Source organism: Gossypium arboreum, chromosome 9, assembly GCF_025698485.1.
Source record: "Gossypium arboreum isolate Shixiya-1 chromosome 9, ASM2569848v2, whole genome shotgun sequence".
NCBI classification, from domain to species: domain Eukaryota; kingdom Viridiplantae; phylum Streptophyta; class Magnoliopsida; order Malvales; family Malvaceae; genus Gossypium; species Gossypium arboreum.
Genome location: NC_069078.1, coordinates 75854976 through 75999154, shown reverse-complemented (window position 1 = coordinate 75999154; position 144179 = coordinate 75854976). Strand labels below are relative to the sequence as shown.

Genomic DNA, 144179 nt, shown 5'->3' with positions numbered 1-144179 from the left:
ACCCAAGGCGGATCGAGGCAACCGGAGGCTGGAAACTCTCCATAAGAAATCTTTTTCCTCAACTTTATTTATCTCAACTATTTTGATTTTAATTTTTTCAATTTCAATTCAAATTTTAATTCTATTTTAATTTTATTTTTTTTCTAGATCAAAACTTTTAATTCTATTTTATTTTTATTTTCCTGGAACGCAGGTTTTCTTGGGCACAACTCTGTTCGAGATTTCGAGAAACAAGCATTTGTGCAAATTCAGTCCGTGAGGATTTGACCCTACTTGCCTTATACTATTCTTTTTCATTATTTTATAGGGATGGGATATTTTTGGTGCTCTCAACGACTGCATGAGTCATCATATTAATGTGAATAATGAAATTTTATTAAACCAATTTTTTCAAAAAACTACAAGTGCAAATGACGAGTAAACTACACTTAATGCACTAGACCTTAATAGCTTTTTCATCAATGGGCTTTATGGAAGCCCTCATCTAGGCTTTCAAGTGAGCATAATTGAAGTCGTTGAACATAAAGGGTTAAAGAAATTGAAACACCTTTCATCTCAAAAGAAAATTAACAACATGATCTCCACTTAATACGTTAAGTGACTTGTGACAGCCCTAATTTGACCCTAGTCGGAAAGTGGTTTCGGGACCACAAAACCGAGTCGCAAAAATAATTAACCGTCATATTCGATGCTTATTATATGTGAACATGCATGTGTGAAAGATTCAAGCTTTGATTTGGTCATTTGCATGTGAATTTATTTAATAGGACTTATGTAAGACACTTTTGAAATGTGATAGGTTAATTTTAAAATGGGCTATTAATGTATGTGTTGAAAAGGATGGTTTTGCATGTTAAATTACCCATTTTAGATAGTGGCCGGCCATGTTACTAGTTAAAATATAATATATGAATTTTATATTAACATTATTTTAGTTAAATGGCTTAATATCATGGAATTATAATAATTAAAAGTAGAAAGTGGGTGAAAAAAAAAAGGTGTTCATCTTGTTCTTTTTAGCCGAATGTAAAGAAGAGTTGGGGAGAAGAACCATTCGGCCACCTTAGGTTTTCATTAAGGTAAGAAGTTTAAGTTAAATTCTTAAAATTTAAGTTAATTTTGAGTTAGTTACCAAGTTCTTTAGGTAACCCATGTTAAAATTTTGATTTTAGGAATGAGTAGAACTTTCGGCCATGATAGTTAATAAAAGATATGGTTATTGTTTCATGCTAATTTAGATGAATAATGGTAGATAGGTGTTTGAACTAAACAAACGATCATATGGATGTATTAGATGCTAAGTGGGAAGAATCGGCTATCATGTTTGATGACATTGCCGAACATAAATTTGTTTATAATTGAATAATGTGTGTGTTTTGAGTTGATAGAATAAAAATAATGCTTAAAATGTGTTATAAGCAAATAAGAGTTAAATTAAAGTTGCTAAATTACCATTGTTTTTGCCGAATATGTGCTTAATTTAAAGAGGAGTTTGTTGAATAATGTATGTGAACATGGTAAGTGTATTCGGCTTAGTGAGTAAATGAAATGAAAATTTGGAATTGATTTTTTTTATGTGTATGTATGACCAAGTATATTCGGCCACATAAGTAATATAAGTACATGATGTTATATTATGATTATTGAGCTTATGTATGTGGGTGCATGTATATTTAGTAATATAATGACGTTTGGTTTTGAAAGTTGGATGATAAATTATTACCTTAATTACATGAGCATTTGGCGAAAGTAGCATTTGTGTATGAACATGTATTAGTTATGAAATCGGTAGGTTTAAGACTAATTGTGGTAATGATAATATATTATAAAATGAGTTTGATATTTGATTACCGAATGTGAATAATAAGTAAACACTATTGATCAAAATATTAAACATCTCTATTTATACTTATTTAGCTCAAGAGCAAGGGGAAACAAAGTTGGATAGGGAAAAAGAGAAAGCAATAGAGTAGTCAATCCACAACCGTTCCAATATACCGAGGTAAGTTCGGATAGTCACATTTAGTACATCTTGATAATGTCTTGACATGTAAATAATAATTGTACCATGCTTAATTGAATTCTTTGTAAATAAATATATAAGGTGTTCAGTAAAAGAAGAAATCCAGACTTAAAGTCCGCAGGCTATATGCTGGAATAAATCCGGACTTAAAGTCCGCAGGCTATATGCTGGAATAAATCCGGACTTAAAGTCCGCAAGCTAAGTGCTGGAAAAATATCCGGGTTAAGGACCTGCAGGCTCATGCTAGTAATGTATTCCGAGCCTTAAGATTTGACAGAATCGATGCCAACAATGTAAGTAAGATTGTAGCTCGAGCGTCCGTGGTAAAACTCGTTGCATAGGTACAATGTATTTTATATGTTAATGTTAGCATTACGTTACTCGATTTGAATTGATTTCTATGTGAATTATTAGTATCAAAGTACGGTATACATATATATGTGAGTGAATGAAATTCGGTATTTGAGGATAAGACAATGATATAATTGGTGAATGTAAGTTATCATATGAAAGAATGTGGTTAAAGGTAATAGTATAAGCCTTATAAATAATGGAATATGTACTAGAAGTTTTTCCTATGTGTATATATATACATACATATTCGGCCAAGTGATGATTAATTAGAATATTAAATGTGAATTTATGTACTCGATTTTAATAACAAGTTGTAAATTGTTTGCATTACTTAAAACTTATTAAGCATCAATATGCTTACTCTGTTGTCTTAGTTCTTTGTTTTATAGATCCTGCTCGTTAGCTATTGGATTCGGGAGTTTTCAAAGTCAAAGTTGTCCACACTATCTAAGCCCTTTCGGTACTTTTGTAGCTGAACTTTGTTAATGGTATGTATAGGATTGACTTTTGATGTTAATTAAGTATCTTTTTATAATGTATATATGCATTGCCATGCGAAAATGGCTTGTTAAATTATTATATGTATTCCATATAGTTAATGTGTATGTGTGGTTGATATTCGATTAATGTTTTAAATGTTTTGATGTGAATTAAACTTAGGAATTATTGGTATAGTGTTAAATGAAATTTCGTGCTTATTTGTAACACTCCTTAATCCCTCCGGCGACGGGTACGGGTTAGGGGTGTTACATGACTAGATTTGGTACAAAATGTAAGTTTGTGGACTTTTGCTTGTTAATTATGTATTCAATTATAATGGGACAAAGTAACTATTTAGAAAAAAAAAATAGAAACGTACACCAGGAAGTTGTTCACAAGTTTAAAAACACCCTATGTATGTAGGGTCTTGCTTAGAGAGTAATTAACTATTAATAACGAGTAAAAGTAGTGATTTAGTTCACCTCACACACGTAAGTTGCAACCTCACTTTCATAATTTGATTTAAATTAGTGTCCCTCTAATTCTTTCCCCTTGAAAGTTTAGATGTAAACTGGTTGACTCAATCAAGTTTACTTACAAAATTTGCACCTAAAATAGTTCCTAAATGAACAACAATTGTGCTCTCTAATTCCACTCATTAGCCTAAACAAGCTCTGCAAAATATAAAATTTAAAAGGCTTACTAAATTATAACAAACTGTAATAACTTATTCCACTAAAATTGTAACATCCCACACTTGACTCGGTTGTCGGATCTCGATGTGTGATGTCACATTTTGTTGTCGAAGTAACTTAGGCTAACTTACTTCTATTATCATATCATTTAAAGCATAAATATCATTCATATCAAAACAATCATCCATTTCAAATACAATCTTACTTTCATAGAATATAATAATTTAATTTATCAAGTTATGGTCTGATACTAAGTCAACTTAGGAGTTGGGACTTGAATCTAAACTCAATTATCAAGTTTCAATCATGTGTCTTAAGACAGAAGACTTCTTGTCTTATCTCAAAACAAGCTTCCATTTATTTTAGGTATTTTTACTTTGAAAATAAACTATCTCAAAACATTAAAAATTGTGTCTCAAGGCAATTTAAATATTGACATAATTTTTTTTAAAATAATCTGATAACATTTTTCTTGATAGGAAAGTTGCATTATTTTTATTGCATGTTTTGTTTTTATGTTTATTTTATTTGGACAATAATGATGCTAAAATCTCCACAAGTTCATTCGACATTGGATTGCAAAGAATAGGCACATTGATATGTGTATATATGATTAAGTTGATTGATGAAAAGTTTAATATTTCTATTTAAATGAAGGAGAGTTTATTTCAGATTTACTCAATTCAATTTCTATTAAATTAAGGGTCAGTATCATGAGTATTAGAGAGGGAGATATTAGAAAATATGTAAACATGTGAAATGGGTTTTATTTTGGAAATTATAGCAATAACTCATTTCAAACAAAAAGATGGTGCACGAAGTCAATTGGCAACTCACACACTCTCTTTTCTACATAATTTTTCCAACTTCTTTCGGAAGGGACCCCTTTGCCCTAGAAGAACGCATCAACCTAATTCAACGAGGCTGCTTTTTTTTTTAAACAACTTTCTCCTAATTTATTTAATCACCACTAATTTATAGGTTATACGAACAATGTTTCAAAAGAAAAGTGTAAATCACCAAAATTAGAATAAACTATTAAATAGTTATATTTTAATTATTTATATTTGAAATGTTATGTTTTAATCACTTATATTATCGTTTTGTTACAAAATGATCACTCTGTTATTAAGATCTATTACCTCCCAAACTACAGTCGCACGTGGAAGTTAATATGGGTTTTAAATGTTAACGTGGATGTCCTGTCAAGTAAATAAGTTAATTTTTAATTAAAAAAATTAATTAATTAAATTTCTAAATTAATTAAAAGAAATTGTTAATTTGGTTTCCCAAAATCATCAAAATCAATACATTGAATTAATCTTTGAACTGAAAAAAAACCGTTGGTCCCCTTTTTTTTTAGTTTTCGTTTCTATTTTGACTGAAAAAACTATCAATTTTTATAGTAATCTTTTTTAAAACAAAATAGTAAAAATCAAATTGAGTGCTTTATCAATCAATTAAATTTGTTATTCAAAATAGAAGAACAAATGATTAGTTCAATGAAGGGTCTAAGAATGAATTGCAATAAGTAATGGTTTTTTTTTTTTTTTGTTCTTTACTTAGGTTTTGAGTTAGATATTATGATTTTTTTTTTGTGCAAAAAGGTGACCCTTCTTTTCATGTTTTTCTGTATATCTGATAGACAAAAAGAATATGTTTATCTTTGTTTATTTGTGTATTGTAGGCAACCACAATAGCAAGTAGGTATAAAGGTTTGTGTGTCCATTTTTTCTTATTCTTCTTCTTCTTCTCTGTCATTCTGCTCTTCTCTTCTCTGATGGTAACAAAAAAATAAAAAAAAACCCACATGCTACTTCTTTTTAAACAGGAGAAGATTGAGTTTTAAGGAAAAATTTTGTATTATATTTTTATAATAAAAATTTAATTGTTCTCGTCCCAGTTGGACATCCACATTGGCATTTAAAACTCATTTTAATTGTCACATCGAACTGTCGTTTGGGAGGTAACAGACCTTAATGACAAAGTGACCATTTTGCAACAAAATGATAACGTAAGCGACTAAAACGTAACATTTCAAACCTAAGTGATTAAAATGTAACTCGAGACAAATAAAAGTGACTATTTTAGTAATTTACCCCCAAAATTATGATTTAATTTAAATTGGTGTATTCTAATTATATCTTTAAATTATTGGTGTTATATTAATAAAGTCCTTTCGTTATTAAAATTAGGGTTAAATATAAAATTGGTATTTGAACTTATTCACTTCTCCCAAATTGGCACTTTTAAGTTTTTTTTATCTCAAATTTGTACTTGAATTTTTTCTTTGTCAACTAATTTGGTAATTTTTTTAACGCTGTTAAATCTGAAACAGATAACAAAATATGATTATGATACATGGCATGATGACGTCTTGATAATGTCATAATCTCTTTTTCTATTTCACTCTTTCTTTTTTCTTTTCCCTTTTTCTTTTATTCTTTCCCATTTCCATTTTATTTTTAATTTTCTTCTTCTCCTTCTCTCTTTCCCAACCTAGTCGCCTCCAACATACACCACAACTGCACTTGGGTGTTGTCATTGCGGCTAGCATGAATTAAATATTTTGATGGTAATTGTTCAAAATTTATTGGAAAAGAATTGTTCAATTTTTTATTTTTTATTTTTGCAGAAAGAGAAGGGGTTGCATATTTGAAATTAGAATATAACATGTTAAATTAGTTAATATGAATTAAATGGGTTAAACTTCCCCTTAATTGCCAATGGCTAAGCATTTGAATAGAAATAATGTCCTAAAAATATAAATAATAAGAAATTCATATACTTAACTAGTACCAAATAAATTACTTTAACCATGTATAATTGTAACTATCACACACATATATATAAAATGAGAAGAAAACATTATTTTATAACTATCACACACATATATTAGTATTGTACCCAATTTTTATTAAAAGAAAAAGAATGAATAATTGTATTGGCATGGCCGTAGAAAAAGAAAAGAGTGTTTTATGGGATAAAAATAAAGTGTGAAGGTAAGGTAAACGAGGGCAACGAAATCAAATGCTGCTTACATTTCACTTTTCAATAAAAGAAGAAGAATTTTGGTTGCGTTGCGTGATGCGTCGTCCTTGACTGACACTCAGAGATTCTGGTTAGAGGCCAATCAGAAATGGCATGCGGCCCCGATCTTTTCTTTTACCATTTATCGTTCATAATTTAAATTACTACGTACAACTGTAACAGGCAGGACCATTCATTAATAATTTTATCAAAATAAATTTATCATTTATAACATAATAAAAATATTTAAATTAAGAAAAAAATTATTAATTTAGTAATTTATTTCTGCAACATTTAATATATTACAAATATTTTATATTCTAAACACAATCAGTCCGTGTATAGTATAAATAGAAAAAGTCACGTGAGGGAGAAATTAAATGATGATGGACTGGACTGGCCATAGAGTTGCTCAGAGTTACTGATAAATGACTTGAAAAACTTGATATATATATATTTTAATATTTTAATATATCGAGAGGTTCATGAATTTGCATTACTTCATTTTAATTTTTGTTGCTTATATAATTATGTTGTTAAAAGAAATTTGCAGATATTAGAAAAATCGTCAAATAATATTATATTAGAATTGTGATTTTATTTTTGAAATAGTGAGTAATGATTAATTCATCGTGTTCAATAAATTTATTAAAGGAAAAATATTAATTATAAATTTTAAAATTATTTCACAACTAACAAGAAGATTAAAACCTGGATGATTTATAAAGTAGAAAAGACATTCACTATAAATTTGTCATACTTTTATCAATAATAGTAATAATGTTAATGGGAGTTAGGGCGGAACTTGATTTTTCAAAATTCGCTACCGATGAGAGAAATTTCTCAAAAGTAGTATTTTATATATATATATAGATTTATAGAAAATGAAAAATAGAAATGGGTAACTTTATGTCACTTCACTAATAATCTGAAATTCATTCAATCATTCATAAAATAATAGAAAGGGGGAACAGAAGGATGATGATGAGGAATGGGGAGTGGGGACAGAGTGCAGTGTCCTAAGCAGACAACGCAATCATTTGTACTTGAAATTCTAACAGCATGTTAGGCCTTGCTTCTTTCTAACTTTTTTCTTTTCGAGTAAATTAATTGTATGTTGGAATTGGAGGAAATTACAAAAACAATATTACGTAAAACACCCACATCTATTATTATTTTGCTTTGGTGAGTGTGGTTGAATATGGTAGCCGAATGATTAATTATGTGTTTGGATTATGTAATTAGAAATTATTATTAAAATATTTAAATTAAAAATTATATTTATAAACAAAATTTAAAATATTAAAATTATTATATTCATAAATAAATTTTTGGATAAATTCAGCTTGAGTTCTATTGAAAATTTGTTTTGTAAATGGATTAATTTCAATTTTATATTTTAATAAAATCATAAATTATTAAAAAGTTGCCTAGAAAACAAAAATTGTAATTTTAAATAAGTAACTAAAAATTTGGGAAAAAATATTAAAATATAACAAATTCATAAAGTAATTAAAATATTCTAAAGTATAACAATATTAAAGTTAATAAAATTATAAATTATTTACTTTAAGACTTTTTAAATATTTTAAAGTATTATGAATTTCAATTATTTTATTTTAATACTTTTAATATATTGTATCAAAAAATTTAAAACCTTTAATAAAATTTAAAAGGAATATTATAGCATTTACAAAAAAAAAAAGGTAAAAAATTATTTAATGAATATTTGTTAAAGTTTTAGGATATTTTAATAATGTTTTGTAATTTTTCAAAAATTTGGGATTTTTTTTAAATTTTGAATTTTCTTGATTTTTTATTTTATATTTTGAATTATATGTATTTTTAGATTATTTGCAAAAAAAAATCAACGGAATAGGATTTGAGACGTCATATATGAAGGAAAATAGTTAAAATATTGGTTGATTTTGGTTATTTAAAATTAGAGGAGGAAGTTGAAAAAGGTTGATGTTAAGAATGTGATGATGGTTGAGTTTTGAAGTAAGAAGGGCATTGACGGTTCCGAAGATGATTGGAGGCGTGCAGTTTAACTTGAACCTCAAGTTCACTCACTAGTTTAACCTCAACACATTTGTGAAACAAGCTTTCCTTTCAATTATTTTGCTGAGTGATTGGATTTGGAAATCATATATTTGTTGGTTTGACTTGGTAAAAGATTCTGGGAAGGGCAGTGCAGCCCTAAAAAGAGTGGCCTACACACCACACATTTGCTTCACCTCTTCTATGGATACAAGGACAGTCTAAACTTCTTTGTCACCAAACCAATGATACAAGGAGGATGTGAATCCATTCATTTACCAGTTTGAGGTTTATCAAAATATTATTATACATTATAATAGATTAAATAAATGTTCATTTTCTCAACTTAAATAATATATTGTTGAAATGCTACGTAAAGATTTGATTAATTAGTTATTATTATTAATATTTTATTTTGGTCTAAGTAAAATCATTAAAAAGTGAGATTACTTCAAAAGAAATGATATTGAGATTATTCTTATATTTCAAAATCTTGGCACCATTAGAATGATAAAATTATCCACTCAAGGTACATTAGAGTCTTATGTTGAAATCTCGCGTTACTTCAAAAATATTATCTACTTTTAAGCATTTTTTATACAAGGAGTAAGCGATGGAGATTTTCCAAAAATAAAAATAAAAGAATTTTTTTAATCTATAAATTAATAAATGATAAAATTTTATTTTGACTTCTAAAAATTTATAATTATTTTTTGTTCCTCTTAATTTTTTTTTAGATTTACCCCTGAATAATAGGGTTCGAACCCGTATCAATCATGTTCAACAAAAACTTTAACTACCTCTCTATACTAGCATAACAAAAAAAAAAAAAAAAGTAGAAATAATGAGGAATGATTATGGTGTAAGTGCAAGTAGTGCAGAAAACAGTTATTTTAAAGGTTGATAGCTCATCAATTATAACAAAGTGGTGAGTTAATTAAGTTGATCGATCACAAAATCATATGGGATTAATTAGCTGATTAGTAATGTAATATTACAGTCCTACATTATTTAGATTTTGAAACATTAATATGGTCAACCCCACTATGTAATTATTATAATCATAACAAGTCTATTTATTATTACATACAACGTACTCTACATTTTTATACACTATTTGCTCCAATAATGTAAAACATTACAATCTAAAATTATTACAAATATCATATCGTAAAAAAAAACCCAAAATTTTTATTTTATAATTAAATAAGTATTTAACTTTAATTTCCACTAAATATATCATTAATCTTTATTTATGTCTATTAAAGATTAACAGGAGAAAGAAAGTGGTTGGAAGGAGTGGTGGTTGACTTATAATTAGAATTGATTATTGATCGGATCGGGTTGGTTTGAGTTGGTTCAAGTAAAAATTTAGGTTTATTTTTTAAGATTGGTTCAGCCCGATCTAAATAAAAATGTTAAAACTCGAGTTTGATTCGACTTGGCTAGTATTAAATTTTTGTATTATTTTTATATAAAAATAAATTTAAAAGTATAATGCATCGAATACACTAAAAACAATAAAATAGATGTTTCCCAACAAATAGAAAAAAATTGTATTTAAATAACACTAAGTTAGGTACAACTTAGCAAACAAATATCTCTAACATAGTAGCAAAATTAATAATAAAACAAAATAGTAATAATATAATAGCGAAATGGTAGCAAAACAATGAAAAAACAGTAAAAATTAGCATTAATTTTTTTTTTTTTTTTGCAAATTCAATTCAAGCCTGGGCCAAAAAATTCTTATCTAAAGGCAGACCCATTTTTTATTTTTTTGTTTAAACTTATTCTTCAAGACTATATTTTTACTCAAATTCTCCTAATTTTTGAACTGGCTTTCAGGTCGAGCCAATCCCAGCCCATGATAAAATCTACCTATGGTTGGGTGGAGAACAATTGAGAATGAATAATTTTTTGAAAAGAGAGTTGAAAAGAAGAATATGTAGTGTGTATTGTATTTATGAATTGTTGCATAAATCTTTTTATATTGGGAGACAAAATTTAATACATGTATAATACTAACAATGGAATCTGATCTTACTTACATTTATTATTAGTATTATTAACATGAGGTTGATGAAACTAAGGTTGACATCTAATAAAATAGATGAAACTGTGTGGTAGAAAATACATGTTAAACTTCACATAAAGTAGGTATATTGAAATTGGTATAACAAAGTCCAAATAATAATGTAAAATAAAGTGAGAGAGTGAAGTTATAGAATAAAGAAATTGAAACCTAAAATGCCAACAAATGTGTAATCCTTTCTGTATTCAAAACTATAATGGGGGTTAATAAATGGGTTAGACAACATGATTAAGCATTTAGCCATGCTTTCCTTTCATTATCATAATCATCATTTCTCATGTTCCATTTGTCTTCCCGGGATGCTGAAAAAGTATGGGACAAAACACCCTTAATTTACTATATTTTAGTAAAGAAATATCATCACAAATCCTCCCTCACTTTTAATGTTTTATTAGCTAATTATTCTTTCCACTTTCCCCTTTCCCCCAAAGTTTGAAATTTATTCTCCTTAATACTTACGTTTGTTTTATTATCCTTTCACATTCAGAATCACGCGTGTGCTTAATTAAAGCTTAAATATTATCTTCATATTGTTATCATTGTAATAACAAGAAAGGTACAAATTTGTCTTTTAATTTAAGAGTTTGAAAGGATTATATATAATATTTAGGAAGTCTTTATATTATAAGATTAAATCAAATTAATTATTCTGTTATTAAATAAATCAATTTAGTCCTCATACTATTAAAAAAATAAAATAAGTTCAAATTATAATACAATTAATAATTACTGTTAAAAATTTATTATTTCTAATTGCGTTTAATTTTAAACAAAAATTTCATTTATAAAATCATAAATTTTTTTAAAAGATTAACTTTGTTAAGTAGTAAATGATGTTTTTAATGCTTAAGGATCAAAAAGTCCTCAGCAAAAAAATAATATAAAAAATTAAATAAACTCTCATGAAAAAAGTGTAATCAATTAAACTCTCAACGATCCAAAATAAATCAATTGACCTTTTCAATTAACGAAGACCATCAGTTAACCGTTAACCTCACTAGTATGGCTAATGAAAATCACCAGAAATTGCCACGTGGCAGTATGCTGATGTGGGCATGCCACTTTTATAAAAAAAATTTAGATAAATAATTGTCTGACTCATTTTAAATGAGTGCAAAATTTTAAAAAACTAGAAATGATAAAAGAATTATTAAAAAAAAGTCTACAGTGTATATGAAAATTTTAAATGTGCAAAAACTCAAAAAAAAAAAATATTGTTTATTAAAAACATTATGCCTCCCTTTGATATCGATATTCTTTTCAAAAGTTGTTGAAGTATTCATCCATTCCCCGCAGTTTGGAGCCGATTCAATATCATTGTGGCATTGGCTGTTGAGATCAAATAATCCCAAGAATCTGGACCTTCTTAAACAACCACCAGTTTCCTCTTCAGGAACTTCTAATCTTTTAACTACTGGTTGCTAAATTCATCTTTAAAAAATTCTAAAATGTATATATAAAAATATTTTTTTAATTTTTAATAACTAATATTTTTTGAGTTTTTCACATTTAAAATTTTATATACATTTTAGAATTTTTAATAATTTTTGAATTTTTTTAGTTTTGTACACATTCAAAATGAATCTAGACAATCATATGTCTAAATTCATTTTAAATGCACATTTTACCTTTTTTTTTTAAAAAAAGCTTTTATTTTTTGAAAAAATCTTTTTTTGTTGACGTGGCATGTCCATGTCTACATACTGTCACGTGGCATTTTTTTTGAAGGTTTCCATCAGCTATGTCAACGAGGTTAACAGTTAAATTGTCAATTGACTTTTTTTGGATCAATGAGGGTTCAATTGGGTGCCATTTTTCATAAAGGCTCAATCGATTTTTTAATTTTTTATTAAGGGCTTTTTGAACCCTTAAGCTTATTTTTAAACAATAAATTTTAACTATATTACACTTAGACCTTATTTAATTCTTTTTAATAGTACAGGGATTAGATTGACTCATTTAATAGTAGAGGGACTAATTTGATCAAGTCCTTATAATAAAAAGATTTCTAAGGTACCTTCACAAATTATGTGTAGAAGTAAAGGGGCTTTTTGTGAACTTAATTATTAGGTTTACTCGATTTCGTAATAGAGCCAAAAGTTGGTATGTTGAGTATATGAATTTCGCATGATATAGCTTCATTTATAAATAAAGGTAAATGATATCATGTCATTGGCATTACATGATAGATGAAAAAGTAGCATGACCTAAAACAAATGATTTAATTACTATTTGTTAGTTATTGACTTTTAATAAAGGAATATGTAACAATTATCATGAGATTAAATAATATCATATTAGGAGAACTGATTTTATCCTGAAGAGATTTCAGTGAGTTCCAACAATAATCCTCTCAACTATATTTTGAAGTTTTGGATGTCTTAAATTAAAGTGTTCACAAATCAATTTTTCATTTTTATGATTTAAGGGCTTCGAGTTTAGATGACTTATGAGAATAACACTAATTAAAATTTCATCAGAAAAATGAATAAACTATAAATAAGAGTGGGAGTGCCAACATCCTGCTTCCAAATGATAATTGTGCGAAGCTTTGAAAATAAAATAGAAAATTTGGAGTTGAATAATAATTGATTTAGAAAATTAGCATAAAGGAAATTTTAAGAGAAAATGAGTGGTAATTAAACTTTGGTTGATCACAGTCCACATTAGTGGAGAGACCTTAAAACAATACAGTTGTAGGACACAAAAACACAATCATCCATGAGTGAAATACAGATAAGAAAGTCGGGTATGAAAATTAACCACTTTCCCAGGCCTTTTTTGCAAAACAATTATTAAAAACAAGATTATCACATACATTGTTTATGTACATGGAGAGTAAAAAACTAAAGATGGGTCCTCCTTTCTAGCTCCCAACAAATTTGTTTCGCCAAGGAAATGATGGTAACATTTTGATTCACATCCAAACTATAGCTGAATTCTTTGTGAACTAAACATGGTCCTAGTTCAGTCGTCTCCTTCTATGTGCTCGAGAGTCACCGCTGTCAACATCTGAAACTCTGAAACTATCATTTCTCCTTCTGGAAGATGAAGCCGAAAGTGATACTTCGGAGTCTATTTCAACAGCCGTGTCCATTTGATTCCCTGAGTTTATTACAGCAGCAATGCTTGAGAACGAATCTCTATCATCCACCTGGGGTGGCTGCTCCTGGTTTCTTCCCATCGGGTTGCTACGGAGATATGCTTCAACTATCCTTTCTGTTGAATTCAATCCAGATGACAGAGAAGTAAATCTTGCAACTCTTCGTAATTGTGATTGTCTTTGACGGAACAAAGAATGAACTCGGGAGGACATAACATCAGTACCATTTGTGCTGCTAGGTCTCAAGTCAACATCATCAAGGGACACAACTGCAGTTTGCTCTCCACGCAATCCCCGAGATGTCAATATCCTGTTAAGGACAGAATCAGTTATTTCTGTCGTTTCGGCCTCCCTTGGTGGAGTCAGATCACGGGTCAAATCAAATCTACTTCCAAGGCGGCGAATCATCTCCTCCACTGGGAGATTTAAAGCAGTCCTTTGAATAGTTTGCCTCCAGCTCTCCACCCGCCGTGCATTTGGCCGAGGAGGGATCTTAAGACCGGAGTCCTCTTCTGGCTCAAGGTTGACTTTCCCCCTGCCATAAATCGGGATCAGAGTTTTAATTGTCACCTCTTCTTTGCAAACAGGACATTCTTTTGCATCAGAATGCTTATGTAATGATCGGTAGAGGCAAGACCAGCAAAACAAGTGACCGCAACAAGTTACAACAGGTTCCCGGGCCAAATCCAGGCATATGTTACAATCAAAGAAACCCACATCATTGCTAACTCCCTTCTCAACATCATCCTTGTTTTCTGAAACTTCATCTTCCAATAATCCATTGGTATTCTCACATGATTTGGGCACATCACTCGTTCTTTCCTCTGGAATGATGCTGCCCTCACCTGCCTGTAATGTACTTGCATTGTCCGAATTCACCATGAACTGATCCAATTCCATAGATGGGTTCTGAGTGGCAGCCGGAAATTGAACCTGCTGCCATCTCCACCGTCGACGCCGAACAGCTTCTCTAATCCTATTGAACCGATTATTAACCGAAACATCCCAGCCTAAACCTTCATTAGACACTGAACCTGACCCTGTCTCAGGAGTAGGACCCAGATTCAAATCCAGGTTCATTGTATCATGCGTTTCCTCACCCATTCCAAAAAATGCTCCAAACAACCTTTATTTTCGATCCCAGATAATGCGTCCTTATAATTTCCACAAGTTTTAAGGTACCCACATAAAAAAGAAAAAAAAAACCTTTTAATTTAACCTACGATTAAAGAAAATCATCCCACAAAATCACAAAACTAAACCCAAATCATCAAAAACCCTAGATTTTGCCCTAAAAACTAATAAAACTCAAATTCAAAAACCTTCATCACATATATATTTATATCAAGATCCCGGATCAAAACCCAAATCATAACTTCCCAAATTAAAAGAAACCTAGCTTTAGGTCACCAAACTAGTGATTATAAATACAAATAGAAAAATAAATATGGAAAAATTATAGGAAAACTGAGACTTATAGAAGAAAAAAACGAGAGACCTGACTTTAACAGCTGCCGATCTTGACCAGGGCTTTAAGTGCGTTGAGCCAGTTAGATGGATGGAGCTGTTTCTGTGTTAAGTTGGGTTTGAGTTGAGTCGCCATGGATTGTTATCTTCCTGGGTCAGCGATCTTTCGTCTGTTTTAAAGGAAAATGTGCAGTATATTGAAAAATAAATAATACGGAAATTAAAGGGAATTCATTGGATGGAACAAAGTATCACATATCTTTATTTCTAGTTTTTTATCCCTCCCCAAAATTGTTCCATAGATGATTTATAAAATATAAATTAAAAATTATTTAATTTTATTTTTAATGTAAATATAAATATTTTATATTTAAAATAGTGAAATTAACTTAAAATTGTATATAAAAATATATTTTTAAAAATATCATAGAGTTATTAATTGTTTTTATTTGAAAAATTGATGGCTTTTAGAAATATTTATGAAAATAACTTTTAAGCATCAAATTGAAGCAAACTGAATTATGATGGATGGCTTAAAAAAAAAATCAACTGAAATTGCCCAATACATTCATGTACACTCATTGTTCGAACATCTCTTAGGGTGACACTCTGAGATAACATGTTCCATTCCTTATTTGAACAACATTTTTCAAGCAAAATGTTGGGACAATTAAAGTGTAATACTTTTGTTGGCATTTTTTACTTGGTTCGTCTTAGTTTTCGATTAGCAAATGATTCTTAGATTGAAGCTGCAATTATTTTTCTCTTAAATAGAAAATTTAATTTCGAATGAAAAAAAAAAGATTGATTGAATGCAAACATTATCCTTATCTATTAATACTAAATCAATTTATTTTCTTTGAAGATAAAACTAATTAGGTTTACTTGGAAAGGAATCATTTTCGAAATTAAAAAAAGAAAAGAAAAGAGATTTGTGGATAATTATCTAAGATTAATATGCTGAATTATCTCATCAAAATTACTTGGAAAAGCTAATGATTTTTAGCCTATAAATAGATTGATTTGCGGCACATGTTTGTGTGTATCTTGGGTGCTTTTGTGAAGTGTTCTATTGATATTTTATTTTGTATTTTTGCACTATTGCATTAGACGTTTTATTGGAGAGTAAACTTTACCGTAAGTGAAGTTATTGGAGGTGAACAATTATAACATTGAGGTTACTTTGTTGGGGCCGTAATTATTCGTTGTGTAATGGTAATCGGGTTTCAAATATATTGTTGAATAAAATTATTCATTGAACAAAGTTCCATAGAGTAGCATTAGTGAATTTAAATTGTGTTAACAAAATTTTATATTCTTATGAGTAAATTTGAAAATTTAGGAATGTACGAAGAAGAGTATATTTAAAAATGTTAGGTCAAATTATATTATATAGTCCATGTAAACGTAAATTGTGGATTTGGTTCTTACATTTTAATTTGACCAATTTTAGTCTTCGTACTTTTCAAAATTTGAAATTTCAGTCATGACACAAACAATAGCAATTAGATATGTTTGGCTAAATTTTACTAATAGTCAAATACCATGCATAAAGTTGTAGGTTCAATCCATGTTCTACAAGTGGATCATTCTTAATCTTTATACTTTTTTCAAATTTCAATCGTAAATCAAACAATAATTGTTAAATCTATTAACTGGTTTTTCGTGTAATATGTGGAAACTGCAAGTTGATATGATATTACACTTGCTACATCAAATTTTGAAAATAAAAAACTTAATGAATTTAACACATCATTTGGTCATCCCTAAAAATTAAAATCCAAAAATACAAGAAGTAAAAGATAATTAAATTAAAATATAAAGACTAAATTTAAAATTACATCACACTGTTTGACCCAAAAATATTAGTATAAAAATATGTTATCTTAACATTAAATAGTTACTTGAAAGTCACCAATCCAAAAAGAACCCAAAATAAATTGTAACCTGATTGGATCATGTTTATCAATGTTGAGACGCAAGAAGTGATTCCACTAGTTTAATTATTAAGTTTCAGTTCAATAGTGATATGTAAAAAAATAAAAACAATTATTAAAAACTGGAATTTCTATTACATGTTCTATGTGCATACACAACATATTTTGGAATATAATATAGATATATATGTGTTTAATAATAATAATATATAATAAATAATGAAATGCACGGTTTGAAATAAAGCTGTTAATAAGTTGGGTCGGGAGGTTTTGAGTAAAAATATAGGTTTAAAAAATAAATTTCGGCAAAAAACAAGACCTATTTAAGAAAGAATCGGACCTCGGGTAAGGTTTTTTGGCCTGACTTAAATTTTCAATAAGAAAATCCCCATGATATTTTTCCACTTTTAGTCACTGTTTTGTTACTATTTCATTATTATTTTGCTACTATTTTATTGTTAATGTTTGCATATTGTATAATACTTGTTTTATTGTTAATGTTGCTACTATTTTAGAGGCATTTGCTTGTTAAGTCACATTTATCTTAGTGTTATTTAAGTATAAATATTTTTTTAATTTATTTTCAATTTGGTGAGAAACATTTAGTTTAATATATTTAGTGTATTTGATATATTATATATATTTTAAAAATTATATAAAAATAAAATTTTAAAAATTAATACGAGTCGGGCCCGAGTTTTAGTATTTCTATCCGGGTCAGACTTAGGCAAAAATTTAGGCCAATTTTTTGAGTCAAGCCGAGCTCGAGCCTAGCAATCGCGCCTAAAATTTTGTTAAGACCCGACCCATGGACAACTCTAGTATGAAGTTAATAAATAATAACATATGAAATATGTATGATTTTAAAATAAAAATTCGATTAAATTGTGAGTAAAATAAAATTTAAACATGTAAATACATCACATTAATAATACTAAATGCACTAAAATTGTCTATCATGACGTTGGCATCAATCTTGAGTTAATGTTATGTTCACTTGTGACACCAACTCAATCAACAACATTATCAATATAACACAATAGATATGTACGATATTAAAATGATTAAAATTGATTAAATTATGAGTAAAATGAAATTTAACCACATAAATACATCATATTAAGAATACTTAATGTACTACAATTGTTTATCATGATGTTGTCATCAACCTTAAGTTAGTGTTGAGTTGGCTTGTGACACCAACTCAATCAACAACATTACCAATATTTACAATTGATGTAGGTAATAAAGTATGAATAATACAATTAAAATGTAAAAAGTATATTAAAATAAAATTTTGATTTAGTGGTAATACTAAAGTTCTATTGATCTAAATAACATGGGTTCAAATCTAGTCGCGTACCAATTATTGGGTAAGAATTTATAATCCTTTACTTTATTTTCAATTATATACAACCAATTAAATTACCATTTTCATTGTCTGATTCTAAGACCACTTATATATACTTCTAGATAAAAGTATCTCTTTGATCCTTGTCAATTTTGAAAAATGAATAAATTGGTCTCTCTCAACAAAAATTACAAAAAAGAAATTAAAAAATTAAAACAATTTTTAAAATTCAAAATATTTATAAAAATTCCAAAAGTTATATTTTAAAAAATTATAATTTTTTTAAAATTTAAAGAATATATAAAGAAAATTAAAATCTAAATGTTTTCTAAAACAATAATTTTGGGACCTAAATAAATTCAAGTTTATCATATTAAAGTATTTTTTCTTATTTTACTTTGAATTTTTTCAAATATATAAGTTTTCAACTTTATGCTCTCTATTATGGAATTAGTTGTATTGTAACAAAATTTTAATTTAATATGTTTAATTTTTTATTTTAACTCGAATAATTTCACTCGATTCGATTCGATTCGGCTCGACTTGAATTTCATTTCACTCGAGTTGATTCGAAAAAATTCAAATTGAGTTAAAATGATAAAATAGGACTCGTCAACTCAATTAAATCAAAAAAAAATTTACTTGATTCGATTGAAAGCTCAAGTTTATTTACTACAGATATAATTTAGCTTTATGCAAATGATTTGTATTTGCAAGCTAATTTAATGCAAAATTATTTCAAATTAAACTTAAACTTAATCTCATTTTCACTAGATAATCACAAACAATTTTTTTAAAAGAAATTTAACGTAGCATAAATGAGTAGTCATAAAACTTGCACATAATTGATAAAAGTAACTTCCAACGGGTACAAACAAATATGACGGGTTCCATTATTTTGTAAGTATGACAGTTACTTTGATTCTTTATAGACAAATACTTTTTTTGTTTTTTTTTTTTGGGGAGAATATTCATACGGAAACAAACATAGCTTGATTAACTTCCATTAACTTTCTTACAATCTGATCTGATCTCTCCATTGCTTCCTGTTAAAGGGCTGATATTCCCCATATTTATCATTGACTGAGCAAAGCTTTGGAAGAAGGCAGTTTGGTTGCTGCTGAAGGTGTTGACAATGGAGATGGTGGGAGCCCCACTTGTGGAAAACAACTCTTGGTCAGATTGAAGAAGGCCCCGATTGTTTTGAAGGTTTACAAAATAATTATTATCGAAAGAATCGGGTGTGGTGGGATCAAGATTCGCCACATTGAATCCGCTCCCTGATTGAGGACATATCTGCTGGAGTGTTGTCAAGTAGGATGAATTGAGTGTGGGGTCTGGGTTGCCTGTTCCGCTGAAATTGTATAGCCTGCTGCTGAATAATCTGCACTGCGCTCGTCCGAATGTGTGCGCACCTACATGATTGCAGATGCCAAAATTTTAATGAAACAAGAGAATCTAATGTCTTGAGCTACTAACTAGAGAAGATTTGAAAAAGTTTATACCAGATAATGCCACAAGATCATTAGTGTTAAGCCCCACTGCAGTGAACTTGGCAGTGATGTTGGTTAAGCTTTCAAATGGTGAGGGGATGGAGGAGTTGGCTCCTGCTTGGTTTGCTGTCAAACTGTCCCTTCTCCCTAGTAGTACTGTCCATGAAGGACCCCCTTGCTTCAACCACAACCACACGGTATGATTGCAAATGACGGTTAAATAATTGAGGTTTTGTTGATATATGTAAAATGAGTTTATTTAGGGTTACCGAAGAGACGGAAGCTTCAGCAGCGAGGGCCAGAATGTCAGCACAAGAGACAATGCCAGGACAAGAGTTCTCTAGAGCAGTTTTGATGTTATCAACAACGTTAAACCCTCGAGTTGAGTTGGTGTTGGGTGCTGCATCTTTCTCGCTCTGCATGTTGGCGCTGTTGTCCAACAAGATGGAACCATCACATCCCTGTCGTAAGGCCCTTTAGATTGATTACTAAAACTCAAACCAGTGCAACAAAATGATATTCATAAACAAAAAAAGATAAAAAGATAAAAAGTGAGCGAGCGAGCGAGTGAGTGAGTGAGTGAGTGAGTGAGTGTTACATTGACAAAGCAATCATGGAAATGGAGACGAATGAGGCTGGCACCGATCCGAACATCAGATTGTAAAGCCTGCTGAATAACTCCCCGCACAATGCTGGAAGCATTGGGGCACGTGTTATCGTAAAATGTAGAATTCAATTGAGCTTTGGATCCAACAATTAATAATATTATAGAAATGATTAACAAGAAAAAGGAAGCATAATTTGCAATATTTGAAGGCAACATTGTGGTTGATGACTTCATCTTCCTCAAATAGGTTTATTAGCCCGTGAATGCATAAGACCTTCCTTTTAGCCTTTAAATATACTGCTAAACTTTCGGGCGCCAATCTCTGTTATATATTATTATATTCATCACCAACTTGAGAGCATCCTTTATCTTTTTTTTTCTTTTATGGGTCCAATCTCTTTTCCTCTCACTTTCGCGTGTGTGTATGCATGCACACAATTAAAAGGTCTACAGTATCTACAAGCGTGTATTGTTTCACCGACAACTCCATTCATAAAGAAAGAAATAGTTTTACGATAAAGTTAAATGATGAAGGGGCCGGGGGGACATAGTCTTCGCAACCCAGTCAACAAGTTTGTTTATGACGAAAAGGAAACATATATGGTTAAATCCAGAAAGGTTTCAATGTACATCACAAGCATTTAAACAAAAAGTTAATAAAAATGGCTGAAAAATGTTAAACATAAGTTCTTAAAGTCAATAGAAGTTGGTAAATTTAAAGGCTGTCTTACAAATTATTGAATCTATGAATGTCGGGAACTAGATACATATATTAGCCATTAGGTGCTCCATTTATCCCACTAATTACGCCATCGATTTGGCAAAAATTTAAAGCAATTTTAACATTTTTCTGTCACTTTTAATATGGCTAAGAAACCCAGAAAAAAGGAAACTTGACTTCAACATGCAACAATAAATCAATAATGGTACAACGTAGACATATTACCTTTAGTTTTTTTGGTTCTGCCTAACAGATAAAGTTTAGTGCTTTCCAGTGATCTAACATGTGAAATATCTCCAAGCCAAAGAGTTAACGTTACATCTGATTTACTTGGACGCAATGAAAATTTTGTTGGTAAAAAGTTTTCCTTATTTTTCCGCAATCCGAGGGAGGGGGCGGAGAATTACGAAAATGACAGTACTTTTAACCAAATTAATTTTGATGAATGTAGAAAGTAAGTGTTGCTTGTAAATTTCAATAAAAAAAACTTTTAATTAAGTTAAATTTCACTAATTAATCATACATGGGTGGAAGTTGAATGCCCATCATAGATTCTGAGTTTCCCTAGAGTAACCATTGCTGTAATGATACTTCCCTAAAAAAGGGCATGTCCTGTTCAAAAGAAATAGCAGTCGCCTGGAAAGGAGGGACACAAGTGGATGTTGGGTGAGAGCAGTTGAAACCTTACACTTTAGATAGGAGGGCTTGCTTGACCACAACTCGTCTTGTCGGAATAAGCTAATTTTTTGAAGACCATGAGACGAACGAATCTCATGGCAGGTATGACGATTATAAAATATTGGTAGGCTTTCAACACCGAATCAACTAGTTTAATTTTTGGAACGACATATAAGGTTAGACTGACATCATTGGCGGCAAGGCAGGGATAAAATATGATAAAATGTTAGGTTGCCATTACCAAAATTTGATGTTAATTAATGGTGCTAACAACTGCAATTGCTTTGGTGTTTGTATTTGTAGATCGAGAATCTGATCATTTCTTTTAGGGTTAATTTTACCAATGTCCTCAAATTATGCCCCAGATTTTGAATTAAGTCTTCAGGCTGGTCCTTCCATCAATTGATGGCCTGGTCAAGAAGTCATAGAAGGAGCAATGATCATTTTCTAAAATGATATCAAAATTTATGTAGGCTGTGAGAACATATATGTAATAAGGAAGTGTATGGTAATATCAGGATTAGAAAAAGGAGGGTTAGGAGTCGACTTAGAGGAATTCTAGAAGCCCTTGAGATCAAGCTAAGAACTGAACTGGAAAAAATAACCGGAAGAACGACTATGGAAATAGTAATTTTGTAGTGACTAGCGGGTCATCGGTGGCTGAGTAGATATTAAATTAAAGCCATATTGCTTCATAAGAAATGCATAAATAATTACAACCAAACAAATCCACTGATAAGTATTTTAAGTATTTCAACTCACAAGAAAATGTGCACCGGACTTCAACTAATTCATTTCTCTCATTCACTTTTCAAGTTTGAAAGTCCGTTCGAAAAGTGAAAAGATTTAAATAAAAATATATATTCAAAAAATAAATTTAGACAAAAAATAAGACTTATTTTTTAAATGGGCTGGGTCTCAAGTAAGAATTTTTTAGTTTGGGTCCGACCTGACTTGAATTTGCCTACTTTTTTTTTTCAATGCTGTTTTGTTGTTGTTTGTTTCCATTTTGACGTTATTTTATTGTTATTTTGCTATTATATTGTTATTATTTTTAGATATTATATAACTCTTATTTATTGGAAAATATTTATTTTAATGTTTTTAGTATATCTAATGTATTATATATTTTTTAAATTTTTTTATATAGAAAATAATATAAATTTTTTTTAATACAAGTGAGTTGGGCTTAGATTTAGATTTTTTATTTGGATTGGACTTGGGCAAAATTTTAGACTCATTTTTCAAGTTCGAGTTGAGCTCGAGCTAAGAAATAAGTCTAAATTTTTTGCATTGACCTGACCTAACCCATGTTCAAATCTAATTAATGATAATAAATTAATAAATATAAAGAGTGCTTAAAAGTAATTCAAATAAAGTAAATGAAACAATAAAAGAATATTATTTCTTATTTAACTTCGATTCATAAAATGGAGTGATTAAGGATCACCTTCAACTAATGACAATTAATAATCTACTTCAAATTAACTTGAATCTAGAGTCAATGGCATAGACGCATCTCCATATTTCAGCAAAGTGATTAAAAAATACAAGGTTTATTGTCACACCTCCCCCAATAACTTCAACTGGTTGACTATAGTTACCAGCTTCGCCTTTAGCTATTGGCTCTTCAATAGTTACCTAAAATCAATCTTAGGCAGCCTCTCGACTAAATTGCTAGTGTAGAGTGGGTGGGTGGCTCTCAACCCACTTTCCCCTAGAATTTCAATTTGTCACCTAAATTAATGGCAAGAGCACAAATCAAGAAAATTAAATTGCATTCACTCTCTAAATCATTGTTTAATCCTATTTTGATCACTAGCCCATTAACCTCTGAATATTCCAGTCACTTGCAAATAACATAAAAGACATGGAAATGAAGCATAACGAAAGAGAAATAAATAAAATTAAGTCAACTTAGCTAAATTATTAAAATTAAAAATTCGTAAAAGTATATAAAAATTATAAAATATTAATGTAAAAATGTAAAAATAATTAAAACTTTGTAAAAATGCTTAAAATTGCAAAAATTATTTAAGTTTTAAAAAAAATTGTAAAATTTATTATAATAAAGAGCGCAATATTGTTAAACTAAGGAGTTTGAAGATTCATCCCTATGCTCATGGATTGGCAATCATAGATTTCACGCATTATTTGATTGATTAAGCCTCATCGTCTAATTGAAAATTTTTCAATAAAATGTTTAAATTTTTTTGGCAAATGAACTAAATTTTAAATTAAAAACCAACTTTGAATTTGAATATTAGAAGATTGTTTAAATAAAAATTGTAAAAAATACTAATCGTATAATTTTCAAAATTTTAAATATTTTATTATAATTATTAATAATTTTTAAATAATGATTTTCACAAAATTTTAAAATTTTAATACTTTTTTTACATATTTTTAATATTTTAATAATTTTTTACCATTTTACAATTTTTATAATTTTACAAGTTTTTTTTAACTTTTTGAAAAATATTTTAATGATTTTTCACTTGTCAACATTAATTAACTTCGTCAACTTATTATGTCGGCACATCATCAGTTAATGTGCCATATCACCAATGTTGTGGCATATTCTCATTGGTCAGGATTTTTTTAAGGATCAAACTAGAAAAATGAAGAAAAAAAGTTTAGAAAGTAAAATGTAAAAACGATATAGTTGAAAACCCAAATTGTGAATAAAGCGAAAAATAAATCCCACCGTCGAGGATATTAGTATGAAGCGGAAAAAGAGATAATGTGGGTGCAATGAAACACTTCACTGTTGTTAACCAATTTGTATTTTAGTACTACTAATGAAAGCTGTGAAACGTAGTTGTTTTTAGCTTGGAAAGGAACCCCAAACGTGGGCTGAGATTCTAATAAATGACAAGAAAAGAAGTCATTTCCATCTATCCATTAATGAATTTTAGAGTAGGAGAAGTAAAACTTCTGTCAATGTTAAAGCTGCCACAGGTAACTTCAATGTAATATCAAGCTTGGCAGTGGGGGATTTGGGACGGTCTATAAAGGAGTTCTGAGAAAGGAAGAGGTAGCTGTGAAAAGAATTCTAAAGAATACTCGCCATGGGAAGCAAGATTTTATAGCTGAAGTGACCACCATAAGCAACCTCCACCACAAGAACCTTGTTAAACTCTTTGGCTGGTGCTATGAAAGCATTGAACTCCTACTGGTTTACGAGTTCCTGCCCAGTGGAAGCCTAGACAAGTCCATATTTCGGAACCCGATTTCTAACACTGTGGAAACAACTCTGAATTGGGAAACAAGGCACAACATCATTTGCGGAGTAGCCAAGGCACTGGATTATCACCATCATGGTTGTGAGAAAAGGGTTATTGACCGAGACGTAAAAGCCAGTAACATAATGTTAGATTCAGAGTTCAATGCTCAATTGGGGGATTTTGAACTAGCTCGAACCAACAACCAAACACACCATTCAACCAAGGAGATTAACGGAACCCCAGGCTATACGGTACCAGAAAGTTTCCATACGGGTAAGGCAACCGTTGAAACCAACATCCATGCATTCGGAGTACTAATACTTGAAGTGATCTGTCGGAGAAAACCAGGGCATCAAAATGAGCAAAACAACTACAACATCAGCATTGTAGAGCGGGTGTGGGAACATCATAGGATAGGATGGATTTCTGATGTAATAGATGATCGATTAAACAAGAATTTCTATGAGGATGAAGCACGGTGCACACTTATCTGGGGTTGGGCTGTTGTGACCCCAACCCTCATGAGAGACCCTCAATGACAAGTGCTTTGCAGGTTCTTACAAGGGAAGTGGATGCACAGATGTGCCTCGTGAGAAGCCCGCTTTATGTGGGCAGCCACTGCTTCTCCACTCATTAGAGAAGATATCGACAACTCCATCAGCGGATAACAACTTGCACCAACAATGGAACTCAGTGGCAGATGATCATTATCATGTTCAATAGCATTCTTTTTTCTTCCTGGGTGGTGTTTTTCTGGTCGAATAATAATAGTACAGTAGTTTTTTTGAAACTAACTAGTACATAAATTTCATGTAAAATAGAATACTAATTCTTTTAGAAACTTTAGATCTGATGGCTGCGTTGGGGATGCCTAATTTATCTTGGATTTATGGAAGGAAATGAATCGGAGGTATATAATTTTTTGTCAACTAAAATTTAATAAGATTTAAATTTCATTCAATTAATCATTCAATTTTATCAGTTATTATATGATAATTATAACGATTTGTTACTTAACTCTTAAATATAGATAATAATATAACAATATAAGGTGGCATGCATGATAATGTAATCATTATAGATGAAATTTTAAGTTAAAATATAACTAGTCTCTATAATTTTCTTTCAAGTCACTTTATTTCTTTTTCTTTCATTTTCTTTCTTTCAACTCTATACAAGTATATATAGTAGGAAAGTTGGCTAAGGGCCAAGTATCGAAAACACAAGTGGAAAGCTATATGGCGTGAAAAAGAGTGAAGAGACGATAACTCTAAATAATTCTTGATATTTGCTCCACTTCTAAGCTATCAAACCTTATTTATAATTTAATTGCATTATTTTTTAGCATGAAAATTATTTCACTCTTGTATTTGGCCCATATGCTTAAAAGGCCCAATCCCACAAACTCCGACCCAAATTAGTTGAGGAACAACTCATGGCACATCACCACTCTATGTTGCTTTACTCTTATAAAAGTCATACTTGGTGAACCTTTAGAGCAGTTATCATACCATCACCTGAATGCCACTCATCTAGGATCCATATAATCTAAGGAATATATTGGGAGGACCACTTACAAACACTCATCAATCAATCACATTCAATAACCCTTCGTCAAGTCGTTTCAGGTTAGATTTAGCAATATCTTAAGTCAGGCACTTGTTACTCTACTTTGGCACCTAAGACCGATAAAAGAGGGACCCATGGCTAAATTCTCGTCCCACTATAAATACCCCCCGAGTAATGGGTAAAGGAAAAGTGAGAAGAACATAACCCTACTTTGCCCAAATACTATCTGACTATCCCATTAACCTTCTAGTAGTGGGTCTCTACACCCTTCAAGGTGTGAACTGTACCTTCAATAACGGATCTTCGCAGCTTTCAAGGTCTGAACCTCCTTCACAAACCACTTCTATTCATAAGTTGTAACAATTGGCACTGTTTATGGGAATGATTGAAAATTATGTCTCTATCCACTAAAGGTCGTAGTTAGTCAAGAGATAAAAGTTTATTCCCCCCACTCAAGTTCAAACCAAACCGGCCTAAGGAGTTAGGCCAAAATTTCACAACGAACCTACCATTCACTGCACCTGCCATCCCCATAGAAAGATATGGAGAAAGTTCACCTGTTACTTTTCAACCCTATAGAGAACCACCTTAAAAAACGCCATAATGATATAGAAGAATAGGGTAACTCTCGACCAACTATGCAATGAGTTACAAGCTCAAAATGAACTCCTTTGGGCTCACATAAGAGAATATGATTGAGATGAACCTCGAAGGAGTACCGAGTATCATGAAGTCGGAGAAAAGAAGGAAATTGAGGACCCAAGGCATCCTTAGAGGCAATCCCACAGTTAGGCTTAACAAAAAGTTCAAATAGACAGTTTGCCTAGTGGAGATTAGATGAAGCGACAATAGGGTGTCGTTATTATTACTGCCCAAAGCACTTGCAAAGAGTTCCCTCGATCCCCTTTCGCCATTACACTCCGTTGAAGGTCTCGCAAACTGAGGTCCTAAATGGGGCTTAAGAGGTGTTTGCTACTCCTCCCTTAAGATCCAACTTGTGGAGGGAATCGACAGTGGAATGCCTACATCACAATGATATATAGGCCATTCCACTACAAACTGCACTTAAAGGTGGCAATAGATGAGACTATAAGAAATAGGCAACAGACTAAGTTCATTGAAGAACAAACTGACCTGAGAAATCCTTAATGGTGAATACATTAGAGTTTAAGAATATTGGTGCAAGATATGATAAAACCTTGAGGAGGGCACATGTTATGAATTCCCTTCAATGTTGAACCCTGTTCTTTTTTTCAAAACCGAAGACAAAACAAGGAGGTTCTGCCCTCTTTCCAAACTCAGTTTTTAAACTGGAAATTAATTCCTTGTGTTCTACTCCTTCATAATTTCTTAAAATGTAAAATTAAATATTTATCTAAATAAAATATAAGAGATAAAACTCAAGCTACAAATAATATATAAATAAGAATAAATCTTTCATGCCCAAAATTTTCATGTGAGTTCATATTTTTATTTATTCTCCATATTTTGGACTTACATTCCGTCTACATAAAAATTAATCGATAAACAATAAAATTAGTAACATCGTGCTCAAAAATTTATCAAAATAAAACACATAATATGTCATTTTGACACACTATATCAAACCTTAAGAAAATTAGACACACCATTGACCCAAGCGATCACAAACATGATAGCCTCACCCCACTTTTCAAATCTTCTCAGTAGGAACTGTTTGATTACAAAAACAAATTATGTACTATGTAAGAAATTATTTAATCAGGTAACATATTGTAATGGTGTTACACAATATATTACATAAAATGTTGTAGTAAATATTGTAATGAAGTAATGGTTTTGTAATAAACCTAGAACCATAGGTTGATTTTTGCTATTACAAAATATAATATATACATTATAAGAAAATTTGTAAGTAAATAAAATAATATATACTGTAATTACTGTTGACACCACATGTAATAAATATTGCAATAATGAATATTGCTAATTGTAATAACTCAAAATGAATTGTTTAGTTACAAAAATATATTATCTAGTACATAAGAAATTGTGTAAAATTTAATTGTAAGTTTTTTTAATAAAGTAATTTATTTTGTATCAAGACAAAATATTTGGCCATTACAAAAAAATTTAGAAAAAACTTTGTAATCTAAAAAGACATATTGTAATTTATTTTGCAAAATATATTACCGCAACATGAGATATTTTATAATAACTTGCTACTTGCTTAATGGATAAAACTTACTCTAAGCTTATGGGTTGTAGTAAAAGCCCTATTTTAATATGCATCAAACCTTAATATTGCAAATCAATATCTTAGAAAAAAGTAGCATTAACTTGGTTATTGAATATTTTGTATATTTTTTAAAACAATATTCACCCCATGGCTCGCTGTTCCTTTTCCTGCTGCCGGTAAATGGTTGTACCAGAAAAATAAGGAAGTTTGTTATCCAAGTAGTAGATTCTGTTGGCATTCACATTGTTCCTGTGTCTTTTGGTGCGGAGAAGTAGTCTGGACAAACTGTTGAACTGTGCGGGAAAAAGATTCTTGTGCATGGTCCTTCTGAAAGAGAAAGCATCCTTGCTTGTCTTTCAGGAGTATCCAAACCTGATCGTGGTAGACTACACCGTGCCTGCCACAGTTAATGGTAACCTATTCAGGAACATGCATACAAAACTACATCATATTTCATGTTTGATGAATAAAGAAACTAAAACGAACTTGAGTGAGAAACATTTCGATTGCTTGTGGAATAATGTCTCCAAAATTACTGTAGTGATATTCCATACTATGATTGAATTACTTTCTTCTCAGCTTATCATTAAAAGATTTACAACTTGTTAAATAAATTTATGCATGCAATTCAAGTCTGATCTTATGATTTGATCTCTCTATCAATTACCTTTTTAAATTGTTTATAGGATTGAGGTGTTTGATATGGCAAAGTTGAGTACCTTTTCTTATGGGCACCACTGCTGGAGATAGGGATCAACTCTATAGGACTGTTGAAGAGTCAAAGGTTTACGCTGTGATCTCGCCACAATGGGGAAACAGATCATCTAACCCTTAATCAGTTGAAACACTATTTTAATTGTTGGAAATATGGATTTCCTTTCTTTGGTTGCTGAACATTGATGGTTTTTTTAGGTTGTTTGTTGGAACATTGGCAGCAACTTAACATTCAAAATAAGAACAAAAGCAAAAGAACCAAAAAAATGAAAGAAGAAAGTTTGAAAACTTGAATAATATAACCGGATAACAATTTTCATTGAATGAAATCAAAATATATGTGAAGGTTACATGAAATTTGACAGTTACCTAACAATGTAACTGCTCCCACTAATACACAACTAATACAAGTTATATTTCAAACTTAAGCAAGCTCATACATTTGCCGTTACATCAAGTACAAATAAAAAACTAATCCTACTGACTTTGAATACAAATTTCAAGCTAACTAAACAAGTTAAATTTGAATAAAATAAAACAAAATGGACTGAAGAAGCTACTGCACTTGGTTCTGCTTCATTTCTGGTCTGCTTGGTGACCTGCTGGTCACATGTTACATTGCAGGCCAATGCTCAACACTCCTTCTTGGACTGTATACAACATATGCCAATCCTACTTCTTAAGTCCTCGAACTTTGTTGCACCAAGTGGCTTGGTCAAAATGTCAACCAATTGATCTTGTGAGCTGGAATGAATAAGACTGATTTTTTCTGATTGCTCAGCCTCTCCAACAAAGTGAAACTTGATCTTAAAATGCTTGGTTCTTCCATGAAAAATTGGATTCTTAGCAATAGCCACTGTTGATTGGTAGTCAACTTTGATTTCAGTAGGTTCAAATTGCTTTTCAATTAGATCACATAGCAACTTTCTAAGCCAAATGGCTTGATTCACTACTGCTGCAGCTACAATGTATTCTGCTTCAGCTGTAGATTGAGTAACAGTTTGTTGCTTCTTAGAACTCCAACAAAAAACTCCTGAACCAAGAGTAAAGAAGTAGCCAGAGGTGCTCTTCATGTCATCAATAGAACCAGCCCAATCACTATCAGAATATCCTGTTAGCTTGAGCTTATTTTCCTTCTTAAACATGACTCCATGGTACAGAGTCCCTTTGATGTATCTGAGGATTCTTTTAGCTGCCTTGAGGTGAATCACATTGCAGCAGTGCATAAATCTTGATAGGAGACTAACACTAAACATAATATCAGGCCTAGTTGCTGTTAAGTAAACCAGGCAACCTACTAGGCTTCAATATTCCTTTTCATCAACTCTTGCTTCATTCCCATCACTAGACAGCTTCTCCCCTTGTGCTACTGGTGTGCTCACTAATTTGCAGTTTGACATGCAAAATCTGTCAAGGATCTTCAATGCAAAAGCATGTTAGCTAATAAAAATGCCTTGATCAGACTGGTTCACTTCCATACCAAGGAAGTATGTCATGATTCCTAGATCCGTCATCTTAAATACTTCCAGCATTTACTCTTTAAATTCATTGATCAATTCATCTTTGCTTCCAGTCACAAGTAGATCATCTACATAGAGTGACACAATTAATAAGGTTTTACCTTCTAATATCTTCACATAGAGTGTGGCTTCACTGACACTTTTTTCAAATCCAAGCCTAGACAGGTAAGTGTTTATCTTGTCATACTAGGCCTTTGGTGCCTGTTTCAGGCCATACAAGGCTTTCTTTAGTCTATAAACCTTGTTTTCTTGTCCTTGGACTTTAAAGCCTTCTAGTTGCTCTATGTAAATTTCTTCATTGAGAAAACCATTCAAGAAAGCTGATTTGACATCAAGTTGATGAATCTTCCATTATTTCTGTGCAGCCAAAGCAAACAAAAGCTTGATTGTGTCAAGCCTTGCTACTGGAGCAAATGTCTCCATGAAGTCAGTGCCATATTGCTGACTATAGCCCTTCACCACTAACCTTGCCTTATGTTTGTTTAAAGAGCCATCAGAGTTGAATTTGGCTCTAAAACCCACTTGACACCTATGAATTTCTTCTGGTTTGGCCTATCAACCAAGTCTCATGTCTCATTATTCTTGATCATCTCAAGCTTAGCTTCCATAGCCTTTCTCCAGCATTTGTCCCTTGCAGCTTCTTCATAGCTCGAAGGTTCAACTATAGCAACATTGCATCTGTGGTAAATATCAACAATGGTTTTGGTTCCTCTCACAGGAGGATCATCAATGTCTACATTTCCTGGCTTATTCTCAGCTGGCTCTAGGCTGATGTCAAATTGGTGTTCATTAAACTGGGTTGCATCTGAACCTTCCAAACTCCAAAACTTCTCCTCATCAAATTTGATGTCCCTGCTCACCAAAATCTTCTTTGTTGAAGGGTCATACACTCTGTAGCCCTTTTTGGTACTACTGTAGCCAACAAATATACCAGGAGTAGACTTTTCTCAAGTTTGGTTCTTCTTTCAACTGGAATAAGCACATAGCACACACATTCAAACACTTTCAGATGGGAAAATGATGGTTTAAATCCATACCAGGCTTCAAAAGGTTTTTTGTCATTCACTGCTCGAGTTGGAAGCTTGTTCAGTAGATAAACTGAGGTGTTGACAGCCTCAGCCCAAAATTTACTTGGAAGTTTGCTTTGAAATAGCAAACATCTAGCCATATTCATCACTGTTCTGTTCATCCTTTCACAAACTCCATTTTGCTGTAGAGTGTAAACAGTGGTTAGCTGATGATGGATCCCTGCATGCTCACAAAGCTTTTGAAACCTCTTAGACAAGTATTCAGCCCCATTGTCAGTTCTTAAGGCCTTGATCTTGCAGCCTGACTGGTTCTCTACTAGTGCCTTGGATCTACTAAAGGAATCAAACACTTTTGACTTTTGTTTCATGAAGTAGACCCAGCAAACTCTGGTCAAATCATCAATGAACAACACAAAATATTTGTTGTCATTCAATGAAGGGGACTTCATTGGTCCACAAACATCAGAATGCACCAGTTCAAGTCTTTCTTGAGCTCTCCATGCCTGGTTCACTTAGAATGTCAATCTGGCTTGTTTACCAAGTTGACAAACTTTACAAACAGTGTCCCTTGCCTCAACTTTGGACATATTCTCTACCAAATTTAGCTTGTGCAACAGATCAAGTGATCTGAAACTAGTATGGCCTAGTCTTCTATGCCATAGGCCAGCATTATCAACTAAGCTTGTATAAGCTTTCTTCTCAAGCTGATTCACATCAAGCATGAAACATTTGTCTACCATGCCTACAATAATCATTTCCTGGCCATGAAAGTCCTCAATAACACATGAACCATTCTTGAAAACTAGGGAATACCCTTTTTCAACTAACTGACCAACACTCAACAGATTCTGATCAATGTTAGGTACAAAAAGCACATCTGAAATGACTTTGATACGAGTAACTCAGCCCAATTCAAAGGCCATAATAGAGATGAGTTTAGTTTTCCTCAAGGCCCAATTACGAGATCCAAATCCAAACAAATAAAGTTAAAACTCAACTTAGTGGTTCAAGACTTTATCATGAAAAAAATTCAAGAAGAAGAGTTGAAGTTTCAAGACAATAAATTCTGGAGTAATGATGAAATAGAAGAGACTAATTATGTTTGTGGGCCTAAACTCTCAATCTATGACGACAAGCTCATGTGGAAAATGCTAACAAGCTTAAGCATTTCACTTCAAGAACCCCAATTGATTTTACAAGCTTAGACATTTCATATTGGGTTTAAGTTTTAGGCTTAATTTTTATTATATATAAGCACAATATTTTGTTTATTAGCTCTTATTATTTTATTATTATTTTATTTCGAATTTTGATAATTATTAAGTATTTTAAGTTATTTGGGAATTTTATGTTAACAAGAAAGTTTAGTTTAAAACTACTTCTTGTTTAGATTAAATTAGAGTTCTAGTATACCTAGGAGTTTTATTTAGATTTATTTATCTAGCCTATATATAGGCATTTGCATTGTACATGGGAGACAATTGATTATTATTCTATTTCTCTTTTGAGTTAATAAATTCTCTTTGAGTTTTTTCTTTTCAAAATTTCTCTTGAGTTTCTTTTAGAAGAGTTTTAACAATCTTTTTAGATTGTGGGATCATCTTCAAACTTTTTCTTGTCAAGGTTTTTATCTTGGAGGGAAATTAGAGCCGCTTGAAGGGGTTGTGGATTCTTCGTGTTTCCAAAGCTTCTTAGGACTTCTACACGCCACGCTCTATCTTTCCATTTATCTTTTTATTCACTTCCTGAATCCTTGATTTATTATTTGTTTTAATTATTTTATATAACTTGGATTTAATTTCGTTTCGAGTTGTGTCAAGAAAATCCAAGTTTCTTTCCTAACGTCTAGAGCCCTAAGTCAAATCTGACTTTGACAAACTTTACGATCCGCTTTGCTTCATCCTTCTCAACCTTTATCATTTGGTATCGATTTGGGCGTTTTAGGTGTTCTTTTTAAATTGATTTCTAAAAACTTCAAAACAAATTTTACCCTACGCTTTCAAAAAAATATTTTTCAAAGGGTAAACGATTTTCAAATGATCTAAAATTTTGCATACTATTTCTTGGCACTATTTTAAAGTATAAAAAATATTTCCCACAAAAAAAAGTGATAAAAAAGTACAAAAAGTAAAATACTGAAAAAAATAAATAAATAAAAAATTCTGTGGGTTGAATTTTGTGCCAAAACTTTCCAGATCAAATCTACATTATTTGAGGAGGCTTCAGTTTAAATTTTGTGATTTTTGGAAATCGGGAACACTTGAACGAAGTTTGTCAAGTTGCTTCAGCTTTTTCTAGGTTTTCGGTTTCAACAATTTTCATTGACTCTTAGCTTTAAGTATTCATTTGCTTTCCTTTTATTTGTTCCTTACGCATTCTAACACTTTCTTGTTTCTTGTGTTAGTAGGTTAAAGCACGTTGCATATTCCTTCATCCGCAACAAAATTCTTTGATGTCTAAGCAAATTTTGGACTCATAGTGCTATTAGGTTTGCTTTGATAGTTTGATTCTAAAACATCTTGATTGATTGATATAGACACTTTTAAAAGACTCACAAGATTAATTCTTACCTCATTGAGAATTTTTTTTAGTGCATATAGGTGAGGTTTGCTTAATTTTTCTTTTGAAGTGTTGTGCTTTTCCAGGCTTTCACTATGACTCGTGACACTCGTGCCCGTAAAAACCATGATGAGATACCATCTGATGACAAAGAACAAGATGTTACATTGGAGAATATTGTGGGGATGGTAAAATTGCAACATCAACAATTGAACGAGGTACGTGATACATTTGAGGCCAATTTGACTACGTGTCGAATGTAACTACAAGAGAACATTAATCGCCTTTCCAATCATATTCAATTGCTCACTCAAGTCGTTGCTCGTTTGGAGACTTCTTCGAATCGACGATCTCGTGCTCGTGATAGTGATCATGATAGGGATAATGAACAACTTCGTATTCGTTCTAATCCTGGTAGACACGAATATCGTCACATTGATGAAACTTTGGGTATTTCTAATCAAGGCCATCCTTCTGTCGCTAAACCAAAGTTCAACATTCCACCATTCCAAAGAAAGTATGATCCAGATGCATATTGCGATTGGGAGGATAAAATGGAGATCATGTTCTGTTGTTATAAGTGTCCGGAGGAGGAGAAAGTTCCATTAGCTATATTGGCATTTTCTGATTATGCATTGAGTTGGTGGACTCAACTTGTGTTGAACCGCCAAAGGAATCGTGAATGAGATGTTGATTCATGGGAACAGTTGACACAAATCATGCGAAAACATTTTATCCCACCTCATTATTATAGGGATATTAAACGAAGACTTCAACACCTTGTTCAAGGTAATCGATCTGTTGATGAGTACTTTAAAGAGATGGAGATGCTTATGCATAGAGCAAATATCCAAGAAGATGAGGAGATTACCATGGTGCGGTTTGTAGATGGATTGAATGTTTCGATAGCCAATGTTCTTGATCTTCAAACCTACATTGATCTTGAAGATACGGTACGTAAGGCAATTGAGATTGAGCGATAGTTTCAACAATGTCAATCTCGTTCATTTAGTACTTCACAATATTATAGAGGTACGAGTTCTAATTCTACTTTCACGAATTCGAAATTTCCTTTTGCTACTAATAAGTTGCTGCCAAAACATGATGAGACTAAATCTTTTGAGGGGAAAAGTGGGGCTCCTACAAAACCTTCTTCTTCATCTTCTAAGCAGTTCACTTCTACTACTTCACCAAAAAATCAACGAGCTCGTGAAATTGAATGTTTTAAGTGCAAAGGGCGTGGGCACTATAGCCGTGATTGTGCCAACACAAGACTTTTGTTGATCAAAGAAGATGGTGATTATACTTCTGATTCCGATAAAACAGACCCAGATATGCCTGAATTAATTGATGATGTCAACGATTGCGGTAAATTTTATGGTGAAGAAGAGTTGGTGGAACCACTAACTCATTCCCGATGTTTAGTTGTGAGGCGCACACTCAACATCCAATTGAAGGATGATCATGATCTTCAACGGAGTAATATATTCCATTCGAGGTGTTTGATTAAAGGTACACTTTGCTCATTTATCATTGATAGTGGAAGTTGTGCTAACATTGTGAGCAGCTACCTTGTGGATTCTCTTGCTTTGCCATGTAGCAAACACCCTACACCATACCATCTTCAATGGCTTAACGAAGGTTCAGAGGTCCGTGTGGTAAAACAGTGCTTGGTCACTTTTAAACTTGGGACTTACATTGATGATGTTTGGTGTGATGTCGTTCCCATGCATGCCGCCCATTTGTTACTTGGTAGACCATGGCAGTACGATCGTGATGTTATTCATCATGGTAAATTAAATCGATATTCTTTTATTTTCAGTGCGAAAAAGTACACTTTCACCCCTTTGAATCCGAAAGATATTCACAATGATCAAATCTACATGATGAACTTTTGTAAGGAGGTTATGGGAAGTAAGACACAAAATTCAAAAAAGGCTGAGAGAAAAGAGGTCTCTAGTGAAAAAAGCCAAATTAATAATGACCCAATGGTGAGTGCATCCTCTTGTGAGAAAAAAAGAGTGGTTCATAATTTTTATGCGAGTGGAAAAGATGTGCGACGAGCCTTACTCACTAAACAACCTTGCATCATTATTCGATTTAGGCAAAACTGTTTATCTTTGACTAACCTTCATAACTCTTTGCCTAGTGTTTTTATGTCTCTTTTGCAGGAATATGAAGATATTTTTGAAGAAGCACCTAAAGGATTGCCACCTTTGAGGGGTATTGAGCATCAAATTGACTTAATACCTGGGTCAACAATTCCAAATCGACCAGCTTATAGAAGCAATCCCGATGAGACGAAGGAGTTACAAAAGCAAGTAGATGAACTTTTGGCAAAGGGTCACATTCGTGAAAGTTTAAGTCCTTATGCAGTGCCAGTAATTCTGGTGCCAAAGAAAGATGGTACGTATAGAATGTGCGTCGATTGTCGACCAATTAGCCAAATTACTATTAAGTATAGACATCCTATTCCAAGGCTTGATGATATGTTTGATGAACTTTATGGTGCTTGTATCTTTACAAAAATTGATTTAAAAAGTGGCTACCATCAAATTCGAATGAAAGAGGGGGATGAATGGAAAACAGTATTTAAAACTAAGTTTGGTTTATATGAATGGTTAGTCATGCCTTTCGGTTTGACTAATGCACCTAGTACTTTCATGCGCTTGATGAACCATGTTTTGAGACCTTATTTGGGTAAATTTGTGGTAGTATATTTTGATGATATTCTGATTTACTCAACTTCTTTAGATGACCATGTTTTTCATGTTAAATCGGTTTTGGATATTCTCATAACGTAAAAATTATTTGCCAACCTTGATAAATGCACTTTTGTTGTGATAAACTAATCTTTTTAGGTTTTATAGTAAGTGCTCAAGGTATTCATGTCGATGAGGACAAAGTAAAGGCAATTAGAGAATGGCCCACTCCTAAATCAATTACCGATGTGAGATCTTTCCATGGTTTAGCAAGTTTTTATAGACGTTTTGTGAAGGATTTCTCCACTATTGCTGCTCCATTAACTGAGATTATTAAAAAATCTGTGGGTTTTAAATGGGAAGAAGTTTAGGAAAAGGCTTTTCAAACTTTAAAGGATAAGTTATGTTCTGCTCCGGTTCTTATATTACCTGATTTTTCTAATACTTTTGAACTTGAATGTGATGCTTCAGGTATTGGAATTGGTGCCGTGTTGATGCAAGAAAAAATGCCAATTGCATATTTTAGTGAAAAAGCGACAGGGCACAATTAAACTACTCAACTTATGATAAGGAGTTGTTGGCATTAGTCCGAGCTCTACAAGTTTGGCAACATTACTTGTTGCCAAATGAGTTCGTTATCCATACAGATCATGAATCCCTAAAATGGTTAAAGGGACAATATAAGTTAAGTAAGAGACACGCTCGATGGGTGGAATTCATAGAGACATTTCTATATACAATTAAGTATAAAATAGGTAGAGAAAATGTAGTTGCTGATACCTTATCTCGTAGATATTCTTTGATAACTACATTAAATGCTAAAGTCTTAGGGTTTGAACATATAAAAGATTTATACTTAAATGATATTGATTTTGCAAATGTTTTTTCTAATTGTGGGAATGGTGCCTTTAACAAGTTTTATCTTGTAGATGGGTTTCTTTTTCGCCTAAACAGGTTATGTGTTCCACAATGTTCAATGAGAGAGTTATTAATTCGTGAAGCACATAGTGGAGGCCTCATGGGACACTTCTTGTCGGCAAAACACTAGATATTCTACATGAACATTTTTATTGGCCGCATATAAAAAGGACGTTGAAAAGGTCTGTTCTAATTGTATTACTTGTAAACAAGCAAAATCTAAGGTAATGCCTCATGGACTTTATACTCCTTTACCGATCCCTTCTTCGCCATGGGTAGACTTATCTATGGATTTCATTCTTAGTTTACCACGAAAAAAAAAGGGTCGAGATAGTATCTTTGTTGTTGTTGATAGGTTTTCAAAGATGGCTCACTTTATTCCTTGTCACAAAACGGACGATGCTACACATGTGGCTGACTTGTTCTTTCGAGAGGTGGTGCGCCTACATGGGATACCTCGCACCATTGTATCGGACAGAGACGTAAAGTTCCTAAGCCACTTTTGGAAAGTATTGTGGGGTAAGCTTGGTACTAAATTATTATATTCTACTACATGTCACCCCAAACAGATGGACAAACTGAGGTAGTCAATCGAGTCTTAGGTGCTTTACTACGGAACTGTTGTGGTAAGAACCTTAAAACTTGGGAAGAATATTTGCCATTTGTTGAGTTTGCATATAACCGATCTATTCACTCTACAACCGCATATTCCCCATTTGAACTTGTTTATGGTTTTAATCCACTAACGTATTTGATCTTGCACCATTGCCTATAGAAAACATTTCTAGTTTAGACGGTGAGAAGAAAGTGAATTGGTGAAATCCATGCATGCGAAAGCAAGACAACGAATCACCAAAACAAATGAAACAACTGCCAACAAAGCTAACAAGGGGCGCAAGCAAATTATCTTTGAGCCCGGTGACTGGGTTTGGGTCCACATAAGAAAAGAGCGATTTCCAACTAAACGGAAAACAAAATTGGACCCACGTGGCGGTGGACCTTTTCAAGTACTCAAGCGCATTAATGACAATGCATATCAAATCGACCTTCCCGGTGAGTATAATGTTAGTGCCACTTTTAATGTCGCTGACCTTTCTCCTTTTGATATTGCGATTCGAGGCTAATCCTTTTGTGGAAGAGGGGAATGATACGAGTAACTCAGCCCAATTCAAAGGCCATAATAGAGATGAGTTTAGTTTTCCTCAAGGCCCAATTACGAGATCTAAATCCAAACAAATAAAGTCAAAACTCAACTTAGTGGTTCAAGACTTTATCACGAAAAAAATTCAAGAAGAAGAGTTGAAGTTTCAAGACAATAAATTCTTGAGTAATGATGAATTAGAAGAGACTAATTATGTTTGTGGGCCTAAATTCTCAATCTATGACGACAAGCCCATGTGGAAAATGCTAACAAGCTTAAGCATTTCACTTCAAGAACCCCAATTGATTTTACAAGCTTAGACATTTCATATTGGGTTTAAGTTTTAGGCTTAATTTTTATTATATATAAGCACAATATTTTGTTTATTAGCTCTTATTATTTTATTATTATTTTATTCCAAATTTTTATAATTATTAAGTATTTTAAGTTATTTAGAATTTTATGTTAACAAGAAAGTTTAGTTTAAAACTACTTCTTGTTTAGATTAAATTAGAGTTCTAGTATACCTAGGAGTTTTATTTAGATTTATTTATCTAGCCTATATATAGGCCTTTGCATTGTACATGTGGAGACAATTGATTATTATTCTATTTCTTTTTGAGTTAATAAATTCTCTTTGAGTTTTTCTTTTCAAGAATTTCTCTTGAGTTTCTTTTAGAAGAGTTTTAACAATCTTTTTAGATTGTGGGGATCATCTTCAAACTTTTTCTTGCCAAGGTTTTTATCTTGGAGGAAATTAGAGCCGTTTGAAGGGGTTGTAGATTCTTCGTGTTTCCAAGGCTTCTTAGGACTTTTACACGCCACGTTCTATCTTTCCATTTATCTTCTTTATTCACTTCCTGAATCCTTGATTTATTATTTGTTTTAATTATTTTATCTAACTTGGATTTAATTTTGTTTCAGGTTGTGTCAAGAAAAATCCAAGTTTCTTTCCGAACGTCTAGAGCCCTAAGTCAAATCCGCGACTTTGACAAACTTTACGATCCGCTTTCGCGTTCATCCTTCTCAACCTTTATCAGACTTTATTACCTGAACCAGTGTTGATCAATACATTTCCCTTGCCATTGGCTTCAATCAGACTCCCATTGCCTATTCTGATTTTTTAGGCATAGCTTCTGTCAAGGTCTTTGAACAGACTTTCATCAGCTGCTATGTGATGGGTGCAACCACTATCCACCAGCCAATTACATTTGACTTTGCTTCTGGTAGCAAGGCTTGTGGCTGTAAAAATATGCTCCTTCTGAGCCTGAAGGTCCTCAGCAGCTTGAGCTTGGATTTGCTGCTGTGCTGGTGCCTTTGCTTTATTCTTGCACACTTTCTCAACATGGACAAACTGCTTGCAGCTCCTACATTGAATGTCTGGCGTAAACCAACAAAATTTTCAGAATGTGTGGTCTTCTTGCAGTGGACACATGGTGGAAACCTTCTCTTGCCTGAATCTTTCTTTGGCTTATCCCTCTTATCAAGCCAAGGCTTCTATCCTTTCTAGCTCGAACCTGGACCATCTTTGGCGTTTGCTTGGAAGGCTCCTTCAGGATGTTCTTCCTGCCTGTTAGCCCTTCTCTATACCAATGCATAAAGAAATTTCACCAACTCAGACAAAAAAATGTTTGTCAAGTCCCTTGAGTCCTCAAGTGATGAGATTTTAGACTCAAATCTCTCAGGGAGTGTGGTAATAACCTTTTTAACAACCCTGTTATCACTAAAATCTTCACCAAGCAACCTTATGCTGTTAACAGTGGCCATGATTCTGTCTAAATATTGCTTGATGCTCTCTAATTCTTTCATTTTCAGGTTCTCAAAATCTCTTCTCAAGTTAATCACTTGTTGCTGCCTTGTTTTATCTGACCCCATGAACTCCTCCTTCAGCGTTTCCCATGCTTCCTTAGGTGTGCTGCAGGCTATGATTCGAGTAAAGATTACATCAGTCACTCCATTTTGCAAGCAATCCAAGGCTTTGTGCTTCTTTGTACTCTCCTCAGCATGTTGCCTTATTTGAGCAATCGTGGGATTGGCCTTCAATGGAAGTGGTTCGATGTCATTCTCAACTACACTTCGCAAGTCTTAAGCTTGAAGATATGTCTTCATCTTGACTACCCAAATGTGGTAGTTTTCACCAGCAAACACTGGAGGTGGAGGTGGAGTGAAGCTCATCTTGTTGAAACAAACTCAACAGCTTCGATTTCTTCCTTCTCAAGCTTATATTTTCTCAACAAAGCAACCACCAAATAGAAGCCCTCAAGACTTAGTGTAACACCCCAAACCCGTGACCGTCACCGGATTTGACCACGTGGTGTTACCGGGCTTACTTCCCTTATTTCTCTCTTTGAAATAATTGATTTCTGTTCCAGGCAGGCTAGCTAACTGCGTCACTGTCACCTTAGAAATCATATCTCGAGTTCCAGAACTCGAAAATCAGTTCCGTAAATTTTCCCTGAAACTAGACTCATATATCCATCCCTGGATTTATTTCTAGAATTTTTGGTCGGGCCAATTGGTACAGTTTATTAGTTAAAGTCGCCCATGTTACAGGGGTCGACTACACTGACCTTTGCGCATTACGACTTGGATATCTTCTCGTACAGGGCTTCAATGCTCATGTAGTTTGTTTCTAATGAAACTAGACTCAAAGGGGAATCTGTACATATAAGGCACGACTTCTAATTCTTCTGGATAATTTATGGTAAATTTTCAAAGTCGAGACAGGGGATCCAGAAACTGTTCTGGCCCTATTTCACGAGAACTTTAATATCTCTCAGTATACTGCTCATATGGTCATTTCGTTTCATCCATATGAAAATAGATTCATCAAGGTTCAATTTCATAATTTATTCACTATTTAATTCTACTTCTACTATTTTTAGTGATTTTTCAATCTCATATCACTGCTGCTGTCCGCAACAGTTACTGCAGTAGACTATGCCAATTTCATGAATCTTTCCTTGGCCTTACTAATCATCCATCATACATGACACAAATTATGGCCACCTTATCAAAATTAAAGTTTCTAAGACTCGTGGCTATAGGTTCTAGCATCCCACTCAACGACCACATAGGCCATTTTCACATGGCTTAAAGTTTACAACCCACAATTCAACAAAACATAATAGCCTATACATGCCAAATGTTCTCCTAGTTCAACTACGAAGACAATACCAAAAGATTTCCAGCCGTGTGATGACTTCAACGACGGTTCCGAGCACGCAACAATACGAGTCCAAGAGACCTAAAATGGGTGACAAGAAAACACCGAGTGAGTTTATAACTCGATAAGTCATAAGCATTCATCAACCATCCATTAATAAAATTTTCACAACATCAAACAATAAACGAGGCTAGGTACTTCATCCATATCGAAAGTATACCATAATTCCTCGGACCTTTCGGTTCAATCTCATACCAAGTCATACATCCACATTTCATATTCTATACAATAAGATATTTGAGGCATTTTACACACCAACTCATTCACACCACAATCATACAATTGCAATCATCACATAGATTTAAAGCTTACCAAGCTCAACCCCGAGCATGAACGTATTGCCTATTCGTCATGAGCTCAAGGTACTTACCCGATCCGCTATCCGGGATTAACTCGATAATGTCGCACACTCAGTGCCAATTGTAATGCAAGAGCATATAGTGAATCCGCACACTTAGTGCTATATATTTTCAGCTCGCACACTTAGTGCTATGTAATTTTCAGCTCGCACACTTAGTGCTATATAATCAAACTCGCACACTTAGTGCTGTACAATTTTAAACCCGCACACTTAGTGCCAATCTTGTCACCGTGTCCATTTATACCCGCACACTTAGTGCCGAGACCAATACCTTATGCATTTTGCTGCCTTTATACATTCAATAATGGCATCATTCCATACACATACATTTTCATTTACACATCAACTCATTTAAACACAATTGCGTATATATTATGGTCATTTACATCAACACCAAATATATGCTTAATGACTTACATTATGTAGGGTAGAACGGTTCCAATGCGGCTACTCGTTTGCTTTCTCCTTTCCTTTGTCCGATTTAGTCCCCCTCTGCTCTGGAGCTAAATCAAACAATTCACCTCTCCATCAAACACAAACATACGGCATTCATATACATTATTATGATTATTGCGAATACTTAACACAACTAAGCTAAAATTTACTCAATCTCATCTTAATTTATTGCTACTTATTCATCAAATTCCCAATACAGGTATTTAACACCTATGCAACAAAACCGGATTAGCAAACACCCATAGCCCATGGCCGATTACAACTTAAACACAAGTCAACAAGATCTCATGATTTCAAATCAAACTCTTCTCAAGAATGCACCATGCCGAACCCTTAGATGATTAAACATCTAATTTAGACAATCTTAGAACATCTAAACGACACTTGTTCAAGGCATTAAACCACTACATGTTCGGCTATTACCTTAGGTGCATTAGAAATTTATACTATCAATAAGCTCAACTTCTTGCAACAACAATTTCTTCCTCAAGGTTTAAAGGCTAAAATCAAATTATTCTCCCATTAACCATAAACGAATGTACCATACCTCCATCAAGATTTCAAGATTCTTTTGGCTTGGGTTAAGTAAGAAGCAAGATGATTAACCTAAAACAAGCTTGAATTTCAAAACAAATCTAACACTTTTTACTAACCTTTCTTCTCCTTCCATGACCGAAAGTCTTTCTCCCCTCTTCCTCTTTACATTCGGCCAAGAAGAGCTTAAGTTCCAAGCTTTGTTTTCATGACCCTCTTGCTAGCTAAAGAAGAATGCCGATTTGCTTTAGGGAGATTTCCCCTATTCCTTCATCTTTTCAAGTCATGACAATTGTAACAAAAATGAGGAAGGATGAACAACCAATTTTCTTCCCTTTTTTTTCTTTGTTTTGTCACGGCACAAGAGTATCCATACACATTTTTCTTCATCATTTTCCTTCTTTTTTTTTCATTTCTTTATTTCCTTCCATAATGCACTAGGCCAACATGTCTAGGACATGTTTTCTTTGCCCATCATCATGTCATGGCTTACCACTAACCTTAAGAAATGGGTTATTTGACATGCAACTCCACCTTTGTGTTAACATGCACTAATAAGCCATTTAAAATTAGCCTATCATATTTCACCATGTTTCACATTGATCCCTATTTAATAATTTCTCACAAAATTGGTAAAATTAGAGAATGAAACTTCCACATATGCATGCACACATATAGTAAGCATAGAATATAACAATTAATTATTTTTATGACTCGGTCTAGTGGTCCGAAACCACTTTCCGACTAGGGTCAATTTAGGGTCTGTCACAACTCTCCCCACTTAAGAAATTTTCGTCCGAAAATCTTACCCAGAAATAGGCTCGGTATCGCTCTTTCTTAGAATCCTCAAGTTCCCAAGTGGCTCCTTCAATTCGTGTTTATGCCACAACACCTTCACTAATGGGATTTTCTTATTAGCAACTCTTTTACTTCGCACATCGAATGCGAACCGCTCTTCTTCATAACTCAAATTAGGTGAACCTCGACCTCGGATGGAGTAATTACGTGTGTCGGTCAGACCTATATCGTCAAGCATCGAGACATGGAAAACGTTGTGGATCCTTTCGAGCTCGGGGTAAAATTAATCGATGCCATCGGCCCAACTCGTTCAGATATTTCATACGGACCGATGAACCTCGGACTCAATTTGCCCTTACGGCCAAATCTAAGCACCTTCTTCCAGGGTGAGACTTTGAGAAATACCTTGTCTCCAACCTGATATTCAATGTCTTTTCTTTTCAAATCCGCATACGACTTTTGGCGATCCGAAGCAACTTTCAAACTTTCACGAATTACTCGAACTTTTTGCTCGGCATCCTTAACCAAATCAACCCCGAAGATTTTTCCTTCACTAAGTTCAGTCCAGAATAATGGGATACGGCATTTACGATCGTATAAAGCCTCGTAAGGCGCCATCTTAATACTTGATTGAAAGCTATTGTTGTAAGCGAATTCAACCAAAGGTAAATACCGTTCCCATGAACCACTAAACTCAAGGATGCAACATCTCAACATATCCTCGAGTATTTGAATTACCGTTCGGATTGACCATCGGTTTGGGGTGAAAGTGCTAAAATGCACTTGGTACCCAAAGCCTCTTGCTATTTCTTCCAAAATCGCGATGTAAATCTTGGGTCTCTATCCTACACGATAGAAATAGGTACCCCATGCAATTGAACAATTTGGGAGACGATAATTACGCCAATTTATCAAGCGAAAAATCCGTGCGGACAGAATAAAATGAGCGGACTTGGTCGGTCTATCAACAATGACCCGCATCGAGTCTTTCTTATTCGAGTCAATGGTAACCCGACACAAAGTCCATTGTTACTCGATCCCATTTCCATTTGGGTATCGTGATCGGTGAAGTAATCTCAAGGCACTTGATGCTCCGCTTTCACTTGTTGACATATTAAACATCTCAAACAAAGTCGAGATGTCTCGTTTCATACCATGCCACTAAACCGGCGTTTCAAATCATTGTACATCTTCGTACTCCCGGGTGGATTGCCATTTGGCTACAATGGGCTTTGTTCGAATTATCGAAATAAGTTCAATTCTTTGGAACACACACGACTTTTGAACTTCAAACAATCGTCATCATCGATTTGAAATTCGAGTCCTTGTTCGAACACACTCACCCTTTTGTAACCAACTCATCGTCGACTTTACGAGCTTCACGAATTTGACGTATCAATAATGGTTTGGCTTTCAATTCCACTACTAACACATTGTCGGGTAGAAACGCACAAGTGTACATTCATCGCTTCATAAAGCAAATAGTGATTTACGACTTAAGGCGTCCGCAACCACATAGCCTTTCCGGTGATAGTCAATGACCACTCATAATCCTTTAACAGCTCGAGCCAACGTCTTTGTCGCAGATTTAAGTCTCTTTGGGTCATCAAATATTTTAGACTTTTGTGATCCGAATACATATGGCACTTCTCACCAAATAAGTAATGTCGCCATATCTTTAAGGCGGGTACGATGGCAGCCAATTCGAGATCATGGGTCGGATAATTTTTCTCATGTGGCTTTAATTGTCTCGACGCATAGGTCACAACTCGCCCTTCTTGCATCAATACGCAACCCAACCCAAGTAGGGATGCGTCACTATAAATGACAAACTCTTTGCCCGATTCGGGTTGCACTAGAATTGGGGCTTCAGTCAAATAAGTTTTTAGTTGATTGAAACTTTTCTGACATTTCTCCGTCCATTCGAACTTAACATCTTTTTGGAGTAGTTTCGTCATCGGTGCAGCTATCATCGAAAAACCTTTTACAAATCGTCGGTAATAATCGGCAAGCCCCAAAAAGCTCCTAACTTCGGTAACATTCCGTTAAAGGTTTCCAATCGACTATGGCCGAAATTTTGTTCGGGTCCACCCTGACACCCGATGCGGACACCACGTGCCCCAAAAAGCTAACCTCTTTCAATCAAAATTCACATTTACTGAACTTTGTGTATAACTGCTTATCTCGTAAAATTTGCAACACTAGCCTCAGGTGCTCAGCATGTTCGGTTTCATCTCTCGAATAGACCAAAATGTCATCGATAAATACAACTACGAACCGATCCAAGTATGGCCTGAAAATTCTATTCATTAAATCCATAAATACCGCAGGGGCATTAGTAAGCCCAAACGGCATCACCAAGAATTCGTAGTGACCGTACCTCGTTCTAAAAGCGGTTTTGGGTATGTCCGATTCTCGGACCCTCAACTGATAGTACCCCGACCCCAAATATATCTTTGAAAACACTGAGGCTCCCTTTAATTGATCAAACAAATCGTTAATTCGTGGCAATGGATATTTATTCTTTATCATCACTTTATTGAGTTGACGATAGTCGATGCACAACCTCATGGTTCCGTCCTTCTTTTCACAAACAATACAAAGCGCCCATGGAGAAAAACTCGGTCGAGCGAAACCTCTACCCGTCAATTCTTGCAATTGAACCTTCAATTCCTTTAATTCCGTTAATGCCATACGATACGGGGCTATTGAGACCGGCGTTGTACCCGGTACAACTTCGATGCCGAAATCCACTTCTCGAACCGGTGGCAATCCCGGTAACTCCTCAGGAAAAACATCTGAATACTCACAAACCACTAGTACCGATTCGAGTTTCCTTTCCGTCTCTTTACTTTCAAACACATACACAAGATATGTTTCACACCCCTTTTTCACATATCTCCGGCGGTCATAGAAGATATTATCGCTGCACTCCTTTTAAATCGAGAGACTCGACTCGGACTACCTCATTATTTGCACTCCTCCAATCAATGGTTTTCCTTTTGCGACCCACCACCGCATCATGTACGGTCGACCAATTCATACCAAGAATAACATCGAATTCATCAAATGGTAGAAGCATCGGATCGGTAGGAAAAGCAGATTCTCGAATTATTAGGGGCATCTCTTGCACACTTTATCAACGAGTACGTATTGACCCAAAGGGTTTGACACCGATTATTGAACTCAAGAGACTCAACAGCAGTAGTCTTCTTGGATGCTAAGGTTTCACATACATATGAATGAGTAGAGCGGGGTCAATCAATGCAATCACACTAGTATCAAAGAGAGTAAAAGTACCAAGGATAACGTCGGGGAGGATGCCACCTCTCGCGCGGATGGCATATGCTCTAGTAGGAGCACGGGTCTCGGATCGAATAGCCGTGTCGAGGCTCCTCTCGATTACCACCCCTACCTCCGAAAATTCTGGGGGCCTACCTCTAGCCGTCGTTTCATTAGGTCTTGCACCTTGCATCTTATTCTTCTCATCTAGCTCGTGCAATCTCTAATGAAGTGGTCCTTGAACCGCATCCATAACAGCCCTATTAATGACTTACCCCAACATTCACCTAGGTGTCGTCTTCCACATTGGGGGCATTCAGGTTTCTCTTGACGATTATTGCCCACACTAGCTACCAAGTACCTCGAGTCCGTCAATGGTCGGGCTCGATGGAAATTCCCGATGCCCTCGACTTATTAGTGTCCTCCACGAACCTCTTTACGTACCGAGAATGGAGCTTTACCCACGATCTTTTACGAAAATCTCTAGCTTCAAATCCAGCCTTCTTCTAATCTCTTGCACATAGCAACCTCATCACCACACACTCCGAGCATACCGACTAAGTCTTACGAACTCATGTTCAGTATTTAGATCTGATCATCCGCCTTCCTTAAGTTCCAAGAATTCCTTACGCTTCGATCGATGAACTGTTGACTAATGTATTTCTTTCAAATTGATTGAAAGAAATCCTAAGTAACTCATTCATTTGGGACTATGGATATTAAAGTCCTCCACCAATAGTAAGTGAGTCTCATAACAAGGATATAGCACACTTAAGACATTCATCGGTGTGCATGATGGTTCATCTAACACTCTAATGGTGTTATCGAGCCAAAACTCGGCCTTTTCGGCATCATCGGAACTATGGCCTTGAACTCCTCGGCCCCACGCTTCCTAATCAAGTCCACGGTGGTTTACTCAGCCTCACGGGATCGATGAATCGGAGGCATTACGGGCTCTTGGATGGAGTATTTAAATTCGTGAATGGTTGGACGGTAGGATTGGTTCGGGCATATTATGCGACCCACTCATTCATCATGGTGAAGAAGGCTTGTTTCGCCCTTCACTTGATTATTCACGGATGACCGAGGCTCAACAGTGGTGTCCCTTGCGCAGAACAGCCGCTACACTTTCAACGTCATCCGCCAAGGGTCTCTCTACCCCGGTTCCATTTGCAAATCAAAACAAAAACTTCAACCGTCAAGTCATCACATTTCTAAGCACTAACATTTTGGGCATGTATAGCTAGACTCACACGCTATGGTAGTCCTAGAACCGACTAAACCATAGCTCGATACCAATAAAATGTAACACCCCAAACCCGTGACCGTCACGGATTTGACCACGTGGTGTTACCGGCTTACTTCCTTATTTCTCTCTTTGAAATAATTGATTTACATTCCAGCAGGCTAGCTAACTGCGTCACTGTCACCTTAGAAATCATATCTCGAGTTCCAGAACTCGAAAATCAGTTCCGTAAATTTTCCCTGAAACTAGACTCATATATCCATCCCTGAATTTATTTCTAGAATTTTTGGTCAGGCCAATTGGTACAGTTTATTAGTTAAAGTCGCCCATGTTACAGGGGTCGACTACACTGACCTTCGCGCATTACGACCTGGATATATTCTCGTACAGGGCTTCAATGCTCATGTAGTTTGTTTCTAATGAAACTAGACTCAAAGGGGAATCTGTACATATAAGGCACGACTTCTAATTCTTCTGGATAATTTATGGTAAATTTTCAAAGTCGAGACAGGGGATCCAGAAACTGTTCTGGCCCTATTTCACGAGAACTTTAATATCTCTCAGTATACTGCTCATATGGTCATTTCGTTTCATCCATATGAAAATAGATTCATCAAGGTTCAATTTCATAATTTATTCACTATTTAATTCTACTTCTACTATTTTTAGTGATTTTTCAATCTCATATCACTGCTGCTGTCCGCAACAGTTACTGCGATGAACTATGCCAATTTCATGAATCTTTCCTTGGCCTTACTAATCATCCATCATACATGACACAAATTATGGCCACCTTATCAAAATTAAAGTTTCTAAGACTCGTGGCTATAGGTTCTAGCATCCCACTCAACGACCACATAGGCCATTTTCACATGGCTTAAAGTTTACAACCCACAATTCAACAAAACATAATAGCCTATACATGCCAAATGTTCTCCTAGTTCAACTACGAAGACAATACCAAAAGATTTCCAGCCGGTGTGATGACTTCAACGACGGTTCCGAGCACGCAACAATACGAGTCCAAGAGACCTAAAATGGGTGACAAGAAAACACCGAGTGAGTTTATAACTCATGAAGTCATAAGCATTCATCAACCATCCATTAATAAAATTTTCACAACATCAAACAATAAACGAGGCTAGGTACTTCATCCATATCGAAAGTATACCATAATTCCTCGGACCTTTCGGTTCAATCTCATACCAAGTCATACATCCACATTTCATATTCTATACAATAAGATATTTGAGGCATTTTACACACCAACTCATTCACACCACAATCATACAATTGCAATCATCACATAGATTTAAAGCTTACCAAGCTCAACCCCGAGCATGAACGTATTGCCTATTCGTCATGAGCTCAAGGTACTTACCCGATCCGCTATCCGGGATTAACTCGATAATGTCGCACACTCGGTGCCAATTGTAATGCAAGAGCATATAGTGAATCCGCACACTTAGTGCTATATATTTTCAGCTCGCACACTTAGTGCTATGTAATTTTCAGCTCGCACACTTAGTGCTATATAATCAAACTCGCACACTTAGTGCTGTACAATTTTAAACCCGCACACTTAGTGCCAATCTTGTCACCGTGTCCATTTATACCCGCACACTTAGTGCCGAGACCAATACCTTATGCATTTTGCTGCCTTTATACATTCAATAATGGCATCATTCCATACATACATTTTCATTTACACATCAACTCATTTAAACACAATTGCGTATATATTATGGTCATTTACATCAACACCAAATATATGCTTAATGACTTACATTATGTAGGGTAGAACGGTTCCAATGCGGCTACTCGTTTGCTTTCTCCTTTCCTTTGTCCGATTTAGTCCCCTCTCGCTCTGGAGCTAAATCAAACAATTCACCTCTCCATCAAACACAAACATACGGCATTCATATACATTATTATGATTATTGCGAATACTTAACACAACTAAGCTAAAATTTACTCAATCTCATCTTAATTTATTGCTACTTATTCATCAAATTCCCAATACAGGTATTTAACACCTATGCAACAAAACCGGATTAGCAAACACCCATAGCCCATGGCCGATTACAACTTAAACACAAGTCAACAAGATCTCATGATTTCAAATCAAACTCTTCTCAAGAATGCACCATGCGAACCCTTAGATGATTAAACATCTAATTTAGACAATCTTAGAACATCTAAACGACACTTGTTCAAGGCATTAAACCACTACATGTTCGGCTATTACCTTAGGTGCATTAGAAATTTATACTATCAATAAGCTCAACTTCTTGCAACAACAATTTCTTCCTCAAGGTTTAAAGGCTAAAATCAAATTATTCTCCCATTAACCATAAACGAATGTACCATACCTCCATCAAGATTTCAAGATTCTTTTGGCTTGGGTTAAGTAAGAAGCAAGATGATTAACCTAAAACAAGCTTGAATTTCAAAACAAATCTAACACTTTTACTAACCTTTCTTCTCCTTCCATGACCGAAAGTCTTTCTCCCTCTTCCTCTTTACATTCGGCCAAGAAGAGCTTAAGTTCCAAGCTTTGTTTTCATGACCCTCTTGCTAGCTAAAGAAGAATGCCGATTTGCTTTAGGAGATTTCCTATTCCTTCATCTTTTCAAGTCATGGCAATTGTAACAAAAATGAGGAAGGATGAACAACCAATTTTCTTCCCTTTTTTTTTCTTTGTTTTGTCACGGCACAAGAGTATCCATACACATTTTTCTTCATCATTTTCCTTCTTTTTTTTCATTTCTTTATTTCCTTCCATAATGCACTAGGCCAACATGTCTAGGACATGTTTTCTTTGCCCATCATCATGTCATGGCCGGCCACTAACCTTAAGAAATAGGTTATTTGACATGCAACTCCACCTTTGTGTTAACATGCACTAATAAGCCATTTAAAATTAGCCTATCATATTTCACCATGTTTCACATTGATCCCTATTTAATAATTTCTCACAAAATTGGTAAAATTAGAGAATGAAACTTCCACATATGCATGCACACACATAGTAAGCATAGAATATAACAATTAATTATTTTTATGACTCGGTTTAGTGGTCCCGAAACCACTTTCCGACTAGGGTCAATTTAGGGTTGTCACACTTAGGCTCTGATTACCATTTTTTGGAACATTGGCAGCAACTTAACATTCAAAACAAGAACAAAAGCAAAAGAACCAAAAAAATGAAAGAAGAAAGTTTGAAAACTTGAATAATATAACCGGATAACAATTTTCATTGAATGAAATCAAAATATATGTGAAGGTTACATGAAATTCGATAGTTACCTAACAATGTAATTGCTTCTAATAATACACAACTAATACAAGTTATATTTCAAACTTAAGCAAGCTCATACATCAACCATTACATCAAGTACAAATCAAAAACTAATCCTACTGACTTTGAATACAAATTTCAAGTTAAATAAACAAGTTACATTTGAACAAAATAAAACAAAATGGACTGAAGAAGCTGCTGCACTCGGTTCTGCTTCATTTTTGGTCTGCTTGGTGAGCTGCTGGTCACATGTTGCATTGCAGGCCAATGCTCAACATTGTTGCATTTCTTACGGCCATGGACATCATTGCTGAGCAGTTTCCTGGAGCCTTCTTTGGGTATAACCTACAGGTACTTCTTTCAATAAGGTTATTTGTTTTGAAAGTGCTTGAAAGAACAATGTGTCAAATTAGGTTGATTAGGCATAACCAATAGTGTTATAAACAATTGAGGCTGCAAAATACAACTGTTTGAAGCAATATCAAGAAGCCGGTTTGATACATTCTGAAGAAATATCACGACTTGGAGCAGCAAAAACAAAACATATGTGTCATGTTTTGGATTTTACATTTGTGGATGGAATTATCCATTAGTGTTTACAAAAAACAGAGAGTTCGTTTGTAACAAGTTTTCTTGGGCTTGTGTTTATGGTTTCTTGTCTTGTTCTTTGGATATGATAGTCCTTTGGAATGCCTCCTTTTTCTTAAATATTATTTCTAATAAGTTTTCTTAGGCACCATCTTTAGTATTTTGTCCTATTGGTTGCATATTGCTAATCTTCATTGATCTTGATTAGGTGATGGACTCCCATCAAGCTGGCAAATTGGACACCTCTGGCACTGCTAAGGCTATTATTTCTTGCTTTCAGAAACTGGGGTGCCATTTGACATGAATCAGGTGTGTGGTTCTCACTTATTCTTAATTGTGATTGAAAGAGATATGGAGTTCTTTTTTTCTTATTGGTTAGGGGTCGGGGAGGGGGGGTAGGAGAATGTTGGGAGATATTGACCCTTAGGAATGACATATGATGATATACATCTGCCAACCGCAACCCACTGAATTTATTGTCATTATAAATTCCCTTTATTATATGGTTCTTTCAAAATTTTGGACTTCTAACTTGTTTCCTTTCTTTTTTCCAGATACAAATGATCTGGGATCCCAAGCAGCAGATTGAGATGATGGGACTTGGGAGTAGTAGAAGAGTATTTGTCGGGCCATGCTTTTCATTTGTATCATCTAACATCACCTGATCAAACGTATTGACTTAACTTTTTCACCTGTACCCTACATCTTGTTCAACATGTAAACATCAAATGACATTTCATTGATCTCCGATTGAAAATTCTTCTGCTGAGTGTCGTTTGAGTTTCAGCATAATGTTTGCGGCAGATCGATATACCCGGAGGGAACTTTTCGTTGCTGAGAAGGTGCAGTTAGTTATATTTCTCTTGCCAGTTTGAATCTATTCTAGTGTTTTACCGAATGTTTTTACTGTTACTGCTGCATGCTCAGGCAATAAAATGTTGGATTTTGTATGCTTCTAGTTATTAACTGTCTTCGACTCTGTGAACTTAAAAGTTTGTGGCACTAGTGTCTCTATATTTAAATTTCAGAGAAATTGAGCATGCATGCAGTTTGGTTAAGTTAATAATATCCGATTACATTGAAAATAGTGATTAAGGGTAAGGACAGTAGCATTTAAGGATCATATGTTGATTATAGCAAATGTCTTGGCGAGATTTATAGTCATATCATTGTTTGATAGTGGATAATGTTCAAGTGCAGATTAAGTCAAAGGCAGAGAAGTGAACATAAAATACGATGGACGTATTGCGATAAAAGATGTTATTGTTGTTGGAGTGTATTATTTGGCAGCACAAGATATGTAGGATTATGAGACATAAGGCAATTTTGTTGTTCTTTGCATAGTTAGTGTAAGAAATGCAATATATATCATTATATTGAACAGTGGGAAGGAATAGTTAATATTGGCCCTGCCCTCCATAAAACAGGCTTGGGCGCGGGAGACTTGGAACAGCGGTTTTAGTTGAAGGTTAAAAATCATATTGTGTTGGGAGATGACTTTTCTGCTGTTCCAAATAGATGGAATTAAAAAAAGTCCAAGGGTCTGAGCTCACCTAATCTGGATAGACAGTTATTGACAATGATTTTCTAACCATCCAAAACAAAACAAAACTAAAAAAGTCAATGTCAATTTGTTATTAGGATAATCATCATGTGTTTTGCAATTAAATTATGATTATCACCTTTTCTTTCGTTCGGTACGGTTTCACTCCTTTTACTAAATCAATTATCAACTATTTCAGTGTAAAATTTTCATTTCTTTAGTTCAAACACGCCCTTACCCAACTCATCCATGGCTGTACATGGAATAGATTTTGGATTCGCTCACAAGTGCCCGGCCCCCCGCTCTGTAAAATTTGAAAAATTGTATTTTAATCCTTATAATTAATATTTAAAAATAGGATAAACTACATAAATAATCATTTTTGTTTGTCTCAGATTATATTTTAGTTATTTATGTTTGAAATTTTACGTTTTAGTCACTTTTGTTATTATTTTGTTACGAAGTGGTCACTCTATCGTTAAATTTCGTTACCTCTCTAACGACAATCTTACGTGGCAGTCCAAATAGGTTTTAAATGCCAACTGGAACTAGAATAGGTTTCTAATTAAATAAATTTAATTAATTAAAAATTTTAAATTAATTACACTTTGAACTGGAAAAGAAAAACCGCTCATCTTCTTTTTCTTTTAGTTTTCTTTTCCATTTTAATTGAAAAAACTATCTCATCTAAGTTGGCATTTAACTCATTTGGACTGCCATGTAGGATTGCTGTTAGGGAAATAACGGAGCTTAACAGCAAAGTAATTACTTCATAACAAAACAATAACGTAGTGATTAAAACGTAACATTTCAAACATAATGACTGAAATATAATTTGAGGTAAACAAAAGTAACTATTTTATGGTTTACCTTAAATTAAGTTGTTATATTTTTTATAAAATCTATAATTTTTAAGATATGTTTAGTAAATCCCATTAATTTTATTAATTTAATAATTCAATGAATTATATGATAAATAAATTGGAAGATTATGCATAAATATTTAAATAAAGAAACTATTGTACTAAGTTACCAACTTGATGTTTTTAATAAAGATGATGAGATACCCTTTGACTTGTTCTTGGTGAAATACCAACACATGCAACCCAATCATTCCTACCTTTTTTATTGGCTTTGGACATTAACTAATCCGAATTATTTATTTTATAAATTAAAATTTCAAATTCAATTCTTTGAATTGAAAAAAAACAGAATATTAATCAATTAGTCAAATGATGGATGGTTCAGGATAAAGTTATAACTGGATTTCATAAATATATAAGACATCCTCATATTATTATTATTTAGTATTAAATAATTTAAATTTCAGTTTAATTCTAATTAACCCAAAAAAAAAGAGAAAAAGAAAAAGAAAAGGTTTATAAAGTATAATAACTTTGAATCTTTCAATAATTGAAGACAAGCAATTCGTTCTTTTTATGATTCATCTAAATTTAAGCTTTGAAGGTGTAGTCACCAAAATAATTCCTTTTCAACGCTGTTTTGATAGGAAGGCAAAAGGAAGGAAACAAAAGTTTGAATATTCAAGTCTGTGTATATATATATATATATATATATACTTCTTTTTTAAAATTTTTTTTCAGTGATAAAGAAAAAAGTCATTTTTTATTCATAATTTAATCTAAATTTCTTTTTCTTTTCGTCGTTCATGTAGCATCTTATTCCTGACCCGATTTATCGAATCCGAATATAAGATATCACAATACCTCTTATTTATTTAAAATCCTTTTTTAATATAATAGGTTTGAATAATATATTTATCGTTTGTCACAAAAGTAGAATAAAACTTTACAAATGTTTGATAAAATAGACATATTCGTAACATGTATTACTATTTGTCATTTGAAAAACATGTTTCTATAAATGTCCCTCTATATTCATAATATTGCCTTCGGTTTACCTCCATGGCACATCCCTAACTTCGTCCCTCCCAACACACTGGTTCAATTCTCAAAGCTGCATACCAAAAGACACATATAAGTTTAAAAGAACTTAGTGGGTCTCACTCAATATTACCTTTCAACGATGTTGTAGAATTTCTCGACTCAAGGGTTTGGATTCCCTCTCAGACCTTGGCAGATACTTTCAATCTGGTTTTTGATTGGCAGATAACCATACGTCAATCTCTGCACTTAATCATCTTATACTTATCTTACCTGACTAACGGGTCTTAAACTTCACACCATATTTCAAATTCCATTACACAATTTCTTTACAGTTTGTAGTTAGATACGCTTCTCAAAATGATACTCAGCGGATGCTACTCTTGACAGATTTTTTTATAGGACCCAATGATTATCAGAACACTAGTTACATCTTATCTTCAAATCAATCTAGACAGACATACTTACTTAAAAGAATACAACGTTTTAATTCAAGCAATAAAATCTTAGATAACTTCAATATAGGATCTAAGAAATTCCAAGTTTGGCAAGTACTTATACTACCCCATATTCCAATACATAAAGTTCCCTGTCATAGCAGATCACTAAGGTGGATTCATCAGTTGGTTACCCTATCGAGAATTTTATCAAAAAATGCCTTATAGGCATACCAAGATCTCACACAAGGCAGACTAACATCTCACCACTTGATCATTATAGAATTCACTCTACGGATTTTCCAAATAACACACCATAAAGGCTTTTCCACAAGATTAGCCACAAAAACTTTTCACAATATTAGCCACAAAGGCTTCCCAGGTAACCTGTCGTGTTTAGCAATATGAATTTTCCTAAACTCAGAACTACTTGAAATTTGTCCATCATGGCCCTAGGGACACGTAGGAACCCTATAAGACAAATGTGGCTTCATCCATCATTTCCAAAATATCTCATGGCCATGGTCTTTCCACATAATTGTCACACTTGCCTTCATGTTTACTGTCCCGATGTGCTACATTACGTCATACCGGTCATCATGTTTACTATCCCCATAAATATCATCAAAGCACCGATGCATAGTTCATTATCGTATCACATATTTTCTCGACACTTCACTCGAAACACCCTTACCGCCAGCATACATTGCCATTGACCGCCTTCGGACGTACTAACGTTTAAAGTGTGAATACTGCAACTAAAGATATAGATTTGAGGCGGTGTCCGCAAGTATATAGGTCAGGTTGTGATATAGTGTGTTTACAATGAAACACTTGGTAAGTATTCCGAGGATCGTACCCAAGGAATTTTAGTTTGGGGAAAACTACTATTAAGCCAATTACCAAAAATAATTACTAATCTATTCGAGTCACGAATTAGTAGTGTGAATCAAGAAGCAAGATAATAATAATAAACTAAATAAATTTAACTAAACCTAAATCTACTCTTAGATTCATGTATCGACTTTTCCTATTCATTATTTTGACTATGCAAGTTCCTTTTAGTTTATATCTAATTATTTTACCTAATTAATTATTTATATAGGGTTCTAATTAATCAACCAATCAATACCCTAGCAGGATCTTTCGATACGTCTACTAGAATAATGAGTCCATAAAAACCACTTATCTTCTGACATCACAGTTTAGACCAGTTCAGAGTTAAGGTGTTCACGGATAGGTTATATCAATTTTGGGTTAATTCCCACCAAAATGACTTCCTAGGGTCGTTAAGCCTAGGGTTTAAATCCTTCCTATCCCAAACAGCTAATCCACTAAGAAACTCTATCCTTCAATCAATTAATAAGATTAAAACAGTTGAAACCCTGTGAGATATGTATAAAGCATAAACTGATTCTAATATTTACACAAACTTTTAATTAAATAAAGTTAAAGAAAGAGATATAAAGAATAGAATAAAGGAAAAGAGATGCTCATGGATTTACCGATAAAAGTATGACTCTAGAACAATCTCCATTTACGAGAATCACACTTCGAAATAGGATCTTCCGATTACAATAACATAAAAATACACAAGTAAAAAATAAGAATGAAATAAAAACCCTAAGTATATTTTCTATCTCCCTAAAATTATGTTTAAACTTATTACAATGGCCTTTATATAAGTTAAACTCGGAATATTAAAATGCCTAAAATATTCTTGAAGTCCTTAGAGTTCGACTAGGACAGACACTCCTAATTTCCCTAAAAAACATAATTTAAACGTGCAGGAGTTTTTAGGCTACGCAAAGGCTTAGTTGCAACACAAGCCTGTGATGTTGCAACCAACCAAAGGGGGTATTTCGCGACATAGGAGGGCCGTGTCACGATATCAAGGGAAATTTCGTTCCAGAACTTATTTTTGGCTTCTGTCTTGATGTCATAACATAGGCATCAGTTTTGGCCCGAATAAACATCTTTAGCTCCTGACTTGACCTACAATATCATGTAACCTCATTTAGATATATAAAATGTAATAAAAACTACCAGAAAGTATAAATTACTACTTTAAGTATGAAAACCTAAATATATAATAAGATGATTTGATTTAACTATTAAACAAGCTAGAGTTATATGTAAAAAGGATTTAAATACTAGTATAATTCATGGCAGATCAATCATGCATCACTCAAATGATAAAATGAACACTTCTGCACGGAGTTCATTCATATTTCCAGTCAGACCTTATTTCTTATCACATAAATTCTCATACACTTTCCATACATTGTCATTACCATACAATATAACATACATGTCAACACATACGTATAGATATTTCACAGATAATCATATGAACAAGAATACATACTATGGTTCCTCAGGAAGACATGCTTATCTTAGTATACGATGATCATACAAAGGATCATGATATCATAACACGAAGGAGACGAGTTCATAGACTCACTTTAACCTCAACTTGGAGCCTCCATTTTAAATATTCCCCCAAAACCAACATCAGCAACTATTTAAAAGATTATAAGATTCCCATTAGAACCCTCATCATAGACATGTTACTAATATTTCAACCACATGCGACCCCCATACAAGGCTTTCCTGTAACACCCTTCCCTTCTATTATTGTAACGTGTAAAGTTATAAGATTTACCAGAAGGTTGAGTCATCCACTGATTAAACTAAATCTTAGTTCAATTTTAACAAAAAAGAAAATGTTGAGGTCAGAAAGAAGAACCTGAACATTAAGTAAAAAGAAAAACTATTTGAACCATTCCCTTCTTATAAATATATATTCGGTCTTCCTCATGTCCTTACCAAATCTAGGGTATGTAAAAAAAAATCTGATAAAGGTTAACCTCACTGTTGACCAGTTATGGAGATAGTCAAATCAATCCATGTGACTTCTGTCAAAGCTTTTTGTTTCTTTTTGTCTTCAGTTTACATTTTCTTTAAAGGTAATTTCCCCATTCTCATTCCTTTTCATTTATTCAAAATGGTTCGAACAACTACACGCGAAAGAGGCCGTGGTGGCCGTGGCCAGAGCAATAGAAATGACAGCCCTAGAGATACGTTAAGATTGGTCATGATAATACCCAATGTATGGCTACTCCTATGTATGAATGCAACAACATTGATGAAGAGCTGGTTCGATACTTAGGGGCCCAAGGCATCCTTTGATAGAACTATACCTTCGACTTTTAAATAGTCCAAGGGGAGTGTCACTTAAGTGAAAATACCATGGGGTTTATCATTCCCTTTTTCTTGTTCGAAATTAGCTTCCACTTGTCACTACACCCTTTTTTCTGCTCGGTGATCAACAAGTATAGTATTGCACTAGAGAAATTTCTGCCCTATCCTATTAGACATTGGTGACCCTTTTCATAAACTTATGTATGCATCATGAGTTGCCAATGCTTGGTGTATTCCAAAAGATTTACAATTTAAAAGTAAAAAGACAATGTGTCTCGATTGGAAATACCACTTCAGTACACTCCAGGGTTTTACGCTCATAATTCAGAATTGGACCTCAAACCTGTATCTTAGAAAAGACAAGTTTGTGAGGGTCACTAGTAAGCTCAAAACTGGGTTTGGCTTTCCCACCTACTGGTTCTTACCCCAGGAAGACATCTGCTTGCAAAGTTAGCTTGTTGACTCATGGATTTCTTGGAAACAGTTCAAACGTTTAAGGGTGAGGTGTGCTCTAGAATTTAGAGAAATCGTCATTGTCAAACATATCTTCCAATATTATCTGCAAAGTCTCAATCCCAATGGCCGCCAAGCTAATGAACTTCTATTATGGGCGGATTCTTGGAATGTCCCTTCTACTAGAGCAGCCTGGCCCCAAAACTCCAATAAGTATTTGGCATGAATTCTAGTGGGGAGGATAAGGGAGCCTCCTTTCTTTTTCTATGATCATTGTAAACTGTGTTCACGCTAGTGGAACATTATTTGTCATGGTACGTCTTCCACTCATTCTAATCAAGTTAATTCTCCTGTTGATATTGTAGGGTCTACGTCCAGTTCTTATACCTCTACGCTCGTTCCAACAGTCAACATGGATGTCTTAGCTTTACTAGACGAGGTTCGTGAGAATGAAGGTGCTACCGTTGCCCCACCAAGAATAACGACTAGTAAGAAAGATCAAAAGAGGCTAAGGGTGGAGGGAAGCACCTAACATACAGAAGACAGTGATCGCTCACAACTAGCTCGACGTATACTTAAGAAAGAGTTTACTCCCTCAAGAGCCAACACTCCATTTGTTCCTGCCTTGCTTCCAATTTCAACTCTGCCAGTAGAGTTTGCCAATTCGACAGACTCTCCAATCTATGCCACTGAGCCTTCTGCGATTGAAATCCCTGCAGAAACAATATGCCAAAACTAGTCAGAGGCTCCTCTTGGTTCCATGCCCACCAATGCTGATAAAGGGTGAGAACGATAAACTCAAAAGCGGATCGTAAAATTTGTCAAAGTCGCGGATTTGACTTAGGGCTCTAGACGTTCGGAAAGAAACTTGGATTTTTTTTTACACAACCTGAAACAAAATTAAATCCAAGTTAGATAAAATAATTAAAACAAATAATAAATCAAAGATTAAGGAAGTGAATAAAGAAGATAAATGGAAAGATAGAACATGGCGTGTAGAAGTCCTAAGAAGCCTTGGAAACACAAAGAATCCACAACCCCTTTCAAGCGGCTCTAATTTCCCCTCTAAGATAAAAACCTTGGCAAGAAAAATTTTGAAGATGATCCCCACAATCTAAAAAAACTCAGAGAGAATTTATTAACTCAAAAGAGAAATAGAATAATAATAATTATCTCCATTGTGTACAATGCAAAAGCCTATATATAGGCTAGATAAATAAATCTAAATAAAACTCCTAAGTATACTAGAACTCTAATTTAATCTAAACAATAAGTAGTTTTAAACTAAACTTTCTTGTTAATATAAAATTCCTAAATAACTTAAAATACTTAATAATTTTCAAAATTCGGAATAAAATAATAATAAAATAATAAGAGCTAATAAATAAAATATTGTGCTCATATATAATAAAAATTAAGCCTAAAACTTAAATCCAATATGAAACGTCTAAGCTTGTAAGATCAATTGGGGTTCTTGAAGTGAAATGCTTAAGCTTGTTAGCATTTTCCACATGGGCTTGTCGTCATAGATTGAGAGTTTAGGCCCACGAACATAATTAGTCTCTTCTAATTCATCATTACTCCGGAATTTATTGTCTTGAAACTTCAACTCTTCTTCTCAAATTTTTTTCATGATAAAGTCTTGAACCACTAAGTTGAGTTTTGACTTTATCTGTTTGGATTTGGATCTCGTAATTGGGCCTTAAGGGAAACTAAACTCATCTCTATTATGGCCTTTGAATTGGGCTGAGTCACTCGTACCAAATGCAATTGGTCCCCATACTTTATAAAATTTTAAATTTTTTAAATTTTTTTATTTATTTTCCATTTTTCTTTTATGTGGCACAGGCAAGGGGATTTCAATTTCATAACACAACACCATTTTTGTACAAAGCCAGCCACCACCATCCACTTATTAGAGAAAAAAAAACATATAATTATCTTCCACACTCAAATTGTATCTTAATTTTAAGTTTTCAAAAGTTAAAATTAAAGAAATAAAATAGGGTATCCAAGGATAGAATTTCGATCTTTTGGGTTCTTTTTTACAAGAACAATTGATTGATTAATTTCTTAAAAAAAGAAAAAAGGATGAGAATATGGGTCCTAAGCAAGAAATCTGGGCCCATTATGGAGCTCCAATGTCTGGACTATCGATTCTTTTGCGAATGTTTATGGTACTAAATCTGAGGATTGAATGTGTGATATTGTTTGCATTACAAGTGAGGGGTGGGGTGGGGTGGGGTAGGGATGGGCTTGAAACCGTGGCAATCTCGGCTCCTACTTATTGGATTTTAGAGACTTTTTAGGACACCGATGAAGATGCGCCTAGTCCCAGATGTGGTCACACCCTTACCACCGTTGCTGCCACCAAGGCCTAGGGTCTTAGGCTTATTCTCTTCGGTGGTGCCACCTCCATTGAGGGTGGCACTTCCTCTTCTTGTCCTGAAATCTGTTAATGTATCTCCTCATATTTTATAAACATAAAAAAAGTTTTAACAAATAGAAAATATAGAAAAACTATATTAAAAAGATGGAGAAAGGAGGAAAATAATGGGAGAAGCAAAAGAGAATGAAAAATAAAGAAAAAAAAAGAAAGTTAAAAGAACATAAAATAAAAAAATTAAATTGCTTAAAACGAAAAAAATATAGAAACCAATTGTATAATTTAACCTTTTTTTTTTGAAATGATGATTTAATGTGTCATAACAATTAACGACTTAATGACTAAACTGTTATAACATGTTAACGTAAGTGACTAAGACGTAACTTTTCAAATATAAATGACTAAAATATAACTCAAAAGAAATAAAAGTGACTATTTTGATAGTTTACCATTTTAATAAAATAAAATAAAATAGATTTCTTTTACTAAATTTTAATTTTAATATGTGTTCGAATAACTAACTTATAATTGAATCAGTTGAATGGTATATATTAAATATTTAAATATTTAATAAGCTTCTAACAGACAAGCAACTTCAATTGATGTAACAACTCTACCTTAATTAGTACAGATTAGATAATCAGATATAATATTTAAAAATTAATTTATTGAAGAAAAAATTGTGGCTTTGGAGCAACATTGTTGAGTGGGAGAAACATAGAACAAGCATTGGGGTGTATTTTTATAAGTGATAATTATGTTTATGAACTTATGATATGATTAAATAAAATTTGATATGCCTATAATATACATATATAGGTTGGGAAACTTTAGCACTGGTTTTTAGGAAAGCAGGAATTAGAAAACCAGGGAAAGTCTTTACTCCATTTTAACTTTTGAATGAATAAGATTATCTCGGGCAAATTACCAATAAAAGCCCCGTTTTTTTTAAATTTGTCGAAATGGGCCAAGTCAGAAATTATTAACCGGAATGGGCCAGTTTTTACAAAACGCATCCACGTCAGCGCGTTGTCAGGGGAAAAAGCAACGCTTGCTCAAGGAAGCACTTTGCCTACGTGGACAGAAAACACTTCCTTGAGGGCGCACTTTCTGTCCACGTAGGCAAAGCGCTTCCTTGAGGATGCGTTTTCCCCGTGTTTTTATTAAGGTTTTCTGTAATTAGGGTTAGGGTTTTGAAAATTTTGGGTTTTTAAATTTTAGGGTTTTAAGGAAAAAAATTAAATAAATTAAGGTTTAGTGTTTGTTAATTAAATTAATTACTAATTTTAAAAATTAGATTATGGTTTAGTGTTTATGGTTTTTAAGGAAAAAATCAAATAAATTAGGGTTTAGGATTACTTGAGTAAATTAATTATAAATTTTAAAAAAAAATAGATTAGGATTTTAGGGTTTAAGGTTTTAGGGTATTTAAGAAAAAAATCAAATAAATTAGGGTATGGGGTTTAGAGTAACTTAATTAAATTATTTGTTAATCTAAAAAAGCTTCTACGTGGACGCTCTTTTGCTACAGTAGTCTCTGAAAAAATAAATTTGAGAAGACGTGTTTGCGCAAATAGTGTCAAAAACACTTCAAGCAAGATGCATTGTCAGTAAAAGTATTGAAAGAAGCTCCCACGTGGACGCTCTTTTGCTACAGTAGTATCTTAAAAAATAATTTTGAGAAGACATGTCTGTGCAAATAGTGTAAAAAACGCTTCAAGCAGGATGCATTGTCAGCAAAAGTACTGAAAGAAGCTTCCACGTGGACGCTCTTTTGCTACAATAGTCTCTGAAAAAATAATTTTGAGAAGACATGTCTGCGCAAATAGTGGTAAAAACGCTTCAAGCAGGATGCATTTTCAACAAAATTACTGGAAGAAGCTCCCACGTGGATGCTCTTTTGCTATAGTGGTCTCTGAAAAAATAATTTTGAGAAGACGTGTCTGCATAAATAGTGTCAAAAACGCTTCAAGCAGGATGCATTTTCAGCAAAAGAACTGAAAGAAGCTACCACGTGGACGCTCTTTTGCTATAGTGGTTTCTAAAATAACTTGGGCTATAAATGAGCCAAATTTTGTTCTCAGGTTGTATAACTTACAGCAAAAAAAAAAAAAGAGGCTAAGAAAGATAAAAATTAAATATGAGTGAACGCATTAGTGCTGTTATTTACTATGATGGTGAGGTTCGTCACACCGAGAACGGTGTTGTTTTTTTTTCGGAGAATATAATGCGACTGGTTTTTAAGTAGAACATAGATTTGACAGAACTTCGTAAAAGGATTAGGCGTAAAATATTCGGAATGACGCCAATGAAAGTGTTGTCTATTAGGTATCGATTTTGTGCTTCTATTGATCCAGTAACATATGACTCGTTCGAAATCAAAGGTGCTCGTAGCTTGGAGGCAATGGTGCAGACTCATCTTGCTAGTGGAGCACCATATATTGAGTTATATGTACAATTTGCATCGCCAAATGATACATTTGCGGCTGCTGTTCGAGAGGAATACACGACCCTTGCCCGACACTCCGTTAGTGGGTTATATAACACGGAACCGCCAGTTTTTGGTAACAGTATGGAATACAAAACCCTTGCACGACACTCTGTTAGTAGATGGGACATGCACCTGGGTGGGTCGATGTTTGATGCTGGAAATACGTACTGGGGAATGACATCAACTTATAGTGCTTGGCAATCTACATCCAATTGGGGACGTTATGAAACGCTCAGAAGAAGGGATGATGTACTCCTCATGACTTCTACTGGTGAGGGGACCTTATACGTCGCAGATAATGGTAGATTAGATGATGAGTCCGATGTGGATCCACCTCGAGAGCCCAGCCGCGATAGTATAGAAGTTGGATTATTTTCTGAACCGGAGCCTATTCCAACTGAACCTGAAGATGTTGAAGGGGGTTCAGATGAAGAAGAAGATCCACGATTCAGGGCATACTCGCCTCCAGCCCACATGCATAATGTTGATTAATCTGTAGATGATACATTGGAGTTTCTAGATCTACCACACAGAACACGTGATCATACAAGTTCGTTATTGGATTTGAGTGAATTTGAAGTTGGTAAGGAGTTTTCCAATAAGGATAGTTTTCTTGGTGCATTGAAACAACATAGTATCAATAACGGTGTTAACTACCACGTGGTTAAATCTAAATCCGATAAGTTTGAGGCGAAGTGTGCAGTGCAAGACGGAAGTTGTTCATGGAAAATCTACGCCTCGTTGAGGAAAAGGACAGGGTTATGGGAGATAAAAAAGTATAAAGGTCCACATACATGTGCTGCAAGTACAGTATTTAAGGTTTTTGAATAATACTGTTATTATGTAATGTTACATTATTTAACGTACTTCGTTGACAGGTATTTCACAAGATCATCCCAAGATGGATTCAACTATGTTAGCTAACTTAATACTACCCATGGTGAAGGCAGATCCTAGGACTTCAGTGCTAGTCTTAATTTCCAATATTCGTAACCAAATGGGGTACACGCCCTCTTACCGCAAGGCTTGGATAGCTAAGCAGAAGGCTTTGGAGAAGATGCATAGTAGGTGGGACGCTTCATATAATGAAATATGGCAGTGGTGTCAAGTGCTAGAGAGATACGTCCCAGGTTGCATAACAGACCTTCAAACAGAACTTGCATACTACAACAACCGATTGCTTCGTGGATGCCAAGTATTTAAGCATCTCTTCTGGAGCTTTAAGCAATGCCGAGACGCATTTGCATATTGTAAGCCATTAGTACAAATTGACGGTACCTTTATGTACAGTAGATATACCCATCGGCTATTGCTAGTTGTGGCACAAGATGGCAATGGGAGAATCCTTCCAATTGCATTTACAATAACACCAGGGGAGTCAGTTGATGACTGGGATTTCTTTCTTTCTAGGCTAAGGAGGCATGTTTGCCCCCAACCTAATATCTGTTTCATATCAGATCGAGGCACCGGAATACTAGCCGTAATTACGTGACAAGGAAGCATGTGGCATTACACACACCATCGGTATTGCCTAAGGTACTTTACGTCCAACTACCACGAGCAATTTCATTCTACAACTGAAAAACGACAAGTAACCAACATGGGTATTTAACTTTATCTTTATTAATATAATTTCGTTTGGAATATTGAATTTATTTTAAATGGAAAAGTGGTATGTAATTTTCGCTATCAACTTATATTGGCAGGGTATGAGATAAGTAAGGACCGTTTTCATGAGATGTTGGCAGTTTTCCATTCAGTTAACGAAGAGGGCCATGACTACCTATGTAATATACCTTTCGAATAGTGGACACAAGCATCTGACGGACTTACAATATGGTCACATGACCTCAAACTGGCGAATGTATAAATTACATTACGAAGAAACACGTCATTTACCGATAACATCAGTTGTGCGAGAGACATATTTTCATTTAGCGGCACTATTTCCAAAACGAGCAGTGAGTTATGCAGACCAAATGCAAGGAGGCCATGTATGGTGCGCAAAGGTATTGCAAGAAATTAACAAGGCGAAGGCACGGACAAACACTATGCACACAGTGTGTCACGATCGAGACAACTTATGGTTTCATGTGACAGAGTTTGACAAACCACACCAAAGTATTACTGGTGGGCAATATCATGTACACTTAAGAATAGGACTTGCGATTGTGGGAGGTTTGACACACTTTATTATCCATGAGCTCATGTAATTGCAGCTTGTCAAAATCTTCGTCTAGATCCCATGAGCTATGTCGACGACGTGTACAAATTGGAATACATGTACAACGTGTGGAGACACATATTCCCACCGGTCCCAGATAAGCGTAAGTGGCCCTCTGTATCGCTTACTCCATTTAAGCTGTTACCGGATAGAGAGTTGCAGCGTAAACCAAAGGGTTGACCTTGCTCGACTAGAATACGCAACAATATGGATATCCGAGAAACAACCAATCAACAGAAGTTATATGGATGGTGTAGGAACCCAGGCCATACAAGTAGATCATGTCCAAATCGCAATAGTTGATAGTTGTTGTAATTGTCAATATGTTGTATTATTTATATTTTATTACATGAAATAATATAAAAATATTCAAAATGTTGCTTTATTTAAAATAATTTTCATTTTATTAAAAATATAAAAGTAAATTATAATTACTTTATTTAAAACAACCTTTTATCTAATTACATGAAATAATATAAAAATATTCAAAATGTTGCCTTATTTAAAATAATTTCTATTTTATTAAAAATATAAAAGTAAATTACAATTACTTTATTTAAAACAACCTTTATCTAATTACATGAAATAATATAAAAGATTCAAAATGTTTGTACAAATATATTAAAATAAAATTAATGTCCGTGCTTGGTCGGATTCAGTGCCACATGGAGGTCGTCGACGTTACGCGTTGGATTCCTCCTTTGTCAAGCTTCTGGCGGGGGTTGTGCTTGCTCCAGTGAGGATTCTGGTTGTGGGTGTTGGGAGGATGACCCGCCTTGATAGAATAGTGACTGTGGAGGTGTTTGCATCATTAATGGCGGAGGTGTTTGAAACCCATAAGGTGATTGCAATTGGTAAAAAGAAAAGCTCCCCGACGGCCCCTCTTGCGATCCCTCGTACGATGACTGCCTATAGATCAGCGGTCCACTCGGAGTAATCGAAAATAGAGATGAACTAGGCCATGCATTCCAACCTGCCATAGGATTAGAAAAAGGAAACATATAAGGGCTAGGATACGTACCTGGCATCATCTGAAGAGGTTTGTCTTTGTGGGTGTCGACGGTTGAACTGTTGGGCCGGTGGTATGTGGAGTCTGTTCTTTGGTAGGGTGATTGTGTGGGCGCTGTTGATGGGCTGCGTCGTCGTCCCTTCTTCTAGGATTTAAAGGGCCACGTCGTTCCCTTTGGGCACGCAATTGCCGCTGCCTCTCCTCTTCTGACAGTAAATATGGCTTGCCATGGATCCTAAACTATGGCATGTATTCCGGCACACACGCCAACTTTGGAACGATGATCGGTTCCCGATTAGGTATATAATCATACCGATCTTCCCACATTTGGATATAGTGTGACCAGAATCTCGGCCAATCTGTATGCAATTGCCGTAAGTCGATTTTGTGATGATCATCCAACACCTCAGGTACCACAGGAATCAGTTGTCGGAATCCAAATTGCCGTAATACTCTATCTGATTGGTGCATCTCCACAATAGCAAAGTTGACCAATGGGACCTTCACGTGCCAAGCGTTCAGATTTTGCAAGTATTCATCCGGAATTATTGCACGAATTGTTGGATCCTCGTATGGTGTCCATTGAAACTATATAAAAATGATGGAAATATTAGTTAAATAAAAAATACTAAATACGAATCCACTATTTTATTATGTATGTATATATATATTTTTAATACTTACTTGTGCTTCCGATCGTTGATCTAATAGAAGCCGTATATCTTCAAGACAGGTAGGTAATCGAGCATAACTTGCTGAATCCTTCCACCTAATTAAATAAATTTTTAGCATACGATTATATTTTAAATCTACGTAATAATTGTAAAATCTAATATAAAATTTACCTCGTTATGAGTGGGAATGTATATGGGTGGTCTACTCGAGGACGTAAAAATGGAAAGCGAAACCGTGCCCATGATTGCAGTAGTGATAGGCAACCTCCAATTTTCGCTTTATTCGATCGCGTAGCCCGCACATCTCCGATGCAGTGTTGCCAACACGGCGGACCCCAACTAAATTCACCAATGCTTCTAAAATCAACGAGTTTCAGACCATCTCGAATGTACAAGGTTTCGTGACAAGTCTGGCATCAGATAACCTCCAATTATTTGAAGAATGTATGCTCGAGCATATCGAATTTTTTCTAGTTCGGTAGAATCATCATCCGGCTCCGGAAATATGTCTCGTAACCAGCCCATCTCGATCCGACCTCCATTAATATTGTCCGGAATAGCACCCAAAAGCTCGTAGCATACCGCTCCCCAATCAGCAGAATGAACGGACCCGTCCACCGGCAATGCTAATTGCAAATGCACTTCTTCCAAAGTGATAGTGCACTCTCCACATGGAAGATGAAATGTGTGCGTCTCGGGTCTCCACCTTTCTATCAACGCACTAATAAGTTTTGAGTCTAACTTGCACCCCCGGCCTATCATCGCCACGTGCCAAAAACCAGCTTCCCGTAGGTAATCCTCTATCAACGGTGATGGAGGACCAGTCATGTTACGGATATAGCATTGCAATATCCGATCTATAGACTTTTATAAGAAATAATAAAATAAAAATTATTTAAATTTGCATAAATGACAGAAATCTTAAACAATATTTAAATATTAAATTTAACACTTACCATTTGCATTTGTTCAACGGATATGTGTTTATCATCGAAGCGAATTAATTCTCCGACCATTGCTAACACGATCAAATTTTTTTATTTTAAAAAATAAATCTAGAAAAAATAAAATTAGAGCTTTTTTGAAAAAAATTAACGAGAGTTTTGAGAGGAATTTAAGAGAAATTTGAGAGATTTGAGAGGAATTTGAGAGAATATTGAAAGATTGAAGATTGAAAGGATTTAAGTGTGAAAAAAATGAAAGGGGTGAGGGATTTTATATTTTTTTTTGGACCGTTGGGGGGGTTGCCAACGGTCAAAAAAATAGTCGTTGCTACTGTTCAAACACGGGGAAAACACTTCCTCAAGGAAGCGCTTTGCCTACGTGGACAGAAAGCGCGCCCTCAAGGAAGCGTTTTACGTCACGTAAAAGCGCTTCCTTGAAAAGCGTTCTTTTCCCGACAACGCTACGACGTGGACGCGTTTTGTAAAAACTAGCCCATTCCGGTTAATAATTTCTGACCTAGCCCATTTCGGTAAATTTAAAAAAAACAAGACTTTTATTGGTAATTTGCCCGATTATCTCCCTCCAAACTCTTCCAATACTTTTGAAACTCATCATAAATCCTAATAATAATAATATACTACATAAAATTCATATTACTCGATAATAAAATGTTTTTAAAATTAATATTATATACTAATACATTTTCATCTATTCTAAAAATAGTTTAAATTCATTATAAAATTAAAATAAACATGGAAAACAGAATGTTGTAAAAACTTAATAATATATACAAATTACAACTAATTCTAAACATTTTATTCAACAATTACTTATTTCACACTCCAAGTCTCCATCCTCAAAAATACTAAGAACTTTCAGATTGTACAACTCATATGGGGTTGACCAAAATTGTAATTTTTCTACATTTCTTTTTTTCCCTTATAAAATCACCTACATCCCCGCTGAATTTCCTACTTATACCTCCATCTCCAGTTGTATGTTTTTCATCATATAAACCAGAAACCTACCTGGTGTTAATTTCAGTAGCTAGCAGCTAGCATGGGCTCTACCCTTTTAGCCTACTTTTTAATCCCAGCAGTTTTTCTTGTTCAAGTAACCTGTTTTCAGTTCAATTTTTCAACTTTCCAGAAAGAAGATGAAAGCCAGCTTACCTTGAGTAGGAATTCTTACATAGTTCTTGGAGCTATCCAAGTTACTCCTGATGTTAATGGAGGTTCCATGCAAAATTTGTCTGGACGAGCTCTGTATAAGAAACCATTTAGGCTTTGGAAAGGCAACCACACCACCTTTGCTTCTTTCAATACAAGTTTCGTCCTCAATATCCGCAACCAAACCTCTCCTGGTGGCGAAGGCGTTGCCTTTTTAATAACCGGAAACTCCAGCCTTCCGGACAACAGCCAAGGACAGTGGTTGGGGATGGTAAATGCCAATACAAATGGTTCTTCTCAGGCCAGTGTGGTGGCGGTGGAATTTGACACCAGGAAGAGCGACGACCAAGATATGGATGGCAACCATATTGGGTTAAACATAAACAGCATCCAGTCAACCAAGCAAGTTTCTTTAAGCAACTACGGTGTTAACATTTCGGGAGGTGAGGATTTAAGGGTGCAACTTCGTTATGACGGCCAAAAGTTGTCAGTTTTCATTGGGGACAACCAGACGCTTGTGCTTTCTCAGTCTCTTGATCTCTCTACTTATCTTCCGGAGAAGGTTTTCATGGGATTCTCTGGTTCAACAAGCAATGAGACTGAGCTCAACTGTGTGAAATCGTGGGCGTTTTCAGGTACTGATATAGGAGGAGATCGCAATCTACGGTGGGTTTGGATCATGGTTCCGGTGGCAAGTGTGGGTATATTAGTTGGAGTTGCCATGTACTTGTGGTTGAGGAGGGTATACAAAGAGGAAGATTTGGAGGGTCAGGGTGGTCGACTTCAAGGGAACATAGAAGATGAGATTAAACGTTCCAATTTGGGTCCAAGGAGGTTTGGGTTAAAGGAATTGAAGCAAGCGACTGGGAATTTTAGCCCGAAGAACAAGCTTGGGAAAGGTGGATTTGGAACTGTTTACAAGGGAACCTGGAGAAACAACGACGTGGCTGTCAAAAGAGTGTCCAAGAAATCACACCAAGGCAAGCAAGAATTCATTGCGGAAGTCACTACAATCGGCCACCTCAATCACAAGAATCTCGTCAAGTTAATAGGATGGTGCTACGAAAAGCGGGAATTTCTCCTTGTGTACGAATACATGCCCCATGGAAGCCTCGATAAGTTCATCTTCTGCGATGATAAACCAACCCTGCAGGAGGAATCCACACTCAACTGGGACCAAAGGCTATTGATAATCCAAGGGGTGGCTCAAGCACTAGATTACCTTCACAGCGGTTGTCAAAAAAGGGTGCTCCACCGAGACATCAAATCTAGCAACATCATGCTGGATTCCGAGTTCAACGCCAAGCTCGGAGATTTCGGACTGGCCAGAACCATCCAAGAAAAAGAAAAAACGCACCATTCGACCATCGAGATCGCTGGCACGCCAGGTTATATGGCCCCAGAAACCTTTCTTATAAGCAGAGCCACGGTGGAAACCGATGTTTATTCCTTTGGGGTTCTTGTGATGGAAGTTGTTTGTGGGAGAAAGCCCGGAAATCAAAGTGAGCTAAACAACTACAACAATAGTATTGTGAATTGGGTATGGGATTACTATAGGAAAGGAAGCATCAGTGGCGCTGCTGATTCCAGGATGGATGGAGACTTTGATGAAAAAGAAGTGGAGTGTGTGCTTGTTCTAGGCTTGGGTTGCTGCCATCCCAACCCACACTATAGGCCTTCAATGAGGACTGTGTTGCAGGTACTTTCAGGTGAAGTGGATCCACCCCAGGTACCCCAAGAGCGACCTTCATTTGTGTGGCCAGCCATGCCCCCATCCTTCAACCACATGGATGATTCACTTACAGGAAGTCAACTCACTCCGTTTACGGATCTTAGTGGTAGATGAAATCATATCAGTCAAGCCCAATCTCCATCAATGATTCATTCATGCTGCCCTTTTTACTCTTTCACTCTCTTAGGATTTAGTTCTCTTTTGTTTGTTGGAATTTTAAATGTGTTGAATATCAACTTAAAAGTGATAGTGAATTAAAAGTAAATTGCAGTGCTTGTAAATAGTTTCAGGTGAAATTATTTTCCTCTTAAAAATAATAAAAATTAATTTAATTCTTTAAAAATTATAAAAATATAAATTATTATTAATAAAATTACAATTTAATTTCCTTAATAAAATTTTCTGGCTTCGCTATGTTATAGTTTAAAAATGTCAACATCTGTGACATATGGCTGACCAAACACTAAAACCTAACCAAAGAAACTTACGCCATCGACTATTTTATAATGCCAAGGAGCAGCAAATCACTAATTAGCAAAGGTAAACGACAAGAAATGAATAAAAAAAAAACCAATGGAATCTATAATTACGAATTAATTTCTTTTCATCTTAATCCAAAAATTTGACCCATAATTTGTAAGCTTCCTTACTTGAAAATGTTTGCCACCATTGATACGATATGTGGGATTGGATGTTCTTGGCAGGTTTTGGCATTGACTTCTGATTTGTGAATTGCATCTAGAATTGAGAATTAAAATATTTATAGAAAATAGATATTTGTGTAATTTCACGAAATTTTGTTCATCTTCCAAACTTCATTTATTGGAAATCACTCATATTTTTTCCGCATTTGAGCTGTACTCATTTATATTTTTCATGATAAAAAAAATATAATTATTGAGTAATAAACTTGAGATTATGTCTTGTTATAAATTAAAGATTTGTTTTTCATAATTTGCATATAAATATTTAAAATAACAAGAGGAAGAAAGAAAGAGACTCCAACAGTTACAGCGGCTTAAGGGTTTGACCGGATTGGAATTCAGACACAGTGAACTTCAACCTTTGCTGTTTCCTGTTTCTCGAGAAACAAACAGAGAAGAGAAAGGATGGTGCTCTCCACATCTCTGCATTCGCTTTGCATAATCCCCCATACCTCTCAATCTAAAATCCCAAGTATCTTCAACCTCCTAAAGTCTCCTTTATCCAAAACCCACCTCAAATTCAACCCCATTTTCAAACCCTCTTCCCTTTCCCTTTTCACTCAACCATCCAAGCTCAGACCAAAAACCCAAAATTTCCGTACCCCCACCATCCGCTCCCTCTTTACCGGTATCGTCGAAGAAATGGGTGAAATCAAGCAACTGGGTATGGCCGATCACGGCGGATTCGATCTCAAAATACACGCCAAAACTGTTATAGAGGATGTCCACCTCGGTGACAGCATTGCGGTTAATGGAACTTGCCTAACGGTGACGGATTTCGACACCTATTTGGGAGAATTCACGGTTGGGCTGGCCCCTGAAACCCTAAGGAAAACTTCATTGAGTGAACTGGAACCCGGGTCATTGGTGAATTTGGAGCGGGCTATCCAGCCAACAGGCCGGATGGGAGGCCATTTCGTGCAAGGACACGTGGATGGCACAGGGGAGATAGTGGGGAAACAAGTGGAAGGGGATTCATTGTGGATCAAGGTTAAGACGGATAAAAACTTAATGAAATATGTAGTGCCAAAAGGATTCATAGCTATAGATGGGACTAGTTTGACTGTGGTGGATGTGTTTGAAGAGGAACTTTGCTTTAATTTCATGCTTGTAGCTTATACACAGCAGAAAGTGGTGATTCCTTTGAAGGAAATTGGGCAAAAGGTGAATTTGGAGGTGGATATCCTCGGCAAGTATGTTGAGAGACTTCTCAGGAGTGGTTTTGTTGATTCCATTAAAGACTCACGATTTCCAGAAACTCATAACAAGGTTAGTTCATGCTTCAGTTATGTTGTTTTTTCACTAGTTGTTGAGTCCGGTAGCTACTTATAATTTGCATAAGTGAGAATCAGGTTGATTTAATGATTGGAATGTTGTAGCAAAATGTGTGTCTCAAGGAATAATGATGTATGTGTTAGCCAATGTCTGATTCTTGAGGCATTATTGGGGATGGCTTGACTGACTGATGGGGTCTAATTTGGTAGTTGTTCTAAAACCTGATGATTGTCTGTATTAGACAGGCATTGTCAATCAGTTGCCAAAATCTTACAACACATCATCATATATGTGAATTGCCAGTGCTTCCTCTTCTGCTTGTCATCTTTCTCCAGTGATGTGTTCCTCTTCATATTTCTCAAAGTATTTGTGTCGGATATTAGTGTTCAATACATATTCTAAGTTATGATCTTTCAAATATATGTATTTAGAAGAAATGAAGCATACTCATGTCGGACATATACCCGAATCTAGTACCCGTTCTCGATTTTGGGTTATATAGGTTGCCTTAGGCTTTTTTGGTTGGAAATATCAAAATTACTTTTATTGTAACGGTTAAGTTCATAACCATTTACTCCCTCTCTCTTAATAAATTGGTTAAAATATGCTACAAATCCCTATACTCTACGTACATTTGAAATTTAGTCCCTTTTATTTTGAGAAATATAGTCATTTTATTTTTTGGATTAAAAAATTCAAGTTCAGCTGTTAACACTGTTAAAATTCTTGTGTCAAATTTGTTGTTGTGACGATTTAAAAAAAAAAATGAACTTTGTTGGATGGATTGCCTTTTTTGACAGAATTGATGAAAAATAAAACAAGTTTTAATTCCAGAAGGTAGTGAAGAGGATGGATGGTTTCATTTCAAGGAAAGGGTGGTTTCTCTTTGCACAGCATTTAACCTTCTTCAATAACCATTCAGCCAAGCTCACTTTGGGGGGCTTCAGCTATAGACTTCACCATTCACCTTTGTTTATTTATATCAGTTCTGATATTTTGAGACATTGTCCTATCTGTGTTCTTTTTCAATAAGATATCTGTGTTTGTGTTTGTGCAGTGCTTTACTTACTTTTTCCTCTTCATATTTTCATATCTTCTCCTCTTTGGTAGGCAATTGAACATAATATTATACTCAATAATAATAAGTTATGGATTTAGGTGAATTTTAATACCTATACTTTTTTATATTTTAAAATTTCCACCTAATCCAAATTATAGTAGTCAAATCCATTAAATCAAATTTTACTATTAGTCACATAGCATGTATAAGTTGTAGATTTAATCTTTGTTTTCTATTTGATCTTATTTAATTTTTGGGTTAATACACGTATAGTCACTCAATTATAAAAAGTTCTCTTTTTAGGCACCCAAAATAAAAGGTTTTCAATTTAGACACTCGCATTACATAGTTTGTTCATTTTGATCATTCTGGTTAAAAATTTTAACGGAAATTTGACATGGCATTTTCAAGCAGCCATTAAAATGCAAGTTTTCAATTTAGACATTCACATTATATGGTTTGTTCATTTTAACGGAAATCTGACATGCCATTTTCAAGCCGCCACTAAAATGTGGTTTCTTCAACAGCAAACCTTCAAACAAAGTGCAAGGTGTTGATGAATGGATGATCCAATCCCCTGGAATATCAAGGTGCAAGTTGAAGAAACCATTGTGCATTGTCAATAAAGCGTTTTAATTGCTGATTGAAAAAATGTCATGCCAAAATGATTTTTTATAGTTGAGTACTTATTTGTGTAATTTACCTAAATGATATTCAGTAAATTTATTTACTAAAGTTATGTGATTTTTTAATATTATATGAAAATAATAAATTAACGTAATATTATTATCATGTTTATTGTATAAGATTTTTAAAAATAATAAAATTTAACTTAAATCAATTTAAAGCTTATACCATTGAGGTTGAAGATAAAATTTCAAAATTAAAATAAGTATAAGAGCTGAAAATGATCAAATTAAAATAAAAATATAAAATTCAAATTCAAAACTTAAACATAGTACAATGACTAAGGGTCTTTTTGGATAGATATTTACCTCGAGTGCAGTGTATTTAGCTTTCTTTTTGTCTTACATTACAATATTTAATCTCACCATCACTATTATTTTAACACTAATTACAAGAACACACACTGCTCATTCAAAGGGACCCTAATAGTAGAATTCAAGTTAATTGATATCAATAGATAATCATAAACCAATTTGGAGCATTTAAGTTTCTTTTAAAAGGCATAATGATTTATTTAGTTTAAAAAAAAAATCATTTTAGTTCCCTATTTAATTTTTTGTTAATGTGGCATACATGTAGATGCCATGTCAAAGATAAATTAAATGTTTTTAAATTTTAAAAGCTATTAAAAATTAAAAAGTATAAAAATATCTTTTTAATTTTAAAAATTAATTAATTATTAATGGAATATATGTAGACTATCAAGTAAATTTCACGTCATCAAAGTTAGCTAACATTAGTTTCTTTATCTATTTTGCGACAGTTTGAAAAATAATAAAATTTCAAGGACTAACATAACTTTATTTGTAAAGCTGGTGGGTCAAATAAATCATAATGTTTTTTTAAAAATTTTAGAAAAATATGACTTTTTCTTGATATTATTTTCACTGTATTCGGAGATCAAAATCCAACATCATACCTAAACAACTCCTTAGACTCAATAAACATGTTGCAGAAGCAAGTCCATGAAACCTATTTCAGGACCAAAATATATCTTTTCCCAACTTTTAGCTTTATACCTCATAAAACCTTTATCTCACCCACAGTTCATCTTGGTGCTCAACTCTATCTCAACACCGAAAAATTGTGCATTCAATCCCAGAAAGCAGAACAATAAATTCAGAAGGGGAAAAAATCAATATTATAAGATATGTTTACCAATGCAGGAAATTTCAATAAAACATTTACCCTGAGAATCTGGTTGTTAACTAACAAATAGGAACTTCATTAGAATAGGAGCGCGATAAGAGATGAAGAACACAGAAATTTGAGTACATGAAAGGCAACTCATAACACCGATAATCCAGATCAACATTGTAGGGATATTACTTGGAAAACTCAAATATCAATGGAAGATACAGCACCAGACTAAACCCAATTTCTCAGACCCAAAGAAACGGTAAAAGGATTTCACTCCCAACAATTCAGCATATTAGCCTTGCCCCCACTATTATTCACTTCACAAGATGTCGCAACCGCATCTCAAACCTGCAAGTGATAGTCGAGGGTAAAGGCACGGATATCTGACGGGCCAGTCCCAAGCCTGCCACCAAACATCAGAACCAGGACATGATAATAAGAGAGAGCTTCACTAAGATTGATAGTAAAACAACTAGTAAATAAGGAACAAGCTAAAGTGCAAGTTTCACATTCATTCAGATCATACTGCAAAACAACAAAACTACAAAGGAACCCCCGAATTGTTGGGGAAAGAGACAATGAAACCGGAAAACTTAAAATAGCATTTTTCAACAAACATCGGGAAACAGGTTTTTCTCCCTATTTCGCCGTTTATGCATTTAAGATGATAAATGAAAGTTCAGAAACTAAATTTCTCTTCCCTCAATGAGCTTCACAATCGTGGCAGTTTAAGAAATAAAAAATTGAATTACCTTTTGTTAATGGTGCCATAGTGAAACTTTACTTTCCCAGATTTAACATCTTCGATGTACTGCAGCAACAGAGAGATAATACAGTTTATGAAAATTTATGTCGATGAGAATTTTTAGATAAATTTTAAGCATACTTACATTTATGGAAAGAAAAAAAAAAGAAAAAGCTCATACCAAATTCAAAGTAACAAAAATGGAAGAAAATGCCAAAGAATCAAAGGGAATGTCGTCCAATTCAAAGAGACAGCACTCAGATGATTCTGGTCCTGGTGAAAATTGGGGCTTCTTCAGCTTTGCCAAGAAGATTACATAGGTCTGCTCCAAAAAAGACAAAGCGATGTTAGATACATAAACATCTTCCATCAATGTACATGAGATACAGAAGTAAATTAAGGATGCTTCTTCTAACTTGTCCAATAAGGGGAATATCCAGTTGTGCAAAAGGGGAAATGACTTCCACTTCAGCACCTGCCTCTTCCCATGTTTCCCTTATTGCCCCTTCAGCAGCAGACTCCCCAATTTCCAGGTAACCAGCAGGAAGAGTCCTATGTTAATGCCACCCAATCAACTCAAATATTTGTATTGCCATCAGAGATGGTAGAAACTTGCCATTTTACAAGAAAAGCAAGTGTGAATACTCCATGCTTCAAATGCATAATTAATCTCTTTTGCAAACAAATATCAGAAAATGAAGAAAACAATATTCAATCCTTTCCTAAACAAAATTCCAATCATATAAATACATACCAAAGACCAAAAGATGGTTCAATATTTCGCTTGCATAGTAGAATCTTTCTATCATGCTCAATGAGGCAACCCACAACCTAAAGGTATCATCAATTTAGAACAAAAATTAAGCATAAAAATATATTCTTGAAAATTGAAAGCAATTCAAAGCCTGCAACAATGTACAAATTATCAAGGAAACAATGATTCAGAATACAGGAAGCATACATTTTATTCAAAGCATTTTTCTCTACTAGCCATCTAAAATAGGAACGAAACCCATTACCTACCCCCACCCCAATGCTTGTGGGCTATTTGAAGAAACCCTAAACCCATATTTTTCATGTTTCCTAATAGATAAATAGAAACTTGCAACAAATGTAGGAATATTCTGTAAATATTTTAGGAATATTTTGTAGATATTTTTTATTAAAATCCCTTATTTTAAGGGATCATATCTCCTATTTAGTATCTTTCCTAACTTAGAGTTTCCTAAAGTAGTGTCATAGGTTGTATATAAAACTCGATTTATGTTCTATTTAGTATAAAAATACTCTGATTTCTACATGGTATCAGCTTAGGTTACGATTTCTTTTCAACCTAGACCATGTCCAAACTCCTTCTCCTACTTGAGATTACTTCAAATCCAGAAAATTTTTCTAGTTCCAATGCTCCATCGATTCATCCGGTCGACTATCACCGCCATCGATTGAATGGCAACAATTTTCTTGAATGGTCCCAATCGGTTAAGATTTTTCTCTTGGGCGAGAAAGATTGGACTACGTTCTTGGTGAAATCAAGAAGCTGCTTGTGGTGATGCTGGTTTTGCTAAGTGGATGCGTGACAATGGTCGAGTTATGACTTGGCTCCTTCATTCCATGACCCCAGTATAAGCGAAACTTTCTTCTTTACACCACAGCCGCTGAAATTTGGAGTGCAGTCCATGAAACCTACTCTAGCACGGATAACATTGCTGAATTATATCATGTTGAAGATCAAGCAGCCACTCTTAAACAAGGAACCATGCTGTTACTCTCTACTACAATACCCTTCTTGCTCTTTGGCAACAATTAGATTTGTATGCACATTATGATTGGGTAGATCCAAGAGATCTTGCTCTTTATCAACAAATTGTTACTCAACGAAGACTTTTCAATTTCTCCAAGGCTTAAATAAGAACACGGGCGAGGTTCGCGGCGAGTCTGGCTATTTCTCCTCTTCCCTCCTTGAGAGGCTTTCTCTATGGTCAAGAAGGAAGAAAGCCGAAGGTGTGTGATCTTGTCGATGAACCATCTTCCACTTCGAAAGATCGCCTTCTTGACCCATCAATCATCTCCCTCTTCCAAGCGGGAGACCTTGGTGTGATCATTGCAAAAAGCCCGGCCACTCTAAGGAGAAGTGTTGGAAGCTTCATGGTAAGCCTCAGGACTGGAAGTCCAAGCACTCTCAAGATAATAAATCAAGCCTTGTTGCCACCTCTGTCACTAGTTTCACTAAAGAACAGATTGCTAAACTTCAAAACTATTTGGAAAGTTTCAAGGGTCTTGTGAGGTAATCTGGTCATAAAAGATCCGAAGGTAACCTTTCTTCTCTGCATTTTCTCCTCCCGTTGACTCCTAATTGGATCCTCGATTACGGTGCTACGGATCATATGACTGGTAACAAGGCATTGTTTCACAATTTTTCCATACCTTTGGTAAAGTCATCAAAAGCAGTGATGGTACCTTGTGCAAAATAGAGGACATGGCACTGTTATTCTCAATGAACAGTTGCACTTAAAATGTTCTCTTTGTACCAAATCTGGCGTGCAATCTCATCTCTGTTAGTAAATTGTCCACAGACTTGCCTTTGCTCTGTAATTTTTAATGATCGTGATTGTACTTTGCGAGCCTTGAACTCGAAGAAGATGATTGGTAAGGCCGACTTGCATAATGGTCTCTACATCCTCCCTACCTCTCCTAAAATCGAGATCTCCAAGTCATTTACCGCTTTAGGAAAAGTTGATCTTGTTATGTTATGGCACTTTCGTTTAGGCCATCCTAGTTTCCAATACCTTGCAAAATTGTTTCTGCTCTATTCATTAATAAAAGGCCTAATTCTTTTTCTTGCAAAGTTTGCTCTCTTGCCAAACATACTAAATCATCTTATTTTCCTTCTACATACAAGCCTTCTTACCCTTTTGCTTTGATCCATAGTGATATTTGGGGCCCTTCTCGGGTGAAGAATGCTGATAATTGTAAGTGGTTTATCACTTTTATTGATGATCACATGATGGATAACTTGGACTTATTTGCTGAAAGATAAATCTGAAACTGCTAGTGTTTTGTGCAATTTTATAACATGGTTCTCACTCAATTTGGGTCTAAAATCCAGCTCTTTAAATCGATAATGGCGTTGAATTTTTGCTAGGTCTTTAGGTGATTTTTTAAGGAAAAAGGCATAGTTCAGATTAGTTCTTGTGTTGGAACCCCACAACAAAAGCGGCATTGCCGAAAAGAAAAATAGGCACCTTCTTGAAGTTACTCGTTCTCTTCTATTTACCACTAATGTTCCTAAATATTTGTGGGGAAGCCTTATTAAGCGCCACATATTTAATCAACCGGATGCCTAGTAAGGTTTTAAAATTTCAAACGCCTCAATCTATATTTTTGCAGCACTTTCCTCATTTTAAGCCTATCTCCTCCATTCGCCACTTAAAATTTTTGGCTGCCTTGTTTTTATCAAAATATTGCTCCTAATAAGTCCAAGTTAGATCCTAAGTCTTTAAAATGTGTATTGGTTGGGTATTCTTCACTTAAGAAGGGTTATAAATGCTATCATCCTCCTTCTAAACGATTTTTCACCACTATGGATATAACATTTAATGGCGAGATTCCTATTTCACTCAGGCTGAAATTGAGGAAACATGGAGTGATTTTCAGCCACAATATCTCCTCCTAATCTTCATTCTCAACCTTGAATTGCCATCTTGTTCGCCATTACCTGCAGATCATCACACCGTGAATGCTCCCATTGATTCTCTGTAGTACCTATGACTAATTCACCTACACCCACTTTAAACACTCTTCCGAAAATACACCTACTCCAATTGGAGTCTTCAAAAACACCACCACCCAAACGACTTCGTCTACACAAGAAAAAGAAGACATATCCACGAGACTGTTTTGCAATCGATTCTTGCCGAGAATTGGATTTGGGTCCGATTGCGAAATGGAAGAAGAAATCGAGAAGTCCACTACTCTAGATGACTTTCCTATTGCTATTAGAAAAGGGTTAGGCAGTGCACCAAGCATCCTATTGAAAAATTCTTGGTTATAATTCATTGATGCCGTCTTTTCAAGCATTTACAGCAACTTTGGATAAAGAACGAGTTCCCACAAGCATAGTGAAGCTCTAAAGGATCCAAAATGGAGAAGGGTCATTGAAGAGGAAATTTGTGCACTAGAGAAAATGCTACTTGGACCATTCTGGACCTTCCTCAAGGAAAAAAGGTCATCGGTAAAATGGATCTTTGCTGTAAAGTATAACTCCAATGGCGGTATCCAACGATACAAAGCTAGACTAGTGGCGGAGGTTTCACGCAAACATATGGGATAGACTTCACGAAACTTTTGCACTGTGGCAAAGCTTAACACTATTCGAGTACTCCTAAGTTTGGCTGTAAATTGCGATTGGAAATTACACCAACTTGATGTAAAAACATTTCTTAATGGCAAGCTTGAGGAAGAAGTCTATATGCAATTGCCACAGCTCAAAGTCTATTGAAGGTAGCAACAAGGTTTGCAAGCTCAACAAGTCTCTATCTGAGTTAAAACAATCACCCGAGCTTGGTTTGAGAGGTTCGCTAAAGTCATTCTTCAAAATGGCTACAAGCAGGTCCCTTGCCGATCATCGCTTTTCATCAAGGTAACTTCTACAAATAAGAAAGCTATCCTAATTGTGTATGTGGATGACATCATTCTTCTTGGAGATGATGAGGAAGAGATTAGCAATTTGAAGAAGTTGTTAAGCAGAAATTGAAACCAAGGACTTGGGAAAGCTAAGGTATTTCCTAGGAATGGAGGTGGCAAGATCAAAGAAGGACTTGTGATCAACCGGAGAAAGTATGTACTTGATTTACTCAAAGCTGGTTTTCTTGGTCGTAAGCCGGTGATACACCAATGGAGGCAAACTTGAGATTCAATAAAGAAGATGAGTCCTTAGTAGACAGAGAGAAATTTCAAAGGTTAGTTGGGAAACTAATCTACTTATCCTTGACAAGGCCGGATATAGCTTTTCCGTAAATGTGATAAGTCAACACATGACTAATCCTCTTGAAGAGCATATGGCGTGACAAATAGAATTCTCAAGTACTTGAAGAAAACTCCAGGACACGGCTTAATGTTTAAGAAGACACAAGATGAGGCTGTTAAGATTTTTACAGACTCTAGTTGGTGGAGATCTCACCGAAAGAAGATCCACTAGTGGGTCTTGCACTTTTGTTTGGGGTAACCTTACAACTTGGAGAAGTAAGAAACAATCTGTTGTTTCAAGAAGTAGTCTTGAAGCTGAATTTAGAGCACTAGCTTTGGGGATATCTGAAGGAATTTGGCTACTTAAATTACTAAAGAACTTGGCACAAATCGGAGGATCATTTTGAGGTTTTGTGTGATAATCAATCGCCATTCAGATTGCCAAGAACCCAGTTCAACATGACCGAACAAAGCATGTTGAAATTGATAGGCATTTTATTGTTGATCAAGTCAACAAAAAGACAACCACTCTTTCTTACATTCCTTGGAAGGACAGTTGCAGACATTCTTACCAAGGCTTTGCCAAAACACATGTTCAATAAATTCCTATTCAAGCTGGGATTATACAATGTATATTCTCCGACTTGAGGGGAGTGTAGGAATATTACGTAAATATTTTAGGAATATTTTGTAGATATTTTTTATTAAAATCCCTTATTTTAAGGGATCATATCTCCTATTTAGTATCTTTCCTAACTTAGAGTTTCCTAAAGTAGTGTCATAGGTTGTATATAAAAACTCTGATTTATGTTCTATTTAGTATAAAAAATACTCTGATTTCTACAAAAAGCAACCATTAAAGATGATTAAAAAAAATTCCATTTCACTTTTAAGTAGTTGATTAAGTAAAACCATGCCATGATCCTTCACGTTACTTTAAAATCCTGATCAAAAGCTAAGACAAATGACAATCATGACATATGGAGACAGGAAAAAAAGAAAAAGAAACCCTAACCCCAAGCTGTGCAAACCTAGGGGGCTTCTCTTCAAAGGCTTATCAAAGCACGGAAAAATCTTTAGCTTTCTGAAAGATGTATGTTAAAGTAACACATAACCCTGTTCCATGCAAATCTAGGACCTTCCCTTCAAACTTCAAAGACCCTATTCTAGAGGATTAAATATCTGCAATGTGTCCATAAATCAAAGTGAAAAAGCTTGGAGAGACGAAGACCATAACACTGGGCTATACTTGGGCTGAAACATGCAATATTTTGATTGCGGCAATGAATTAACATACCATTTTTGGGTTTTGATAGGCAATTTTTCCACAAAGGGTGCAAATAGCTCTTATCTTCTCTTCTCCATCAGGAATTTCATGCTTTGCTGGGCCGCCACACCACTGGCAGAACTTGATCTTACGGACATTGCCCTGTAAAATGACAAAGACACTCAATCACTGGTATACAATTAGGTATTTTCCTTCACATTCTTAGTCTTGACCCCTTTGGATATTCTACCACCATAGGTAAAGAAAACAACCACAAAAAATGTCAACACAGATTCCAACTTTCAGTTTATCAAAGCATTTAGTTTACAATTATCTTGTAGGAAAATAAGTTATGGCTACTATCAGCATTTTGAGGTTCAACAATACAACTATGAAAAAGAGAGTTAAAATTTCTAGCCACCTTCACTTTGCAATATAAGAAATAGAAAAAGAATCAACGAATACTGAGCAGTAGAGCATGCAACATATGAATCCCATTCTGCTCCCTCAAACAAAGTTAAAGACTAAGATTCTTCTAATGCTTAATAGATAAACATTCTGAAAAAAGTAAATAAATACAAATACCAAAGAAACCAGAATCAAAAGCCTACATCAGAGTCAAACTAAGTGAACTATGTTTAGCAAAATAACCATACACGGAATCCAAAAACAAAAGAATATCAGACATGTTTATAACATAACAACTGCCAAATAACAAGACATTAGGAGAATCCGCACAAGGTACTATAAATTTCCTAGAAGCTGTGTTGCTAGCAATATTTAAGAAATCAAAGGAGCCATTTCAGGAAAAAGCCATGCTACGTTAATCTAATTTAGGGTGAAGAAGACAAATAATCAAACATAGAGTAAGCTTGACATATGACAGGTAATATAGAGAATGATGACTGCAAGAATAAGAGGGGGGACTTACAAACTTTCTCCACAACATATCTACATAAAAAATGAAGTGAAAACTAATTCCTATGAAGCAAATGTTTCAAACAAATAAAACAACTAAATTACAGTAGATCCAAAACAGATATTTTTATTGGTGTCCACAAAGTAAAAAGGAGCAGCGAGAAAAGATAGCTTTAATGTTTATACTTCCATCATAATGTAAAATGGCACAAAAATTAAATCAACTTGGCTTATACAAAGAATCATTCAATTTAAATCATAATTTTCAATGAAGGCTGATCACATAACTACAATTCCACAGATAATTGAATGCAAGCCTATAATCAATATTCCAGATAAAGTTGATAGAACAGAAAACCAAACCCACCACATAAGCATTTGAACCCTAAAATACACTGAACTTCTTTTTAAAAATAAATAACTTTTTATACTAATCATAAAAATAAAACACAAAATTAGTTGCTTAATTACACAAAAAGCACATCAATTTTTCTTTTATAATGTGTTCAATCAACCACGAAATTCACAATTCCCAACAAAACACTCACAGCTAAATGAACTGCAACGGAAGAAGAAGAGGAAGAAGGGGCATCTGAGTTGGACTGGGACGGAGATGAAAGCATCCGAATCACTCTTAAAGACAGAGATTTGGGAGTTGAGTTGTAGCTTGTTCTTGAGGAAATTAAAGAAAACCCATTACCGGAATGAGGCTTCTTTAGTCTTTGAGAGATAAACCCAGATGAACACCCAAGAATTTGTATAGCTTTTAGCATTAGGAAGTTGAAACAATGAAAAAGAAAAGGAATAGAGGAGGGAGGAAATTGAAAAGAGTTGAAGAAAAGGGATATTTTTGGTAATTCAAATGATATATACTCCTATGAATGTAAGGCGCCGTGGTTGGTCGATGAGGTTTATGATTTCATTCACTGACTCTGCCTTGTTTTTTTACAGACAATACGATAATTAATATCTATTTCCATTTTAATTCATTTAATTCTACCAACTTAACTTTTTACCACATAAATGCTCCAATATAATATTAATTCAATATAAAAATAACAAAAAAATTTAAAATGTTACTTTTTTTAAAGTATGCATAAAAGTTATGAATGTACTGCAATTTTTATAATATATATATATATAAAATAAATCATATCATGATTCACTCAATTATTAGCATATTTCTATTTTAGTCATCAAACCATAAAATTTTCAATTATGTCACGTTTTAGAAAATGGTAAGCGAAAGTGATGATATGGTCCTTTTAACTAGTATAATAGCACAAATAATTTTTATACTTATATATTTTATCTATTTGATCTTAATTCTAAATAATTCAATAAACTTAACTTTTACATTTACAAATTCTATCAATTTAACCATCAAACACGTATAATTAAATATAAACCCATATAATATTATTTATATATTTACATAAACACATTTAATTGTGAAAAGAAATATTCTCAAACATATTCGCAAAACTAAACAATCCCACTCTGAAACACCATCTCTCACCACTTTCCAACTTCAATCTTTGGCAGAAGAATCTCACTTTTTAACCTTAAAACGCAAATACAAACACTTCTCCAAAGCTCTCAACCCCCAACTAGACCAGAGTCCTTCAAGGAAACTATGGGAGAGAATAATTAATCATATATATTTAAATAACAATTACTTGCATTTAAATTTAATTAGTATTGTTATTTTATATGATTTGAAGTGTCACATCTCGAAAATCAAGTTAATAAAATCAAGTTATTAAATCGAAGGTTTGAGTCTGATACCAAAATTAGGGTTTTTATTTTATTAATTGACTTTAAACGAAACTTAATTATGAGATTCAATTTGAAACTTATTAATTCGTCTTATAGAAGAATTTTTAAAAACATTTTGGGATGTGATGTTTGAATTTTATTCGGGATTCTCTAGTTCGAGAATCTTTAGTTTAGGGTTAGGGTTACGATTCTGAGAAATTTTCACATGTTAAGGTTAGGGTTGAAAATGGGAGGGAAGAAAACACGTGCGTTTTCAGCTGAGTTAGCAGAAAAGATGCTGAAAACGTGCCTTGTAGGATGCATTTTCAGCTGAGTTGGCGCCATGCAGGCAGAAAGCATGTCTTACAGAACACGGTTTCAGAGTACCTTCTGCCACCTTAGCTGAAAATGTTTCCTATAGGGCGCATTTTCTTCCCTCCCATTTTCAACCTTAACTCGTGAAAATAATTTTGAACCCCGGAATCCCAGGATAATTTTCAAACATCCTATCCCGAGAATCCCGATCATGGGCTCCCACATTATTTGTGTTTTTTTTTCTTCCCAATTGCCTATATAAAGGAGGATTTTGCTCCCCCTACTCCAACTTTCTCGACCACCGACCTTTACAAAATAAAATTCTCTCTCCTAAATTGTTTTTTTGTTGAGTTTTGAAATTTCTAGATGGGAAGATTTATTTGTGTTTGATAGTTTTAAGGTTTGTTTGAGTTCACAGTGATGCAGTGATGCTCAAAGACCCTTACATTTCATCTACGATGTGGGGATAGAACCATTACCTTAGAAGCTCATCACATTGAAACTCGGGCTCCAGTTCACAATGGTTATACAGTCACAAGTTGAAATATAACTAAGGCCCTCAATTGATGGTGGTTATGCAGTCACGGGTTGGAGTATAACTCAGGAGCCTAATTAATGGTGATTATGCAATCACGAGTTCAAGTTTCATGCCATCAAGATTATGCTTTATAAACCTCATACATAAGTTTGAAACCATAATTATAGGGAAAAACTAACGGGTTTTCTGGTATATTCAGTTTATTCTCTTTTTTTTTTCATCTCCTTCAAAGCAATATCTTTAACCTTATTGTTCGAAACTTGTAACAAAATTAAAAGAAAGAGGACTTTGGAGAGATTGTTACGGTGAAAAAACCTAAAAGTCCTTCCAGGGCGACAACGATTGCTGTGATTAAAGAACTCATTAATAACAACAATTGTTGTCGCCCTAACTCGAGTTTTAGTTTTCTCTCCACCGCAACAGTCACTCACCCCCTGAAACCCCTTTACTTTCTCCTATGATTATAGTCTTAAACTTATATATGGGGTTTATAAAACATCTTCTTATTGTATCATGAAACTTGAACCTGTGACCGCATAACCATTGTCAATTGGGCTCCCAAGTTATACTCCAACCTGTAATCGCAAAACCATCATATGCTAGGAGCCCTAATTACAATTCAACTCGTTACCGTATAAATTCGAAGCCTAAGTTACAATGCGATTGGCTCTTAAGATTAGGGTTTCATCCTAACACGACAGATGAAATGTGTAGGTCTCCGAACGCTATTACATCACTATGAACTCAAATATACCTTAAAACTATCACAATGTTTACCTTAAATACAAACACAAATAAATCTTTCTCCTCAAATTTTCAACACTCAAACACAAAAAACAATAGTTCCAACAACACATGTTTTTTAGTTCTCTCTCCAAAATTAACTTATTTTCCTAAATATAAAAAAATAGTCTTAAAAACCTAAATTTTTTTCAAAAATCCACATATACTTCAAATTTACCCAATAAAAGACTGCAATTAACTTTAAGATTAGAAGTCTTTAAAAATATATCACCAAAATTACCACAACATATTTTCCTTTTAAAATATGAATATTTTGAATTGTAAAAATTTATTTTGACCGTATCACATGATTCATAAACATACATAACATGAGAGTACTTAGTTTATAACACCATCATACCATCAGCAAGAAGAAGCCCAGATGCGAAACTGAGCGAGAGTGATTTTCTTAAATATTAGTATGCAAATTTGAAGTGTTAAAATCACATGAATCCATACATGATGTGTTCATGCCGCCCACTGTTATTATCTGATCTACCTAAAATACAAAATGTCAACACCCATTATCATAAATATGACAAATGTTATCGGCTTGAGGACATCTAGAGCGCATGCTTCAAAACATTTCTCAGTTCAACGCCAACTTATCGCATAACGACTGATATGCTGAGTTACAAAGCTTGAATTTCTCCTCTGCAACAGCCTGCTCATTGTGCATTCATTATCAGTTCGTTAAAACAAAAAGTAACGTTAATATCTATTAGGGCCATCCATAACAGTTTGAAGACAACCAACATTTACTTACCAGTCAGCTATGATACCCCAACTCGGGATTGAATGTGATCAACACTTACGTGTTCAATTTTTCAAAGATTTTTAATGTGTTAGGCACGGATACTTTAAGGCAAACGAAAAGTCTGGATAACATAACTAGACCGTTTACTGAATAGCCATAAAAACCACGTTCAAGATTGCTTAAATAAATAAGAGGGTTAACGGCTGTAAAATGTTCTTTGAAGTATTATGATGACACCTCTTACTTTAGAATTTAGATATTCAAGTATCAGAATTTTTTTAAAAATAAAAAATAAAGGAATGATCCTGAATCTTACACAAAACAATCAAAATATGCTCTTTATTTTAAGCGAACCAAACAACAAAGTACCCTAATGAATGGGAATGTATACCTTGGAAGAGCCATGATGACGATCTGGATGCCATTTCAGTGCGCAGGCTCGATATCTAACAAAATAAGAGAACAAAAATAATCAGATAACATAAAAGAATATCTTTTGGAAAGCAACTGTGGTGGTTGTAACAACAAAAACAATTTACAAGGTTATTATATGTACCCCAAAAGAAATAACCCAAAAATATATATACACACCAGGATATTTGAGAAACACAACAAAAGAACTCACGCAGTTTTGACATCTTCAAGTGTTAGAGGACCAGATGCACTTAGTCCAAGGGCCTGCCTATCTGCAATTGTATCTTGGTCTGAACTCTCAGCATTACCAGATTCTGTTGAGTCTGAATCTTCATCAAATCGAGAACTCCACCTCCAAGATTTCTCATAGTTATCCGAATATCTCGATCTCCTCCACTGAGGGTACTCATCATTAATGAAGGACCAATAAAAGAACCGGCTTCCACCAAATGCAGACCTAAATATGTTCTCTATGTCATCATCAATGTCTTCACAAAACTCAAAAGGTCCTAATCAAGTGTTCGAAAACAGTAAGATTCTAGCATGGGCTCCAGGAGGATAATGTGATAGTACATGCAATATGCTACAATAATTTTCAATAAACAAAATCAAAGAAGGAAATAAATTGTTTTGAAGTAATTGAATGACTGAGATGCCTAAAATAGAGCAATAAGTATTACACCCAACACCAAATGATGATTATTAAAGTAGATCCAGGTAAAAGCTAACCACTCGGGTTTCAAAAGGTCACTCCTTGGAAAAATAGTACGAAATCCAATCTAGAGGCTCCTTTCAATGTAGAAAAAATTCTTTATGGTCATGTAACATAATTATAGGTATGAAAATTTTAAGTTTTAAGAGATTAAAATCCTTACTTCTACCCCTGTAATAAAATCCTTTATTGTCGGACCAATCTCTTCTAGATCCCTTACTTTGTTGTTTTTTGAACCATGACGGACCTCTACTTGATGATGGATCATCTTCATGAAACTCATCTCTCCAGTTCTGAAAGCAAAATGACCAAAGAACAGTTGAAACCCTTTGATTCAAAGATACCAGTTAAGAAAATAGTATTCTAATGAGCTAAATGTACAAAGATCACTAATGCTTAAAGAAAACTTTCTGCAATATGTATTACTATTACAACCTCGAGCTTAAAAAAATTGTTTTTTTTTTTTTCTAAATTTTGCATTCAGAATTGAACATTTTATGACAATTTTAAAATTTTAAAAGAATTATTATGCTCATAGGTCGATAAAACATATTACACTACTAAATTTTCACCAAAGAAACACAATTAACCAGCAAGTACATTGGTTTAGATCTTGACTACATTAACTAGAGTTCCATTTAAAAGTAAGCATTATTGGCTAAATTAGAATCAGTTCTACGATATATATATATATATAGAGAGAGAGAGAGAGGAGGTAAATGAAGGCAACAACAGTGCATGCTGATCCCACAAATTATATAAGACCCACAGGAGATGCACCTTTATACATGAATGGAAATCCCAAAAATGTAGCATAGCTCCATTCAGGAATGGGATGACACAACTACAACTGACTAGGGATACAAACAGAAGCACACCATAATGCAACTTTTGAACCCACAGGAGTATGTTTGCTTTTCCATGACCATACAGGTTTTATTACAATTTACATAAACTAGATAAACAACTAATCGATTTGAATAGAAACCTCAAACATGATATCTGCATAAGCACCAAAATTGCGCAGTAATTCTTGTTTTGCACGCATCCTTCTTTTCCTCTTACCCTGCAAACAAAAGTATTACAAGAACAACATGAATATCATTCAAAATGTTGAAAGCAATAAAAGAACACTTTTGAAGTACTGCAAGTTAAATGATAAGATTATCAAACAACAACAACGAATTTAACAAGGATTCTTTGTCTATATTGGTGGAATAATAAACCAAAAGAAAATAAATATTCTTAATGGAATGCGAGAATTGGCTCAATCAGCAAGAGTCCCCCTAAACCAAGCAGAATTAATATCTGAGAAGTTCTTGCTTAGCAAAGGGTGAGACTAATGCTTAAAAAATAAACGTGTGTCTACAAATACAAAACTTAAAGAAAACGTGAAACCTGACTCCAACATCCTAGAAAATTAATGCAATCTGCTATCAACTCAGCAATGGATGCTTTAACTAAATACTTATTTTCATACACAACAACCAAAATCAAAGAATTCAACAAATGTATTTATCATTCAGAGGTACGGATCCATTTCTTTCAATAGCTTAATCCAGTATAATATCTTAGGCAAAAATGTATTTTTCTTCCTTAAAAAATTTACTCACTAGTTTTGCACTGCAGATTACATTTAATCAAGACAGAATAGCCTCATGAAATTTTATTACACAAAACCTGATCTAAATTTTCTCATTTTTACCAAATGAAAATATCTAGTATTTTGCACTTAATAATCATAAACCAAAAAACTACTCAATTAAATGTATAACTAAATTTACAGATTTCACTATTTCCAAAAAAAAAAAAATTAAACATTCTTTAGCCTTCCAAGTTTCCAGCAGTCATTGAAACAAATCATAGAAACTGCCAAGACTCAAGTATCTTCACTTACATGTTATACAAAACCCCAGGTAGAAAAAAGGGCTCCAATTTCACCATTAACTTATCCAAAACAAGGAGTGCAATACTATTAAAATTTATATTGAGAAAAGTTCTCTCTACCCAAATTATATAATCTAAGACACCATAAATCATGAAAACAGAATGAAAATAAAATTCCATTAAACAAAAAGGCCCATCAAAGAAAACATCCTTAAAACTATAAATATCAAATTTAATAATTAACAGAGAAATGAAAGAAAGAGAGCATACAAATTGCCAGTAATTGCGTTTTTTGTGTTCAAGGACAGGAGTGGAATGGAATAAAGCAGCCCTTTGGAAAAGACAGCTGCCTTGAGAGTTGAAAATGACTGCTTTTATTGCCCTATTCATCTCTCCACCAGACAGAAGATTAAACAGTCATACGTTTTTGCATGGGTTTCTCGAAGGAAAGCTTGCTGCCCTGCGGCAAGACACCTTGAGATTAGAAACAACAACAGCATCACCGGCTTAATTCAAGACTCACCTTTTTCAGGAGTTTAAGCGGGTGATAATTTTTCACTTTTACTTTTCGTTTTTTTACTGCACAATAAGGATTTGGACTTTGGATCAGATCTTGAATAATGTCAATACAGATTCCAACTTTCAGTTTATCAAAGCATTTAGTTTACAATCATCTTGTAGGAAAATATTCGAGGTTCAACAATACAACTACCAAAGAGAGAACTAAAATTTCTAGCGCCTTCACTTTGCAAAAAAGGAAATGGAAAAAAATCAACGAATACTGAGCAGTAGAGCATGTAACATATGAATCCCATTCTGCTCCCTCAAACAAAGTTAAAGGCTAAGATTCTTCTAATGCTTAATGCATACGGTACTATAAATTTCCTAGAAGCTGTATTGCATGCAATATTTGAGAAATCAAAGGAGCCTTTCTGGAAAAATCATGCTACGTTATTCTAATTTAGGGTGAAGAAGACAAATAATCAAACATTGAGTAAGCTTGACAAATGACAGGTAATATAGAAAATGATGACTGCAAGAATAAAGGGAGGGGGGACTCACAAACTTTCTCCACAACATTTCAACATAAAAAAATAAAGTGAAAACTAATTCCTATGAAGCAAATGTTTCAAACAAATAAAACAACTAAATTACAGTAGATCCAAAACAGATATTTTTATTGGTATCCAGAAAGTAAAAAAGAGCAGCGATAAAAGGCAGCTTAATTTTAATGTTTATACCTCCATCATAATGCAAAATAACAAAAAAAAAAAAGAAAAAAAAGAGAGAGTTAAAGATGAAATCATAAAACCAACTTGGCTAATACAAAGAATAATCCAATTTATATCATAATTTTTAATGGAGGTTGATCACATAACTACAATTTCACAGATAATTGAATACAAACCCATAATCAATATTCCAGATAAAGTCGATAGAAGAGAAAATCAACTCCACCACATACGCATTTGAACCCTAAAATACACTAAACTTTGAAAAAAATTTGTATACTAATCACATAGGCAGCATACTACATAAAATTAAAACAATAAATTAGTTGTTTGGTTACAAAAAAAGCACATCAACTTTTTCTATTATAATGTGCTCAATTAACCATCAAATTCACAATTCCCAACAAAATACTCACAGCTAAATGAACTGCAACGGAAGAAGAAGATGAACAAGGGGCATCTGAGTTGGACTGGGATGGGGTAGAAAACATTCGAATCGCTCTAAAAGACAGATTTGGGAGTTGAGTTGTAGCTTATTTTTGAGGAAATTAAAGAAAACCCATTACCGGAATGAGGCTTCTTTAGTCTTTGAGAGATATGTTGGACGGCAAAAACGAAATTGGCAGTAGACTTCTATTAGGTTTGGAATAAATTAGGGCTTAGAATTAGTTTGGGCTTGGGTTTTATTGATTAAAAATTGGGCTTAGGGTTAACCTTTAGGTTAGATAAAATTTCTGCCTAAAGCTTGATTCAAATAAAAAATGGGTCTAAAGTTTTTCTTAAATTTAATTTTCGGGCTTGGTATTTTTATCTAATTTTTTTATGTTTCAAGCGAATAACTCAACCTTTGGAAAATTCTAATCGATAATTATTTTGAATTTAATTTATTTAATTCAAGCTAATTAATTTTATCTATTATATTGTATTTGGATTGATTATTTCTTACAAATTATAATTTATTATAACTTAAAGAAAGGTGAAACCTAATTCCAATCATTCTAGAAAATTATCGCAATCTACTATCAACTCAACAATGGATGCTTTAACTAAATATTTATTTTCATACGCATCTTCCAAAATTAAATAATTCAAAAAGAGTATTCATCATACAAGGACTCAAAAATCGGAATCCATTTCTTTCAATAAATATAATATCTTAAGCAAAATGTAATTTTCTACCTTAAAAACTTAAATCATATTTCTAACAGATCTTGAATGACAACTGATTTTACATTGCAGATTACATTTAATCAAGAGAAATTATAACCTTAAGAAATTTTATACTAAGAAAAGCTCTCTCAACCTAAATTATACAATCTAAGGCACCATAAATAATGAAAAAAAAAAATGATTACAGAATTTCAGAAAACAAAAAAATAAAAATCCATTAGAAGAAACATGCTTAAAAAAAGTCCAAGAAAGCATACAAATCGCCAATAATTGCGTTTTTTGCGTTTAAGGACGAGAGTGGAATGGAAGAAAGTAGCCCTCTGGAAATTATAGTTGCCTTGAGAGTTGAAAATGGCTGCTTTTATTGCCTTATTCATCTCTCTAGCGAATAGAAAATCAAACAGTAATATGTTTTCGCATATATTTTTTGAAGGAAAGCTCTCACCACCTCAGGACAAGACACCTTTAGATTAGGGACAATAACAACATCACCGACTTAATTGGAAACTCGCCTTTTTCGGGTGTTTAAGTGGGTGATAAATTTTTACTTTTACCTTTTTTTTACTGCCCGAGAAATAATGACTACTTTTCTTTTTAATGAATAATTTTAATGAGAGGAGGGAGTGAAAAAATTAGAAAGAAAATAAATTTTGAGTATACTCAATAAGGAAGAAAAATAAGAGAAAATAAAATAGAATGAGAGATCATTTTTCATTCTGATGCAGAAAAATTAATTATTCTAAATTGAAATGACGAGATGAGAGAAGTTGAGAGAGAAGTGTATGAAAAGTAATTTATACGAAGGATTGTCTTTAATAAAATATATCATTTCTTGTTAAGAAGCCTGAAAAGAAATTTTAGATACTGATATACTGAACATCAAGTGTTGGATACCTTACACATAAACTTGCTAAAGTTCAAAACTATGCAAATTTTAAATGTTTTATTTTATTTTATTTTATTTCATTTTCATCTCTACCAAACACACCTATGAAAAAAATATTATATTTTGTATCTTTCTATTTTTTCACTCTTTTAACAACTCAAAAGGTAATAAACCGATAACATTAGCAACTATATTGTAAGTTTTAAAGTTTAATAATCAAAATGTAATTTTATTACATAAAATGATTAAATATCTAACTCAACCTAAAATCTAATAGGTTAATTAGGTAAAAGGTTTTTTAATTAATTAGGGATTTAGATTGTTTTTTCCAAATTTAGGGAAATAAGCTGATTTTGGAGAAAGAAACAGAAAATGCATCTTGTAATAAGCGTTTTCTTCTTCTTCTTTTTTTGTGAATTGGGTGTTGGAAATTTGGAGAGAAAATTTTATTTGTGTTTGTGTTTGGAGGAGATATTGTGATAGTTTTAAGGTATGTTTGAATTCATAGTGATGCAATGATGCTCGGAGACTTACATATTTCATTTGTTGTGTGGGGGATAAAACCATTACCTTAGAATATGTTGTATTGCAACTCAGGCTTCCAGATGATAGTGGTTATGCGATCACGAGTTCAAGTATAAATTAGGCCCCAATTGACGATGGTTATGCAGTCACGAGTTCAACTTTCATGCCACCGGAAAAGGATGCTTTATAAACTCCATACATAAGTTTGAGATCATAATCATAAGGGAAAAAAGGGCATTACAATGTAATCAACTTATTCTTTTTCTATTAAAATAGTATCTTTAACCTCATTGTCTGAAACATGTGATAGAATTGGGGCCAAGAAGACTTTCAGGGGGAGTGACCTTCACAATGGAGAAAAAACTAAAACTCGAGTCGGGTGACAGTAGTTGCAGTTATTAATAAGTTCTTTGATAATAGCAATTGTTGTCGCATTGAGTCGCGTTTCAGCTTTTCTCCACCGTCACAATAACTCCTCCCCTAGAAAGTCTTATTGTAACATTCCGAAATAGGGCCTAAACGGAACAGTGGTTGCGAAACCACAAATTCAGGGTAAAAAAATAAAATAAAAAATATTTTATTATTATTTTGAGGTTCATGGTATGATTACATGATTGTGTGAAAATTTCGTGATAAAATTCTATGCATAAAGTGATTAAATTGAGGTTAGGGACTAAATCGAATAATTTGCAAAACTTGCATTCTAGAAGTTTTTAGTATGAAATTATTTTGGAATATTAATTAGGAGATCTTAAATGGTAATTTGACCAATTTTAAGTTCATGGACAAAATTAGGACATGGAAGGAATTTTTGAAAGTTTAGTAAGGAGGGCATTTTGGTCATTTGGTTATTAACATTAATAAAAGGTAAAAAGATGATAAAATTGTATCATCTTCTTCAAGTTACCAGCAGAACCTTACCTCTCTCTATAGCTGGGGTTTCTTCAACTTTCAAGCTTCATAGTAAGTGATTCCAAGCCCGTTTTTAATGATCTTTACGTTTTGAAGTCCGTTAGCTCGATAAAGCTTATGCTAGCAATAATTTAAGTTAGGAATCAAATTTGGAAAAATACCCATAGGTGAAATTTGTGTATTTTGATGTTTTATGATGGAATATGAGGTTTTAAATTATGTTAGACAACTTGTGCTACTTGGTTTTAAGTGAAAACGAGTAAAAAGGCTTAATCGGTAAAAATACCTAATAGTCATAAGTACATGTTAGTGTGTGAATTTGATGTTGCCATAGAAGGGAAAAATGATCAGCATGTCATAAAACATAAGAAAATAGGATGAAGTTTAATTTACGAGCCTTGGGGAAAAAGTGAAAATATGTGAAAGTTTAGGGGCAAAAATGTAATTTTGCCAAAATTTGAGTAAAGGGTTGTTTTGATAAATGTTGATATTAAATAAGCTAAATTTGCTATTATAGATCAAGAAGAGCGAAATTCGAGAGTAGATCGGGGAAAAGAAAAAGTAAAGGACTAAATTGTAAAGTTTAGTCACATTTTGTATCGAGGTAAGTTTATAGTAAATAAATGCAATATTCTTTTATTTTACATTATTATTGTTAATTTCAGCATTTATATATTATGTTATGAAAATATTTAAAGTCAATTTAAGGTGAAGTGACGAGGAAAAGTGTTAGAAAGCCGGTTGAACCCTAGGAATGTTAGGATATTAGGGTTGACGGACGAGATGAAATGAGCCATGTAAGTCCATATTAGAAATATGGCTTTGGAGACAGGATTGAGCCATGTAAGTCCATATTATATATGGCATTGGAGACAGGAATAATTCATGTAAGTCCATGTCAAAGACATGGCATTGGCGAGATATTGATGAGCGAGAGCGACCTAGTATCCTTAGTATTCCGAGTGGTTCAACGGGTCAGGATACGAGTTAAATTACAGTGAATTAACAGCAAAGGAAAATTAGATTATAGTTATGAAAAGGAAAGGTCGGTAAGAAAGAAGGTAAGGGAATAAAGAAGAAGATAGAAATTGAGAAGTAAAGAAATTTATGATGTTAGATGATATTATGCATAATTATCCATTATGTTGAATGTTGTGATTTATTTGCTTGTAAGCTTACTAAGCCTAGTGCTTAATCTCTTTATTTTCTTCTTCTTATAGTACTTATCTAGTCACTCGGGGATCGAAGGAAATGTCGGAGGCCGATCACACTATCAAAGAAATAACTCGGTATAACTAGGCGTTTTGTTTTGGGTATGGCATGTATAGAAACTTAGCTACTTTTGGTATAATATGAATAATGAATGATGTGTAAATACTTGCTAGTGATTAGCTAAGAAAATAGCTGATGATATACATGTTTATTAATATGTATGATTGAATGATGATTATCACATGAAAATTATGAAAAATGTGAAAGTAACCTAAAAACAGATTCAAGTAATGAAATGATGTAACTTTGAAAAATCACTAAAATTGTAGAAACATAGTTTGAAGATGAATAATATATGAAATTAAAGCTTATTATGTATATTTTCTTATGGAATAAGCAAAACAGGTAAAAGTATTATATTTTATGATATATCTGAGTTTTAGTAAAACAGGGTCGAGAGCAATTTCTGGATCCCTTGTTTCAACTTTGAAATTCACCATAAATTGTACAAAACTAATTAGAAGGTATAATTTATATGGTTAGAATTATTGTTGAATCTAGTTTTGAGAGAAACAAACGACTTAGTCATATGAATTTTGTACAGGAAGAAAAATGGTTCGTAGTAAGAAGAGGTCAGTGCAGTCGAGTTTTGAAACAGGGGAAACTTTAACTAATAAACTGTACTAATTGGATAAGTCAAAAATTCTAAAAAAAAATTAGTAGATATATATATGAGTCTAGTTTCATGAAAAATTTACGGATCTTAATTTGAGTTTTGAAACTCGAGAAATGAATTTTAAGTAACCATGACACGAAAAAACAGTTTATTCGAAAATTAAAATAAGTGATTTAGAGTTGTTTAAAAGGTAAGATAAGTTTAGTAACACCTCAAGCTTGACTCCGGTGATGGTTTCGGGCGTGGGGGCGTTACATTTATTAAATGGTTCGTAGTAAGAAGAGGTCAGTGCAGTCGAGTTTTGAAACAGGAAACTTTAACTAATAAACTGTACTAATTGGATAAGTCAAAATTCTAGAAAAAATTAGTAGATATATATATGAGTCTAGTTTCATGAAAAATTACGGATCTTAATTTGAGTTTTGAAACTCGAGAAATGAATTTTAAGTAACCATGACGCAGAAAAAGCAGTTTATTCGAAAATTAAAATAAGTGATTTAGAGTTGTTTAAAAGGTAAGATAAGTTTAGTAACACCTCAAGCTTGACTCGGTGATGGTTTGAGGCGTGGAGGCGTTACATTTATTAATATCGAGTAGGTTTAGTCGGTTCTCGGAACAGCTAGTGTGAGAAAAGTCTAGCTATACATGCCATACTTGTATTTTGATAGTGTGACGACTCTGACGATTTTAAATATTTTGTCTTATTGTAATGGATCCCGAGTGAGCTGGTGATGATGATGTAGAAAGTAATCGCTGCTCCGTAGAAGGGTAGCGCCATCGAGAATAGGCCGATGTGAGTTAATCGGGGAGGAGTGACTCGAAGCTCTCTTCCAAGCTTTGAATGATTTGTTTGCCGAGTTCGTTAAATGCGAATCCGGCGAGTTAGACCTCCACCCCTCATGATTCTCGGGCTACCCATGTAGCTCAAGCTCCCCAATCACGAGTGCAGTGATAAGAGAAAAGCCACCAGTTGATAGAATCAGAAACAAGGCGGAAGAGTTCGAGCAACAAAAGATGATGATGCGAAAGAAGCGAATTTTGGTTAGAAAATACTATCGAGTCTTTGATGAGTTATCTTGTACACCGAGGAATGTATGGAATGTGTAGTATCACTTCTTAGAGACTCAACCTACTCTTGGTGGAAGACACTTGTATCGGTTGTACCAAAGGAGAGGGTCACTTGGGATTTCTTTCGGGAGGAATTTCGTAAAAAGTACATCGATCGAGAGGTTTATTGACCGAAGAGAAAGGAATTCTGGAATTGAAACAAGGTAATATGACGGATCGATGAGATTGTGCTTAAATTATCGGCAACTTAACAAGGTAACAGATGAAGAACAAGTATCCATTGCCTAGAATTGATGATCTGTTTGATCAATTGAAGGAGCTCTTGTGTTTTCAAGATAGATTTGAGATCCGGATATTATCGGTTGTGAGTTAAAGAGTCGATGTCTTGAAGACGCTTTCCGGACTAGGTATGGTCATTATGAGTTCCTTGTGATGCCATTTGACTTGACTAATGCTCCTGCCATTTTCATGGACTTAATGAACCGAATTTTCGAGACCGTACTTGGATAAGTTTGTAGTTTTGTTTATTGATGATATCTTGATTTATTCTCATGATGAGACCGAGCATGCGAGCATTTGAGAACGATTTCTGATTCTGAAAGATAATCGGTTGTATGTCAAGTTCAAAAAAGTGAGTCTTGATTCGAGAAGTTGGTTTTCTTGGACATATTGTTTCGGTGAAGGTATTAAGGTTGATCCGAGCAAGATTTCAGCCATTGTTGATTGGAAGCCTCCTAGAAATGTATCAAAGGTTAGAAGTTTTCTTGGTCTTGCTTGGATATTATAGGCGATTTGTAGAGGATTTTCCATGATAGCTACCCGTGACAAGATTGCTGCGAAAGGATGTCAAGTTTGAATGGATGAGAAGTGTCAACGAGTTTTGACAAGTTAAAAGCATTGTTGACTAAAGCTCTGTTTTAGTGCAACTAGAACCGGTAAGGAGTTTGTGATTCTGATGATCGTCCATGAATGGACTTGGTTGTGTACTTATGCAGGAAGGAAGGTAATTGCTTATGCCTCTAGACAACTAAAGCCACATGAGAAGAACTATCCGACACATGATTTAGAGCTAGTTGCCATTGTTTTTCTGTTGAAGATTTGGAGACATCATTTGTGCGGTGAGAAGTGCCACATATTCACCGATCACAAAAGTTTGAAATATTTGATGACTCAAAAGATTTGAATTTGAGGCAAAGAAGATGGTTAGAGTTGATTAAAGATTATGAGCTAGTGATCGATTATCACCTGTAAGGCAAACGTTGTTCTTGATGCTTTGAGTAGAAATCTTTATTTGCATTAAGAGCTTTGAGCACTAGTCTAGCCTTATCGGATGATGGTTTTATCTTAGTGAGTTGAGAGCTAAACCGATGTTTCTTGAAGAAATTTGTGAAGCTCAAAAAAAAATGACGATGAGTTGTTAACCAAAAGAGATCGGTCGAGTCGGATGTAGAGTCGATTTTGGATCGATTCGACGGTTGTTTGATGTTCCGAGACAGGTATGCATACCGAAGAATGATGAGCTTATTCGAAAGATTTTACAGAAGCATATAGTAGTTCTTTGTCTATTCATCCATGTAGTATAAAGATGTATAATGATTTAAAAAAAATGTCTTGGTGGGTAGGAATGAAAAGGACATTTGAGTTTGTTTTAGATGTTTGATCTGTCGGCGGTAAAGGTCGAACATCGGTACCTTCAGTTTATTGCGACTGTGCTAGTCCACGAGTGGAAATGGGATCGAGTTACTATAGATTTTGTGACAGGATTGCTGTTTACAAGAAAAAGAAAGATGCAATATAGGTTGTGATTGATAAGTTAACGAAGTCGGCTCATTTTATCCCGATTAGTATGGATTATTCACTTGACAAGTTGGTAGAGTTGTATATGTCGAGATAGTCAAACTACACAAGGTACCATTATCGATCATTTTAGAGCGAGATCCAAGATTTACTTCACGGTTTTGGAAGAAATTACGAAGGCTTTGGGCACAAAGTTGAGTTTTAGTACAACTTTCCACCCTCAAACCGACGGTCGATCGAGAGAGTTATTCAGTACTTGAAGATATGCTTAGATGTTGTGTCTTTGGAATTTCAAGGCGGTTGGGAAAAATATTTACCATTAGTAGAGTTTGCCTACAATAATAGTTATCGATCGAGTTTGAAGATGGCACCTTATGAAGCTTTGTATGGACGTAAATGCCGCACACCTTTATATTGAATGAGCTTAAAGAAAGCTAGATTTACGGGGTTGATCTAGTTAAAGAAACGGAAGAAAAAGTGAAAGTTATCAGAAATTGTTTAAAAGCGAGCTTCAGACAGATAGAAGTCGTATGCAGATTTAAAAAGAAAAGAGATCGAATATCAAGTTGGTGACAAAGTTTTTTTGAAAGTATCCCCGTAGAAGAAAGTTCTCAGATTTGGCAAGAAAGGCAAACTAAGTCCATGTTTTATTGGACCGTTTGAAGTGATTGAGAGAGTCGGACCATTAGCATATCGGTTAGCTTTACCGATTGAGTTAGAAGATTCATAATGTATTTCATGTGTCTATGCTACGTCGTTATCGTTCAGATCCGTCACATGTGATTTCTCAAACAGAGGTTGAGATTGACCGGACATGACTTACGTTGAAGAACCAGTAAAGATTCTAGCTCGAGAGGTAAAGCAATTAAGGAACAAAAGTATTGTACTTGTGAAAGTACTATGGAATGACATGGGGTAGACGAGGCTACATGGGAACCCGAAGAGGCTATCTGAAAACAGTACCCATATCTCTTCACGGTAAGATTTTGGACGAAAATCCCTAAAGGGGAGAAATGTAACATTAGAAATAGGGCCTAAGCGAACAGTGGTTGCGAAACCACAAATTCAGGGTAAAAAATAAAATAAAAATATTTTATTATTATTTTGAGGTTCATGGTATGATTACATGATTGTGTGAAAATTTCGTGATAAAATTCTATGCATAAAGTGATTAAATTGAGGTTAGGGACTAAATCGAATAATTTGCAAAACTTGCATTCTAGAAGTTTTAGTATGAAATTATTTTGGAATATTAATTAGGAGATCTTAAATGGTAATTTGACCAATTTTAAGTTCATGGACAAAATTAGGACATGGAAGGAATTTTTGAAAGTTTAGTAAGGAGGGCATTTTGGTCATTTGGTTATTAACATTAATAAAAGGTAAAAAGATGATAAAATTGTATCATCTTCTTCAAGTTACCAGCAGAACCTTACCTCTCTCCATAGCTGGGGTTTCTTCAACTTTCAAGCTTCATAGTAAGTGATTCCAAGCCCGTTTTAATGATCTTTCGTTTTGAAGTCCGTAGCTCGATAAAGCTTATGCTAGCAATAATTTAAGTTAGGAATCAAATTTGGAAAAATACCCATAGGTGAAATTTGTGTATTTTGATATTTTATGATGGAATATGAGGTTTTAAATTATGTTAGACAACTTGTGCTACTTGGTTTTAAGTGAAAAGCAGTAAAAAGCTTAATCGGTAAAAATACCTAATAGTCATAAGTACATGTTAGTGTGTGAATTTGATGTTGCCATAGAAGGGAAAAATGATCAGCATGTCATAAAACATAAGAAAATAGGATGAAGTTTAATTTACGAGCCTTGGGAAAAAGTGAAAATATGTGAAAGTTTAGGGCAAAAATGTAATTTTTCCAAAATTTGAGTAAAGGGTTGTTTTGATAAATGTTGATATTAAATAAGCTAAATTTGCTATTATAGATCAAGAAGAGCGAAATTCGAGAGTAGATCGGGGAAAAGAAAAAGTAAAGGACTAAATTGTAAAGTTTAGTCACATTTTGTATCGAGGTAAGTTTATAAATAAATGCAATATTATTTTATTTTACATTATTATTGTTAATTTCCAGCATTTATATATTATGTTATGAAAATATTTAAAGTCGAATTTAAGGTGAAGTGACGGAGGAAAAGTGTTAGAAAGCCGGTTGAACCCTAAGAATGTTAGGATATTAGGGTTGACGAGATGAACGAAATGAGCCATGTAAGTCCATATTAGAAATATGGCTTTGGAGACAGGATTGAGCCATGTAAGTCCATATTATATATGGCATTGGAGACAGGAATAATTCATGTAAGTCCATGTCAAAGACATGGCATTGGCGAGATATTGATGAGCGAGGCGACCTAGTATCCTTAGTATTCGAGTGGTTCAACGGGTCAGGATCGAGTTAAATTACAGTGAATTAACAGCAAAGGAAAAGTAGATTATAGTTATGAAAAGGAAAGGTCGGTAAGAAAGAAGGTAAGGAATAAAGAAGAAGATAGAAATTGAGAAGTAAAGAAATTTATGATGTTAGATGATATTATGCATAATTATCCATTATGTTGAATGTTGTGATTTATTTGCTTGTAAGCTTACTAAGCCTAGTGCTTAATCTCTTTATTTTCTTCTTCTTATAGTACTTATCTAGTCACTCGGGGATCGAAGGAAATGTCGGAGGCCGATCACACTATCAAAGAAATAACTCGGTATAACTAGGCGTTTTGTTTTGGGTATGGCATGTATAGAAACTTAGCTACTTTTGGTATAATATGAATAATGAATGATGTGTAAATACTTGCTAGTGATTAGCTAAGAAAATAGCTGATGATATACATGTTTATTAATATGTATGATTGAATGATGATTATCACATGAAAATTATGAAAAATGTGAAAGTAACCTAAAAAGATTCAAATAATGAAATGATGTAACTTTGAAAAATCACTAAAATTGTAGAAACATAGTTTGAAGATGAATAATATATGAAATTAAAGCTTATTATGTATATTTTCTTATGGAATAAGCAAAACAGGTAAAAGTATTATATTTTATGATATATCTGAGTTTTAGTGAAACAGGTCGAGCAATTTCTGGATCCCTGTTTCAACTTTGGAAATTCACCATAAATTGTACAAAACTAATTAGAAGGTATAATTTATATGGTTAGAATGCTTGTTGAATCTAGTTTTGAGAGAAACAAACGACTTAGTCATATGAATTTTGTACAGGAAGAAAAATGGTTCGTAGTAAGAAGAGGTCAGTCAATCGAGTTTTGAAGCAGGGAAACTTTAACTAATAAAGCTGTACTAATTGGATAAGTCAAAATTCTAGAAAAAATTAGTAGATATATATGAGTCTAGTTTCATGAAAAATTTACGGATCTTAATTTGAGTTTTGAAACTCGAGAAATGAATTTTAAGTAACCATGACGCAAAAAACAGTTTATTCAGAAAATTAAAATAAGTGATTTAGAGTTGTTTAAAAGGTAAGATAAGTTTAGTAACACCTCAAGCTTGACTCCGGTGATGGTTTCGGGCGTGGGGGCGTTACACTTATTGCCTCCAAATCTGTCACAGGTTATTGACAATGAGATTAAAGATACTACTTTAATGGAGATGGAGAAAAGGAACAAGTTGATTATACTGGAAACTCACTTTATCTTCCCTTACAATTATAATCTCAAACGTATGTATGGGGTTTATAAAGCATCCTTTTCCAATGACATTTAACTTGAACCTGTGACCGTATAACCACCGTCAATTAGAAGCCTCAGTTATACTTCAACCCGTGATCGTATAGCCACCATGATCTGGGAGCCTGAGTTGCAATGCGACATCTTCTACAGTGATGGTTCTATCCCCACACAATAGATGAAATGTGTGGGTCTTCTAGCACAACCCTGTCATTGTGAACTCAAACTTATCTTAAAACTATCACAATGTCTCCCTCAAACACAAACACAAATAAATTTTTCCCTCCCAAAATTTCAACATTCAACCAAAAAATAATTTAAAAAATATTTATTTTAAAGGACGATGAGCGAGAGAGCTGATGGAGTAAGGAGGAGCAAAACCTCCCTTTATATAGGCAACCGGGGGAAAAATTAAAAAAATTTATGTGGGAACCCATGACCGTCCGGGATTCCCAAGATGGGATGTTTGAAATTTATCTCGGGATTCCCATGTTTCGAAATTTTTTCACGGGATTCTCTGTTATGGTTAGGGTTGAAAATGCCTCCTGTAGAAGGCGTTTTCAATTGAGATGGCAGTAGGAACACTGAAGCGCACCCTAAATGAGGTGTTTTCTTCTCTCGCATTTTCAACCCCTTTGAATCCTAACCCGAAACTCAAAATTCTCGGGCCCGAGAATCACGAATAAAATTCAGACATCACATCATAAATTATTTTTGAAAAAGGTTTCTAACAAGAAGCAATTTTTAAAAACTATTCAGATTTTTTAGGAAAATTCTTCTAATAAGCAGCATTTTTTAGATTTGTCATGTTCAATCTTTTCCAACATTTTGAAGTTTTATTTTTTAAGAATATTTTGAAGTTAGGTAATTTTCTTCTATTTTTTTCATCTTCCCTACCAAACATTATGGAAAGAAAAATTATATTTTGTAACTTTCTATTTTTCACCCTTCTAACAATTCAAAAAGTAGCAAACTTTTAAAGTTTAATAATGAAAAGTAATTTTATCACATATAAATGATTAAATATCTAGTTTAACCTAAATTCTAATTCTAAATAGTTAAATTTTTAGGAAAACTATCCAAATAGTCACTTTTATTTACTTCAAGTTACATTTTAGTCAATTTCATTTGAAATGTTACGTTTTAGTCATTTGCGTTATTATGTTGTAACATTTTAGTCACTGAGCCATTAATTGTCATTAACGGTGTAATAGTAAGTTGACAAGTCATATTAAATCATCATTTCAAACAAAAATTTTAGGCTAAATTATACAACTTGTCCCTATATATATTTTTTTTTATTTTGAGCAATTTAAATTTTTTTTTTTATGTTCTTTTTTCCTTTTCTTTTTTTTTTTTTCCATTCTCTTCTGCTGCTTCTGGAGTAAGTCGACACTGGTAAGATGAATGGGCGACATTGATGTTGACACCAAAATCAAAGAGGAAGCCATCGTAGAGGGAGGGAGAGAGAACAACAGGAGGAGGGAGAAGGGGAGAAGAGCTACCGTTGCTAAGATATATAATGGGCCGAGAGCTCAAGGAAATTATAATCTGCCCAAGCACTATAATAACAATGAGGTCCTCAAAGCTCTTTGTGCCAAGGCAGGTTGGGTTGTTGAAGATGATGGCACCACTTATCGAAATGTACCTAATTTACCCTTCTCTTCTTCTTTTCACTACTCACAAAATAGTCGATCTGTTCAAACAATATGTAACTCTTTCCCTTCTATGCTCATTTTGTTTTGGTTGTAATTTAGTTAGATCTAATTCCCATAGTAATTCTAATTTGGTTATGCTTTCTAGTTTTTTTTACTTGATATGCTTTATTTCAGTTTGATTTGACTTATGTTTGTTTGCTTGGAATATTGGAAAAATCAATAGAAAGTCATACATGAAAACAATAGTTCTTACTTAAAGACGATAACTGTTGGAACTGAAGCTTTATTAACTGGACCGTGAACAAGTTTTATTGATCAACTGCTATTTTTCCTATATAATCCTCTTGAGCATTGATTTGTTGATTATATTTTGTTTTTAATTGGTTTTGTTATTCTGGGATATAAGCCACCTCCTATTGATATAGCAGGCAATTAAGCTAAAATTACCCCATATTCTTCCCAAAATCTTAGTCCCTTATCTTCTGCATGTTCAAGTCCAATTCTTTCATGTCAAGTTAGTCCTTCCTCCTCTTCCTCCCCCCTTCCCACTAGGGCTGATGCAAATAATCTGTCCAGTCTCCTTCCTTTCCTTCGAAGCGCCATTCCTTCATCTCTTCCTGCTCTCAAAATCTCTAATAGTGCCATCGTGACACCACCACTTTCTTTTCCAATCTCCAAAAAATTTTAGGTAAGAAGCAGAAAAGGATGGAAATAAAGAAAAGAAAAGTTAAAAAAGATAAAGAAAAAAAATTAAATTACTCAAAATAAAAAATATATAAAGATCAATTGTCTAATTTAACTTAAATTTTTGTTTAAAATAATAATTTAGTATAACTTGTTAGCTTACCTTTAGACGTTAATAATTTAATAACTAAAATATTATATTATAATAATATAAATAATTAAAATCTAACGTGTCAAATATAAATAATTAAAATATAGCCTACACAACAAACCCAAATTTATATTATTCCAAAAGCAGCTGTCATAAGAGACGCCAAAATAAAAATCTGCTTCACAAAATTGACCCTCTTCGCTCCTCACAATAAACAAATCAAAAACGGAAGAAAAAACTCAAATAAACATTTTCATTCCACCAATGGCTTCTTTACAGGGATCGTTTCCTGCAATTTCGGTTGTGCGTTCGAGCTTCTCTTCGTCGTCTTTGGTGGGAGCTTCTTTCGTTAGACTGCCGGACTGTAACCAGAGGAGCTCCGGTGACCGGATAAGCTGTCGTAGAACGTCCTGTAGAGCAATGGTTCAGCAAGCAGTGCAGGGAGGAGCTCCGGCTACTTATGCTAAAGATATGGAACGACTTTCTGCTAAGGAATCTCTTCTGCTTGCTGTGAGTTTCTCCTTACTAACATTTTCTTGTCTCTAGTTTAATTGTTAATAAGTTTTGTAGTTATACAAATTGCCCAAAGAAGAAGTGGTTCATTCGAGAATTTTGTGTTGGTTTCCAGTTAAGGCCAAATCTTGATTCCTAGAAAAAGAAAATACAAGTAATTGGCTAATTGCCTCAATTACAAGTCAAAGCAGTCAGCTTAGGTGCTTAGATTCTGTCTACAAATTGCCTCTTTTTTTTTTTCTTTTCTTTTTTTTTCAGGACCTATAAAAAGGTAAATTTAGAGTGAGATAAAATTTCAGGTATCAATCATTAATTCTGAGGGTTCTATCTAATATATACCTGTATTTTCTTATTATGCATCTTAAAGTTTGGCCCTTCATCTTAACTTTGTTAAATACTATTCCAGTTTAAGGATGCTGGGGGTTTCGAGGCATTAGTCACGGGAAAGACAACAGATATGCAACGAATTGATGTGAATGAGAGGATAACTGGTCTTGAGAGGCTCAATCCAACAACAAGGCCGACAACGTAGGTGCTTTGTCAAAAAACGAAATTTGCATGTTCATCTTTTCCATAAGACTTTTATTTGTTTATATAGCTTTCCAGGTCTCCCTTTCTGGAGGGTCTATGGAACTTTGAGTGGTTTGGATCTGGAAGCCCAGGGCTTTTTGCTGCTAGAGTCGTATTTGAGTGAGTATCTTCTGAAAGCTGATGATCTCCTTTCTTTCTGATGACTGCCAGCTGATCTTCTTGGTGTTTCGTTGTACTTTGCAGGAGATTTCCTTCTACCTTGGCAAGAATGTCAAAAATGAATTTGCTTCTTAAGGATGGATATGCAAAGGTTGCTGCACATTTAAAATTGCTTAACTCGGTAAATATTTCCCCACCAACTTTGTATGCTCTCCTATACAAATAAATGTCACTTGTCATAAAGTATCAAGATGGTCTTCTATATGAACTGCTCACCTTGAACTTTATAGTGATCTTCAGCTGTCATCTTCCTTTATTTAATCATGCTAGCACCTGTGTTACTTGGACTCTTCATTTTTCTTAAGGTACCTATGCTTGACACTTCTATCCGACACATATTTGGACATGAGATGATCCTCCAAATTTTCGGAAAATCTTATAACCGAAGAGTGTGTCCATGTTGGATACATAACTGTATTCAATACTTACCCTTGTGTCTAGTTACATAGCACAACATATTATTACTGCTTTATGCATAGGTCAGATGTGAATTAAATCAAATTGATTTAAATCTATTCTAGTAAAAAAATGTTTAGCAAACCACATCACTATGTGGTCTCAGTTACTATTTTTTCTATGCAACATCTACCATGTGCTTCTTGTTCTTGATATATCTTAGTATTAAGCTAAACAAGAATAATTAATGTATTTTTCTTGACTGTTATGGAAGTTGGTAAAGATTATGTTTTGCCTCTATTCTTAACTGGATGGATGTACATCTTAAACCTTCACTGATGTCATTATTTGGGGAATAAGATTAAGTAATTTGAGACCAGACTAATTTCCTCCCATTTAGAAGTACTTGTATTAACAAATTTTGCTTGATCTTGCTCACTGTCAAAAGCTGTTGTCACTCAACTTCATTACTTATGGTTGAAATGTTTCTGTTTAGAAAGGTGGGGTGGCCTTTTATTTATATGAATTAGGTAACATTATGTGAATATTGAAATGATGCTGTGTACAAGAGATTCCACATTAAGTTTCTCTTTTATTTCTGTTGCCATCAAAGTTAAATAACTGGTGATAATTTTAGAATCGTTGCCTCTGTTTCTTTTTTACTGTGATCAACTCAATCTTGGTGGAGTTAAGGTTGCTCCATTCGTATTTGTAGATAATGTTCCAAAGAGTGAAAAAAGCAGGGTATAAGCTTGGACCATCCATGTACGTACTGCAAGCCTTTGCACTGACTTCCCAGTGGAACTATTCCCTCTGCTAGTTTCTCATATGTATTGTCACTGGCTTGTATTACCTGCAACTTTGCAATTCTCAAATTGTGTGGAACAAGTGTTTTTACTCGTTTACCATTTGAGTTTTCTGTTTTTAAACTTGCTGTATGAATTTAGACCAGAATTATGCTTTGATTAAACAACTTTCTTCTACATCGAGTTAATTAAACAGCCATTTTTTCATTGTATTTTATTTGAGTGCCAGGAAGTGCTCTCATCATTACAAAAATTTGAACTGATCTAAGGTTATCTCTGGTGCAATGCAGATAGAAAGCAAATTTATTCTTTCCACCAAGGTGTCTGTGGAGGGACCATTAAGGATGAAAGAAGAATATGTTGAGGGGATATTTGAATCACCAACTATTGTTGAAGAAACAATACCAGAGCAGTTGAAAGGTGCATATAGTCAGGCTCTTACTACTGCCCAGCAACTTCCAGTTCCTATTAGGGATGCAGTGGCCAATGGACTACGAGTTCCTCTGAGTAAGCATTCAATGTTTTCCAATTTTCTCCTAAGATGATATGGCTGATAGGAATTCACTGTTAATGTACATTATCGCACAAGACCATGCTGAAATGAACACTAAAACATAGTTCAAATCTAATCTAGGGTTACATTATGAGAAACAGTATGCTCGAGTATGTTCTTCTGAACACATATCGAAGCCCATAGCTGATCTTCATGGATACTAGACATTAGTGCCCCTTTTTTCACCTATGAGATGACATTCTCAGTTATAGTACCATAGGCATGCTCTGATTTATCTGAAAAGTTCTGAAATATCCCTTCTCTTTTACCATTTCTTATGCTTAAAGCATGGTCATTAGCCTTTGAAGGTGCTTACCAGAGTTATAATAGTTATGATGCATTTTTTTGGCAAAGAAAGCAGTTTGATCATTGGGATATCTTTATAGAGGTTGCTATATGAAATAGTAAATTTTCTTTTGAGACTGAAGAACACGAGAATTTAAAATACTGAACTACATCTCAGTATTACCAATACACTTCTAGCAAAGGTTATTGAAGGAGATGGTTTTGGCTCTGTTTCTGCTGCAGCATAAGAAGGCCAGATAATGCTGACAATCAAAAAGAAATACAAGCTTGTATGGTTTTGTTGTGGATTATCAAAAGAAATAATGAATTTACTTGGTTAATTCATACCATGTGAGGAAAAACATTACCAGCTAATTGTGATGGTTACCGTCTCCCTTATCTCCTTTTTTTTTCTGAATTCCTGTAGATATTAGGCAGTTACCATCCCTCTTCTTGGAACCCTTTGGATGTTGCCCAGTCAAGAAGTTGAACATTTGGTTGGTTGGTGTAGGTAGGAGGCAAGTCCATCCATTGTTTAAGTGGAATAAGTTCTTGTAGCCCAACAGTTGTTTGGGAAAACTGAAAGGTGGGCAGCCACAACAAAGTTAGAGATTATGAACGTATTGTTTTTCTGGATCTCCATATCTAGCTTGTTTCTATTCTGTTTTCTTTCCACTTTTGCAACATGTTTCTTCCAGGTGTCTGTTGTAAAAGTAATGCCATACAAATATAATGAGGTGATTGTTTGAATGTTTCTTTCCTTGAGGGACGCTAGTTTCCAAATTCTGCAATTTGCAAAGTCAAATTAAGGATGTGGTGAACTTATCCATCCACTCCGGGTAGCACAATCTCCTGCTTTAATGTATACTTAGAATAGGTGAACTTACTTCAAATATATAAAATAGTTACTTATGAGCAAAGAGTAGTGCCAATGCATTCGGAATGAAATCATATCCCAAAATGATGGCAGAGAATCAGTTCCGTAAACGGATGCTGTTCCAATTCTGTCATCACTTAATGACTTCGGCAGCAATTTTAACACCTGTCATGCACTGGATGATTAATGTGTCAAGGGTAAAATTTTACATGGTTATGGGTAAATTATATAGCTTTTCTGTTTGATATTCAACCATTTCATGAATCTGAGCAGAAGTTTCTTTGTGTTTCCAGGTGGGACATTCCAGAGACTGTTCATGATATCTTATTTGGATGAAGAGATCCTTGTAAGTTTATGTACTTTTTCCTCTGTTTCTTTTGATTTTATGATTATCTTTACACTTTTTGGCCTTCGGATCATTTTCTATATACTTCATTGTTAAAGTTGGCAATAACATATGAAATAATGAGTTAACCACATGGATGTAATTAGCAATTGATGCAAAAACCAAAGGTTTGAAATGGTCATTTAATGCCTTGAGAAAAAGGAAATTATACCATTGATATCTTTTATTTTGAGGAGCTAATGAATCAAGTAGAGTTCAGCTATTTGAAAAGAAAATGGGTTCTTATCGCAACCCTAGTGTATCATATCCCAACTATATATTACCTATATGTGATTAATCTTCTGTATTTTGATATTTTTTTGGTTGCCACATGTTATTATGACTTTCTTCTTGATGATCTTCATTCACCTTCGAACTGATCCTGTGCTCCTTCAGTCAAGTTCATATGAGCTGTATTTTTCCACTTGATATTACATGTAGCCATTGTTCTTTTTAATGCCTTAGCAAAAGGACTTTTGTTAGACATTGTGATAGGTATGCTGATAAATTACAATGCCATAACTTGCCATCAGCTTGCTAAACTTTCCCATTCTTGTCACGGGAGCTTAAGATGGTAGATTGAGAATGCTAACTTTGCTGAAACAACCTTCAAATTTTCAGTTCAGTTTTGTGGGGTAGATGCCTTTGTTACTTGGACTATAGTGTATAGGATACAAATACGTGGTTGACACGGATATGTTCAATTATGTTCCAAGTTTTCCCATACTCTTTGAGGGTCCATTCCCCTACCAATGTTTGAATGTGCTGGGCTTTTGAACATGTCTAATTCAAGAAAAATGAAGATAACATACAAAGAGTCTGCTGTATATTTACAGCACTGACAATGATGCCTCTGCTGTTAATATCTATAGTATGTGATAAATTTGACAATGTGTCAGAATCATCTTTTAGGGTACAGGCAGCACTCTCTATAAAAGCCACCCTCAGCCACGTCTCTGTAACATCTAAAATTTTGACTGACAAATAAGGATGTTATGGAGAGGGTTGAAAATATGATATATTTATGTAAATTTTGGCTGATTAATGATTTAGTTTCGATAAAAATGCGAATTTGTATTTATATGTTAGTCAATTTTTCGATAGGCATAGCAAAAGCAATGATTGTTGTTGTTTCTCATGATGCCAGATAATAAGGGACACTGCGGGAATACCTGAAGTTCTTACGAGGTTGGAGGCATCTTCATCTGGTATGGCGGAAACTAACCCCGAATATGAGAGCTAAGGAGTTCGACGATTGTGTTTGTTTGTTTTCCCCCTCCAAATAATTTTGTTCAAAAAGATTCCATGATCATAAATGTAAATTATAGTAAAATAGTGTATCAAATTCTTGAATGATGTTTACGTTGTGTTTGATAATGTTGTAATTGAGCCCTTTCATGGGTCTGGGCGGGGGTCTTTGTTGGATCTACAAGTTGAGGTCAGTCAATCTTTTAGGGTTTTTTACATAATGATCAAATCTTTTAAAATGGTAAATACGACATTTTTTAAGTTGCTTAAATAAAAACTTAGAAAATTACCAATGTAGCAATGTTAAATCAAAATAAATTTACATGAAATATGTATATTATAAGATTTAAACCAAAATAAAATTTAATCTAAAAACTTGTGCTTAAATGAGATTGAGATTTTAAAATTGTCCAAAGTTTAATCTAATAAATTTATCATATACAGTTTGATCAATTAGGTATTCTTTTGTCATAATTAGGGTATTTATTGTCGAATGTAATAACTAATTCGCTTGTTGTGGGTGTTCTTCAAATAGGTAAATGATTAGCCATGAAATGTGATCTATTTTCATGAGCAAGGATAGAAACCCTAGATCACATTGTAAAGGGATGATGTGAACATCTACCACATCACCCCTCATGGTTAATCAGTAAATACGGGTTAAGCAAGTTGGTTTAAATAAATTTAGTCAATTGATTGTAGTACACAGACTACATGAATGTCTATAAGCTCAACAAAATAGCTATCATCTTGCACTATTATTTCATTCTTAACTCTTTCCTCGTAGCTTCATCTTTTATTTTCTATTGACTTTATCGAAAGTCTTAAGAATTTCCTCATCCTTTTTGGGTTCAACGAAACTTTTTTGGGAAGGAGGTTCTATCACGAATGACTTCAATTCTTCGTTATTAGGCTGGTTAGTTAATTATCCGAGAGCGGGCACCTCTTGTTCAACTTCTTGAGATTCTAATCTACTCACTAAAATCGCGAGTTGATTGATTTGATTTTCTATGTTCTGAAAACGGTTCTCCATGTTTGCCTGTGAACATTGAATTGTATTAGCGAGAGACTCAACTAAATCTTCAAGAGATTTACTTGGCTTAGAAGAAGATGGTTGTGGAGAAGCATGCGGACTTGGTTCATAGCCAAAATCAGGATAATCTATTCATCCATGATTATAAGTATTAGCATAGGGATTATATCTCCATTGTGGCCAATTGGGAAACCCTCCAATTGTATCGACACGTTCATTTGTATCTTCAAGAAGTATAGGGCATGAATTGATTGGGTAGATATAATTAGTGCATATGCCACACACTTTTACATGTTGGGAAATCCTAATGTCATCTGTTCAACAATTGTAATTAGTCTATCAAGACGATTTTCAAGAGAAGATGAATTTCCGTCATTCGCTCTACTTGGATACTCCTAACTAAATTTGAAGTATCGTGAATATACAACCATGATCGGAAGTTAAAAGGATGTTGCAAGGAAATAGTTTTTTTAAAAAAAAGAAAAGAAAGAAATAAAGTTATTAACAGCGGTCCTTGACAACGACGCCAAAATTTGTACGAGCGTCGAAGTTGCCAAAAATAAAACCTACTTAAAAAAGAAGAATTAGTAGAAAATGGCAAGTAGGGTCATGTCCATAGAGATTAATTATAAATTTGTTTCTTTAACAAACAAGTAAAATAAAAATAAATAAGGGTTTTAGAATTAAAAACTAAAAGTAAAAGTAAAATGAAATACTAAAATAAAATATAAGAAAATCAATGAGGAAAAACTCTAGTCAAAGTAAATTCTTTGTTTGATTATTGATTCAAAGATAAATTTCAATATTCTTTAATAAATTGGCTATAGTTATCGATGACCGCCAAGTAAGTTAATTTCTTCTTACCTTCTTGATAATCAAGACAATTGTCATTAATTACTTTTCTTACTAATAAACAACCTTATAACGATTGATTAGGAATTTAATTTATCAGTAGCCTTAAAAACGAAATAGACCCAATTCAAACAACAAATGCACAATCAGAGTTTATTTAAGTTAAATTGCATGTCCACATTACACAAATAATCATGTAATCACCGCTAATATTCAAAATCAGTTGATTGACTAATTATCTAATTGGCAAAACAATCATTCTAAACTATCAAATATCGGTTGAATATTTAACAAACCTAAATAATTGTAATTAAACCAAAAGACAAACACTAAAGAGAAAAGGAAGATTAAAAGCAATTTCATCTCACAAACTTGTAGAATCAAGCTTCAAATATTATTTCAACTAGAAAAGAGGATTTAAAAACCTATAAAATAAATAAAACAAAATAAAACTAAGAATGACTAGGTCTAAACCTCTCTAATCTTAACCTAATCATGTCTATTTATATGGCAAAAATAATAGAATAGAGAAAATACAAAAAGCGCCCTTAATTAAATAAAACAAAGATTTTTTTTTTTTTAGGTTTTTCGATTATTTTCATGTCAAACTTCCAGACCATTTTGGAACATCTTTCTGTTTTTTTTTTTTTGGCTTCATCCATAAAATAACTTTAGATAAATCTTTTAGTTCCTTATGAATAGATACATTATGGTCTCAAAACAAAGGTTTGTATCTTAAATTATAACCAAAATACTATTAAAAGTTCAAACCGTAAAAACTTGTCAAAATAAACTTTAAATTCTATTTTTTAATTATTACCTAAATCAATAATAAATAAAATATAAATAATATAATTCAATGCGAGAAAATTCACAAATAAGTAGAAAGTTATGCACTTATCACTTCTCCTTACCTTTTTCCGTTTTAATATCCTCACCTCTTCCCCTCTAACTATTCCTACACAAATTGTTACTAACTTTACTTAAAACACAAAACAGACAACAAAAAAAACTTACCAAATGAAACCAAAAAGCAGAGACTCCCACAATGCAAAAAATGACATTTTTTTAGAACAAACCAAATGCAAATGTGTCCCTGCAAATATGATTCGCTGGTCCATATGTCCTATTAACAATAGATATGTAAGTATCTCATTAACTAACGAATATTCAAATGACACACCTTGCCGCTAAAATCAAGGTCCTCACCATTACATGATGTGTGTGCAACACACAACTCCTTCCCACCACATGAACTGCTAGGTTTGATCCATGCCAACAGGTGCATGGTCGATACATGGAACACCTCTAGTTTACCTTCTTAAATATAGTTATTGAGCTTCCTCAACGCATGAAGCACACATAGAACTTCATTAAGCCTACAACTAACCAATTGTAACTAGATCACCAAATCCATCAACCCCATCACCTCGCTAGAAATCTGTCATGTTCCCTAAAGAGTTAACCATGACAAGATTAGCATGGACACGTGTTGAGGCTTGAGGGTAAGAAGGCAACCAATCTCGTCTATAAAATATCTTTCCTTGGCTTTAAGAATCCTTCTCTTGAACCTATTATTATTATTATGTCTTATCCTGTTCAACTTTTGTCTCAAGTGACTTAACACACCTCTACCATGTGAGCCGTCATCTTCCTCCTCCTTCCCTATTCTATCTTCAACAATTTTATATAAATAATAAATCATACGTCTTCTACCTTTAAATTAGTCATTAAGTTTAATAGTAAGGTTGAGGTCTAGAAAATTTTGAGATTCTAAATTTGAGACTTATCTTGTATAAATCATATGTGAATTCTCAGTTTATATTGTATTTTGGTTTAAATTTTATGTGCGTGCTTTGTCTAGGTGTGAATATATCCCAATTTTAGTCTCCTAGTGCTTTACAATGGTTAAATATAATTATAGTTATTTAGAAGTATTTTTTGGCATAATGCTAAATTTAACCCTTAATGTGTACATTTTTTTGTCAATTTGGCCCCCTTTTTTTTTTTTGCCACAACTTTTCAGAAAGAGTCAAATTTGACCATCAATCTTTTGAAAAATAGCCGATTTCATTTTTCAATAGAAATACTAACAAAAATATTAATTTTTTAACATGGCAACCCGCAATTTCATTCTAATTTTACTGCATTTTAAGAAAATTTTATAATTTTTCCAGGCTTTTTTTAATTTTTTGAACTTTCATATTTTTAAATTTTTTGCTACATGGTATATAAGGCAAATAATGCCATATCAACTTGAAATGCACATGGGCTATCACGCGGGATACTGTGTCAATATCATTAAAAAGAAAATTTGTCAATATTTCTATTAAAGAAAAGCAATTTGACTCTTTTAAAGGTTAAAAGTCAAATTTAACTAAAATAAAAATAAAAGCCAAATTGATGAAAAGATAAATATTAAAAGTTAAATTTATCATTATACATTTTTTGTGACTGTAATTTTGATTTACTTGTAATTTCTTAAAAAATCATTAACATCTTAATTATACTTTAATAAGTTATTAATCTTTAACTTATAAAAAAACTCATAAATTTAATTTTATAATTAAATGATAATAAAAATTAATCTCAAGTCTAAAATAAAGTTTAAGGACAAATCAAGAATAAAATTTTGTTTTGTGTTAAAAATACATATGATTATTTAAATAAGCGGTGAGCATTTGATATATTAATAGTGTATTTTTATTTTATAAATGATTTTAACAATTGACATATATATATATATATATTAATTTATTTTAAAATATTCTACTTGAAAATTTTACTCCGTACCAAATATTTTTAATAATTTATTATTTTAAATAAAAAATAAAATAAAATCAATCGAGATGTAGGTAGGGTTTAACGCAAGCCGTTGGGTGGAGAGTTTAAATGAAAATGATATTTAAAAATGTTTGGAAGTGGATTGGACTGCGAATTGCGTGGGAAATGGACAACATATGTTATAGGGTTTAATTTCATCTTATCTAATCTACAACTCTGTGGCAAATGGCAAACTGGGATTTTCATTTTCTAATAACATCCAAAACAAGTGGCTTGAAAACAATTAGATTATGAACCATTACAATATTTTTATATGGAAATTAAATAAATTTTTAGTTGAAATGAATCTCAAACTTATAGTGTTTTATATTCATATCTCATTATATTGGTTTTATTATGGTTTTATTTAAAAATAAAGTATTCTTATTAATAATATAAATTCTTTTTATAAAAATAAAGTATGATTTTTTAATAACTTTAAATTGATTCATTTCTATTAGATTCATAACACTAATTCAATCAGCGTTTAAGTACAAGATATACAATGGCGGATGCAGAAAACTATTTTTAGGGGGCAGAATTAAATTTTATATTTTTATGATAGTAAAAATACAATTTCACCATTCTAATAATTTATATTTTTATAATTTTTTAAAGAATAAGTTAAATTTTTATTATTTTTGAGAGGCAAAAGTGTAGTTTCATCATTACTAATTTAAAATTTTATAAATTATAAAGAACCTAAATGAAAATTATTCCAATTTAGGAGGGACCGGGGCCAGTGCCAGCCCACCTTGGCTCCGCCACTGAGTATATATATTTCAATGATCAGTTTGTTGTATTTTGTAATGCTTGATTCTAATTATAATTATTCGGAATTTCTCTATAACTTATTCTTGGTCCAAATTGATTTTAAGATAAAAAAAATCGAATTAAAGTAATATCTATTTACGTTTTGGTCCTTTTAATTGCTAAATACTGAAATTGTTATTTGTTTGAAAATGGATTGAAGAAAGGAAAAGGATGAAATGAGAATTTTCTTATTAAAACAAGAAATTGGGGTTGGTGGTGTAATTAATATGCAATGAGATGAAGGGATATAAATCAATATTGGTATTTGATTATATAATTTATCAAAATTGTTGATTTAAATATAGGGTGCACCAATGCTAACCTTTGCCTTCCATGTTGGGTCATTTTAATAAATTATTTGGTGCATTCTCATACCAGTATTTAAAGTTTAAAAAATTTTACCATATGATCCATACATTAATATATAAAAAGTATTTGAGCAATAATTTTTTAAATAATAATTATTGATAAAGTAATACAAATGTAAGAAATTTTATTTGAGTTAGTGTTCAATTAATTTGTAACATCAATTCAATTAAATATTTAAATAATATATATTTATTATTAAATAAATACTTTATATATTTTAGTGGTCCTTAATTTTATAATAAATTAAATAGTTTTATGTGTTTTAGGTAACTACTATTAAGTGATTGTTTTAATTTAGATAATGACCATATTAGTTACATGAAAATTTAAATAAGAGAGTTGAGTTTGATGGTAAATTTTCATTTTTCTTAAGTCTTTCATTATCTCTAAAATTATACTTGAATTGTGATTAATTGGAAGATTCTTTAAGCATAGAGTTGAGAACTTTCTAGAGGTCTCTAATAGACACAATTTTCCAACTAATTTCATCTATTCTCTAATGGTAATTTATTTAAAGATTTTTTAAGCATACGAATTCTATGACTATTAGGCATTGTGGTTGGAGGTTATATTATTTATTGTTTATCGTTTTCACATATGACTTGATCTTAAGAACAATTGTTGAAAATATTAATGTTTAATTTTCAACTATTATTTTTGTTTATTATGTATGTAGATCTATCAAGTTAATTTTAGTATCTTACACGTGGTATTAGAGCATGGTTAAATTTTTGCTTAGTATATTTGATTTTCTATGAATTGTTGATTATGCAATTTTAATATTAAAATTAAAAAATAATTAACTATTTAAAATTGATTTGAGGTTTTTAATTTATTTATGCATATTATTAATTTTAGGATAATTTTATGATAAATTTTGTGATATTTGATGAATTTTTATTATTATGAGTCTTTTTCGGAATTGGATGGCTGGAGGAATAACAAATTTAATTATCACATCCATAAAATTTCTAAAATTCATGTTTTCAAGAAAGCAAGTTAATTTTTGAGCTTTTAGTTAATTTTCATATATTTAAAAACCTACAAAATCACACATTATTTGATGAATTGTTAAAGTCCAACCCAATGATGCATGAACCAATAGATTTTATTAGAGTAATCCAACACTTTTTAAGGAAACCCGAAACCATAAAGCCCATGAAATTAACTCATAAAATTAAAGTCAAACTTGGCCGATTGATAAAGTTAAATCAAGTTTACTCATACAGTCAGACGAAGCTAACCATATGGAATCAAATGATCCTGGGATCATATTGATTTTAATTGGGTTAAAATAGTCCAAATAAGGTAAATCAAGTTAAAGATGATGGATCTTGTTTGAACCAGGTTAAGGTGGATTGAATTGGGTTGAATCGGGTTAAGATGGACCGAATCATGTCAAACCGTAGTCAAAATATATAGATTGAACCGAAGTATATCGGGTCAAAGTTGTTGAATCCATTGAATCAATAGTTAACGTTGGTATAGGATTTACTAGCGCATGGTGGCGTGTGTTGATGTGTGGAGGAGATTGGTTGTGTAGGCAGCGTGTAGGACCTCAATTTGAGAATATAACCATTGCACGTCATTTTTGCATTTTTTAATTTTGAGAATTTTTAAAATTTTAATATATATCTCTAATTTTAATTTATATATATATATATATATATATATATATTCATTTTGAATAATTTTTATACATTTTCTTTTAGATTTTTTTTATAATTAGGATCAAATTGGTTGAATGTGTAAATATTGAGAGTTAAATTTATTGAATTCTTTTAGAATTAGGGTCAAACCGATAGAATATGTAAATATTAAACGCTAAAATTACTATTATACTAATCAAAAGTAAGATAAATTGAAAAAAAATGATCGACGTATTAATTGTTTTCATTTGCTCACTTTCGACATTTATAGAAATTAAATTGCTCTATTTTTTAAGCAGACTAATTTAATAAATATCAAAATTGAAAGAGACGGAATAAATATTTTAACATATTTTTTAAAATTTTGAGAAAAGCAAAGTAATTGCTTATGCTATGGTTTTAAAATATAAACTCCAGATTGGTTGCTTATCACCTTTAATCATTTCATGTTTTTAGTAAGGGTTAATACATGATACTTAATATTGACACCTTTTAATATGTTACTTTTAATTTTTAGTCTAATATGATATTTAAATTTAGTAAATATTATATATTTTGGTACTCAAAAGTAACACTATTAACGTGTAAAATTCAATTTAAGTTTTAGAATTTATTTAATAAAAATCGTAATTAATTAATAAAATTAATAATTAAATTTTATTAAATGAACCCAGTAAATTGAAAAAGAAATTATAGTCATGATACTATAAGTAAATCAAATATTTGACTCAATGATCGATTTAGCACATTTCTAGATATTTCAATAAAAAAGTTAACAGTTTAGTTAAAATAGATGTTAATAACAAAAGTAGTACCCAATTTTTGAAACGCCTTCATAGGAGTTTGGATGCATCTATAATAAAATTTTTATAATAAAGTTTCATTCCCCAAAAGAAAATTTAAATATAAAAATAAAAAATTCATAATTAACACTAAATTATTTTATTCATAAAATCATAAAAATCAAACCTAAAACATTAACAATTAACTTTTATAAAATTAATCTTAAAATAGTAATTTTATCTTTAAATATCAAGATACATAACTTATATTAGCAATTTAAAAATTGTGGAGTTCAACTAGTAAATGATTTATTAAGGATTTTAGTAATTATCTTTCCTTTCGAAGCTATCATCAAAATTGTATTAGTTCTGTTATTAAGTAGAAAATTATAATTATACATATAATAAAAATTTAACGATAATGATTTTTATAATATAATCTATATTACTAATATATTATCTGAAAATGATTATGATCCGTTTATTGATTGTTAAAGAAAAAAATTGAATAGTGAAGATATATTATTATTATTTTTATAATTTTTGCAAAAGTTTTAATAATTATTAAGATTTTTTATTAGTACTATATTTTACATAATATTACTTTGTATTAATTACATCAACTATAATTATATTGTTTATTGAATATATTAAAATATTTAAATTATTAAATAAATTAATATATTTTAATTATATTCAATTAATGGAATAAAAATATTATATTACACTAATCACAATATTAATGTGAGGAGACATTGAAGGATAAAATGATATATTAAATTAAACACTTGCAAAGCAAGTAAGACATTTATCAATTAATAGAAAAAATAAATAAATAAAACATACAACAGGTCTGGTTTTGCACGTTGTCAGCCGAACTTCTATTTTATTCCCAAAGTAATGGGTTAAGACAAAATGCGATTGCACATTCCATATGAACAGAAGCAAACTATATATCTCTTTAATTAATTAAATTAAAATGAAGAGAAGATTGGTTGTATTACATCCAAAATTGGCATAAAGAAAAATATAAGAAGAAATTTCATTGCAAAAATAAGAAATTATCTCAGAAATTAAGTTTAATCTCTTGTATTTACACAAATATAATTAGCTTAGAGAGACACAAAAAGATTCATAAAAATTCAGTTAAAACTCTATCTTAAAAATAATAATAATAATCTTCATTAATGACCCAGACATTCATTTGTGTTAACTAGCCAGCAGTGAAAAATAAAATAGTATTGCGGGCTTAGACAATCCCTTCCCCTTCCCTTGGCACACACAAAGTAAAGAATCAATCTATGCAAGTTGAGGTTCATGAAATCCATGCATGAGATGACAAGGGTCCAAAGGAAATTCAGGTACTCTTGAATAAATCCATCCAAATCTCCAAAACCAGTCAAGAAACCACCTGAATTCTCCCCAGTATTACCCCACATACCTTCATCTTCTTCCTTCACCCTTTCTATTGTTTCCAAGCCTGCAAGCAACCCAGTTCTCAGCTCCATTTTCTCATCTTTGGAACCCTTTTCTTGAGGTGGTTTCCCAGTGAGTGTCTGCACCAGTTGTCTGAAGTTTGCCACATCGGTCTTAATGATCTGTGGGGCAAATAAGTGAATTATGCGTATCTTGGGCTTTGCCTTTTGATATTATTTGTGAATCTTTGTGAATGGATAGTGGTGTTGAACGAGACATTCTGGTTTGTTTCTTCATCATCAAATTCTCCATGCTTGAAAGAATAGATGGGGGGCACAGTAGGTGTATTTGTTTAGACTTGAGAGGGATTGTATTTATATAGGGAGAGATTGGGAAATTTTTTTGAACTTGTAACCTCTAAAAAAAAAAAAGAAAAGAAAAGTGGAAAGTCTGATAAAATGGAAGAGATTCAACAAGGTAATGAAGAAAACCTTGAATGGTCCCCCACCAAAACTGGATTAGCTTATTTAGATTAATAAAATATTTATAAACACTCATTAAAATTTTATTTAAAAAATCGTATTTATATTTTATAGAATATTCTTTTAATTCATCTCTCTGGATATCAATTAAGATTTTCTTATCATTTGGTTTGCATTTATCGAGATATGCAGTTTTTTATGTATAGGAAATGCTAATGATGTTTTAGTTTAATGCACCCAATATATAACAATTATCTGTAGGTTTTAATTTAAATTTATTATGCCAGATATTATCTGTAAAATTTATTGATTTTGTTTATTACATATTTATTTAGTTGTAGGAATTATTCATTGATTTTATAATATTTGCAAGTATATTGTTTTTAAGTGGTTCAAATCTCTCTATCACATGTTACATAATTAATAGTATGCACAATATTAACATTTCTTTCCAGTGTGTCGTATCTTCACCAAACAAGATATTTTTCTATGAACAGTTCACATCTCTTTGAGAATATTGAAAACAAACTCCAACATCAAAACAATACTTTCGATTGTTCAGAGACCGGTTAACTATCTGATGAATGATATTTCAACAATTTCAAAATAGATAATACTCAACAATAAATTCAAAGTTGATAAAAATATAATAATAGAAAACAGTAGAAATGCTCTCAAAATTAAAAACTTTTGGTACTTTGAGTACATGATTAAAAATCAATATCAATCATTTAAAAAAAAATTAAAATTAATAAAAAATATCAATCATTGGGTTTCCAACTGCAGCAAGTTGACCAAAAGCTTTGGCGATTAAAAAAAAAAAAATGATCATCAAGCTTCAAGAGAGTTGCCTCTCCCCTCTCTTATTTGTATATTTTCTATTTTGGGCTATTTCTGATCATTTTCATTGTAATATCAAGATTAAGGACATAGATCAAAACCTTTTTTCCTTAAAAATTTTAATGAAATTTATCCAAATTGATACTCATATCAACTTCAAGGAAATTAATTACTTTGTCTTTTAAGAAACATCATCTATTTATGTATATTTTATTACGATGGATGTATATATACATAAAAACATTCAAATTTTATGCATCGTATCGTAATATGTTTTATTTAATTTGGTGTAATATAAAATATTGATTTTAATATTTTTGTTTAATTTAATTTAGTTCCATTAAATATCCTCTTGCTATTATGAAATGAAAGGCGAAGTCATCATCTTTATGTTATGGAGTCGATATGAAATTATAAAACTAAAAATGCATTATTCAAAATCTTAGTGTTAAAAAATTTAAATTGAATTATTAATTTTATGAATATTTAAATTGGTAAATAAATTAAATTAAATTAATAATATTTATTAGAGGAACTAAATATAGAATTATTTCATTTAACTAGTCAAGATTTTGCCTTAGTTGGCGGTGGAGCTAGATTTGTATTGGGTTGAGCTACTTATTTAAGCTCAAAAGTCCATCAAAGATTCATTTAAATTTTAGGAAGGTTTAAATAAAAATATTCAAAAAAATTAAATTAATTTAAAATATGAGTTGAGCTTAAGTTTGGTAAAATTTTAAGCTCATATTTTAAATCAGACCAAAGTTAGATAAATATAAAATGTGTTAAGTTCATATCTAAACTAGACCCATAAACACTTCTAAATGGAACCATATATATTGTCAAGTTTTAATATATTCTAAATGCTAAAAGATTTATATCTATACACATATATCTAATATATATGTATTTGTATATTATAGAAAGACTATTTTAAAATTAATTAAGGATTTAGATCATTTTTTCTCAAATTTAGAGATATAGACTAATTTTGGAGAAAGATAAAGAAATGCATGCTGCAATTAATAAGCGTTTTCTTCCTGCCAATTTTTTTTTTTTTTTGTGTGTGTGTGCTGGGTGCTGGAGATTTGGAAAGAAAACTCTGTTTGTATTTGAAGGAGACATTGTGATAGTTTTAAGGTATGTTTGAGTTTACGGTGATGCAATGACGCTTGGAGACCTACATATTTCATTTGTCGTGTGGGTATATAACCACTACCTTAGAAGATGTTGCATTGCAACTCAGGCTCTCAATTGACGGTGGTTATGCGATCACAGATTCAAGTATAACTCGGGCTCCAGTTGACAATGGTTATGTGGTCACGGGTTCAAGTTTCATGCCATCGGAAGAGAATGTTTTATAAACCTCATACATAAGTTTGAGATTATAATCATCGGGGAAAAATAGGGCTTTCCAGTATAATCAATTTATTATTTTTCTCCATCTCCATCAAAGTAGACATCATTGTTTGAAACAGGAGTCGAGGCGGCAGTGATTGCTGTGATTAAGGAACTCATTAAGAATTACAATCGTTGCTGCTCCAACTCGAGTTTCAGCTTTTTCTCCACCGTCACAATCATTCCTCCCCCTGAAAGTCTTCTTGCACCCAACACTGTCACAGGTTATGGACAATGAGGTTAAAGATACTACCTTTGGTGGAGATGAAGAAAAATAATAAGTTGATTATACTGAAAAACCCTTTTGGTTTTCCCTATGATGGTCTCAAACTTATGTATGAGATTTATAAAGTATCCTCTTTTGATATCATGCAATTTGAACCCATCACCACATAACTACCGCCAACTTAGGCCTGAGTTATACTTCAACTTGTGATCATTTAACCACCGTCAACTGAGAGCCCTAGCTATACTTCAACTTGTGACTGTGTAGCCACCATGAACTAGGAGCCTGAGTTGAAATGTGATGAGCTTCTAAGGTGATGGTTTCATCTGCACACGGTAGCATGAAATGTGTGAGTCTTTGAGCGTCATTGCATCACCGTGAACTCAAACATACCTTAAAATTATCATAATGCCTACCTCAAACACAAACACAAATAAATCTTTCTCCTCAAATTTTCAACACTCAACACAAAAAATTATTTTTTTTTTATTTTTTAGAAACAAAAAACGTTTCCTACACGTATTTTATGTTTCTTTCTCCCAAATGCACCTATTTTCTTAAATGACAAAAAAAAAATCTAAATTCATAATTAACTTTTAAATTAATTTTTTTATCTAATTAACCCGAAAGTTAAGTGATATTTATTCTAAAAATAGTAAAACGTATTTCTTAATGTCAAGGCTCTGCGTGGATGCGGTGAACAATCCATAGCCGACAGCAGCTACCGGCTTCGTGTCGCCACCTTATCTTATCTTGTCTTGGATTTACCTGTCTAATTGATTAAAATACTTAAACAAACATCCTAAGCCTTACATGTTTGCCATATGGCTGAAACGTGTAAGCAATTCAATGATCCAAGGAGCACACGTGTCAGATTTACTTGTATACGTGGCAGCTGAGCAACTATCATTTGGGTCCTATTTAATGGCAAGAATTTTGGAGTTCGAGCATCAACTTCATCAGCAAGCAAATATACCCTGAAAACCCTTTCACTAAATATTGAAGATGCAGTCAATGAAGGATGCTGCTGCCTCTGCTAAGGCCGGCATGGAGAAGGCCAAGGCCTCCATGCAGGAAAAGGTTAATATCTTTGTTACCCTTTCAACTACTTTTTCTAAAGGCATTATATTTGTTGATATGTATTTTGAGAATTTATTGAAATGGATGATGTGTTTAGGTGGACCAAATGAAGACAAGAGACCCTAATGAGAAAGAGATGGCGAGGGAAAGGAAAGAAGAGAGACAAGAAGATGCAGAGCTGAGGAAACAAGAGGCCCGCCATCATAACGCCACGGCTGGCCATGCTGGTGGTGGTGGTATTGGTGGCACTGGCTACACCACAGCTGGGTACAACATAGGCGACACTGGTGGCTATGGCGGTACCGGTGGACATGACAACCGTGGGTACCCCACCGCAGGTAGTGGGTATGATACAGGCAGGCAAGATGACCTCAGCAGTATGGGGTTTGGCGGAGATACAGAGGGTGCTTACGGTACAACGGGGAACCAAGACTTCCCAAATGCGGCGTCTAACAATGCTGGGACTAGAAGGAACACCCGCGGAGGTACCCAGGATGATCCTTATTATCGATCCTATTAAATGAAAGGAGCGAGTTTTTGTGCTCTGCTACTGCCTTGAGTCTGTGTTTGTTGTTTGTTTGCTTCTACTTTTTTCTTTTTCAAGATCGTACTGTTGTACCATATAAAAAGAAGTTTGGTCCTGTTGTAATGTTATAGGGTTAGCAAGGGCAGTTCTATAAATCAATAAAAGTTGGGAATAATTAGAGAAAAATAAAGAAATGTGATCATCAGTTAAAAACCTTTTTATATTCAAGACATCTTGTGGAGAAAAAGCACGAGACACATATCTCGTGACTAATACCTTATACTTTGTTGCGTTACAAATTTTAATATCAATAATGATATTTGTATCATAGTAAATTTTAAATTTGGAAATATAAAAAATATTAAAACTATAAAATTAAATTGAAATGAGAATTACTAGTTCAATATTTGATTCTTTTACATATAATTTCACAATTATAACGAAGAAAAAACATTTTAAGTTATATTTTTATAATATATAAATTAAGTTAACTTCTATAAATAAATAAAAAAGATTTTGTAAATTGTTCGAATTTTTATTATAGATAATATTTTTTTGTCATTTTTATGTTGATATTAAAAGCACTATAAATTTTTTATGAATATGAAAATGTAAATAAGTTATATTCCTAAAATTAATATATTAGAATACTTTTGTAATATGTAAATAAAAATTTTTTAGGAACTTTACAAAATAATCTTATAATATAATGTTATAATTCTTTTTATAATTGTGTTAGTTCTATAACGTATATAAAATATTTTTAAAAATTAAATTCGGTGTAGTTACTTATGAATTACTCCAATTCTTATTTTTCTAATTGGGACTTTAAATAGAATCAATTTAGTGAGGAATTGTAACGGTTGTTGCACCTTTATAATTATTTATTACCGTCAAATCCAAATACCTGTTGGTACCATATATAAAAATCTAATTTTGTGGAGTGTTTGTATTATTGTAAATAAATGTGGCCTCTTCATTCTTTTAATTATTGTGAATTTTCTCTTTTTGTATTCCCAGTGAAATATATTTGTAGTGTACGAGGGTGTATGCACAATTTGTCTAATCTCGTCAAAATTTTATTTTTTTTATTTTTTTAATATTTTGTGGGTATATTTGTATTAGTATATCGTTAGAGGTAAATTTTATCCAGGAAGTTGGATTTTAAACGGGATTACCTGTGACCCTTCTAATCTTTCTTGAGAATTTCGAGTACAATAAATTACTCTTTTACCATATTTGCACAACGAGTCGTATTAAAGTCAAAGATTATTCGAACTATGCTCTGAGGTTGCGGTTTAAACTAGTCTTCTATATCAGAAAAGATTTTCTTGGGTATATTGAAAGATTATAGTTGAAAAGAGGTCCAACATCATTCATGTGGGCGAGGTCGACAGTGCCAAATACGATAATGGCAGTAAAGATCTTTGATAGCATAGGTCGATGAATATGGATGAGATCTTCAAAGATGAAAATTTGGCTTTGGTGTTGTCAGGGTCATTTATTGAGGAGTTTGAATTCTATGGAATAACACTACTTCACGAATTTAAATTTTAAGTTAATTGAATTGATTTATTTCAAATCGTACTTCAAATACAATCTTAACGAAATTTTACAAAAAATGGGTCCATATATTTATGTAGCACATATGACCTAATCAGCCTAGCCCGTGTGGCGCACATGGCCTAACTGGCCCAGCTTGTATGGCACATACAGTCGTGTTGCGTTAACAATTTACTTTTTGTGTAATGCCCTAAATAATCTAAGTTTGTTTTTGTGAAATCTTGATATACATAGGTATTTGTATCAGTGGTTAAGTGTTTGGGGTGTGTTTGAGAGGTATTGGGTTCAAGTCATTGCTTTTAGCAAATTCTGTTATTTTTAATCCTAGCCTCATCTCTGCTAGGTAGGCTTTTTGTAACATTGTTTGTAAACTTATATCAGAATGAGCTTGTTGGTTTGTGTGGTAAGAGTTGTTGGAGGTTTGGTGTTTGAATCCTGGTGTAAGCGTAGGTGATATTTTTGTTTCGGTTAGCTGAGAGAGAGTTTGGATGGGATTGAAAGTTTGAGTGAGTGGGTAGTTGAGATTGAGTTGTTAGTGGGGAGTTGGGATTTATTTGATTTTTTTGAGGGGTTTTTAAAAAAAATAGTTTTCTCTCTCCTCTCATTTCTCTCTAACATTCTTTTCTATATTCCTTTCTCATCAGAAGTTTTTTCTTTCTTTTTTTTTCTTATCTTGTCAATCTTTTGTTTCAAATCGTTGTGATACGAATCCTTAGTTTCTCCGTGTGTTTAGGTAAGCAAATGGGATGAATTCTTGCTCGTTTCGATGGCAATGGTTTGTGATAATCTTTGTTGATGTTACTGTTCATAGTTTGATTTTTGGGTTTTGGCAGCAATGAATTGTGAAGAACGAGATTCTCCTCTCGCAAAATCGAAGTCAGAATTGTTCAGGATAGTAGGTAAGTGATGAACACTTGAATCGAACCATTATCGGTTTTGTTGGTTCGATTTAATTGAGAATTAAAACTAATTTTGGGAGTCTGTCATGTCAATTTTAGGTTCTAATGGTCTCGGGAGTGTTTTCACATCAAAATTGAACCAGATGTGTACTCCTAACACGAAAAATTGAGCTTTGATGAAAGTCGAAAATGAAGCTATAGACGTCACACGGGCACATATGCCCGGCCGTGTGTTGGATATAGTTGTGTGATTGACGAAGGTGTGGTCATGCACAAGACTTGATTGTGTAATGGTGTGAGTGTGGCCGTGTGGGTCATACGGGCTAAGCCAGATTGGACGTGTGGGTTTTGGGCCATGCCGTGTGGGCCACACAGACAAGGCCAATCTAGGCGTGTGGCCCATTCGGGCATGTGGGCCCAAAATTTTAAAATTCTCTCTAGGGTCACATGGGTCGTTTCGATCGACTGTGGGCCTACTGTAAGGTTAATAAGGGCTAAACCAGCCCTTTTTCATGTGATATGATATTCTGACAGTTTGATCTGATTAGGAAATTGATATGTATGTCTGACCGTACTGTTTAGGTATGTATGTTATCTGTATAAAGCATGTTAATTTTGTATCTGTATTCTATATTTGTGTTTAGGGTGTGATTAGTATATGTAGAGGAAGTGATACGTATGGTGATCTTTCGCCTATATTCTGGTAGCTTGACTGCATATTATTTTGTTATGTGTCGTATTGACACTATATGGTGTGTAGGGATGGGTGGGTGTTTTTAACCTTACATTGTGTAATGGGATGGCCAGAGATGATGTGTAGAGGATGGGGGTAGGATTCTGTATATCTGTTCTGCTTATGGATTCTGCTATTTGTATCTGTCATAGACTTAGGTCTGAATCTATATTTGACTATATATAAAATTCTTTGTATGTTGCATGACTATTTCTGTCGGGTTACACATTGAGTTTATGAAAACTCACATCTGTTTGTCTATTCTGTTCAGGTAACCCACAAACTTAGGCGGGTCGATGCGATAGAGGATTAGAGGTGAACACTAGACTGAGATCTGTTTTTGTTTAGTAATAATAGTTTTATTTTAAAATCTAGTTTTCTTAAGAGTTTGTATTTTTAGGGACTCTCTGGACTGTATAGTTTTAATTTTTGGATTTGAATTTCATTTTGCATTCTTTTCCGCAACGTTGACAAAAACATTATGCAAACAAATGCTTTTAACAAATGGTTTTTGAAAAAACAAGCTTGATTTTGTTTAAAATGATTTCTAAACTTTCGTTGCAAATAAATGGTTAATTTTAAAGAACAACTTAAATCAGTTTCAATAATGCATATGTATAATCAAATATGTTATAATACTTGGACGATTTATCAAATTACTAAACATGATTTTATTGAAGTATTGTCAATTTCAAAATCCTATATCGTAACACTCCCGGATTCGGTCATAACGTCTAGGCTGTGTCTAGGGTGTTACATTTTGGCTTCGCGTCGTTTGTTATTTTTCAAGTTTTTAGTTACACATCTGGTCGTTTTTCGATGCAAACACAATTGCGAGGATTCCAGCACCGAAAACTGACATTTACTTAATGAATTAGCAAACAAAACGAGAATCGATTAAAACGAAATGACCTTTGTTTCCTAAAATTTTAACCAAAACAATAGGGTATTCGGCTCTAATAACCACAACAGCTCCTAATTGTTGTTCGATAACTTACCCTTAAATGAACAATAGCTTCCAACAGATTTTAGATTGCTGAAGGATTAGTCGTCTCGCAAACTTCACCTAGAAAATAACACGATTAACAAATGAGGTTCATAGTACACTAAAACGTCAATTGTGCACGAGAAAACTAACTAAACCTTATCACCATAAAAAAAAAAACACAATACATAGGCTAAGATTTAATTACGATTAATCTCTTTCAAATACCATGCAACTGATCGCACCAAGAACGACAACACAAAAAAAAATGGCAACAGGAACAAATAGAAAACAAAAAGAGAGGAATGGAGAAAATGAGAAAATTAACAAAAAGAAAGAACACTAACACAAGAGGAAGACTGGAAAAATGAGAAGTTGAACGTAAGATGGGGAGTGGGAGAGTGGGAGAGAAACATGAGAGAAATCTAGGAAGAATATTCTCAAAAATAAAATAAAATAAAGTTCAAAAATAAAATCCTAAACTACCAAATTTTCTGCTAATTAACCCAAACACTAACCACATGGGCGACATATTTAGGAAGAACCAAAAATAATTTTTTCTTTGCACGTACGAGATTCAAAGACAGGACCTTAAGGTAAGTTGAAGTCTTACCACTGAATCAATAGACTCATTCTTGATATCAATTAAGCGAAAATAATTTTTAAACAAAATGTTCAAAGCTAGGGGTTGGGACAAAAATAGCAAAAATTCAAGGAAAATGATTCAAGCCCAGAACCTCACACACACAACCCCACACTTAATCATGAACCAAAATAAATTACTTGTCAAGTTTCAACAATTCAAAAACTAAAATTTTGGGATGTTACATAGTCAAATTGACCCGAGTCCAAAAGCCCACCTATGTTGATCTGAGCCCAAGAAAGCTTGAGCCTATAACAGACTTTAGGGGGAGCAAAACTTGATTTGATTTGAAAAAATAGAAAAAGATTTTAAATTTGGAGTTAATTGAATCGAGTTATTTGATTTTTCAAGTCTAATTGAATAAGTATTTCGAATTTTGAGTTTGAGCTAAGTTAAATTTTACAATTCGAATAACTCAAATAACAGATTGGTGTAAATACCGTTTGGTCCTTGCCAAATTTGAAAATAAGCAAATTGGTTTCTCTTTCAACAAAAGTTACAGAAAAATTTAAAATGATTTTTAAAATTCAAAGTATTTGTAAAAATTTCAAAATTATATATTTTTTTAAATTATAATTTTTTTAAAAAAAATCCTAAAGAATATATAAAGAAATTTAACATTTTAAAACTTTTCTAAGATAGTAATTTTGGGACTTAAATAAGTTAATTAATGATTCAGTTTATCTATTTTCTTCTTTTTTTTCTTCTTATTTTGCTTTGAAAAAGGTTTCAAATATATATCGTTTCAAATTTATTTGGTCTAACACGAAATTAGTTATATTACAACAAGATTTTAATTCAATATGTTTAAATTTTAATTTAACTCGAATAATTTTACTCAATTCGACTCGACATGAATTTCATTCCACTTGACTCGATTTGAAAAATTTCGAATCAAGTTAGGATGATAAAATAGGACTCTTCAACTCAATTAACTTGAAATTTTTTCACTCGATTCGATTGAATGCTGACCCCAACAGATTTGCTTGAATTGGCTCAATTTGGTTTATTTTAATACCTAATATATAATATGTTATACTATGATTAAAACAATTAATACATATATAAATATTTTTATATTATAGATTATAATAAAAGATATAATATTACATAATATTTTAATTATTAATACATATATATAAACTATGAATACATATATGATATGTGATAGCATTGTATTATGTAGTAGGAGGATTAACTTTCAAATATACTGAACAATATATGGACTTAGAGCATATTTCAATGAATATAATAATAAAAAATAATGTTTAATAATTAATATATTATGTATTACTATAATAATATGTGATATAATATTACATAATATAATAATATAATTTTAAAACTATTAATACATATATAACTATTAATTGGTCCAAAATCAAAATCGAATTTACAAACCGATTTGCTTTAATTAGATCAATTTGGTCAATTAAGTTGATTTTAATCGCTAACTATAATAGATGATATACTATTACATGATATATGAATATAATTATAACTATGACTAAAACTAATAATACACACATATATATATATATATATATATATATATGTATGAAACTATTATTATATTATAGATTATAATTAAAGATATAGTATTACATAATATCATAATCTTTAAGCATTAATGTATATATAAAACTATTAATTTGTTATATGTTAAGAGGTGATGTTATATAATATAGTAGGCGGTAGAGCTTTCTATGAGCCGAGCTGGGTTGAGACCCAATTCCAAAAAAAATTATGCCTAGGCTTGTTTTTAGGTTGGGCCAAATTGTCTAAAAAGTCCGTTTTACTATTCATAAAATAATAAAACATTAAAAAATATATATTTAATTGATATTTTATATATTTTATAATTAAATTTAAATTTTAAATAAGTAACTTTTAATATTTAAATTGAATTTGAGTTGGGCCGACTCGAGATACAAAAATCATTGTCTAAGCCCGACCCAAGTCGAGTTAGACAGGCTAGTGGCCCTTGGACAGGTGTATTAAGAGGGCTAGCTTTCAAATGTATAAAGAGTATAAGCACTTAAAACATATTTTAACCAATATAATAATAAACAATAATATTTAATATTTAATATATTATGTATTATTATTACAATATGTGATATAATAACATATTTTAAAACCAATTTGCTTGAATTAGTTCGATTTAGTCGGTTACGTCAATTTTAATAGCTAATTATAATAGATAATATACTATTACATAATATAATAATATAATATATAACTATGACTAAAAATATTAATACATATATATAACTATTATTATATTAAGATTATAATAAAAGATATAGTATCATAGTTATGTGTAATTTAGTATATTATAGTACATGTCTATAACTAGTAATGCATACAATATTATTAAAATTTTAATATCTTAATAAAATATTATTTTTATTACATTAGATTTTGAATTAGGTTTTAACTTTTATAGTTTATATTTGGATATTGAATTTAATTTATTTTTATTTTGGACTTGAGATTTTGATTATATAATTTAGTCTATTTTGGGTTTGGGTAATAATAAGTTTATTATTCGGTTTGGGCTTATGATAATATATTAGAGTTTGCAAATAAATAAATTAGAACATAAATATTAGGTTTATAAATTTAATAAAATTATAAAAATTATTCAATTTTCAATATAATATAATACAATAAATAATAAAAGATACTTTCGTCAATTTATATGCATATCATATAATAATAGATTTTATACACGGTAATTATTTTATTTGTTTTTATATAAAACAACTCTATTAAATATATATAATTTATGCTTTTTATAAAGCAAATTTAAATTACATTATCATTGTATAGAAGTAAAATAGATTATTACATTTAAAATTAAAATCTTTATAACTTAAAAAATTGAAAATTATTTCAGTTCGCTAGTACTTGCCCTATTCAATTTGAGTTCGAATTCGAAACAATTCGAGTATGAAATAACTCGAGCCTAAAAAATTCTAAACCCAAATTGATTCAAACTTAATAAAATGTGAATTCAATCCGAGCGCCCACACAAATCTACTTGTTTGCCACCTTTAGAATAATGCAAGATTATCTAAGGAAAAATAAAATTACCCCACATTTTGAAATCTTAGCAAGTTGAGAATGTAAGATTATTATCTTAAAAGTAATCTTTGAATTTAGATGAATGGTACATTTATTTGTAATTAGTATAAAAATAATGGTGACAGTAAAATTAATTACTATAACGATACTGTAGCGTAAGATAAAAAATAAGTTAAACACACCACATTGTACCCCACCGCTCATCCAAACTCATTATTAGAATAAAAACTTCTCATCTATAAAAGAAAATAAAATAGTTCAAAAATAAAAATATAATTTAAATTTCTATACATATAAAATTGAAATTTTCAACTTTTAATTTCAATAACTTAATACTTTTAAAATATAAAAGATAAATCTATTAATTAACACGGTTAAACTTATTATTATTATTTTAAAATGTTATAATAATCAATTAAATTTAAAATTTTGATGATGTTAGTAATTAGTTAAATCTAAAAATAAAAATTAAATTAAATGTATGAGACGATAATTGAAGATTATTTGAACCTACAATAAATATGAAATTGTACCAGCCTAGCTATTCCCGTATTTGAAAAATAATACTTATTTATTCGCAAAAAGAGACTATTATTATTAAACCGTGACCCTGACCGATAGGCGATACTATTAATATTATTTCCTTCTCTTCTTTCCTTTTTTTTTTTTTTTCATGGCTAAACCCCACAACTTTCCCGAGAAACAAACATGGGGTACCTGGGAGGAGCTTTTACTTGCCTGTGCCGTTCATCGTCACGGTAGCAACAGTTGGGACTCCGTTGCTATGGAACTACAGAAACGTACTTCTACTTTCCAACACCTCTTCTTTACTCCTCTCTCTTGTCAACAGAAGTTTCAAGACCTTAAACGCCGTTTCGCTGAAAACGGTGACGATGATGAAACTACTAATAACATCTCCACCAGCGCCGTTCCTTGGCTTGATGAGCTCCGAAAACTCCGCGTCGCTGAACTACGCCGCGAAGTCCAACAATATGATCTCTCCATCGTGTAAATTATTACTAAATCAATATTTTATAAAAATATTAAATTATTTATCATTTCGGGGCCAAAAATCGGTATTTTTGCTCGGTTATTTTACAGGTCCTTACAATTGAAGGTGCAGAAATTAAAAGAAGAGAGAGAACAGAGCTTGACAGAGAACGGAAAGGAAACTGAAAAATCGGATCTGGAGCGAGAAAAGGGAAGTGAAAAAAAGGAAGAAAACGAAACGGAGAATATTACCCGACGGCCCGTTAATAGCAGGGAAGAGTCCGAGCGGGAGAACCGTTCGGTAAACGAGTCGAACTCTACAGATCCGAAGGAGGAAGATCCGGGAACCGGACCTGACGAGGCGAAAGATGAACTGGAACCTGTCGAACCGGATGGAGGTGAAACGGGGAAAGAGGTGCAGAGCGTGAAGCCTGAGGGAGAAGCTTCGTGCAACGGGAGCTGTGATAGTGTGGCGAAGGGATCAGCTGAAAACTCCAAGCGAGTTGACCCGAGAGAAACCGGTGATTCACCGGAGTCAGTGGCCGAGTCTAAGGGAGAAGAACCTAATAGAGAGAGCAGCGATGTACAGAGCTCGGCTAGCTTGTCCGGGAAGGAAAAGAAAAATGCTGAACCGGGCGAACCGGATAATGGGGAATTGGACCAATCTCCCTCCATCAAGAAGGTGTCCGTTGAATCTCAGCCGTTGGTTGAGTTCCTTGAGATCTTCCAGTCTCATAAGCTCGGCTCCCTTTTCGAGCGCCGACTCGAAAGCCAGGTAAAACAAAATATTCTATATTTTTTTAAAAATATCAGTTTAATTTTAAAAAAATTATTTTAATTACTATTTCTAATGAGGAAAAAAAATAAAAAGAAGATTTTGATTGGTTCTACGCGGGTTAGATATAGAGCATCATCTATAAATATTGTTGGTCCAATCAGGCGATGACGTGTCGGCAGAGTTAGGTTTGGTGATTGAAGATATATGGATCATAGCTGATCTGATTTTGGGATTTATTTTTTATTAATTTGAAATAGCTGGATATCAATTTAATTGAAAAATATTATACAATCTTTTAATTAAAAATAATATATTATTATGGGAATTTTTATCTTTTATAATTTTATATAGAACCTCTATAAGGCAACCATTTTAATAAAAACTTCATTTGTTTTTATATAACTTTTTTACATAAGATGTGGCTTAGTTTAATATTAATTAGGTTAAAATATACCATAACTTCTTATACTCTTCACAAATATGAATTTAGTCACTAGATTTTTATTTATAAAAATTTAATCTCTATTTTAAAAATTTAAAAGTCAGGTATAATTGTTAAATTTATTGTTCTAACATTTAGAAATAAAAAATATTTGCGTTATAGTAATATAACTAAAAATAAATAACATTGTAATTAGTAGGCTGAAATTAAATTGTAATTTTACATAATAAAAATTAAATTTTATCCTTTTAATAGTTTATATATTTATAATTTTAAAAATTAAATTAAATTTTTATCATGTTAGGGAGACTAAAATTTAACTTTATTTTTACTAATTAAAATTTTAAAATTTTAAAAGACCTAAAAAAAATATTTTATTTTAAGGGTCGGCCTTGCCGGCAGCACTAGCTACTTACTTGTTTGTAATTTTGAAATATGAAAAATATAGCAACCAAATTCTTAAAAACAAAATTTAAATTTAAATTTTGAACTTAGAATTTAACCTATTGATCATGTGGGGGAATAATTGAATTTTTTTCGTGTGTTTAGGTTAGAGCTACCTGTAATGAGGATTTCTTTTTCTTTTTCTTTTTTTTCTTAAAAGAAGGTTATAGATGCATGCAAGCGTAGATTAACAGGGTGGTACTAGTTTTTTACTGGTTTGAATTGACGTAAAAATCCCTTTCATTCTTTGTCTTTCTCGTGTGAATAATATCATGTGCTGCAGAGATGTTGGTTTGGGCCCATGCGTAGGATTAGGGTTTTTTATAATTACCGAGAATTAGGGTTTTTTTTTGTCTGGAAAAGATTTTTGTTCTTTTTAGTCATGTGTCACTAGTCAAATGTGTTGGAAAATTAATAAAAATTATAAAAAAATTAAGTTGTATTTTTAATTTAAATACAATTTATTTATTTATTTATTTATTTTAAACTACTTTTTAATCTAAAAGAATATCCATTTCTTTATTTAAAAAATGGAGAATTGTGGTTTATTTTTAATATTAATATTTTTTACTATAGTGTAGAAAGATGTCTGTTTTATTAAATTTGGTAAAAAAAAAAACCTCCAGTATATATTATATTTATGATCTAGGCGTCATTGGCTGGTTCCATCCTTGCATATTTCTCAATAAATAAGAATGTTGAAGGTTGGCCCGGACATCGGTGGTGTTGTGATTAATATTATTGAACCTTGTTAAATCTCATTATATAAATTTTATTATTGTTAATTGTCACATAAAGTTACGTTGTCAATTTCGTAGAAAGAACCAAGAATTCTTAACTTTAGAGGCCATATTTATAAGCTTATATATATATTAATGTTGGCATTATTTAGAGTTAGGAGGAAGGAAAGCAGTGAACTGAGTGTCCATTTGGTAACGCGATGAAGAGTTGTTAGTTGGTCCATTCTCTTGCTGTGAACCTGGCATTATTTTTTTTAGGTGTAATGAGTTGTGTGAAGGCACAAAAAATCCATTGGGCACGTAAATTGTTCTAAAAAAATATGGTGGTTAGCTTATCTTATCCCAGTAAGAAACTTGGAAAGCCTTTCTTCTTTTTTCCTCCAGTCTCCAGCTCGGGGGCGGCTCGGAGATTGCGCTTCTGATTATTTTAAATTTATAAAATTATAAGTCTGTATATAGTAAATTTGCACTTTTAACCCTCCAAAAAATAAAATTTTGATTTAGTTCTTGAAAAATTATAAATATAAAGATATAAGCTAATAAAATAGTGAAATTATATTTTAACTCATAAAAATATTAAACTTTATTCCGATTCTCTTAGAAAAAATTTCTGACTTTGCCCTACTTCAACCTATGTATGTTTGATCAGTGATCTGTTGTGAGTAATAATTAATTTTATTTTCAGTCTTTTGCAAGCTGTAGTTTCCATTCTCCCATCTTCTCCCATCTTTTCATTTTAAATACACTTAAGGAGCCTGGAACCTTATTTGTGTCGACCCCACGTGAACACTTGCATGTTTTATGTCTAAAGAAACAAAAGCATGTGTCTACCACTTAGGTTTAGTTTTTATTTAGTTGATTGGGGAAAGGTACGAGTTAGATATATGTCTTTTGTTTTGGTTTTGGTTTTGATTTTTAGGTGGCAATTAGAAATAAGAAATTTTCTTTTTGTAAATCCGGTACTTGTTGGATGTTTGAAGCATGTCCTTTTTTACGAAGTAGTTGCATGAACCAAAATCTTTAGTTGTTACTCGTAATGGTCTTCAAATAAAAACAAAAGCTTGTGTGTGCTGTGGAATTAAACTGCTGTCTTTAGCCTATGTGCTCCCGTTAGTCGCAATTTATATAAAATTAATTTTAATGCTAGGCAACTGAAGAACACAATTAGGTGCTAAGATGGTGATTTATGATTAAATTTCAATATTGCAGAAAACACCGGATTACTCGAACTTGATCCGGCAACATCTTGACTTAGAGACTATTGGCATGAGGGTTGAAGAAGGCTGGTATTCAGGATGTAAAAGCAAGTTCTTTAGAGACTTGCTGTTGCTTTTAACCAATGCCATCATTTTCTTTGGCAAGGAATCCTCAGAATACGCTGCAGCTATTGAGTTTCGACAACTTGTCTCAAAGGAGATCGGTGCCCAGTTTCGCAATTCAAGCGTATTGCCCAAAGAACAGTCACCAAGTAGAGTGCCTGAATCCCAGATGCCTTTGAAACCAGAACCTCAACTGTCACTCTCCTTGTCAATGAAACCTAAACTATCAGTCCCATTGATTGCTTGTCGCAAACGCAGCTCGATTGCTGCCAAATCGTCAACATCATCTTCAGGGCAAGAGAAAAAAAGGCAGCTGCTAGCTTCATTGATGAATGAGAAACCAGCTCTAGGTTGGAAGCAGCATGATAAATCCACTGAGGAAAGTCCTGTAGCAAAGAAGAGAACAAGAGAAAGTCCGGCCTCGGGTTCAAGAAAAGCAAGCAAAAATGCAAAGGCTCGGAGTAACACAAACACAAACAAGAATTCAGGTACCAATGCCAATGCTGCCATTTCAAGCAAAGGTGGATCCTCAAATGATAACTTGGAATCCAAGGGTGGTGAGAAGGAGAAGAACAACAGCAAAACTGCGAGTTCAAAGAAACCAAGTGCAGCGAATTTCTTGAATAGAATGAGGAGCTCTTTATCCGGTAATGAGCCATTGACAGAGACACTGAAGGGTGTGATTAGTTCTGATAAGGGAAAAGGAGGAGGAGATGCAGGTGAGCATAAGAAAAACAGCACTAGCAGCAAAGGTGATCAACAGAAGGATCGAACTCCGACTCCACGGACACGTTCTGGCGGAAAAAGAACGAGTCCGGCAAAGAGGAGTACAGGAAGACCGCCTAAAAGAGTGCCTGCCACCCAATCAGCTCCTCCTGGTAAGCGGGGAAGGGAAGCTGTTGAGAACCATTCAGGTGGTGGACAGGCAAAGAAGCGTTCAAGAAAATGAAGGACAGTTTCAGTACTCCATTTTTAGTATTGTTGTAAGATTTTTTTTCAGCATCATAGGCAGTTAAATTATATTTTGTTCAATGAATTTATATATGTTTTGCGGCAGGGTGGAGAATGTCATCTGATTATAGAAAAAGTTATGCAAAACCACGACATAGAAAAGAATACAAAATACGAAGCTATTGTCAATTTTTTTTAATTGGTTAAATAGGTTGTTTCTTTTTCGAGATTTAGGGAAATTTAGGAAAATAGGTTCTTTTTAGAGAGAGTGTGTGAAAACGTCTCCATTTGAACGAGCTTTTAATTGGTATGTTAGGGAAAGCATATCTAGCTAAAAGTGTTTTTTGAAACTTTCAAAGAAAACACGTCCAGTTGGGCGTGCTTTCTTTGACATGTCAATAAAAAGCTTACTTAGTTGAACAAGTTTTTTTATTGACTGTGTGGAAAACTTGTCTAGTTGAATGCGTTTTCATGCTCTTTAAAATCACTCTATTTTTTTTAATTTTGAAAAAAAATGGCTTGTTTGGTTAATTTAATAAAATCGGCACATATTATCTATATAACCAAAATACAATCCCATAAAAAGAAATAATAATACAGTTGTGATATTAATAATTTCTAAACATATTTGTTGAGGCCCAATTTTGGCCCAGACTAAACTTACCCAACAAAATAAAAACCCAACCTATCCTAACCCAATTACATGGGCCAAACAAACACTTAACTTTAGCCCACAACAATTAAAAAAAAGGAGAGAAAACTAAAAAACCCTAGGTTAGCCGCCCTAGCCTCTGCCGGCCACCATACCGTCCCTCCACCTGCCTCCATCAACTCTGCCACCGTTGACCTCATCCACCTGCAACAGAAGTGATAGAAAAATAAAAAAAAAACAAGTTGCAAAAATGGCTATAAAAAGCCACAAAATCACTTGTATTGAGATTTTTTACTGAATAAAAATACAAAAAGATTCAAACATATACAAAAAAAAAAGGGCAGTTTTTTGAAATAATAAAGAACAGAGGAGATTGATTCAACTATTGAAGATTATCACCTTTTTTCATTTCTTTCCTTATATTTCTTATTCGAAATTATATACATATACCTATTTTTTTATATATTTTCTTAGAAAAAACTGTCTTATATATATGTATATCAATAATATATAAGAAAAAGGGAAGAAAATTACCGTTTTTGGATATCCGGCCACCGTGCACGGTGGCCAACGGTGACGGACGGCGCCGGAATTCCTCCTGCAGAGGTTGGTTGAGAGAAAATTTTT

The 144179-nt window shown here is 33.2% G+C and overlaps 9 protein-coding genes, 3 long non-coding RNA genes and 3 pseudogenes across 19 annotated transcripts in view; 10 read left to right on the top strand and 5 right to left on the bottom strand.

The window, feature by feature from the left end:
- Window positions 1-13333: 13333 nt before the first annotated feature.
- LOC108457424 (uncharacterized) lies at window positions 13334-15578 on the bottom strand. The gene is made up of 2 exons (XM_017756480.2): window positions 15319-15578; window positions 13334-14974 (listed from the first exon to the last, which is right to left on the bottom strand). Exon 2 carries the CDS (start codon window positions 14922-14924, stop codon window positions 13680-13682), a length of 1245 nt encoding a protein of 414 aa, XP_017611969.1. The 5' UTR covers window positions 14925-14974; window positions 15319-15578; the 3' UTR covers window positions 13334-13679.
- Window positions 15579-19318: 3740 nt separating this feature from the next.
- Window positions 19319-21014, bottom strand: LOC108455949 (peroxidase A2-like). The gene is made up of 4 exons (XM_017754533.2): window positions 20667-21014; window positions 20338-20529; window positions 20081-20246; window positions 19319-19990 (listed from the first exon to the last, which is right to left on the bottom strand). Exons 1-4 carry the CDS (start codon window positions 20907-20909, stop codon window positions 19572-19574), a joined length of 1020 nt encoding a protein of 339 aa, XP_017610022.1. The 5' UTR covers window positions 20910-21014; the 3' UTR covers window positions 19319-19571.
- A 3814-nt stretch (window positions 21015-24828) lies between these two features.
- Window positions 24829-26076, top strand: LOC108455513 (probable L-type lectin-domain containing receptor kinase S.5; annotated as a pseudogene).
- Window positions 26077-29135: 3059 nt separating this feature from the next.
- LOC128280473 (4-hydroxy-tetrahydrodipicolinate reductase 2, chloroplastic-like) lies at window positions 29136-54300 on the top strand (annotated as a pseudogene).
- Window positions 54301-71600: 17300 nt separating this feature from the next.
- Window positions 71601-73957, top strand: LOC108456311 (probable L-type lectin-domain containing receptor kinase S.5). Its single transcript, XM_017754909.2, has one exon. It carries the CDS (start codon window positions 71792-71794, stop codon window positions 73745-73747), a length of 1956 nt encoding a protein of 651 aa, XP_017610398.1. The 5' UTR covers window positions 71601-71791; the 3' UTR covers window positions 73748-73957.
- A 356-nt stretch (window positions 73958-74313) lies between these two features.
- Window positions 74314-77407, top strand: LOC108454195 (riboflavin synthase). 2 transcript variants are annotated; one of them, XM_053019479.1, is made up of 2 exons: window positions 74314-75606; window positions 77200-77407. In XM_053019479.1, the coding sequence occupies exons 1-2, from the start codon at window positions 74743-74745 to the stop codon at window positions 77227-77229; spliced, it is 894 nt and encodes a 297-aa protein (XP_052875439.1). In that variant the 5' UTR covers window positions 74314-74742; the 3' UTR covers window positions 77230-77407. The 2 variants fall into 2 exon arrangements, with proteins under 2 accessions (XP_052875439.1, XP_017608060.1); XM_017752571.2 differs by lacking the exon at window positions 77200-77407 and adding an exon at window positions 76413-76775 and having other exon boundaries at window positions 74479-75606.
- A 1070-nt stretch (window positions 77408-78477) lies between these two features.
- LOC108456960 (nudix hydrolase 23, chloroplastic) lies at window positions 78478-87349 on the bottom strand. Its single transcript, XM_017755732.2, has 7 exons — window positions 86943-87349; window positions 85507-85638; window positions 79999-80075; window positions 79661-79796; window positions 79426-79566; window positions 79252-79310; window positions 78478-78902 (listed from the first exon to the last, which is right to left on the bottom strand). The coding sequence occupies exons 1-7, from the start codon at window positions 87165-87167 to the stop codon at window positions 78842-78844; spliced, it is 831 nt and encodes a 276-aa protein (XP_017611221.1). The 5' UTR covers window positions 87168-87349; the 3' UTR covers window positions 78478-78841.
- A 2843-nt stretch (window positions 87350-90192) lies between these two features.
- LOC108454019 (uncharacterized) lies at window positions 90193-95424 on the bottom strand. 7 transcript variants are annotated; one of them, XM_017752307.2, is made up of 8 exons: window positions 95207-95334; window positions 94082-94137; window positions 93829-94018; window positions 92660-92737; window positions 91835-91964; window positions 91171-91468; window positions 90937-90991; window positions 90193-90452 (listed from the first exon to the last, which is right to left on the bottom strand). In XM_017752307.2, the coding sequence occupies exons 3-8, from the start codon at window positions 93946-93948 to the stop codon at window positions 90378-90380; spliced, it is 756 nt and encodes a 251-aa protein (XP_017607796.1). In that variant the 5' UTR covers window positions 93949-94018; window positions 94082-94137; window positions 95207-95334; the 3' UTR covers window positions 90193-90377. The 7 variants fall into 7 exon arrangements, 6 of the variants coding, with proteins under 6 accessions (XP_017607796.1, XP_017607795.1, XP_052875485.1 ...); XM_017752306.2 differs by lacking the exon at window positions 94082-94137 and having other exon boundaries at window positions 95207-95365; XM_053019525.1 differs by lacking the exon at window positions 94082-94137 and having other exon boundaries at window positions 91892-91964; window positions 95207-95365.
- A 2837-nt stretch (window positions 95425-98261) lies between these two features.
- Window positions 98262-99775, top strand: LOC128280563 (uncharacterized). Its single transcript, XR_008270657.1, has 2 exons — window positions 98262-98334; window positions 99504-99775. It is a non-coding gene; the product is annotated as an uncharacterized LOC128280563 (long non-coding RNA).
- An 8373-nt stretch (window positions 99776-108148) lies between these two features.
- On the top strand, window positions 108149-109132 carry LOC128280472 (protein BRASSINAZOLE-RESISTANT 2-like; annotated as a pseudogene).
- Window positions 109133-109344: 212 nt separating this feature from the next.
- LOC108454224 (probable plastid-lipid-associated protein 13, chloroplastic) lies at window positions 109345-115280 on the top strand. Its single transcript, XM_017752609.2, has 7 exons — window positions 109345-109731; window positions 110141-110262; window positions 110341-110424; window positions 110509-110605; window positions 111977-112193; window positions 113695-113747; window positions 114934-115280. The coding sequence occupies exons 1-7, from the start codon at window positions 109486-109488 to the stop codon at window positions 115027-115029; spliced, it is 915 nt and encodes a 304-aa protein (XP_017608098.1). The 5' UTR covers window positions 109345-109485; the 3' UTR covers window positions 115030-115280.
- Window positions 115281-128661: 13381 nt separating this feature from the next.
- Window positions 128662-129517, top strand: LOC108454729 (late embryogenesis abundant protein D-113). The gene is made up of 2 exons (XM_017753280.2): window positions 128662-128797; window positions 128895-129517. The coding sequence occupies exons 1-2, from the start codon at window positions 128723-128725 to the stop codon at window positions 129315-129317; spliced, it is 498 nt and encodes a 165-aa protein (XP_017608769.1). The 5' UTR covers window positions 128662-128722; the 3' UTR covers window positions 129318-129517.
- A 2789-nt stretch (window positions 129518-132306) lies between these two features.
- Window positions 132307-133041, top strand: LOC128280803 (uncharacterized). Its single transcript, XR_008270966.1, has 2 exons — window positions 132307-132367; window positions 132790-133041. It is a non-coding gene; the product is annotated as an uncharacterized LOC128280803 (long non-coding RNA).
- A 4741-nt stretch (window positions 133042-137782) lies between these two features.
- LOC108457025 (uncharacterized) lies at window positions 137783-143099 on the top strand. Its single transcript, XM_017755824.2, has 3 exons — window positions 137783-138244; window positions 138338-139001; window positions 141840-143099. Exons 1-3 carry the CDS (start codon window positions 137910-137912, stop codon window positions 142896-142898), a joined length of 2058 nt encoding a protein of 685 aa, XP_017611313.1. The 5' UTR covers window positions 137783-137909; the 3' UTR covers window positions 142899-143099.
- Window positions 143100-143451: 352 nt separating this feature from the next.
- LOC108456388 (uncharacterized) overlaps window positions 143452-144179 on the bottom strand; it is a 769-nt gene continuing 41 nt past the window's right edge. The window contains exons 1-2 of the long non-coding RNA XR_001866901.2: window positions 144087-144179; window positions 143452-143756 (exon numbers count right to left, since the gene is read on the bottom strand). The exon at window positions 144087-144179 is cut by the window's right edge and continues 41 nt beyond it. This is a non-coding gene — a long non-coding RNA (uncharacterized LOC108456388). The remainder of the gene's footprint in view (window positions 143757-144086) is intronic.

Bases quoted from the DNA above. Each gene is read 5' to 3' on its own strand.
- LOC108457424 (XM_017756480.2), bottom strand. From the start codon at position 14,924: ATGGGTGAGGAAACGCATGATACAATGAACCTGGATTTGAATCTGGGT.
- LOC108455949 (XM_017754533.2), bottom strand. From the start codon at position 20,909: ATGAAGTCATCAACCACAATGTTGCCTTCAAATATTGCAAATTATGCT. The intron at 20,247-20,337 runs GTAACCCTAAAT...TTGTGGTTGAAG, and splicing joins CTGAAGCTTCCGTCTCTTCG to CAAGGGGGTCCTTCATGGAC. The intron at 19,991-20,080 runs GTATAAACTTTT...GCAATCATGTAG, and splicing joins TGATCTTGTGGCATTATCTG to GTGCGCACACATTCGGACGA.
- LOC108456311 (XM_017754909.2), top strand. From the start codon at position 71,792: ATGGGCTCTACCCTTTTAGCCTACTTTTTAATCCCAGCAGTTTTTCTT.
- LOC108454195 (XM_053019479.1), top strand. From the start codon at position 74,743: ATGGTGCTCTCCACATCTCTGCATTCGCTTTGCATAATCCCCCATACC. The intron at 75,607-77,199 runs GTTAGTTCATGC...TTTCTTCAACAG, and splicing joins TTCCAGAAACTCATAACAAG to CAAACCTTCAAACAAAGTGC.
- LOC108456960 (XM_017755732.2), bottom strand. From the start codon at position 87,167: ATGCTAAAAGCTATACAAATTCTTGGGTGTTCATCTGGGTTTATCTCT. The intron at 79,567-79,660 runs GTTAGAAGAAGC...TTTTTGGAGCAG, and splicing joins ATATTCCCCTTATTGGACAA to ACCTATGTAATCTTCTTGGC. The intron at 78,903-79,251 runs GTAATTCAATTT...GTTTGGTGGCAG, and splicing joins TATGGCACCATTAACAAAAG to GCTTGGGACTGGCCCGTCAG.
- LOC108454019 (XM_017752306.2), bottom strand. From the start codon at position 93,948: ATGAATAGGGCAATAAAAGCAGTCATTTTCAACTCTCAAGGCAGCTGT. The intron at 90,992-91,170 runs GTGAGTTCTTTT...TTATTTTGTTAG, and splicing joins CTTGAAGATGTCAAAACTGC to ATATCGAGCCTGCGCACTGA. The intron at 90,453-90,936 runs GTATACATTCCC...CACAATGAGCAG, and splicing joins GTCATCATGGCTCTTCCAAG to GCTGTTGCAGAGGAGAAATT.
- LOC108454224 (XM_017752609.2), top strand. From the start codon at position 109,486: ATGGCTTCTTTACAGGGATCGTTTCCTGCAATTTCGGTTGTGCGTTCG. The intron at 110,263-110,340 runs GTAGGTGCTTTG...ATAGCTTTCCAG, and splicing joins CCAACAACAAGGCCGACAAC to GTCTCCCTTTCTGGAGGGTC. The intron at 110,606-111,976 runs GTAAATATTTCC...GGTGCAATGCAG, and splicing joins ATTTAAAATTGCTTAACTCG to ATAGAAAGCAAATTTATTCT.
- LOC108454729 (XM_017753280.2), top strand. From the start codon at position 128,723: ATGCAGTCAATGAAGGATGCTGCTGCCTCTGCTAAGGCCGGCATGGAG. The intron at 128,798-128,894 runs GTTAATATCTTT...TGATGTGTTTAG, and splicing joins AGGCCTCCATGCAGGAAAAG to GTGGACCAAATGAAGACAAG.
- LOC108457025 (XM_017755824.2), top strand. From the start codon at position 137,910: ATGGCTAAACCCCACAACTTTCCCGAGAAACAAACATGGGGTACCTGG. The intron at 138,245-138,337 runs GTAAATTATTAC...GTTATTTTACAG, and splicing joins CAATATGATCTCTCCATCGT to GTCCTTACAATTGAAGGTGC. The intron at 139,002-141,839 runs GTAAAACAAAAT...TCAATATTGCAG, and splicing joins AGCGCCGACTCGAAAGCCAG to AAAACACCGGATTACTCGAA.